Raw genomic sequence first — 144,179 nt, forward strand, 5'->3', positions numbered from 1 at the left:
ATCAGGGTAAACCTTGACAGGAGAAAAGCTGTTTACCTGGAAGGGCCTCAAACCTTACATAGGAGACAGAGAGTGGGACATCTAGAAGCTAGCTGGGCCTGCCATTTGAGGAGCTAGGAGGAGGACTGAGTGCTCTGCACTGTCCTTGGCCGAATCCTTTGACCAGATATGTGCTGTCGTCAGAGGAGCCCTGCTGTTTTCCTGGATACCCAATAACCAAGGCCTCCCAGGTAAGTAGATTAAGGCTAACAAATGTGTGGGGGGAGTCTTCCAGCCTTAATCTCCATATCACATAGCAGGAAGGGGGTGGAACTGGGGAGACCCTTGGCACATTTTATTAAATATAACTCAAATAAATTCCCCCACAGAAAACCAGCCTATCCATTTAAATTGAATTGTGTTGGGAATTGCCTGCCTTAATCCTTTCCATTAAATTGTGGAGGAGGGGTGAAACTGTGTAGGCCCTTAGCACATTTAATAAAAGTTAAATTAATTAATTCCCATATAGAAAAATCACGGGATAAGTGTTGTTAGAGTTCAAAACTAGCAAAGTTCATGCCAAGTATGTTAGAGCTGGTATAGACAATAAGCACGTGGGTGACTTTTTTCTGAAAACCCTGACATCTGTACAGAGGGGGATGCCCCTAATCCCAAAATAAAGTCACCCTAAAACTCTGCCTTTCAAGTGAGTGTGGAGTGTGTTAAACAAATGTTCCCATTAATTTCAAACAAGAATCCAAAAGCATTAAATTTCCCTTGTATGAGTGGTGCAAAACAAAATTTCCCATTTATTCCCATTTATTCTCGACCAGGACCCACAAAGCCTTTCTTGCAATTTATTGTGTGTTGAAAACAATGTTTCACAGAGAGTTCATTCACAAACCTTACCTTTCAAATAAAAAGCCCAAACGATTTTCCCATTGGGTTTATTCCCCAAACCCTGCCTTTCTAATAAAAAGCCAAAACGATTTTCCCATTGTGTTTATTTCCCAAATCCTGCCTTTCTAATAAAAAGCCCAAACTATTTTCTTATTGTATTCCCACTCACTGTACTTTGCCTTCAAATTAAGGGGTCATATATAACTGATGCCTGGGAGGGAGTGCAGGGAGGGGGGGCTTGCTGGGAGAAAAGAGCCTTGTAACAAACTAAGCAAATACTGTGTGAGTTATATTTTTCTATGGTCCAATTGCAAGAAATCTTCTGTAAAGTGATAACTGCCCATCTCTAAATTTGACCTGTGTGTTGTAGTATCTGAAAGTCCATTAGAAATTGGATGCATCAATTGGAAGTCAGTCAATTGGTGCAAGCAATATGAAATTGTGATATTGTGTAGTGCCACAGCGTTGGTGGCTGATGTTTTGGTGACTGTTCTATTATTCTTTGTAAAAACTTAAATAAATATAGATTCTTACTATACACCAGCCTGGTCCCTAGCTTATTGGTGATAAAGAGGGCATTTGCTGGATGGTACTATATAGGTTGGAGGACTCACTAAAGTTGAACTTGCAAACCACTTTATTGTGCACCACCTTGCTGGGTGGGGGACTGCCTGAGTTGAGAGTGACTACCCAATAAATCGTGACAGCTTTCTCAGTGGTATTAGCACAGTCCTAATGACCACATCCCTACCCCACAAGATTGTGCAATGTGTATGTGGTTCCAAGCATCAACAAGTCCACAGTGGTGAAAGGAGATGTGGGATTTGCGCTGTCCCCACTTCCTCCCACGAGTCACGGCTATGGGTGATGGATCCCATCCGGTTAGTTTTATTTGCTGGTTTTAGTTCACTTTTGAGGTTCACGGCTCAGCACTGACGTCATGTACAGTAGGATGAGCTCTGCCATTATCCAATGGTGGTGTGGCCTCATGGCTGTGGCCCTTTCCCTCTTTCCCCCACCTCCATTCAGCGAGGACTGTGCTGCAGAGAGAGGCTGGTGAACATATCCTGGGTCAAAACAACCAGCTCATTGGGCTGAGCTCCAGGTAGGATCAGACCCTTGGACCCACCCATGTATGATTGTGCCCCAGAGCTGTGTGATAGGTTTACCCAAGGGATGTGTGCATATTTCTTTCTCTGTGTGTATGGAGTTTGCCCCAGGGAAGTATGATGCAACGGTCTGCAATCTTTAGCTCTCCGGATGTTTTGGACTGCAAGTTCCATCGCCTTAGCCAGCAAAGTCAGAGTGAGGGATCCTGGGAGGTGTAGTCCAAGACACCTGGAGAGCCAGAGATGCACAATATGTCTGTGCAACTGATGCCTGAGGTATTTGCTCCACCTAGATGTAGCATGTATGCTCCAGTGATGTGTGGCGTGTTGGCCCTTGAGAATGTGTGACACTATTGACCCACGCTGTGCCTGACATGTTTCAACCAGTCATGTGTTTTGGGCAATAATATGTGAATACTGGAATAAAAGATCTGTGAATATTTGCCCCTGGTGATGTATGATATGCTGCATTTTGGTGATATGTGTCTTTGTTGCTCTTGACATGTCGCGTTACATTCGGGATTTATGCAGGGCAAATGTATCTATAAATTGAGGCACTTGGGCATCTAAGGTAATTATGGGGCCAGGTGCTGTTTGATGAGCGTGGTTTATAGCACTTTCCTGAACTGCATCTGGGTGTGGAGGGTTTGCAAGAGAACGCACACAAGTAATTAGCAGTGGCGGCTCCTCCATAATGGGCGACGCGGCCCTGACCCACCCATTGACCATTATGGAGGATCCAAAGTCAGCCCAGGGAAAGCGCTCCCAAGCACTCATGGACTGGCTTCAACAGTCAAAGGGAAATGTTGTTTCCCTTTGACAATTAAGTTCCCCAGCACGAATGCTCAATGAGCCATGTAAGGCCATGGGTGTTTTGAATGACCCATTGAGGATACAGGCCTAAATGTGCCTAGGGTATGCTCCTGCACCTCCCAGCCCATTAACTTCTCCCTGGGCTGCATTCTGGTGATGCTCTGGTCTACTGCGCTGCTGCGCGTGCCCCCAGGAACCAGGAAGCTCTGAAGAGCTTCCTGGTCCCTGAGGGCATATGCAGGTGACTGGAGCACCTCCCTGGAAGACGACGGCGTTGGGGCCAGACAGCAAGTATGAACAATGAGTTGTGTGTGTGTATGCATCTGCATCTATGTAAGTGAATGAGTGTGGTTGTGGGATGCATGTGCGTGTGATAGAGTCCAAGCCTGCCTCTAATTGTGTATGGACGGGATTCACCATGCACAATCAGCCTCTGATTGTGCTCGGTGAAGGGAGAGGCGGCCTTATCTCTGCGTGGGGATGTGAGTGGAGCAGTAAAAAGTATATCCAGACTGGCCCACCAATGTAGGCCAGTCTTGCGGCATGGTAACAAAAGGGGCACAGTACCCGGCCTCTGCAATGAACACTGGCCGGTCGGTGGCACCTTGCGAGGCATGTTAGTGTGTGCATCTCATAACCGTGATGTAGCATCGAGAGAAGCTGGAGACTTTATACAGTATCCATTTTTGGGAGTATGAGACATGAAAGTGACTGGGGCAGACTCTGGGGAGTCACCCATTTACTGCAGGCAGCCCCAGAGGAAGTGGGTAAGCATCACTGTTCTCAAGAGCCCCTCTAATCACTGTGGGCTTGGGGGGTGACTGTCTAATGTGATTTTCTCACCTCTCACCTATTTCGGCATAAAATTGCACGAGTAATGGTGGGCATGCCCACTGGCACAAAACCATGCCCTCAAAGCAGTAGCCCCACCCACACAACACTGACAACAGCTCTTGGCAGGAACACGACAATAGACTCTGGAAGCTGGCCCTATAAGACCGTGACTCCCATCATGCACTGCTGCTACTGGGAGTTTCAGAATGGTTTATCCCCCAAACTATCGTAAGTGGGGGTTTAGATTCTATTAAAGACACAGAGGCGAGTATTATGCGTTATCTTCTGTAGTTACCCGTCCAGTAGCACAGAAAAAAGAAACATTTGAAACCTTTCCATGTGTAAAAGGAGAAATATGTAATATTAGCTCCTTAAAGAGCCAAGGTCGTGACTCATGATCCCCCCAGGACAGCCAAACCCTGAAGGACTCAGCACATAAAATGTCCTACAGACAGTCTGTCTTCCTTTTCTTTAGCACTTGGAAACAAGTTAAACATCTCATCAAAACAGGCTCAGGTGAAGACAATCACAATCTCTTGTAAGAGCTCTCTGAGGTGGCATCCAAGAACCGGAGCCATCTAATCAGCTGTTCACTAGTAAAAGAGAAAGAAACGAGCCTGGGGAGAGGGAGATAGAAAGGGCAGACAGGCTTCTATTGGCGACCCTCCCACAAGTCAGGGTCTATTAGTACAGAGAGAGGGGGCGTCTCATCAGAAGCTGAGGTACATGCGAAGAGAGGTGAAATAACATGATTAAACAAAGTCCTTACAAGTGGGAGGCGCAGCATTACATGGCAAGAAAGAATATACTACATACGTATTGTTAAGTGAAAATGATCTTTATATGACCCGGCAAGTTACATATACACAGCAGCAAGGCTTAGAGAAAAGTCAGTAGTTGATTAGTTGACTATTGTGTTACTCATATGAAAGAAGAACCACATATCTGACACACATGGGTTACAAAAGAAAATGTGGAGAAAGGTGTCATATTAATGAATCATGGATAAATTATACATATTGTTTTGAAAGACAGGAAATCATTGAGAAAATAACCAAGCTATGCAATGCAGGTCTCCCGTGGGAATGGAATTCAGTACCAAAGGAATATACATATACACCTCTTCAGAGGAAGCCCACACCTGCATCAGGATGAAAATCATTAAGGGGGGGGGGGGGTTTCAAGAAAGCATGACAGTCCAAGCAACTGGCTCGTCTTCTTTCCAAGGAAGGCAGTGTCATGCCCTCTATAATACTCCAAAGCAGCTCTTGCCTGCCTATCAGCTAATCATGTTTGGGAATGGTGTGGTCCTTACTCATTTGCTAAGGCTGGAGAAATCAGGGGATGCGTAACCTATAGACCCCAAAGGACTCTCTCTAGAGAATGGTGGAATACATTACATAGAATTAGGATATGCTGCAATTTACAAAGGTACACCGATGAGCAGGGATAGAAGTGTCAAAGCTAGGGTTGCTGGAATCCTAGGTACACCTATGAGCAGGGATAGAAGTGTCAAAGCAAGGGATGCTGGCATCCGATGTACACCTATCAGCAGGGGTTGAAGATTCAAAGCAAGGGGTGCCATAATTCTAGGTACACCTATGAGCACGGGTTGAAGCGTCAAAGCAAGGGATGCTGGCATCCGATGTACACCTATCAGCAGGGGTTGAAGCATCAAAGCAAGGTGTGCCAGAATCCTAGGTACACCTATGAGCAGGGGTTGAAGCATCAAAACAAGGGATGCTGGTAACCTAGGTACACCTATGAACATGGGTTGAAGCGTCAAAGCAAGGGATGCTGGAATCCTAGGTACACCTATGAGCAGGGGCTGAAGCATCAAGGCAAGGGATGCTGGGAACCTAGGTACACCTATGAGCAGGGTTTGAAGCAGCAAAGCAAGGGATGCTGGGAACCTAGGTACACCTATGAGCACGTTTTGAAGCATCAAAGCAAGGAATGCTGGCATCCTAGGTACACCTATCATCAGGGGTTGAAGCGTTAAAGCAAGGGAAGTTGGAATCCTAGGTACACTTAAGAGCAGGAGTTGAAGCGTCAAAGCAAGGACTGCTTCAAACCTAGGTACACCTATGAGCATGGGTTGAAGCGTCAACGCAAGAGATGTTGGAATCCTATGTAAACCTATGAGCAGGGGTTGAAGTGGCAAAGCAAGGAAAGTTGGAATCCTAGGTAGGTCTATGAGCAGGGGTTGAAGCGTCAAAGCAAGGGATGCTGGCATCCTAGGTAAACCTATGAGCAGGGGTTGAAGTGTCAAAGCAAGGGAAGTTGGAATCCTAGGTAGGTCTATGAGCAGGGGTTGAAGCATCAAAGCAAGGGATGCTGGCATCCTAGGTACACCTACCATCAGGGAGTTGAAGAGTCAAAGCAAGGAAAATTGGAATTCTAGGTACACTTATGAGCAGGTGTTGAAGCGTCAAAGCAAGGAATGCTTCAAACCTAGGTACACCTATGAGCATGGGTTGAAGCGTCAAATCAAGGGATGTTGGAATCCTATGTACACCTTTGAGCAGGGGTTTCAAGCATCAAAGGAAGGGATGCTGGCATCCTAGGTGCACCTATGAGCATGGGTTGAAGCATCAAACCAAGGGATGCTGGAATCCTAGGTAAACCTGTGAGCAGGGGTTGAAGAGTCAAAGCAAGGGAAGTTGGAATCCTAGGTAGGTCAATGAGCAGGGATTGAAGCGTCAAAGCAAGGAATGCTGGCATCCTAGGTACACCCATGAGCAGGGGTTGAAGTATCGAAGAAAGGGATGATTGAAACCTAGGTACACCTATGAGCAGGGGTTGAAGCACCAACGCAAGAGATGCTGGAATCCTAGGTACACGTATGAGACAGGGTTGAAGTGTCAAAGGAAGGGATGCTGGAACCCTAGGTACACCTATGAGCACGGGTTGACGCATCAAAGCAAGGAATGCTGGAACCCTAGGTACACCTATGAGCATGGTTTGAAGCATCAAAGCAAGGAATGCTGGCATCCGAGGTACACCTATTATCAGGGGTTGAAGCGTCAAAGCAAGGAAAATTGGAATCCTAGGTACACTTATGAGCAGGGGTTGAAGCGTCAAAGCAAGGAATGCTTCAAACCTAGGTACACCTATGAGCATGGGTTGAAGCGTCAAATCAAGGGATGTTGGAATCCTATGTACACATTTGAGCAGGGGTTTCAAGCATCAAAGGAAGGGATGCTGGCATCCTAGGTGCACCTATGAGCATGGGTTGAAGCATCAAACCAAGGGATGCTGGAATCCTAGGTAAACCTATGAGCAGGGGTTGAAGTGGCAAAGCAAGGAAAGTTGGAATCGTAGGTAGGTCTATGAGCAGGGGTTGAAGCGTCAAAGCAAGGGATGCTGGCATCCTAGGTACACCCATGAGCATGGGTTGAATTATCGAAGCAAGGGATGATTGAAACCTAGGTACACCTATGAGCAGGGGTTGAAGCACCAAAGCAAGAGATGCTGGAATCCTAGGTACACGTATGAGACAGGGTTGAAGCATCAAAGCAAGGGATGTTGGCATCCTAGGTACACCTATCATCAGGGGTTGAAGCGTCAAAGCAAGGGAAGTTGGAATCCTAGGTACACTTATGAGCAGGGGTTGAAGTGTCAAAGCAAGGAATGCTTCAAACCTAGGTACACCTATGAGCGTGGGTTTAAGCGTCAAAGCAAGGGATGTTGGAATCCTATGTACACCTATCAGCAGGGGTTTGAAGCATCAGAGGAAGGGATGCTGGCATCCTAGGTAAACCTATGAGCAGGGGTTGAAGTGTCAAAGCAAGGGAAGTTGGAATCCTAGGTAGGTCTATGAGCAGGGGTTGAAGCATCAAAGCAAGGGATGCTGGCATCCTAGGTACACCCATGAGCAGGGGTTGAAGTATCGAAGCAAGGGATGATTGAAACCTAGGTACATTTGTGAGCAGGGGTTGAAGCACCAAAGCAAGAGATGCTGGAATCCTAGGTACACGTATGAGACAGGGTTGAAGCGTCAAAGGAAGGGATGCTGGAACCCTAGGTACACCTATGAGCACGGGTTGACGCATCAAAGCAAGGAATGCTGGAACCCTAGGTACACCTATGAGCACGGTTTGAAGCATCAAAGCAAGGAATGCTGGCATCCGAGGTACACCTATCATCAGGGGTTGAAGCATCAAAGCAAGGAAAATTGGAATCCTAGGTACACTTATGAGCAGGGGTTGAAGCGTCAAAGCAAGGAATGCTTCAAACCTAGGTACACCTATGAGCATGGGTTGAAGCGTCAAATCAAGGGATGTTGGAATCCTATGTACACCTCCGAGCAGGGGTTTCAAGCATCAAAGGAAGGGATGCTGGCATCCTAGGTGCACCTATGAGCATGGGTTGAAGCATCAAACCAAGGGATGCTGGAATCCTAGGTAAACCTATGAGCAAGGGTTGAAGTGGCAAAGCAAGGAAAGTTGGAATCGTAGGTAGGTCTATGAGCAGGGGTTGAAGCGTCAAAGCAAGGGATGCTGGCATCCTAGGTACACCCATGAGCAAGGGTTGAATTATCGAAGCAAGGGATGATTGAAACCTAGGTACACCTATGAGCAGGGGTTGAAGCACCAAAGCAAGAGATGCTGGAATCCTAGGTACACGTATGAGACAGGGTTGAAGCATCAAAGGAAGGGATGCTGGAACCCTAGGTACACCTATGAGCACCGTTTGAAGCATCAAAGCAAGGGATGCTGGCATCCTAGGTACACCTATCATCAGGGGTTGAAGCGTCAAAGCAAGGAAAGTTGGAATCCTAGGTACACTTATGAGCAGGGGTTGAAGCGTCAAAGCAAGGAATGCTTCAAACCTAGGTACACCTATGAGCGTGGGTTTAAGCGTCAAAGCAAGGGATGTTGGAATCCTATGTACATCTATCAGCAGGGGTTTGAAGCATCAGAGGAAGGGATGCTGGCATCCTAGGTAAACCTATGAGCAGGGGTTGAAGTGTCAAAGCAAGGGAAGTTGGAATCCTAGGTAGGTCTATGAGCAGGGGTTGAAGCATCAAAGCAAGGGATGCTGGCATCCTAGGTACACCCATGAGCAGGGGTTGAAGTATCGAAGCAAGGGATGATTGAAACCTAGGTACATTTGTGAGCAGGGGTTGAAGCACCAAAGCAAGAGATGCTGGAATCCTAGGTACACGTATGAGACAGGGTTGAAGCATCAAAGGAAGGGATGCTGGAACCCTAGGTACACCTATGAGCACGGGTTGACGCATCAAAGCAAGGAATGCTGGAACCCTAGGTGCACCTATGAGCACGGTTTGAAGCATCAAAGCAAGGAATGCTGGCATCCTAGGTACACCTATCATCAGGGGTTGAAGAGTCAAAGCAAGGAAAATTGGAATCCTTGGTACACTTATGAGCAGGGGTTGAAGCGTCAAAGCAAGGAATGCTTCAAACCTAGGTACACCTATAAGCATGGGTTGAAGCGTCAAATCAAGGGATGTTGGAATCCTATGTACACCTTTGAGCAGGGGTTTCAAGCATCAAAGGAAGGGATGCTGGCATCCTAGGTGCACCTATGAGCATGGGTTGAAGCATCAAACCAAGGGATGCTGGAATCCTAGGTAAACCTATGAGCAGGGGTTGAAGAGTCAAAGCAAGGGAAGTTGGAATCCTAGGTAGGTCAATGAGCAGGGATTGAAGTGTCAAAGCAAGGGATGCTGGCATCCTAGGTACACCCATGAGCAGGGGTTGAAGTATCGAAGCAAGGGATGATTGAAACCTAGGCACACCTATGAGCAGCGGTTGAAGCACCAATGCAAGAGATGCTGGAATCCTAGGTACACGTATGAGACAGGGTTGAAGCATCAAAGGAAGGGATGCTGGAACCCGAGGTGCACCTACGAGCACGGGTTGACGCATCAAAGCAAGGAATGCTGGAATCCTAGGTACACCTATAAGCAGGCATTGAAGCATCAAAGCAATTGATGTTGGAATCCTAGCTACACCTATGAGCAGGGGTTGAAGCATCAAAGCAGGGATGTTGGAATCCTACTTGGGGGAGGATCGACAAAATAATGCGTAATGATGGACTCCTCGGTTCACCTGACCAGGGGTTGAAGCATCAAAGCAAGGGTTCATTGAAACCTAGGTACACCTATGAGCATGGATTGAAGCGTCAAAGCAAGGAATGCTGGAACCCTAGGTACACCTATGAGCACGGTTTGAAGCATCAAAGCAAGGAATGCTGGCATCCGAGGTACACCTATCATCAGGGGTTGAAGCGTCAAAGCAAGGAAAATTGGAATCCTAGGTACACTTATGAGCAGGGGTTGAAGTGTCAAAGCAAGGGAAGTTGGAATCCTAGGTAGGTCTATGAGCAGGGGTTGAAGCATCAAAGCAAGGGATGCTGGCATCCTAGGTACACCCATGAGCAGGGGTTGAAGTATCGAAGCAAGGGATGATTGAAACCTAGGTACATTTGTGAGCAGGGGTTGAAGCACCAAAGCAAGAGATGCTGGAATCCTAGGTACACGTATGAGACAGGGTTGAAGCGTCAAAGGAAGGGATGCTGGAACCCTAGGTACACCTATGAGCACGGGTTGACGCATCAAAGCAAGGAATGCTGGAACCCTAGGTACACCTATGAGCACGGTTTGAAGCATCAAAGCAAGGAATGCTGGCATCCGAGGTACACCTATCATCAGGGGTTGAAGCGTCAAAGCAAGGAATGCTTCAAACCTAGGTACACCTATGAGCATGGGTTGAAGCGTCAAATCAAGGGATGTTGGAATCCTATGTACACCTCCGAGCAGGGGTTTCAATCATCAAAGGAAGGGATGCTGGCATCCTAGGTGCACCTATGAGCATGGGTTGAAGCATCAAACCAAGGGATGCTGGAATCCTAGGTAAACCTATGAGCAAGGGTTGAAGTGGCAAAGCAAGGAAAGTTGGAATCGTAGGTAGGTCTATGAGCAGGGGTTGAAGCGTCAAAGCAAGGGATGCTGGCATCCTAGGTACACCCATGAGCAGGGGTTGAATTATCGAAGCAAGGGATGATTGAAACCTAGGTACACCTATGAGCAGGGGTTGAAGCACCAAAGCAAGAGATGCTGGAATCCTAGGTACACGTATGAGACAGGGTTGAAGCGTCAAAGGAAGGGATGCTGGAACCCTAGGTACACCTATGAGCACCGTTTGAAGCATCAAAGCAAGGGATGCTGGCATCCTAGGTACACCTATCATCAGGGGTTGAAGCGTCAAAGCAAGGAAAGTTGGAATCCTAGGTACACTTATGAGCAGGGGTTGAAGCGTCAAAGCAAGGAATGCTTCAAACCTAGGTACACCTATGAGCGTGGGTTTAAGCGTCAAAGCAAGGGATGTTGGAATCCTATGTACATCTATCAGCAGGGGTTTGAAGCATCAGAGGAAGGGATGCTGGCATCCTAGGTAAACCTATGAGCAGGGGTTGAAGTGTCAAAGCAAGGGAAGTTGGAATCCTAGGTAGGTCTATGAGCAGGGGTTGAAGCATCAAAGCAAGGGATGCTGGCATCCTAGGTACACCCATGAGCAGGGGTTGAAGTATCGAAGCAAGGGATGATTGAAACCTAGGTACATTTGTGAGCAGGGGTTGAAGCACCAAAGCAAGAGATGCTGGAATCCTAGGTACACGTATGAGACAGGGTTGAAGCATCAAAGGAAGGGATGCTGGAACCCTAGGTACACCTATGAGCACGGGTTGACGCATCAAAGCAAGGAATGCTGGAACCCTAGGTACACCTATGAGCACGGTTTGAAGCATCAAAGCAAGGAATGCTGGCATCCTAGGTACACCTATCATCAGGGGTTGAAGAGTCAAAGCAAGGAAAATTGGAATCCTTGGTACACTTATGAGCAGGGGTTGAAGCGTCAAAGCAAGGAATGCTTCAAACCTAGGTACACCTATAAGCATGGGTTGAAGCGTCAAATCAAGGGATGTTGGAATCCTATGTACACCTTTGAGCAGGGGTTTCAAGCATCAAAGGAAGGGATGCTGGCATCCTAGGTGCACCTATGAGCATGGGTTGAAGCATCAAACCAAGGGATGCTGGAATCCTAGGTAAACCTATGAGCAGGGGTTGAAGAGTCAAAGCAAGGGAAGTTGGAATCCTAGGTAGGTCAATGAGCAGGGATTGAAGTGTCAAAGCAAGGGATGCTGGCATCCTAGGTACACCCATGAGCAGGGGTTGAAGTATCGAAGCAAGGGATGATTGAAACCTAGGCACACCTATGAGCAGGGGTTGAAGCACCAACGCAAGAGATGCTGGAATCCTAGGTACACGTATGAGACAGGGTTGAAGCATCAAAGGAAGGGATGCTGGAACCCGAGGTGCACCTACGAGCACGGGTTGACGCATCAAAGCAAGGAATGCTGGAATCCTAGGTACACCTATAAGCAGGCATTGAAGCATCAAAGCAATTGATGTTGGAATCCTAGCTACACCTATGAGCAGGGGTTGAAGCATCAAAGCAGGGAGGTTGGAATCCTACTTGGGGGAGGATCGACAAAATAATGCGTAATGATGGACTCCTCGGTTCACCTGACCAGGGGTTGAAGCATCAAAGCAAGGGTTCATTGAAACCTAGGTACACCTATGAGCATGGATTGAAGCGTCAAAGCAAGGAATGCTGGAACCCTAGGTACACCTATGAGCACGGTTTGAAGCATCAAAGCAAGGAATGCTGGCATCCGAGGTACACCTATCATCAGGGGTTGAAGCGTCAAAGCAAGGAAAATTGGAATCCTAGGTACACTTATGAGCAGGGGTTGAAGCGTCAAAGCAAGGAATGCTTCAAACCTAGGTACATCTATGAGCATGGGTTGAAGCGTCAAATCAAGGGATGTTGGAATCCTATGTACACCTTTGAGCAGGGGTTTCAAGCATCAAAAGAAGGGATGCTGGCATCCTAGGTGCACCTATGAGCATGGGTTGAAGCATCAAACCAACGGATGCTGGAATCCTAGGTAAACCTATGAGCAGGGGTTGAAGTGGCAAAGCAAGGAAAGTTGGAATCGTAGGTAGGTCTATGAGCAGGGGTTGAAGCGTCAAAGCAAGGGATGCTGGCATCCTAGGTACACCCATGAGCAGGGGTTGAATTATCGAAGCAAGGGATGATTGAAACCTAGGTACACCTATGAGCAGGGGTTGAAGCACCAAAGCAAGAGATGCTGGAATTCTAGGTACACGTATGAGACAGGGTTGAAGCGTCAAAGGAAGGGATGCTGGAACCCTAGGTACACCTATGAGCACCGTTTGAAGCATCAAAGCAAGGGATGCTGGCATCCTAGGTACACCTATCATCAGGGGTTGAAGCGTCAAAGCAAGGGAAGTTGGAATCCTAGGTACACTTATGAGCAGGGGTTGAAGCGTCAAAGCAAGGAATGCTTCAAGCCTAGGTACACCTATGAGCGTGGGTTTAAGCGTCAAAGCAACGGATGTTGGAATCCTATGTACATCTATCAGCAGGGGTTTGAAGCATCAGAGGAAGGGATGCTGGCATCCTAGGTAAACCTATGAGCAGGGGTTGAAGTGTCAAAGCAAGGGAAGTTGGAATCCTAGGTAGGTCTATGAGCAGGGGTTGAAGCATCAAAGCAAGGGATGCTGGCATCCTAGGTACACCCATGAGCAGGGGTTGAAGTATCGAAGCAAGGGATGATTGAAACCTAGGTACATTTGTGAGCAGGGGTTGAAGCACCAAAGCAAGAGATGCTGGAATCCTAGGTACACGTATGAGACAGGGTTGAAGCATCAAAGGCAGGGATGCTGGAACCCTAGGTACACCTATGAGCACGGTTTGAAGCATCAAAGCAAGGGATGCTGGAATCCTAGGTAAACCTATGAGCAGGGGTCGAAGAGTCAATGCAAGGGAAGTTGGAATCCTAGGTAGGTCAATGAGCAGGGATTGAAGCGTCAAAGCAAGGGATGTTGGCATCCTCGGTACACCCATGAGCAGGGGTTGAAGTATCGAAGCAAGGGATGATTGAAACCTAGGTACACCCATGAGCAGGGGTTGAAGCACCAGCGCAAGAGATGCTGGAATCCTAGGTACACGTATGAGACAGGGTTGAAGCGTCAAAGGAAGGGATGCTGGAACCCTAGGTACACCTATGAGCACGGGTTGACGCATCAAAGCAAGGAATGCTGGAACCCTAGGTACACCTATGAGCACGGTTTGAAGCATCAAAGCAAGGAATTCTGGCATCCTAGGTACACCTATCATCAGGGGTTGAAGAGTCAAAGCAAGGAAAATTGGAATCCTAGGTACACTTATGAGCAGGGGTTGAAGCGTCAAAGCAAGGAATGCTTCAAACCTAGGTACACCTATAAGCATGGGTTGAAGCGTCAAATCAAGGGATGTTGGAATCCTATGTACACCTTTAAGCAGGGGTTTCAAGCATCAAAGGAAGGGATGCTGGCATCCTAGGTGCACCTATGAGCATGGGTTGAAGCATCAAACCAAGGGATGCTGGAATCCTAGGTAAACCTATGAGCAGGGGTTGAAGAGTCAAAGCAAGGGAAGTTGGAATCCTAGGTAGGTCAATGAGCAGGGATTGAAGTGTCAAAGCAAGGGATGCTGGCATCCTAGGTACACCCATGAGCAGGGGTTGAAGTATCGAAGCAAGGGATGATTGAAACCTAGGTACACCTATGAGCAGGGGTTGAAGCACCAACGCAAGAGATGCTGGAATCCTAGGTACACGTATGAGACAGGGTTGAAGCATCAAAGGAAGGGATGCTGGAACCCGAGGTGCACCTACGAGCATGGGTTGACGCATCAAAGCAAGGAATGCTGGAATCCTAGGTACACCTATAAGCAGGCATTGAAGCATCAAAGCAATTGATGTTGGAATCCTAGCTACACCTATGAGCAGGGGTTGAAGCATCAAAGCAGGGATGTTGGAATCCTACTTGGGGGAGGATCGACAAAATAATGCGTAATGATGGACTCCTCGGTTCACCTGACCAGGGGTTGAAGCATCAAAGCAAGGGTTCATTGAAACCTAGGTACACCTATGAGCATGGATTGAAGCGTCAAAGATAGGGATGCTGGAATCCTAGGTACAGCTATGAGCAAGGGTTGAAGTATCGAAGCAAGGGATCATTGAAACCTAGGTACACCTATGAGCATGGGTTGAAGCGTCAAAGCTAGGGATGCTGGAATCCTAGGTAGACCCATGAGCAGGGGTTGAAGTATCGAAGCAAGGGATGATTGAAACCTAGGTACAGCTATGAGCAGGGGTTGAAGTATCGAAGCAAGGGATGATTGAAACCTAGGTACAGCTATGAACAGGGGTTGAAGCACCAAAGCAAGAGATGCTGGAAACCTAGGTACACCTATGAGCATGGGTTGAAGCGTCAAAGCTAGGGATGCTGGAATCCTAGGTAGACCCATGAGCAGGGGTTGAAGTATCGAAGCAAGGGATGATTGAAACCTAGGTACAGCTATGAGCAGGGGTTGAAGCTCCAAAGCAAGAGATGCTGGAATCCTAGGTACACGTATGAGACAGGGTTGAAGCGTCAAAGGAAGGGATGCTGGAACCCTAGGTACACCTATGAGCAGGGGTTGACGCATCAAAGCAAGGGATGCTGGAATCCTAGGTACACCTATAAGCAGGCGTTGAAGTGTCAAAGCAATTGAGGTTGGAATCCTAGCTACACCTATGAGCAGGGGTTGAAGCATCAAAGCAGGGATGTTGGAATCCTTCTTGGGGAGGATCGACAAAATAATGAGTAATGATGGACTCCTAGGTTCACCTGACCAGGGGTTGAAGCATCAAAGCAAGGGTTCATTGAAACCTAGGTACACCTATGAGCATGGGTTGAAGCGTCAAAGCTAGGGATGCTGGAATCCTAGGTACAGCTATGAGCAAGAGTTGAAGTATCGAAGCAAGGGATCATTGAAACCTAGGTACACATATGAGCATGGGTTGAAGCGTCAAAGCTAGGGATGCTGGAATCCTAGGTACAGCTATGAGCAAGGGTTGACGCATCAAAGCAAGGGATGCTTGAATTCTATGTACACCTATGAGCAGGGGTTGAAGCATCAAAGCAAGGGATGCTGGAATCCTAGGTACAGCTATGAGCAAGGGTTGACGCATCAAAGCAAGGGATGCTGGAATTCTAGGTACACCTATGAGCAAGGGTTGACGCATCAAAGCAAGGGATGCCACAAACGTAGCACTTATGAGCATGGGTTGAAGTGTCAAAGCAAGGGATGTTGGAATCCTAGGTACAGCTATGAGCAAGGGTTGACGCATCAAAGCAAGGGATGCTCGAATTCTATGTACACCTATGAGCAGGGGTTGACGCATCAAAGCAAGGGATGCTGGAATTCTAGGTACACCTATGAGCAAGGGTTGACGCATCAAAGCAAGGGATGCCACAAACGTAGCACTTATGAGCATGGGTTGAAGTGTCAAAGCTAGGGATGCTGGAATCCTAGGTACAACTATCAGACATGGTTGAAGCGTCAAAGGAAGGGATGTTGGAATCCTACTTTGGGGAGGATCAACAAAATAACGGGTAAAGCAAACCTCAAGAGGTAATATGTTCAGCAACAGGGCCAGTATATACATAATCTACTTCCCAGATCTGTGAGATCATTAGGTGGAGCTTAAAGGAACAGTAAAGTAAACTCAGTCATTATCCCTGATACATATAGGAGCATAGGTGAAATGTCACTTGTGCCAAAACAAAAATCCCAAAGCCCCACTCCCACTTGAAAATGGCGAGAGCCCTATAGACACTTAATGATACAGAAAAGTTGGAAGCGGACACTCACTAATGAACCTTTGAGGAAATTAGGCAGTTCTTTAGGAGAATATAAATTTGGGAAGGAATGAAGCAGTGTCCTAGCCTCAAACATTTCTTTGGTATATGTATGCTGTACACTGACAAATCTTAAGAAATCTCAACTCTTTAATTGTAGCTTTTAAATGTACACCGCACTTTACCATGTTCTGACGCCATATTTACATTTTGCAATACTTACTTTTAGACAACATATTTTATTTTATGTATTTATTTTATTGTTTGCTTGTTAGGCGCTTATACAGGAAGTGAATACTGTTTCAAAGTATTGTAATCTGCAATCTGCAGTACAAATACAGATCACATATCCTACGAATTTAGCAAATCAAAGGGTTTGCACAACATATACTTAAAATCAAAAGCATTTACTACCCCCCATCGACCCCCCTCCCAAATCCCACTACTGTGAAGAGTACCCCTCTGCAACAGGGAATATTTATAATTATTTGCATCACTGTTAGGAGACAAAAGTTATGGGGTCAGAACGGAGCATCTGGAGCCACAGGTTAAGGGGGGAAGGGCAACTGTTCCAAACCACAGGGGATATTTAAGCCACAAGTAAAAAAGACAAAACAATTCTGATAGGACCGTTTTCTGATGTTGACTTCTTCCGACAGACACTGAGCAAATGAAAATGGAATGTTAAGAGGATCAATCATTTTGGTAAAGTCCTCTAATTTTAAGAAATATCCTGTATGATCAGCATATTTATTTCATTATTTAATAGCAAATTCAAGGACCCTTTACTTAACCCCTGTTGTTTCAGTGATTTCGTATCCAAATAACTATGCAATGAATGACCACATGTATCCCAGTCTGTTGACCCACTCTCTTGTGGATCACGTCCAACAAATTCCTCAGGTAATGGTTCCATATTTCCTCCCCATAGACAGGGCACGGTGGTGGTGAGAAACGCACGGAAGCTTTGCGGGCCCTCTGATGTCAGGAAGGGAGAGGGGGGTCCCAGGGAGAGGAAGGGCACTTGCAAATGACAAATCCACTACCAAAGAGAAAAACATGGAAAGGAGTGGAGATCGCTCTGTAGTGTTGTCAGCCTTCTAAATGCACCCACCTTCTAGCGACCCGAGGTATATCAGAAAGGGAGCGTCAAAGTTAACTTTATGAAAGAGTAGAAAGACAATGTACAACCCTTGAAATGAACTGATGCATGGCAACTTAGAAATGTAAAGCCCCCTAGGAGGGAAACATGCATAAACCCTTGGTCAATGGTCTTATCTTAGGGAAGACACTATTATAACTTCATCCCCTCTCCCTCTGGAACACTTCACAAAGGGATGAAACATTGTTACCAAAACCCGGGCGGGAGGGATACTATTCTCCCCTGTGTCTTTAATAGAACCTAAGCCCCTACTCATGATAGTGAGGGGGATTAGCCAATCTATGTTATGACTAGAAGCTTCATATCATGGAAGTTTAAAGCATAGGAACATACATTGGCCTGCCACATGTGAGGAGCGTGTACTGTGGCATACTACAGGGACATGTTTGACACAGCTAATATCAGATAATGAAATACCATCTAAAGTCTGAGATGCTGGGCCCTGCTGCACAACTGGGGCAAGAAGCAATATCTTATCACAACCCCCATATCCCCAGAAACACACAAACGGACAGAGGAGTTGAGAAGAATGAAAGGGTGAGGAGCGTGAAGGGCAGGGATGAAACCCTTGCGAGGAATTTCCCCTCGTTAAAGACCCTCATGAAATTCCTGTTAAGTAGGAACAAATTAAAAGGGGCAACCAAATAGCATCTACAAAGGCACAGCTAATCGCCATCTTCCTGTAAGAGGACCCCTGAAGAAGAAAATATGGCTAGCCCCACAACAAAGGGATAAGCAAGAAAACTCCTCCCAAATAGAAGAACTAAGGAGAGTGTGCCGGCCATATTCTCCCAGGAACTATTTGAACAAGGGAATTAAATGCTCTGACAAGTGTAGGACAACTGGGTGCCCTTGGGTGCCCCTGGAGGTGGCATCTAGTGACCTGCACACTGAGGGCCTGCATTACCCAATTAGAAGGAATGGCCGAACACAAGACCTATGAGAACGGATTGAGGGTAGAGAAGGAATTACTGTAAAGAGTTCCATATTCCTGCACTAGCTAGAAGAGAGTGTGTTCTTAGTACAATACTTCTGATAGGAATGCCACTCAGAGCAGTACCAAGCAGGTGCAGCTTCTGTACACCTACTCATGAACGAAGTCCACACCTTGAATCCTATTAATAACTTGATCTACAACAGTTAGAGCCCCCGTTATTAACGCAGTGTGTTACCTCATTCAAAAAAAAAAAGACCATGGGCCAAACAAGGACAAGCAAATGAGGCGCTCAGCTCTAGGCCCGCTGTGACCCAAAGAGGACAGCAAAAGAGAGCACGGTAGGAAAAGAAATGGCGGTGGACGAAGGGGGAGATGAAGGTGGACCTTGACGAGGCCACAAGCATAACATGGCCGTAGATCGAGAGCGACATATGAGGGATGGGTGTAAACCCACAAAAAGAAAGCGTGTAGCACCAAAAGTGCTGAACAGAAAATATGGTGGCGCCCTGCAACAAGCAACACAATTGGGCAGCATTATTCAAAAAGAAGGAAGCACATAGAGGCAGCCAATGGGGACGGTGGTGGGGAGTGCAAGAGTGTAAAGGCTCGTCATATCGGAAGAGCCTCACTTGACCCTGGACAGCACACTCATCTGGGGAAGCCATATCGAGAATACTCCACAGAAAGGCAACAGGAAAGATGGCAGCGCTGTACCAACTCCTGAAGCCCACGTCCATGCCCCTCCAGACAAAGATCAATGTCTACAAGGCGATCATCAGACCTACCCTGACGTATGCCTCCCCAGCATGGATGACCTTCATTAGCGACATCGGAAGACTCTTCAGATAGTCCAGTAAAAGTCCCTGCGGATATCGTCTGGAGCTCCACTCTTCACAAGGATAGCAGACCTTCACAGAGAACTGGACATCGAGATGTTGGACGAATATCTAGCGAAGCTGAGCAAGAACTTCTGCCAAGGACGGGATCAGAACCCGAACCCTCTGATCAGAAGACTCACTGCCACCACTGCAAACCCCTTTGATCGCTACCCGCGGACCATCACGGTGAAGACCCTGTGAAACCAGCCCTACTGTGACCAAGAAGAATCCTAACCCATGACTATACATTCAACCCAAGAAGATGGAGTAATGAGGCTCAAGCCTCGGTATCCAGTGATCACAGCTGATGGATAAAATCTACCAGCAAGAAGAAGAAAGAAGAGGCTCGCCCTCATCCCTGTTACCCATCACGGCAAAGACCCTGTGAAACCAGCCCTACTGTGACAAGTCCACACAGACCAAGAAGAACCCTAACCCATGACTACATGCTCAACCGAGAAGATGGAGTAATGAGGCTCAAGCGTCGATATCCAATAATCACTGCTGATGGATCAAATCTATCAGCAAGGATCGGCCACCAGGGGGCGCACGGATGAAGAGCACCTCCGTGTGAGCTCCAGACCCACGGGCCCCAAAAGTGACCTGAGCCCCCACTTTTGCCCCCCCCCCCGTGCACAACAACGACAGTCCTAGCAGCATGACCCGGTCCCCCACCGGCTGAACTAAATTCCGGCTGAAAACAGTGGACCCAGATGGGAGAAAAGGCCAACGGCCCTCCCGAGCACACACGCAGCAGTTGAAGTGTCGGCTGAGCTGGAACAAACTCTGAGGTGCCCGGTCCCTCCCACCATCCCCCCACAGAGGGCACGGGCCGCGCTGCAGCTCTCCCGGGCAGTCTCCGCCTCACTGCCTGGGTTGGAGACCCTGGTGGAGCTGGTGGACGCATTGCATTGGTGTCTGCGCGCACCCCCGTCCAGCCGCCCGAGCTGCATCGGCGTCCAGCGCCCCGCCGAGAGGAGCAGCACAGCGGAGAGGGTAGGTGCCCCCCTACTCTCCCCCCGGAATACATAGAGGTGCCTATCTTACACCAAGGCCTCATCTCCTTCTAGAGCACCTCCCACGGCCCTGACTGCGGAGGTGGGGCCTGCCCCGCTCTCCGCCCCCGACCGAAGACACAGCTGCAGACGGTGCACAGGTTGATCTGGGCCTCTTCCCGGACCCACCGCCGCTCGCACCAGCACTCGCCACTCGGGCCCCCCGTGAGGGGTGCCTTCACGCTGATCTCCTCCTACACCCCCACCTCAAGAGGCCCGGAGGGCCCATATGAACGGAGCACAGGTGGCCTGAGAGGGGAGGCCCCGGTCCCCGGCTTGTGGCCCTAGCACTTCCTCATGGCCCTAGCATAGACCACAGTAAACAGCCCCCCAATTGAAAACACCTCACAGAACGCCCTGTGCCACACTCCCTGCGGAGGGACTGCTTTCCCCCAGAATCTCTACAAGAGAACCTGCAGTCGCCTGCCTCCCCCCAGGAGGCGACGACAAGCGTGCAGCCAACAGAATCCTCCCAGCTCTCATGTGAAGTGTTCTACCTCCCAGATCACCCCACATCGGGCCCAGTCCTCCTCCATTTGACTGCATCACCATAATCCATGGTCTGAGACCCAACGCATACGACTGTGGAATCGTTCCAGGAACCCCTCTCGAACCCAACACTGGGAACTAAGCCATACAATACAAGGAGCTAGCCCCTGAACAGAGGGCAACGCCGAGGGTTGGGCCCCCACCATTGGGGCGTGTGCCCTCCTCCGCGTAACAGCCACTCAATTACCCCTCTAAGAGCTACGCAGGCGGATCGACAACAAACTCAAACGGAATAACCGCCTGGGTATCCCCCTGAGCCTTCGCTAGAGCTTAAGCCCCCCTTTAAGGGACCTGTCCCTCGCAACTCCACTGGGGCCCACAAATGGGCCTGCACCTGCACTAGTCCCCCTGGCATTGCATTGGACTCGGGGACAGATGCCAACGCAAACGGAGGGTAAGGCCCCTGGTCCCAGGGCGTGTGCCTCCTCCCACTATTACACCCCCGATACTCTGGTCACTTTGGGCAACATCCCACTACGCACCACAAGAATTGTATACCATGCCAGTGCTGAGGGTAGGGGCCCCACTCCCGGGGCGTGTGCCTACTTGCACTCAAGCACCATATGAGTACCCAAAGCAAGTTGGCCAGGTACGCATACACCCCACCACACCCGGACTCGGATATAAACACCATAATGTCAGTGGAAGCTTCGGAGACGGGAGCGGCAGCCACTAAGGGAGACATTGCCACTCTCTTGAGCGAAATTCGAAATATGTGGGCTAACCTCGGCAGCAAAATGGATAAGATGACCCACAGAGTGGACAATACTGAGCAGAGACTGGAGGGCATCGAAAATAACCAAGCCTCGATAGATACACTGGAAACCCACCTAGAGCTCAGAATGCGCAACATAGAGAAGAGGGAGGATGAAATTCGTCTGAAGATAGACAATTTAGAAAATAGAGAAAGAAGAAATAACCTGCGATTTTTCGTGAAGGGGAAACAGAGGAAAACCTCAAGCAAACTATACATGATGTCATCAGAATCCTAGCTGCAGACGAGAACATCGACGAACCTACAATAGAGAGAATATATAGAGCCGGTGGCCCACCAGGCGGCCCGAGATCCGTCCTTGCCAGATTTCATAAATACCAAGATAGAGCCAGGATACTCGCGAAGGCCAGGTCCCGTGGAATCCTCACCCTCGGGGGAGCCCAGATAACCATCTTTCAACACTTATCCTCGCTCATCCTGGCCCTGCGGCATCTCTGTAGCCCCCTAACGAAATGGCTCAAGGATCAAGGTACCAAATATAGGTGGGGATATCCCTTCTCTCTCACGTTTGAGCACGGAAGCAGGAAGGTAATGCTCCACTCTGAAGATGAAATTCGTGAGTGTATTGCAGATCTTCTTGGACATAGCCAGATGGGGGCCCCAGTGCCCAAGAAGGAAAAAAGTCAAGGGATCCAGAAAGTACAGACGACCCAATGATACACCGGACAGTAACAAATGATACGACACACGCAGGTTCCTCATCATGGCGACGTCCACCTCGACACCATTGTTCAGAAATCACCAGCACTCGAGAATCTGGTACAGTGGATCCGCCAGACCCGACACACAGTGAGCCTGCCACCTGAAGCACTGGGACGAACGGCTGGTGGGAGATGAACCCAGAAACTGCATGTATCAGTTCATTTACTAGTTCACAATAGCAGTTGTTGTTTGTTAAAGTGTTGTTAAGGCCAAAGCTCAAAGAAAAGGGGGGGCTCAGAATGTTAAAAAGATGATAGCCATGGTCGGGGTCGTGCGGTTACGACCCTCACTAGTGGTCCGACAGTGGACCGGCTGTACACACCTGGTCCAACTCAGACACCATGTAACTGGGACACAGACCCTCATGAGGAAAATGAGGGGTGGACAGCTAGAACCGGGGGCAACAGGTATTATGTTTAATACCTTGAAGGTGAGGGGGGGCACACCAAATCTCAAAGCCTCACTTAGTTAGGGGCAGTTATCAGATTACTTCCACTGCGGCGACTCCCTGCATGGGCAGCGCGACATGACGACCGATTTCAATGAATATACCACTGATCCACGGTCATGACGAATCAAGTGACAGGCATGGCATACTCAAAATTGGCACGCTGAATGTCAAGGGGCTTAATTCTCCCACCAAAAGGTCACTAGTGTCCAGAGAGTTCAAGAGAGCGAAGCTAGATGTACTCTTTTTATAAGAAACCCGATACAGCAAAGGGGATGACAGGAGGGTTTTATACGCCAAGCTGGGCTCTGAATATTGGTGCTCAGGCCCACTAAAGAAAGCGGGAGTCGGCTTTTTAGTCAATAAAACGATCCGATTTGAACTCCTAAAGTCCTGGACAGATGTGAGTAGCAGAGCGATAGTACTAGTTGGCAAAATACAAGGCACCATCATCACCCTTGCGTCCGTGTATGCACCCAATACAGGACAGTCCAAATTCCTACAACAAACAATCCCTAAAGTCATGAATGAAGCAGAGGGTGAAGTGATTTTAGGAGGTGATCCTAACACGTGGATGGACCCAAATCAGGATAGGCAAGCAGGCAATCCACTTACGACCCCCCCGTCAGGCTCCGGACGCCCACCGGCTACGGACATGATGGATGCCTGCAATCTCACTGACGCATGGAGACACATGAACCCGAACCGAACAGGCTTCACCTTCTTCTCTACACCTCATGCAACATTCTCCAGAATCGACTTTATATACCTAACCTCGGAACTCACTGTGGCAATGTCCGAAGCCACCATATCTCCCGTCACATGGTCAGACCACGACATGGTCACGGTCATTATTGATCAGATGGCCCTCCCCCAGAGGAGCTCCAAATGGTGATGCAACAAGACTCTCTTTAAGGATCCAATCTTTCGGGAACAGCTCGAGCAAGGCACCACCCAATACTTTGAGCAAAACAATACAGGCAAAACCTCCACAAATATAGTATAGGAGGCCGGCAAGGCCACCTGGAGGGGATTACTCATCAAAGAGGGGGCAGCGAAGAAAAGAGAACGCCAACTCATAGAAAGTAGACTCAAAAATGAAATCACTCAACTCGACCTCATGGCCCAATCAGTGGACCCGGCTATATTACAAAAGATTAAGCAGGCCAACGACAAAAGGGAAGAGCTGCGACAACTAGAAACAGGTAGCATCGTTCGCAAACTCCAATGTCTGAAGCAAAAGCATTATGAACATGGGGACAAAGCGGGCGCCTTGCTCGCCGCAAGATTCCGTGGTCAATGCCGAGAGTGATGGGTACCTACGATTCATAACGTAGAAGGTCCCCACAACCCTCGTCCCCCCAATATCCCTGAAGCCTTCACCAACTTCTACGAGAAACTATACACATCGCAAGCTGCCCCGTATCCAGAAGCAATTACAGACTACATGGACAAAATATCCTTCCCAGCTCTCCCGTTCGACATAGTACAAGCCTTGGATGCGCCCATCACAGGGGAAAAAATTGAGGAGGCGATCAAAAGACTTCCAACAGGGAAAGCCCCTGGAAATGATGGCTACACAGCAGGCTTCTATAAGACCTTTAAGGACACCCTCCTCCCATTCATGGTCGATCTTTTCAACAACATCCTCCAATCCGGTGTGTGGCGCCCAATTCCTTCTCAGAAGCACTAATAACAGTCATTCCCAAGGAGGGCAAAGACCCCAAGCAGTGCTCCTCCTATCGCCGAATATCCTTTCTAAATATAGATGCCAAAATCTACACATGAATCCTCACTGCACGGCTGGAGTCACACATGCCCGCAATAATCCACAACGACCAAGTGGGCTTTATCCTAGGTAGACAAGGTGCAGATTCTACGTGAAAGACCCTTCACCTAATTCATGAGGCCCAAAAATCATGAAACATGCCAGCGTTATTTTCAATCGATGCAGAGAAGGCGTTCGACAGAGTTGAATGGCACTTCCTGGAGGCTACGTTAAAGAAAATAGACCTAGGCCCCACTCTCCGTCGAGGGATCAAAGCTGTTTATACAGCTCCAAGAGCATCTGTGGCAGTGAACTCCCAATTCTCCCGCTGGTTTCCCCTCAGTAGGGGAACGGGACAAGGTTGCCCCCTCTCGGCAATACTCTTCATGCTTTCCTTGGAGCCGCTTGCCCAAACGCTTCGAGCAGATGCCGCCGTGGAGGGGATGCAAGTAAACGGCAGAGAATATAAGCTGGCCTTGTACGCAGATGAAATCCTGCTCCATGTATTAAACCCAATGTCTTCAATCCCACGAGCGATCCATTTGATAGAAGAATATGGCACACTCTCAGGTTTCAAAATGAACAAAACCAAATCCATTCTCTTTCCACTCCACGAACCATCCCCAGAGCAGCAAATAGCTCCCAAATGCCTTGGGCTGATCATCGGAGGTCCAACATTGAGATACTTAGGGATCAATCTAACGAGACACCTTGACAACCTTTACGAAGCAACCTTTCCTCAACTTCTTGAAGCCCTCAAGGCCGATTTTAGGAAATGGAAACCACTTACAATCTCCTGGATGGGACGTCTAAACGCAATCAAAATGGTGAGCCTTCCATGCTTCTTATACCCCTTTCAAGTCCTGCCCATCACAATCCCTGATCACTTCTTCAGACAAGTTAAGAAGGTCATATTAGAATTCCTGTGGAATGAAAAGAACCCCAGGATTGCCTACGACATTTTAATGCTACCAAAGGAGCTGGGTGGAGTAGGCCTCCCGGACATAGAACGCTATTATCAGGCTACACAACTCAGAGTCCTGATCCCACACCTGCGAGATAGAAAGGACCTCCAATGGGTCCAGTTAGATAACAATAATCTAGCCCCGGCAACCCTAGCACAATGGATATAGGTCCCCAGATCAAAGCTCATAAAACGACTGCGTGATCACCCAATATTGAGATCAGTGTGGAACATATGGAAGAAAGGGAAAGCAATGTCTGGGGTCACCACGTGGCCTTCACCTCTGAGCCAACTCTGGTCCCCCGGGATCAGAGAGGGAATCCCTGAACACGCCAGATACCAAGCCTGGTTTGATGCTGGACTTGAGAGAGACGGCCAGCTGTGGAGAAAGGGGAAATTCATTTCAATTACGGAACTAGAGGAAGCTCTCCAACTACACCCGATTCCGATTTTCTTGTATTTACGATTGAAAGGCGTACTATCCAGAAGAGAATGGAAGGCCACCACGCAAAGAGAACTCACGCCTTTTGGGACGATCTTGGACATGACCAACACATTTAAAGGCCTAATAGCACGAATGTGCAGGGCCCTAATCACTAAGGATGAAACTCCAAGTCTCTGCCTCAAAGGAATATGGGAAAGAGATTTCGGCAGAGAATTCGACCAGCAGGTTTGAGACAAAATTTGTGCAACGCCATCCAGAACTTCAATCGCAGCCCAGTATAAACTGCACGCTATAAAATTACTCCACAGATGGCAGTACGACCCACACAGGCTGTCCAAAATGTTCCAAACCTCCAACCCGAGATGCTGGCGACAATGCGGTATGGACGCCGACTACTGGCACATGTGGTGGAACTGCCCTGAAGTTTGCTTCTATTGGCAAGAAGTCCTGGGATGGATTAAACAGTTAGACGGCATCAAAAGGGAATAATCCCCCCTTCTGATTCTCTTTGGTCTCGAAGAAGAGGACGGCAAGCTGATTAGAGTAAAAGGACTAGTATCCCCCTGCTACTGGCAGCGAGGGCAGGCCTGGTTATAAAATGGAAATCCTCGCGCCTTCCAGATAAAAAGGACTGGATACAGATTGGCACGAACATTTACACAATGAAGAAAATAACAGCAGCCCTCCACGACAAGACCGTACGACATGAGGAATCCTGGAGCGACTTTGCCGAGCACTACATCACAGGCACAGTCATAAGTGACTCGACACATCAAGGAAAGTAGCAACCAATCCGCCCCTTCATGTGCTGAACACCACATGACTAACTGCCAACCACCCATGCCTGTCACAAACTTCACCAGAGTCTCACAAATCCGATGATGACCAGTGATAAACGTCATGCAGCCCACTACGGTTTACCACAGCAAAGCCAAGGACATGGAAGATCCACGAGCAGGGATAAGGGGATGGAGGGAGGGGGGTTGGGACTTAAATCTCTTTTCATTAGAACGGGACACGTAGTTGCTAAAATATTGTCTGAGTGGAACGAAGCAGTCTTTTGATGTAACTATGAATGCTTAATATGCGCCCACCTGTATGTTCATTTCTAATGTCAAAAATCAATAAAATTCAATTTGAAAAAATATATATATATCAGCAAGAAGAAAACAGACAGAGCCTCACTTTCTGTGGTGCAACTGCTACCGGAGCAAGGAGAGCAGCAGAGTTTTGGCCTAAATGGACTAGATTGAAATATGAGGGGGAAGGACAATACATTAGTATGGTCTGCTGGTCGCCCAGAAAAGTTTAGTTAGAGTATGCTAACTTTATGGTGTTACTGAGTTTTAATAAGTGTGTATCGCAGTATTTTGCTGTGAAGATAAGCCTGCAATGTAGAGATGAAGAATTAGCAAGTGAAATGTTAAAATGGAATAAAACCTGGGGCCATATAAGACACAGGAAAGGTTTTCACTTACATCATTCTTATAACAAGTAAAGACAGGCCGCAAGGGATGTGTCAGGTGTATACCAGCAAAGCCTGGTGAGGGGTGCCGGGAAGTGGCCCAGTGCAAGGTTTTGCCAGCGAAGCCTGGTGGGGGGTGCGGGAAGTGGCCTGGTGCCAAGGTTCTGCCAGAAAAGCCTGGTGGGGGGTGCCGGCAAGTGGCCCAGTGCCAAGGTTCTGCCAGCGAAGCCTGTTGGGGGTTGCCGGGAAGTGGCCTAGTGCCAAGGTTATGCCAGCGAAGCCTGGTGGGGGGTGCCGGAAAGTGGCCTAGTGCCAAGGTTACGCCAGCATAGCCTGGTGGGGGATGCCAGAAAGTAGCCTAGTGACAAAGGTAAACCAACGAAGCCTGGTTTGGGATGCCGGAAAGTGGCCTAGTGCCAAGGTTATGCCGACGAAGCATGGTGGGGGTGCCGGGAAGCGGCATAGTGCCAAGGTTCTGACAGCAAAGCCTGGTGGGGGGTGCCTGGAAGTGGCCTAGTGCCAAGGTTATGCCAACATAGCCTGGTGGGGGATGCCAGAAAGTAGCCTAGTGCCAAAGGTAAACCAACAAAGTCTGGTGAGGGATGCCGGGAAGTGGCCTATTGCCAAGGTTCTGCCAGCCACGCCTGGTAGGTGGTGCTGGGAAGTGGCCTAGTGCCAAGGTTCTGCCAGCGAAGCCTGGTGGGGGGTGCCGGAAAGTGGCCTAGTGCCAAGGTTCTGCCAGCGAAACCTGTTGAGGGGTGCCGGGAAGTGGCCTAGTGCCAAGGTTCTGCCAGCGAAGCCTGGTGGGGGGTGCCGGGAAGTGGCATAGTGCCAAGGTTATGCCAGCAAAGCCTGGTGGGGAGTGCCGGGAAGTGGCCTAGTGCCAAGGTTCTGCCAGGGTAGCCTAGTAGGGGATGCCAGAAAGTAGCCTAGTTCCAAAGGTAAACCAACAAAGCCTGGTGGGGGATGCCGGGAAGTGGCTTAGTGCCAAGGTTATGCTGATGAAGCCTAGTGGGGATGCCGGGAAGTGGCCTAGTGCCAAGGTTCTGCCAGGGTAGCCTAGTAGGGGATGCCAGAAAGTACCCTAGTGCCAAAGGTAAACCAACAAAGCCTGGTGGTGGATGCCGGGAAGTGGCCTAGTGCCAAGATTCTGCTAGCGAAGCCTGGTGGGGGGTTGCCAGGAAGTGGCCTAGTGCCAAGGTTATGCTGATGAAGCCTAGTGGGGATGCCAGGAAGTGGCCTAGTGCCAAGGTTCTGCCAGGGTAGCCTAGTAGGGGATGCCAGAAAGTAGCCTAGTGCCAAAGGTAAACCAAAAAAGCCTGGTGGGGGATGCCGGGAAGTGGCCTAGTGCCAAGGTTCTGCCAGCGCAGCCTGGAGCGGGGTGCCGGGAAGTGGCCTGGTGCCAAGATTCTGCCAGCGAAGCCTGGTGGGGGGTGCCGGGAAGTGGCCTAGTGCCAAGGTTCTGCCAGCGAAGCCTGGTGCGGGGTGCCGGGAAGTGGCCTAGTGCCAGAGTTATGCCAGCAAAGCCTGGTGGGGGGTGCCGGGATGTGCCTTAGTGCCAAGGTTCTGCCAGCAAAGCCTGGTGGGGTGCCAGGAAGTGGCCTAGTGCCAAGGTTATGCCAGCGTAGCCTGGTGGGGGATGCCAGAAAGTAGCCTGGTGCCAACGGTAAACCAACAAAGCCTGGTGGGGGATGCCAGGAAGTGGCCTAGTGCCAAGGTTCTGCCAGCGAAGCCTGGTGGGGGTGCCGGGAAGTGGCCTAGTGCCAAGGTTACGCCAGCATAGCCTGGTGGGGGATGCCAGAAAGTAGCCTAGTGCCAAAGGTAAACCAATGAAGCCTGGTGGGGGATGCCAGGAAGTGGCCTAGTGCAAAGTTTTTTGCCACCAAAGCCTGGTGGGGGTGCCAGGAAGTGGCCTGGTGCCAAGGTTATGCCAATGAAGCCTGGTGGGGGTGCCAAGAAGTGGCCTAGTGCCAAGGTTATGCCAACGAAGCCTGGTGGTGGGTGCCAAGAAGTGGCCTAGTGCCAAGGTTATGCAAACGAAGCCTGGTGGGGGTGTGGGGAAGTGGCCTGGTGCTAAGGTTCTGCCAATGAAGCCTGGTGGGGGTGCCAAGAAGTGGCCTAGTGCCAAGGTTATGCCAACGAAGCCTGGTGGTGGGTGCCAAGAAGTGGCCTAGTGCCAAGGTTATGCAAACGAAGCCTGGTGGGGGTGTGGGGAAGTGGCCTGGTGCTAAGGTTCTGCCAATGAAGCCTGGTGGGGGGTGCCAATAAGTGGCCTAATGCCAAGGTTATGCCAACGAAGGCTGGTGGTAGGTGCCAAGAAGTGGCCTAGTGCCAAGGTTATGCCAACGAAGCTTGGTCGGGGAGGTGCCGGGAAGTGGCCTGGTGCCAAGGTTATGCCAATGAAGCCTGGTGGGGGGTGCCAAGAAGTGGCCTAGTGCCAAGGTTATGCCAACGAAGCCTGGTGGGGGATGTGCCGGGAAGTGGCCTGGTGCCAAGGTTATGCCAACGTAGCCTGGTGGTGGGTGCCAAGAAGTGGCCCAGTGCCAAGGTTATGCCAACGAAGCCTGGTGGGGGATGTGCCGGGAAGTGGCCTAGTGCCAAGGTTATGCCAACGAAGCCTGGTGGTGGGTGCCAAGAAGTGGCCTAGTGCCAAGGTTATGCCAACAAAGCCTGGTGGGGGATGTGCCAAGAAGTGGCCTGGTGCCAAGGTTATGCCAACGAAGCCTGGTGGGGAGTGCCGAGAAGTGGCCTAGTGCCAAGGTTATGCCAACGAAGCCTGGTGGTGGGTGCCAAGAAGTGGCCTAGTGCCAAGGTTATGCAAACGAAGCCTGGTGGGGGTGTGGGGAAGTGGCCTGGTGCTAAGGTTCTGCCAATGAAGCCTGGTGGGGGATGCCGGGAAGTTGCCTAGTGCCAAGGTTATGCCAATGAAGCCTGGTGGGGGGTGCCGGGAAGTGGCCTATTGCCAAGGTTCTGCCAGCAACGCCTGGTAGGTAGTGCTGGGAAGTGGCCTAGTGCCAAGGTTCTGCCAGCGAAGCCTGGTGGGGGGTGCCGGGAAGTGGCCTAGTGCCAAGATTCTGCCAGCGAAACCTGTTTAGGGGTGCCGGGAAGTGGCCTAGTGCCAAGGTTCTGCCAGCGAAGCCTGGTGGGGGTGCCGGGAAGTGGCATAGTGCTAAGGTTATGCCAGCGAAGCCTGGTCGGGGGTGCCGGGAAGTGAAATAGTGCCAAGGTTATGCTGATGAAGCCTAGTGGGGATGCCGGGAAGTGGCCTAGTGCCAAGGTTCTTCCAGGGTAGCCTAGTAGGGGATGCCAGAAAGTAGCCTAGTGCCAAAGGTAAACCAACAAAGCCTGGTGGGGGATGCCAGGAAGTGGCTTAGTGCCAAGATTATGCTGATGAAGTCTAGTGGGGATGCCGGGAAGTGGCCTAGTGCCAAGGTTCTGCCAGGGTAGCCTAGTAGGGGAAGCCAGAAAGTAGCCTAGTGCCAAAGGTAAAACCAACAAAGCCTGGTGGGGGATGCCGGGAAGTGGCCTAGTGCCAAGATTCTGCCAGCGAAGCCTGGTGGGGGGTTTCCAGGAAGTGGCCTAGTGCCAAGGTTATGCTGATGAAGCCTAGTGGGGATGCCGGGAAGTGGCCTAGTGCCAAGGTTCTGCCAGGGTAGCCTAGTAGGGGATGCCAGAAAGTAGCCTAGTGCCAAAGGTAAACCAAAAATGCCTGGTGGGGGATGCCGGGAAGTGGCCTAGTGCCAAGGTTCTGCCAGCGCAGCCTGGAGCGGAGTGCCGGGAAGTGGCCTGGTGCCAAGGTTCTGCTAGCGAAGACTAGTGAGGGTTGCCGGGAAGTGGCCTAGTGCCAGGGTTATGCCAGCAAAGCCTGGTGGGGGGTGCCGGTAAGTGGCCTAGTGCCAAGGTACTGCCAGCTAAGCCTGGTGGGGGGGTGCCGGGATGTGCCCTAGTGCCAAGGTTCTGCCAGCAAAGCCTGGTGGGGTGCCAGGAAGTGGCCTAGTGCCAAGGTTATGCCAGCGTAGCCTGGTGGGGGATGCCAGAAAGTAGCCTTGTGCCAACGGTAAACCAACGAAGCCTGGTGGGGGATGCCAGGAAGTGGCCTAGTGCCAAGATTCTGCCAGCGAAGCCTGGTGGGGGTGCCGGGAAGTGGCCTAGTGCCAAGGTTACACCAGCCTAGCCTGGTGGGGGATGCCAGAAAGTAGCCTAGTGCCAAAGGTAAACCAATGAAGCCTGGTGGGGGATGCCAGGAAGTGACCTAGTGCAAATGTTATGCCACCAAAGCCTGGTGGGGGTGCCAGGAAGTGGCCTGGTGCCAAGGTTATGCCAATGAAGCCTGGTGGGGGTGCCAAGAAGTGGCCTAGTGCCAAGGTTATGCCAATGAAGCCTGGTGGGGGATGCCAGGAAGTGGCTTAGTGCCAAGATTATGCTGATGAAGTCTAGTGGGGATGCCGGGAAGTGGCCTAGTGCCAAGGTTCTGCCAGGGTAGCCTAGTAGGGGAAGCCAGAAAGTAGCCTAGTGCCAAAGGTAAAACCAACAAAGCCTGGTGGGGGATGCCGGGAAGTGGCCTAGTGCCAAGATTCTGCCAGCGAAGCCTGGTGGGGGGTTTCCAGGAAGTGGCCTAGTGCCAAGGTTATGCTGATGAAGCCTAGTGGGGATGCCGGGAAGTGGCCTAGTGCCAAGGTTCTGCCAGGGTAGCCTAGTAGGGGATGCCAGAAAGTAGCCTAGTGCCAAAGGTAAACCAAAAATGCCTGGTGGGGGATGCCGGGAAGTGGCCTAGTGCCAAGGTTCTGCCAGCGCAGCCTGGAGCGGAGTGCCGGGAAGTGGCCTGGTGCCAAGGTTCTGCTAGCGAAGACTAGTGAGGGTTGCCGGGAAGTGGCCTAGTGCCAGGGTTATGCCAGCAAAGCCTGGTGGGGGGTGCCGGTAAGTGGCCTAGTGCCAGGGTACTGCCAGCTAAGCCTGGTGGGGGGGTGCCGGGATGTGCCCTAGTGCCAAGGTTCTGCCAGCAAAGCCTGGTGGGGTGCCAGGAAGTGGCCTAGTGCCAAGGTTATGCCAGCGTAGCCTGGTGGGGGATGCCAGAAAGTAGCCTTGTGCCAACGGTAAACCAACGAAGCCTGGTGGGGGATGCCAGGAAGTGGCCTAGTGCCAAGATTCTGCCAGCGAAGCCTGGTGGGGGTGCCGGGAAGTGGCCTAGTGCCAAGGTTACACCAGCCTAGCCTGGTGGGGGATGCCAGAAAGTAGCCTAGTGCCAAAGGTAAACCAATGAAGCCTGGTGGGGGATGCCAGGAAGTGACCTAGTGCAAATGTTATGCCACCAAAGCCTGGTGGGGGTGCCAGGAAGTGGCCTGGTGCCAAGGTTATGCCAATGAAGCCTGGTGGGGGTGCCAAGAAGTGGCCTAGTGCCAAGGTTATGCCAATGAAGCCTGGTGGGGGATGCCAGGAAGTGGCTTAGTGCCAAGATTATGCTGATGAAGTCTAGTGGGGATGCCGGGAAGTGGCCTAGTGCCAAGGTTCTGCCAGGGTAGCCTAGTAGGGGAAGCCAGAAAGTAGCCTAGTGCCAAAGGTAAAACCAACAAAGCCTGGTGGGGGATGCCGGGAAGTGGCCTAGTGCCAAGATTCTGCCAGCGAAGCCTGGTGGGGGGTTTCCAGGAAGTGGCCTAGTGCCAAGGTTATGCTGATGAAGCCTAGTGGGGATGCCGGGAAGTGGCCTAGTGCCAAGGTTCTGCCAGGGTAGCCTAGTAGGGGATGCCAGAAAGTAGCCTAGTGCCAAAGGTAAACCAAAAATGCCTGGTGGGGGATGCCGGGAAGTGGCCTAGTGCCAAGGTTCTGCCAGCGCAGCCTGGAGCGGAGTGCCGGGAAGTGGCCTGGTGCCAAGGTTCTGCTAGCGAAGACTAGTGAGGGTTGCCGGGAAGTGGCCTAGTGCCAGGGTTATGCCAGCAAAGCCTGGTGGGGGGTGCCGGTAAGTGGCCTAGTGCCAGGGTACTGCCAGCTAAGCCTGGTGGGGGGGTGCCGGGATGTGCCCTAGTGCCAAGGTTCTGCCAGCAAAGCCTGGTGGGGTGCCAGGAAGTGGCCTAGTGCCAAGGTTATGCCAGCGTAGCCTGGTGGGGGATGCCAGAAAGTAGCCTTGTGCCAACGGTAAACCAACGAAGCCTGGTGGGGGATGCCAGGAAGTGGCCTAGTGCCAAGATTCTGCCAGCGAAGCCTGGTGGGGGTGCCGGGAAGTGGCCTAGTGCCAAGGTTACACCAGCCTAGCCTGGTGGGGGATGCCAGAAAGTAGCCTAGTGCCAAAGGTAAACCAATGAAGCCTGGTGGGGGATGCCAGGAAGTGACCTAGTGCAAATGTTATGCCACCAAAGCCTGGTGGGGGTGCCAGGAAGTGGCCTGGTGCCAAGGTTATGCCAATGAAGCCTGGTGGGGGTGCCAAGAAGTGGCCTAGTGCCAAGGTTATGCCAATGAAGCCTGGTGGGGGATGCCAGGAAGTGGCTTAGTGCCAAGATTATGCTGATGAAGTCTAGTGGGGATGCCGGGAAGTGGCCTAGTGCCAAGGTTCTGCCAGGGTAGCCTAGTAGGGGAAGCCAGAAAGTAGCCTAGTGCCAAAGGTAAAACCAACAAAGCCTGGTGGGGGATGCCGGTAAGTGGCCTAGTGCCAAGATTCTGCCAGCGAAGCCTGGTGGGGGGTTTCCAGGAAGTGGCCTAGTGCCAAGGTTATGCTGATGAAGCCTAGTGGGGATGCCGGGAAGTGGCCTAGTGCCAAGGTTCTGCCAGGGTAGCCTAGTAGGGGATGCCAGAAAGTAGCCTAGTGCCAAAGGTAAACCAAAAATGCCTGGTGGGGGATGCCGGGAAGTGGCCTAGTGCCAAGGTTCTGCCAGCGCAGCCTGGAGCGGAGTGCCGGGAAGTGGCCTGGTGCCAAGGTTCTGCTAGCGAAGACTAGTGAGGGTTGCCGGGAAGTGGCCTAGTGCCAGGGTTATGCCAGCAAAGCCTGGTGGGGGGTGCCGGTAAGTGGCCTAGTGCCAAGGTACTGCCAGCTAAGCCTGGTGGGGGGGTGCCGGGATGTGCCCTAGTGCCAAGGTTCTGCCAGCAAAGCCTGGTGGGGTGCCAGGAAGTGGCCTAGTGCCAAGGTTATGCCAGCGTAGCCTGGTGGGGGATGCCAGAAAGTAGCCTTGTGCCAACGGTAAACCAACGAAGCCTGGTGGGGGATGCCAGGAAGTGGCCTAGTGCCAAGATTCTGCCAGCGAAGCCTGGTGGGGGTGCCGGGAAGTGGCCTAGTGCCAAGGTTACACCAGCCTAGCCTGGTGGGGGATGCCAGAAAGTAGCCTAGTGCCAAAGGTAAACCAATGAAGCCTGGTGGGGGATGCCAGGAAGTGACCTAGTGCAAATGTTATGCCACCAAAGCCTGGTGGGGGTGCCAGTAAGTGGCCTGGTGCCAAGGTTATGCCAATGAAGCCTGGTGGGGGCGCCAAGAAGTGGCCTAGTGCCAAGGTTATGCCAATGAAGCCTGGTGGTGGGTGCCAAGAAGTGGCCTAGTGCCAAGGTTATGCAAACGAAGCCTGGTGGGAGTGTGGGGAAGTGGCCTGGTGCTAAGGTTCTGCCAATGAGGCCTGGTGGGAGATGCCGGGAAGTTGCCTAGTGCCAAGGTTATGCCAATGAAGCATGGTGGGGGGTGCCAAGAAGTGGCTTAATGCCAAGGTTATGCCAATGAAGGCTGGTGGTAGGTGCCAAGAAGTGGCCTAGTGCCAAGGTTGTGCCAACGAATCTTGGTCGGGGAGGTGCCGGGAAGTGGCCTGGTGCCAAGGTTATGCCAACGAAGACTGGTGGGGGGTGCCAAGAAGTGGCCTAGTGCCAAGGTTATGCCAACGAAGCCTGGTGGGGGATGTGCCGGGAAGTGGCCTGGTGCCAAGGTTATGCCAACGAAGCCTGGTGCCAAGAAGTGGCCCAGTGCCAAGGTTATGCCAACGAAGCCTGGTGGGGGATGTGCCGGGAAGTGGCCTGGTGCCAAGGTTATGCCAACGAAGCCTGGTGGGGAGTACCGAGAAGTGGCCTAGTGCCAAGGTTATGCCAACGAAGCTTGGTGGGGGAGGTGCCGGGAAGTGGCCTGGTGCCAAGGTTATGCCAATGAAGCCTGGTGGGGGGTGCCAAGAAGTGACCTAGTGCCAAGGTTATGCCAACGAAGCCTGGTGGGGAGGTGCCAGGAAGTGGCCTGGTGCCAATGTTATGCCAACGAAGCCTGGTGGGGGGTGCCAAGAAGTGGCCTAGTGCCAATGTTATGCCAACGAAGCCTGGTGGGGGATGTGCCGGGAAGTGGCCTGGTGCCAAGGTTATGCCAACAAAGCCTGGTGGGAGAGGTGCCAGGAAGTGACCTGGTGCCAAGGTTGCATTAAACCTAGTTAGAGGTATTGTCTGGGGGCCCTCCTCTGCACAGTACTGGATTTAAGAGCAATAGTAGGAAATCAGACTGTTTAGCAAGTACATGAAATTCAGCAAACAATCACTCCCAGAGACAAGCGCTCGAGCACAGCGTGGGTCCTGAGCGAGGCCTGTAGCCATATCACCCCTCAGACCATAGTGGAGGACTGACCCCCCAACCACAGTGTCTGGGAGCAGCAACTAAAAGAAGGTCCTCGTTTTAAACAAATGGGAGTCATTCTCCCATGTGTGAGCGACCACCTGCTCATCTATTAAACGACCTCTCTGAGGTTATAAACAAGAAAAAAAACGTGCTGCCTTTTGGTACAAAATTATAAACCCAATTATATACATATGGACACAGTTGGGCTTGATTTAAAAAAACATTTTAGAATGGCGCAATCCCTTTGAAAAACGTTCTGTAAACCAGGCCCTGTAGTGTTTTTGTGGCAAAACACTCCAGCAGAGTGCATTTCTTAAGCTGGGCATAATGTCCGCAGGCTCCATAGAGCCTGAAAATGGCGTACACTCCAACACTCGCGAGCAGCAAAGTGAAAGGAAGCAGTAACAGAACACCACGTTCCAAAAGCCCATCCATACAAAGCATGTCTCTCTAAAGGGCCCCCAACACGCTGAGCAGGTGCATAGTTTAGTCTCTGCAATCTGCGTAGCTGCCCTGAATTGAGCGTGGGGTGCAGGGTGGTCGTCCAAACGTCCACACAAGAGGAAAATGTCAGACTCCATGGTTATGGGCTGACCTCGTGGTGACGCGGCCCAGCCAGACCGGTGCTGCGGGCAGGGGCGCCGAGTAGGGGGGGCTGTGGGGCCCGCCCCCCGCAGAATGAAGTCGGGGCTGGAATCCCCCCCCCCACGCCGGACAGAAGAGACGCAGTATGGATGGCCCTTTGTTCCATCTCTACTGTGTCTCTCTCTGGCAGCCCGGGTGAAAGCCGGGGAAAAAAGAGGTTTAGAAATTGTGGGACAGATGCAAAGCAAGAGGCTCTTGCTTTGCATCTGTCCCCCAATTTCTAAAAATCGTTTGGGTTGGGTATACCTCTACATCTGTGAAAATGGAGGCACAGATGCAAAACAAGCCTGTCCCTCAATTATTTCTAAAAATCGTTTTGGGTTTGGTGTATTTGTACATCTGTGCACCCCTGTTGGCAAGAGGGGTGCACAGATGTAGAGGTACACCAAACCCAGAAGATTTTTATGGGGCTGCTATACTTTTGATGGAACAACATCAGCACTTCCCCGTGGAGCAGCTACATTCTTATTGACAAGGCCCCAGCACTTCTCAACAGATGTATTTCTTTTTATTTTAATTGGTTATTTATAATGTGTGTACTACCCAGAGGTTTCTAAGCGCGGACTGAGGGAGCGAACCTGTGTTGCGCGGACCGCGGGAGCGAACCTGTGTTGCGCGGACCGAGGGACCGAGGGATCGAACCTGTGTTGCTCTGTGTCGTCTTGCTTCCAAGGCGAGCACGTTGCCCCTGAGCTATCCTTCCGATTCTCTAAAGATCTGAAGTACATTTAATGATACAGAACCAGAACTATTGAGCAAGTCTGTCATCATCAGAATAACTCAACACTGTTGTGGTTATACAAGAGCTCATATATTTAAAGGGATGGAATTACTCAGAATGTAGCAGCACTATTCAATAACCCAAAGTTCTTAAGCATAGTTAATGTGAAAATACTACACTTCTCACCGTTGGGTCAGTACTGCCACTTCTCACAGAGGCCTTTTATGGGGCAGCACTGATCCAGCCTACTGCTCACATGCTCAGAATTGTCATTTCTCAGCAGGACTGCAACACTATAGCATTGTGTTCTGTATGTTGAGTCCTTCTTCACCACCAATGTGGATTCATGGCTCTCTCCCAGTGTCTAAATAGTAGATCCGTCTACATTCAATTGGCAACAGGCATGTCCGGAGCTGCCTGCTGTCCATAAGCTGCCGCTCAGGATTTTGGGAGCCGTAATGGGACAAGGGATAGAAGACTCGAGCCTGTCGGATAGCAGAATCAGCAGGGTCTTAAAACCTGCTCACTCTTATGGAGGGGCCATGGGGCAAAATGAGCCTGATCCCACATACAGGGGGCTGTTACCCCTTTATCTCTGCTGAATGAAAGAATGAGCTCTCTCAGACACAAGTTATCACCCCTGCACACACATTGAATGAAATTGGTATGGATCTATAGATCGAGAAAACTGGAGTGACAATTCAGAGTGTTTTAACAGAAATATAATTTTCTTCCCAGATGGGAGACTGACTGCATTAATATACATGGGGTCACTGAGATGACCAAGAATGAAACTGTACATTCAGTTGTGAGATTACCAGCAACAGTTGATACTATGCTCCAAGGAGTGAGGTGCCCACTCAATATATCACACTGTTTATAGCTGAGACCCATCCTGAATACTTGCCCAAAGAGCCTTGGCCAGAGTTTCACACTCAAGAAGTGAGCATGTGATGCGGGGTCTGCAGCCCACACACACGCAGGGGATTCCCATTCTCCCACTTGCGAGATTTGCACCAAATTAGTGAGATTGTGCTCCAAGGTAGGAGGCACACGCACAGTCTTTGCTCTGACATTTGACATACTCACAGGATGGGACGGCATTTTGTTCTCCCATCCTAGTTGTGTTGCTCTGCCTTTTGAGGGCTACTACAATCTGGATGATTATAGAGGGGCGGAGTAGGGGCAGTGATGGCCTACTGGAATGCAACTTGAAGGCATAAATCTCCTTCTTACTTGACTTTAGTATATGCAGTACATTCTAGCCAATGTTTCCACTGTTCTGCGCTGCGCGCGACTCCACCCCCCGCGCGCCGTTGCACCAAGTTGGCGACTACATGCAAATTTGCAGTCCTATAACTGCCAGTGATGTCACTTCCTGTATTTGGGCCCCCCGCCCCCGGGAAATTCATAAGTCGGCTCCCCTGGCTGCAGGCACGGACTTGACAATAACAAGACCGTGGTCAAATGGCTGGAACCGCTGGCAGGGGCACCCGGACTTGCTGGGTCGCTGCTGTGGGCACACCGCATGCAGGAAGGTTGCCGTGATCACACAGTCTTACGTTGCTGCCAGGATCACTCAGACTTATCACACTGATCCGTGATCACACGGTTCAAGCATGCACGTCTGCGGGCACAGGACGTTGCATGCAATTAACGAGCTGGACACTGTTTGCCATGCATGGAATCTGCCGCCGTACTAACTGCACATTCCGGCGGAGGCTCCTTCTATTAGGAACAAGTAATGACGTGGTCATGACTAACAGCCTTAAAGGGGGCATCATCACACTCCTCCTTTTTCATAACAACAAAACAACAACCATATGCATTAAGCATGTTAACCAACGTTACAGCAATCGGTGCATTCAAGCCATGGCACCCATCTCGATAGCTATCTAGAACACTAATCGTACAACTAAACTGGTGATTCTTGATTCCTGGGTCAAACACGTTGCTCAGTTCATCCAGTGGATAATGCCGGCACCCGTCCATATGTAACCAACATACAACCATAACTCATTGCCCTTTCCCCCCAGAAAGTGCAGCATGAGACTTGTTTGTTTGTTGGCATGAAAAGGCCGCATAATTTATTCCACAATAACAAAAACCAAACTGTAGATAACTGTGGAAAAACTTTGTCTGCCAGGTGCGGCGACTACTCTGTGTCCCAAGAACCTGCTTCCCCCTTTTCCTTTCCCAAGAGTCCATCAGTAGGCCCAACTCCCCCTGCCTTGGTAGTATCCGAGCCTGACCTGCCCCTGCAGGAGCTCCTGGGCGGGGAGAGTGCTGTTTCTTTGGGGGAAGTTGAGCCGTAATTGTCCTTCCCCGCCGCCCCTGCCGCTTAGGCTCCCAAGGGGCGTTGGGTCTGGGAAGAGCGAAGACCCTTCCTGCATTCTCCTGGCTCTTCCGGAGTCTGTCTCCTGTGTTTGTCTGGCCAAACACCGCCACGCCACGTGTGGGTTTCCGCCCACCGTGGCTCCCTCCTTTGCTCCTCCCCTCACATTTCTAAGATTTTCGTGCAGATATTCCAGAAGAATAAATCCATACCCAAAGGTGATAGGTGCACCACGTCATTTAAAAAATATTCTGGAGATTTTAGGTTAATGAGACCATGTCTAATCTGACCAAAGCCCCTGCCCTTGCAAAATTTAGCCATCGCACAATTCAGCTTTCGCCTGGATTTCTCCACCGCGGCATGGTTGTCAGCACCCCTCCATTCCCTTCTTGGAATGATTTCTGACCACACTATTTCCATTTCACCTAGCTGTCCCGCAAGTTCCTGCAAAGAGTACATCATCTCCCGCATGAGAGCCCCTCTCCCTAAACTTGTCAAATCGTTCCCACCCAAGTGAATGACCAGGATGTCGGGCTTCCCTCTGCTGCTTAAGAGCTTGCGCACTTGGCCTTGTAATTGCGCCCGCTTCATGCCAGGCACCCCGTGCCACCCAATCCTGAACTCGCCCGCTGTCAGTGTTTCTTGTTCCGCTGACCAGCTGGCCCCCGCCCTGGACACAAAGGAGTGTCCCACCACCCATACGGTTATCTTCTTCTTCCGGGTTGGTGCTATAGAGGGAGAAAAAGAAGAAGGCATGTCACCCCTACATTTTTTCAGGCCTAATGTACCTCCTAAAGCAACCAGATTTCCATCTGCCTATCTGCTTGATTGCAGCCTCACTCATCCCTACTGCCGCCGCTGATGTTGTGGCCCCTATCCTGAACGAGTGCGTACCAAACACACCCTCATTTTCCCCAATTTCGGCCAATGGCATTTCCATCACTCTCTTAAATTGGAACCGATTTAGGGCGGAGCCATCCTCGTGAATCAGAAACGGTGCTCCCATCTCAGATGGGGGCCTCACTCTGAGAAATTCCACCACGGCCCCGACTGGGCACACCGTGCTCCCTTCAATGGGTTGTAGAACCACCGTACACCCCCTCCCTTCCTGATCTGTCTTTGATTTTTTCAACCATAAAGTTAATCGTCCCGCAGAGGCCTGCACATCCTGCATCTGCAAATACCTTGATCCTTTTGCCCCTCTGTTCTCTGGGATCAATTCGCTTACCCTGAATGCACCAAAGAATGCTAAAGTGAAAGCCGCTTTGAACAATGTTACCTCGAAATTCCCGTGACAGATTAACCCTAGAGTGGCCACCACCCTCTGTAACTTGACATAATATATGGGACTCCTTTCATCTTCCTTTGGTTTTGCCTGCCTGGCCCACCCCTTCATGGCCATACAAATATAATGTTCTTTCGTGGGATCGGGCCTTCCTTCTAACTTTGAAAAATGAGCGATGGCTGCCAGGTGATGTGCCATCCATGACCTGGATTTGCCTGTCTGCCATCCCCAACCCAAAAAAGCCCTTACAGGCATTTCCAGCTTGGTACTTCCCAGCTCCTCTTGCTTGAACCTCAGATAACGCTCCCAGCACGCCTGATACTTTTTGTTCGTGCCTGGAGCTAGAGCCGTCCGAATCAGGGAACTTAAATCCCCCAAATCATGTCCCACCACTTTGCTTCGAACAGCGTCATCCCTTTTTCCGCTCCCGGGCAACACTCTCGAAATTTTTCCCACTGTAAACGAGAGAGAGCGTCAGCTGCTGTGTTATGTACCCCTGGGATGTGTCTAGCGCGCACTTCAATATTCCACCTTAGCATACACCTGTTGAGTTCTCTCACTAGTCGCAACACCCTGGAGCCCCTGGCAGAACCGTGATTAATTATCTGTACCACAGCTAGATTGTCTGACCATAACATGACTTTGCTGTTCCCAAGCTGCTCCCCCCACAATTTGAACGCTACCAGAATGGGGAAGAGTTCCAACAGAGTGATGTCCTTGGTGACCCCTCGGTTATGCCACTCCGCCGGCCATGCCGCTCCACACCACTGCTCATCCAGAATTGCACCAAACCCCAAAGCCCCTGATGCGTCCGTGAACAATTTACGCCTTTCTTGGCTGTTGCATAAAGTTCTCCACATGCAGACCCCATTAAAACTGTCCAGAAACTCGTCCCACATAGCCAAGTCCTCCCGAATATCAGCCCCCAACCTAACATGTTGACCAGCATGTTTCAAGCCAATCATTTTTAATTCAATGCTCCTGGCAAACACCTTCCCCACTGGAATGACTTTGCCCGCAAAATTCAGATTGCCTGCCATGACCTGGAGTTCCCTCAAAGTTGCCTTCTTTTTGGACCTTAAGTCCGTAATGGCTGCTTTCATCTTGGCTACTTTGTCCTGACGGAGCCTGCAAACCCCTTCTACTGAGTCAATCTCGATTCCCAGAAAAGTTAGGCAAGTCACCGGGCCCATTGTTTTGCCCTCGGCAAGTGGTACCCCCATCATCCCCATCAACTCTTGAAAGACCAGCATGATCTCTTGACATTCGGTCGTTCCTTTTTTCACGATGAACAAAAAGTCATCCAAATAATGCAGCACTTCACCCTTTCGACATTCCTGTTTGACTGCAAACTCTAGGAAGGAGCTAAATGCTTCAAAATAAGCACAAGAAATAGCCTACCCCATTGGTAAGCATTTGTCAAAATAATACTGCTCTTGAACCTTAAAACCTAACAGATGCTGGCTTTCTTGATGTATGGGCAGTAGCCTGAATGCTGATTCAATGTCTGCCTTCCCCAAGAAGGCCCCTCTACCTGCCGCCCTTACCATTTCCACTGCGTCATCAAAGGATGCATAATGAACGCTGCATTTGTCTTCCTTGATCCCATCATTGACCGACTCCCCTTCCGGGAATGACAAATGATGAATTAGGCGGTATTGGCCCGCCTCCTTTTTGGGGACCAGCCCCAGTGGAGATATTACCAGATTCGGGAATGGGGGTTGTGCAAACGGACCCGCACCCGACCCAGATCAACCTCCTTCGCCACCTTCTGGCCCACCACTTCTGGCATCTGTAAGGCAGACCGTAAATTGCGCACCTCTGTGCCCTTTATTCTCACTGCACTTGGGATCTTGAAACCCTACCTAAATCCCTCCCACAACAGTTTGGCATCCTCAATGTTGTGATCCACATTTAACCATGGAGTCATAGCTTGAATGTTAACTGGGGTTGGTAGCCCACCTTTAATCGACGCCTTACATATTTTCCGTGGTGCAAATTCTAGCAACAAGACATGCATTTCAATCCTTTTTGCCCTTGCTTTTCCCTTTGGGACTAGGCCTGCGTCTGCTTTTGCTGCTTGAGGAACTATGTTCCCTGTTGCTCCCTCCCTTTGGGTGTTTGAATCTGCAGGATTTGCCAAATGGGCAACCTTCTTCAGAGTTGACCCTCCAGCATTCTGCCTGCTCCCCTTGGTATCTGGTTCTGTTATTCCAGGAGGCGTGCCCGCAAAAGGACGCCCTTCCCCTCCTAGTATAACCACCTCTGCCCCTCCATACAACTTGGGTCTTTTCCCCGGTAGCCTGCTCGCCCCCTTCCTTTGTGAGTACCAACTTATCCACTACACCTCCTACATCCATCTCATCCCAAGCTAGTGCTGGCCAAACTTGCATCTTTAAACGAAATGCCCGATCATACTGAAGCCAGCCTTCCCCTCCCCTTTTTAAATAAATATCCTGGATGTAATGGCAATAAGCTAACATAGCTGAGGCATCTTGCGAGTGTCTTTCTATCATTATAGAGGTATAAATTAGGAAGGCTTTAATCCAGTTGTGAATGGTCGCCTCCGTTTTAGGGGTCTCTTTCTCCTTTTTCTCCTTCTCCTTCTCTGATAACTCCTTCAAACCATTACCCATTGGCTCGATATCTATAAATTCCAGAATTTCCATGAACTCCTTCTTCCACACCCTTTCCTTAATTGAGACGGGTATGTGCCATGATAAGGAATTCACTGACACCCTCGCTGGTGCAAACCCAGGCATAGTCCTTCCATATGGGGTCATAGTACCCCCTACTCCCCCTTGCCCCGTAGTGGTGACCTGAGCTATTCCCATACCAGCCACACCCTGACCCCACCAAGGGGTAGCTTGTGGCGCCCCACTTGCTGTTGCATCAACTAAGGGCAAACCCGCTCCCCCTGCCGGGCTTCCTGTATTCCCTGCCGTGGACTGCTGACCTAGAGAGACCTGTAATGATGCGGGATTCCCAACATTGGCCCCGTAGTTTGCCAGGGCTGTCCCCTGACTCACCGCTGGTTGAATCCCCCCGTTCGCTGCCGGAGCACTAAGCCCGCCACCTGGCCACTGCACCCCTATGGCGGCCCCCCCGCTATTCAAAGAGCCTCCATTTGTTTGACCCCACCCCCATGGCTCCCCCCGTTTGCACGGGCTGTACTTCCCTCTGCTGTAAAACATTGGCCCCTTGCCCCAAATGATTAAAAGCATTAACATTGCCACTCAAGAGTGGCCCCTGGCCCCCATTCCCCAAGGCTTGCATACATTGCAAAACTATACCTCTCACCACCTCCATGGAAGGTGGTCCAATCTCCATCACTGCCGCCGATTTGGCCTCAAGCGTGTTGGGAGCTCCCTGGTTCATGGGTGCTGGGGTAGGTGCAGGTGCCGGTACGGCTTCAACCTCTTGCGCACGACCTTTACCCTTGTTGCGCCCAGTTTTCCCCTTCTTGCTGTTTGCAGCCTGTTCTCTGCTTGCTTTGGCCTTCTGCGTCATCACTCTCTTTCTTTTTCCTGCTGGTTCCTCTTCTTCACCCAATCCTTCCTCCTCCTCCTTATCGTGGGTCTCCTCGTCCTCTTGAAACATCAGTGGCGAATCCACTCTTCCCGAGACACCCGTGTGGCTCCCTCCTGCCTGACTGGTTAGAGCATCCATCCAGTTGGTGCCATGTTTAGCCACGACCACTTTGGCCATAGCCATGAAAGCCTCCATGTCCATAACGGCTGTTGTTTGTGTAGCGAGTACACACTTCAAAAGAGCTCGTTCCCTTGCTCCGTGGGCCTAGAAGTAAGAGTGCGATCCTTCGCCACTCCCCCTTCCTTCAGATGGAGGTTGTTGCCGTGCTGCGACCCGTGCACGGTGAGGCAGCTAAGCCGTCCACTGGCCGCCGCTTGCCGTTTCTCTGAGCCAGTGGGCGGGCCGGCTCCCTCCCGACTCGCTGCCCTTCTTCCGTGTTACTTAGTCGCTTTGGGCTGAAGCGCCGCTGCTCCCTGCGGTGAAGCTTCCCCCACGCTGCCGAGGGCTCCAAGCTCAGAGGCAGCAGATCCCCAGTCGCGCTGGCTCCGCTGTCCTTTTCCGCGTCCTCGGCTGCCACCGACTCGGCTGCTTCCGTTGGGGCAGAGAGACGAACTGGAAGACGCCGGATTCTCCCGTCGAGATGGCGTGTCCAACGAGCTCCTCCACGGCCGAACGGGACCCCACCGACGACGCTCCTGCTCGGCTGCCGCAAAACGAAAAACCTTCTGCTGCAGTCCCGTGTAAGCGCACGGGTGTCCCTCGGCTGCAGCTGGTTTCTTGTCAATAGTGGGAACCCGCTCCTTATGAAGGGGAAACCCCTCCCCTTTCCCTTTGTTGCCCTTCGCGGGCTTTCTTGGCTATTTGCCACGCTTCGTATTTCGCGGGCATTTTCCTGCCCTGCCGCGCATTTCTTTCGCAGGCTTTTCCCATTTTGCCGCCTTGCCCCAGCGACCCCCCCCCTTTTACAAGGGGAGGGGGCTGGGGACCGAGAAGGACGCCACCCGGGTTATCGGGGGTGCCTCCTCCATTTCGCCGGGCTCCGTGTCGTCGGACCTGGCAATCTTGATCCAGGCTCCGAGCAAACCCCCAACCCTCACAATCTGCCCGTCATCCCGACCCTGGTGGCGTATAACACAAGAGGGGCTCTCCATTGAGGCAGCACGTCCACTTGAGGCAGTCACCACAGTCTTTCCTGCACTGGTGGCGTGGGACAGGCCAGGTTCCAGGGTTAGGGTCTACTTTGCACATTAGTGATCCAGACAGGGCGACCGGCCCTCTGCTGGATGTCTCGCCGCAGGCGGCAGCTCCTGGAGAACTGCAGTTGCTGGGCATGTGCCCTGGGGTTTTTTCCTTCTTCACCCCCAATGTCTTCGCGAAATTCTCAAAGGCATCTGTGCCCATCGGAAGTCGAGTGCTTTTGTTATCGATGCATGTATCGCACTTAGGCTGGGGTTCGAACCCCTGCTCATCATCGTCCTTTTCTACCCACTTACATTCTCCTCCTTCTCTTGGCATGATTTGAGCCACAGACTGCGGGAGGATAACTCAGGGGCAACGTGGTCGCCTTGGAAGCAATCCGATAGGAGCAACACAGGTTCAATCCCCGGGTCCGCGCTTAGAAACCTCGGATTATTAAGTGCGTTATAAATAACCTATCATTCATGATTTGAGCAACAGTAATCCTAAAAGGTTTCGGCGGTATAAGTAGTGGCTTGATGATGGCGTTGGCAGAGCCACCATTTCATGTAATAGAGTTGGACTCTGTTTGGCTTACAATGGTACAATAGTCAGATGTAGAGATTGCCTCAGCCTCACAGAGCGGACCACTGTTATATGGCTGGTATTTCACGTCTACTGACGACCTGGATGCCTGAAAGTCATGTCCCGGATTCCACCTGTCAGGGGAGTTTCCAGTATCTAATCATTCATTTACAGGACCACATTTGCATGCAGTCATTCCCACGGTGGGTATTCAGTCTCTTATTACCTCATTGGAGGGCTTGCGTCTATGCTCATATTGCTGTCGGCATGAAGCGGAGCTATTTGGGCTGTGCACGGATATTTCTATTGGGGCAAACTCTATTTCATCTGCAAGTGCGCTGTTGTTTCCTGTTTGAATACCAGTTGCTGAAATTGGGCCTCATTCCGACTTGGGTGGTAAGGGATACCGGGTACCGGTAAGGAGACCGGTGCCGGTAATCCCTTACCGCGCTACTATGAGGTCCCTTAGCGGGTCCCTCCTTTCACACCTGGTCTGACCAGGCGTTATGGACGGGACCGTTAAGGGACTTCAGAGCTAATAACGGTATCGCAATTTGCTGTACCGTTATTAGCTCCTTCCCCATTCCCATTGAGCCCTATGGGGGCTCAAAAGGGAATGGGGAATGGCTTTTTCAATGGGGACTTACCGGTCCCGCAAAGGTCGGACTACACCGGTAAGTCCCGATTGAACGAGACCGGTGCCAGACCCGGTATTGGAGGCAGCCATGGCGCAAATAGTGCCATGGCTACCTCCAATCTCGGAATGAGGCTTATTGTCCTTAAGGAATCCATGTTCAACATTTGCACACTCTAAGAACTTTGCTGAAAATGTAGGTGGGGACATGACATCTAAATGAAAAGGGCTCCTGCCAAATGAGTGGGACAAAATGGTGTGCCACAAAGGTCAGGGGGCGGGGGTTGGGACAAACACTGTGTTCCCCCTAAAATTACACCCATGGTGCTTTAACGCTTCAGACACTCCTGGGTTCCGTGCCTTAATTCCGCCTCCATGTGCTTGTTCCCACCCCTGAGCACCCTTCTTGAGGGCCCTGACTTCGACTGATAGACTTCTTTCCTGGTTCATTATCAAGAGAGTGTAGGGGGGCACTGCCCCTCCCACCCCCAACAGCATTGTCTGAGGACAGTTTCACCTGCATCCTAAGTTATATGGCATTCACCTGACATCTACTGTGTCATCCCTTCGCCCATATTTGAGTAGAGGTGCTCCTTGACTTGAAAACTCTCTCTCTTTGTTCCTCCCCCACCCCTCTTATCAGATGCAAAGTCGAGAATGGTTGCTCACAACCGCATGCTAACAGGCAGAGCGCTGGCAAATGCAGTGCACCTGTCTGATGCCTCTTGCAGTCGCATGGAAATGACAGCATCCAAGACAGATGCCCCAAGTTCCCCCCGGGGCAGGGGGTTGAGGGGTCGGAGGAACAAATCTTGGCCCAATAGCGCTTAATTTGGGGTGCTCAGTCTTGGGACTTAAGCATGGGTGGGCTCTTCTGGCAGTGTTGTTTGCCAAGCTTGTTCTTCTGCTCGTGAACCCCCACCCCCATCCCTTCGGGCTGTGTCTGTGATGCACTTTCATAGGAGGATCTGATGCATTTCCCCTTTTTTTTGTCCAGTTGTTAAACAGCTTAGAAGGAAATATCTTGTACCTCTTTTCAGGGGGTGTAATTTTAGAACTATCAATGATGCTAAGAAGCATCTACTATCCCTTCCTGGAAAGAACATTGGGCCTCATTCCAAGACGGGTGGTCTGGTTAAAAAGTGCTGGGATTCGCAGATACCAGCACTTTACCGGACCGCCCAACTACGGGTTTGCCAATGGGGCACCTTGGCTTACCTCCAGCTAAAACTGGAGATAAGGCAGGCGCCCTACCGGCAAACCAAACCCTCATTACCGGAACCAGTATTGCCGGTGCCGGTCATCACAGCAAATTCCCCTCATGGAGTCCTATCAGGATTTACTCCGTCCCTCCAGCAATCGTAATCTGGCGGCAATGCCGCCAGACCGAGTGCCGGAAACAGTAACAGCCTTTGCCGGTATTACCGCCAGGATACCGGCATGGTTGGAATGAGGCCCATTGCCTATGCGGTTTACTGTTTTATTGAAAAGAATTTATATTTAAAAAGTACTTGTTGTATGTTAAATTTGATTTATTATCATTGTAAAATGTGATACTTTTTAAAAGTATAATAATCGCAGAAAGAAAATGTTTTCCCTACCCACCTACCTTCTACTTGTGGTGCTGACTCGGCCCAAACCTGCCCCTGGTAAAAGCAGCCCTTATTGCTATGAGGAGTGTCATGGTTTATAACACGGCAAACGCCAACTAGGGAACTCCTTCCCCTACAATGGATGTGGAGCACAATAAAGGCTTTTTATTTTTAATATACTATATATTCTTTTTGAGTAGGCTTCCAACTGTCTCGCACCCATTCTCCACAAACACCCCGTGTCACGATGGACCAGGAACCAGGCCGCTGTGTATCAATAAGATATTTATTAATGTATTATTTAATGAAAAAGGAAAATAATCAATATACATACAGCAGCCACCAATGTTGTAGCAACACACATGCAATGATCTGTACAGAACAATTAGGTTAAGATATCCTATTACAATTCACACAGTTCTTTAATAGCAAAACAGAAAAATAACAATTTGTATAAAGTGATAGCGCCAATGGTTTAGCACTCCCCCCTGCAACACTCGCCCCCAAACATCAGCTAAGCTTGATTCCTTTGAATGGAAGGCAGTGGCAAGGAGTAGGAATAGAGAGAAAATAGGATTTTTGGTACAGCCCACCACCCGAATATGGGAAGCAAGCAAAGAAAGTGAAAACCCGTTTTTGGAGCAAAATGGAAGAATGGGATTTTGATTATTACTCACAATTATTACTCACAAATGCTAGGGGACAGAATGAAAGCAGATTTGTATTGCTTACGCTTTAGGAGATAGGGAACGTTTAGAGAATACTAATCAGCACAACAGGGCAAAGTAGAAATGAAATGGGAAAATCAGTTTTGGGAGAAAGCAGTGCAAAAGGGAAAATACAGTGGCAAATGAAATTTTTTACACTGGGGTTTACAAAGACAGGCAGCGCAGGGAAGGGGTTTAGCTTAACATAGGACAATCGGTTTTCAATGACAAGGACAGAGGCACATAACAGGTAGACCTCTAGGCATAAGGGATTGCTCTCAAGGGAACCATGGTTTGGGGTTTAATAGGACAGATGCAACTGGGAATTCGTTTGGTAATGCACACAACACACGGACAAATCCGGCTTTCAGTTACAAGGAGACTAGTTCTTTTGAGGCAACACTTTAAAGACTATAAAAATTAAATACAATAACACGGGCAAGAAAGTTGGTTTCGAATGGCAAAGATCTTGAACCGTGAACATCAATGGGGAAATTAATTGATTTACTTAAGACATTAAGGATTTGTACAGACAACTGAGATGTTTTCCAAAGGAGGTATGGTAACATGCACAGGATAATAACAGATTCTTCTATGAGAAGGTGACTGAATTACACTGGCAATTTGGGGGTTTCAATGGGGTTTTCCATGGGGTTTTAAATAGCGGAAATATAGTATGCAATGCTAACAAATGAAGGGCCTATGCAATTTAGGGTTGGGGAATATGCTACTTACAAAGCAAGCCTTGGTTTAGGATTCAAGAAGGCCAGCTGCATCTCAGGATACTCTGGACAGCTAGGGCAAGGGGTCTGGTCACTGAACTCTCAAATATGGGGTTCAGCCACCTTCTCTCCATCCTCCTTCTCCTGTCTCCCTGGATTTTTGTCTGTCTCTCTAGTCCTAGTACAGTCTCCCTGATATAGCAGAAATGACAACACTAACTTTACAATCTAGGGGGAGTAACAGTTCCCATCCATCTCTCCACCACCTGGCAGGATTGGTTCAGGGGAGGAGAGCACCATCTGTCTAGTTGCATTTATGACCATTCTTTTTTCTCATTACCATTTTTTGGCAAAAACTAGTTATGTAGCCCCAGCCATATGAAATAGATATGCAGTTTCAGTTGGTCATAGGGAATTGGTTAAGCTGATTGCCAACTCTGTATGAGGTAGAATGGCCCTTTGGCACATCTTTGTCATGTTCACAACATGTACAACAGTTATGACTATGCAAATGATCAAGCATGTTCCTAACTTCATTTTCCACCTTTTCACCAACTGTCTCATTTGCTACATGTTCAGATCAGCCAGGAACTAGTCTTAACTGGTCATTTCAGTCCCCAAAGTTCTAGGTAAATGCAATCTATCTCTTTAAAACTACCTGGAAATTACATGAAAAACTTGCATAAAACAAAATTAATTCTCATTCTGATTGCTGCGAAAAATGCCTAAAATGAATTCAGTCTTTTAATGTCAATTTGGAGTATCTAAGCCCCCTGCGGGAGGGCCGCTTCATCCCCCACAGCCATCTATCTTCCTCTGGGCTCATCCGGTGGCCAGAGATTTGTATTAGTCCCTTTGAACTTTGGAGTTTGCTCTTTGAAGTGGGTGCAGGAAGGGCTCACACCTCCTGGTCATGCTTCAGCCACACTTTACTTTCTCTGAAATCTCTGAACTCCTGCCTTCAAGTCTGCAGAACAGGGAATTATGACGCCCTCAGCAGCATCACATTTTATTGTGGGATGGTTATAGGATATGTGTGATATCCCGCAGGAAGTGGGTCTTTGTCATTATGAATTTCCTGCCTTCAGCCAGAAACTGTTTTTTCCTGCAGTAATTGTCTCTTCAAAGGGGAGTGGAGTTTTGTGGGTTGGAACATAATCTGCATTGCTTTGGTCAACCCCCTACATCATATTTCCCTGACATATTCTGCATGTGCTATCTTTCCACTGTAGCTTTTTAAAGCCGTTTTCTTTTCACACGTGTGCAGGCTTTTTGCCTCTAATGTTTAAAATCTTGTCTTGCAGGTCACAGGATTCTTTGATTTCTCCTTCTTTACATTTGCTGTTGGTCCAATGATAATGAGGGATAGGCCCCCTCATCATGGTTCTTTAATTTGACGTGAACAAAAGAAAAAGCCAAGCCGTTTTTTGGTTTGCAGTGTTTAACGGGCTGCTGCTCAAGTGAAAGGGAAAGCAAAAGCCATTTCTGGTTGTAGTGTTGAAATTATTGCCCCTTATATGTAATACAAGTAAAGCAAGGCCGTCTTTGGATGCAGTGTATAACTTCTTGTCATTCAGGTAAAATAAAAGCCAAGAAGGGCCATTTTTGCTTACAGTGTTCAACTGCTGGCCACTCATGTGACAGGGAAAGCAAAGTAAGGCCCTTGTTGGTGGCAGGGTTTAAATGCTGCTTTTCAGGCAAAAGGGATTACTTTTTGGGGCCTTTAAATGCAGCCTACAGATCCCACCCCTGCTCTTCCATGACTTTTTGTTGGGGACGAGTAAGGCAGAGTGGGGGTTCCTTCAGCGTAATTTTACTTCATAAGGGAGTGGGCACTCCGTTATCCCCTTCCATCTCGGGGTTGGGGGGTATGGCATGGCACCCCCTTTCCTTCCTTCCTTTGGGAGCGGGCACTCCAGTATCCCCTTCCATCTCTGGGTTGGGGGTATGGCATGGCACCCCCTTTCTTCCTTCTTTTGGGAGCAGGCACTCCAGCATCCCTTCCGTCTTTGGGTTGGAGAGTGTGGCACGGCACCCCCTTTCTTCCTTCCCTTCCAGGTCCCTGGGGTTTTCCTCTCCAGTTTGGAATTTATGGATGTTAATTCTCTAATAGAAGATGAAAAAAACAAGTTTCAGTACTTTTTACAAACATTTTTCCCAGAAGATTTACAATGACAACAACTTGCAATTTTCATATGCATTTTCCTTTTATATCATACACAATTTTTTCTATTTTTTCCATTTATACAATAACACCAAGTACATTTCTCACAGTTAAATAGATATACACATGCATCTAAATATTTCCTTCTGATTTTTCCTTCTTCCTTTTGCATTCTGCACATGGTTCCTCTGCTCAACTTCCATTTGGCTCATCAATCAGTCGCAAAGCATGTCTGGGAGGACAGCTTTTCAACTGATTGATGTGGATCCATTTTTCTTCCGACAGTTCTCCTTTGGGGATGCATACCTTATAGGCGACAGGTGAGATTTTGTCTACAATCTCAAAGGGGCTGCACCAGGAGGGGAGGAATTTCTGCTCGTTGGTCTGGTTCCTCTGAAAATTGTACAAGTAGATCCTGTTGCCTACTTGATATTCTTTTTTAGTGGTCTTTAAATCGTAGTGGGTTTTCATTCCCGCTGCCGATTTTTCCAGATTGTACACAAAAGCATGCTGAAGGTGTTTTCTCGTATTTCCAATATATTCATGTGTCGTGGACGCGTTAATCAATGCCTGCTCTTGTGTTCTGTAGAGCAGATGCTGGGGTAGCACAATTTTTCATCCAGTCATTAACTTGAATAGAGACATTTTGGTCGCAGAAGATGGTATAGCCCTGATGACCATCTGGACAAGCGGTAGTCGGATGTCCCACCTAGGCCCAGAGTCCACCACAAACCTCTTAAGAATGCTCACAATCATTTTATTGTACCTCTCAACTTCCCCACTAGAGGCTGAGTGGTAGGCAATATGGAGTTTTCTCTTTACTTTAATGTTAATGTTAATGTTAAAGGACATTTGTACCGTGCACTATCACCACCGGAGTGGTCCCCTGGTGCTCTGGCGGTTCTGAAAAAGGAGAAGAGGATGAATTAGTGGGATGAAGTGGGAAAAGTGCAAGAGAGCAGTGATGTGCTGTTGGTGGCCTCAGCCCGGTGGATCCGTTGGCTGGGCCTGGGGTGTTTGCGGCCGGTAGTCGTCGTGTCCTGTTGTGCAAGACTATGTGTGTTTTTGTTTTGTTGTTGCAGTGTAGTGAGGTTTGCGCGGATTGCTTTTCTGTAGGTTTGGTTGTGTTTGGTTTGGAGTTTGAGAGGTGTATGCAGAAAGGAAAATTGTTAGTAGGGTTGGTTAGTTTGCGTCTCTATCCCGAGTTGAGGCGCTCGGTTTGCGTGGTCTCCCCTGATGCGGCTCTGTCCAGATCTGGGTCCGACTGGCATATAGGGTTCCTTACTCCTCTGCCCCCACCTCTAACATGCTCTCTCAGAGCTCCCCTTATCCTCCCTTAATACTCCTGTGGCCAGTGCACCTGCCAATGTCAACCTCTCAGGTAGTGTGGTGATTGCCAATATCTCGTCAATTCCATACCACTGTGGTACATGGCGGTAACTAAGGGCGGGCGAGGTGTTGGTGGAATTGTCTGGGGTAGTTGACTCAGTCTCCGTGCGCGCCGCCTGTGTTCCAGTCTGTCCGGTGTCACCCGTCCAGGTGCCGTGTGAGTTACTCTCTCGGGTCGGGGATGTCCATCTCCTTTCTGGTTTAGTCATCCTTTTTTTGGTTTTGGTTTCCAGATTTAGTCTGTGGTGTTGAAGAGCCAGGTTTTTAGTGATTTCCTGAATTTTAGGTGATCTTCAGTGTTTCTTATTTCTTTTGGGATGTTGTTCCAGGTTTTTGCGTCTAAGTGGTAGAAGGAGGTGCCTCCAAGGTTTTTCTTAAGGTATGGTTTGAGTTCCAGGCGGATTTCGTTGCTTGATCGGAGGGGTATCGTTGGTTTGTAGACTGTTATTTTGTTTTGTAGGAATTCTGCTCCTTGTCCGCTGATTGCCCTGTGCGTTATGCACATTGTTTTGAAGGTGATGCAATGTTTTACTGGGAGCCAGTGTAGTGTTTTTAGGGCTAGTGTGATGAGGTCTCTTCAGGATAGTTTGAGGAGTAGTCTTGCTGCTGCATTTTGGATCAATTGCAGTTTCTTCAGGAGGTATTCTGGTATTCCGAGGTAGAGGCTGTTTGCGGATTCGATTTTTGACATGGTTAGGGCGACGATAGTGAGTGTTTTGTATGTGAAGGAGAAGAAAGGTAGAATTCTTCTTGACGTGTGGTGGAGGAAATAGCATTTCTTCACTGTTGCATTTATTTGTGGTTCCAGGGTTAGGGTGTTGTCCATCAGGACTCCCAGATTTTTTACTACCTTCGATGGTGTTGGTGTGTTTCCCATTTCCGTGGGCCATGGGATGGTAGTTTCGTTCTCTTGGTCTATGGATACGATCATGATTTCTGTCTTTCCTGGGTTGATTTTCAGGTTGTTGGCATCCATCCAGTTGAAGACTTCTTTTAGACAGTCGGTTAGGGTTCAGTGGTCGGCATCGGTGTCTTTGATTTTGTAGATGATCTGAGTGTCATCTGCGTAATTGTAACATGTAATGTTGTATTTTTTTAAGATTCTGATGACCGGAGTCCGATAGATGTTGAAATATAGTAGAGATCTTGAGGATCCTTGTGGGACTCCACAGTCATTAACTCGTGGGGTTGATTTGAAAGGTTTTATCCATACGGTTTCTGTTCTGTCTGCTAGGAATGATTTGGTCCAGCATAGCGCTGTGTCTGTTATGCCTATGTCTTCTAGTCTTTTGGTCAGGGTGTCGTGGTTAACTGTGTCAAAGGCTGTGGAGAGGTCGAGCAGAATAAGGGCTGAGGTAGTGTTTAAGTCTGCGTTAGTTTTGAGATCGTCCCAGATGGATAGTTATGCTGTTTCCGTTCCTCTCGCTGGTCTGAAACCGATTTGAGCTTGGTCCAGCAGGTGGTGTTTTTCTTCGTGTTCTTGGGTTAGTTTATATACATAGGTTTCTAGAAGTTTTGCTGGGTAGGGGATGTTAGAGATCGGCCTGTAGTTGGAAAGGTCATCTACGTCACCACTTGTGTTTTTCAAGAGTGGCTTGATGTATGCTGATTTGAAGATCTTCAGTACAGTCCCTGTTGATAATGAATGATTTAGAAGGTTTCTGTTGTGTTCTGCTGGCGATCCTTGCGCAGGGATTGATTTGTAAATCTGTGGGGGACAGGGGTCCATGGGTGATCCCGCTTTCTTGCTTTGTTTTACCAGCATTGCGAATGCCTCTACTGATATTTCAGGGAAGCTTTGGAGTTTGTGCTGTGGTTCCGTGTAAGGTCGTTGGGTTGTGTGTTGTGGTTGGTTGGTCGCTTTTGTAAGGTTTGCTGGATATCATTGATTTTTTTTTTGAAGTGGTCTGCCAGGTCGTTGCAAAGTTTTTCTGAGGGGGTTGGGGTGTTATCGCAGCCTGGTGGGTTTCTAATTTCTTCAATGATGCTAAACATTTCTTTTTGTGTGTTGGTGGCATTGTTGATTCTGTCATCGTAGTGTCTTCTCTTTGCCTTTTGAATGTCCTTCTTGTATGCACAGATTTGTTTCTGGTACAGTGTTTTTTTCCTTGGGTTGTATTCTTTCCTCCATTCCAATTCCTTTTTTTTGTTTTCCTTTTTCATGTTGTTTAATAGTGGGGTGAACCATTTTGCCATTGCTCTTTTTTTAATGGGGTGAACAGCTTTTCTGGGGACGATCTTGTCTATTGTATCCACAATCCATTTGTGTCTCTGCTTTCCCGTCTAGGTCTGCTAGCTCCAATTCTGTAGTTGAGGGTTTCGTTAATTCCAGTTGTTCGAATAGGTTGCTTTCTTTGACGTGTTCCAGTTTCTTTTGGTGGTGGTTGTGAGTTTTGGATGTTGGATGTAGGCCTGGGTAGGCAGAGTGATCTCGAATGAGATGATGAGATAGTCGCTCCACAGTATTTGTATCGGAGGTGCCGTGGTGATGAATTTTTCTTTGGCGAAAATTGCGTCTAGGGTGTGTCCTGCCAAGTGAATTGCTCCTTTGACTAGTTGTCGTAGTTTCATGGTGCTGAGTTGTTCAATTAGTGAGTTTTGGGAGTTGGCGTGGCTGTCTTCAAACCAGATGTTGAAGTCCCCCAGGATGATTAGGTGTTCGTGGTTGATGGCTAAGTTGGTGATGGCTTCTATGAAGTTATCGACGAATGTTGCATCGTATGTTGGTGGTCTGTGTACCAGGATGAATGTGATGTTGTTTTTTGGGCTCACTGTTAGGTGTATTACCATGGTTTTGCAGTTGAGGATGTTGAGTGGTTCGTCAGTTTTTATTTTCAGGTGTTCTTTGAACGCTATAGCGATGCCTCCTCCTTTCTTGTTTTTTCTGTTTATTTGTAGGCATTTGAAGTCGGTCGGAAGGCAGCTTTGGAGTGTGATTTTGTAGTTGTCGTCCAGCCATGTTTCTGTGATGAACAGGATTTCAATGCCGTTGTCGTTGAGTAGGTCAAAGATTTCTGTTGAGTGTTTTGACATGGATCTTGCGTTTATTAGATTGCAGTGAAGTTTGGAGGTGTTGTTTGGTTTGATCTTTGTCGAGGTCGTCTTCTGTTCGGTGTTGAGGTTTCCTTCCTGGTCGGTCACTTGTTGGACTGTGGGATTCGGGGTGTCAGCGTCTTTGAAGAGTTCTTCTAGGTTTTGTCTTGGTTTTTTTGTGTTTTCATCGTGTTCGGCTTCCGGGAGTTGTGGTTGTTGATTGGAAGTTACCCCAAGTATCTCCCACATCTTGGTCATCACCTCACTGGTGAAGTGACTTCCTCGGTCTGACTCAATCATTTGGGGAACGCCGAAATGAGAGAAGATGTGGTGGATCATCAGGGCAGCTGCTGTTTCTGGCTTGCAATTTGGGCCCGGGAGACATTCCACCCATTTGGTAAACAAGCCATTACTGTTAACATGTACTTGTATCCTATAGAGGAGCAATCACAGGCCCGATGAAATCTACTTGTAAATTTGACCACGGCAGTGTCATCCCTCTTTTCTGGAGGGGAGCTCGGTGTGTGAGTGAACTTGGCTGAAATTGCACACACACAAGACACCCCTTCAAGTATTGGTCAAGGTCCTGCCCCATGTGTGGCCAGTAGGTAACCTCTCGCAAGATTTCCAAAGTAGTACGACATTCCTGATGACCAGTTTTGGAAAGATTTAATAATTGTATGTAATTTTCCCTCCATGTGTCAACCCCCAAATTTTATGCTGCTGTTTAGACACCATTGACTGACTTTGCCAGAGAAGCACAGCCTTAAACTGCACTCCTCTGGGCTTTTGCTCACTTTTTATGAGGAAACTGACATACCCTTAACACATGCAGTACTGGGAGACTGTTTCCCTTAGTCCTTTCCTCATGTTGCAGCTTTTGTGCAACATGTAACAAGTGTGCAATTTATCTTACCATACAGCACATTTGTGTCTATAATCATTTCCAAAGGCCCTAGATACTCTAGCTGGATTTTCTATGAACTGTGCAGGTGTGTCAGGGACGGGACTGGTGGCAGCTATCGTTTCACATTTTTTTTAACCCTTTCCTGCCATGTTAACCACGTTAACCTCGTTTGGCATGAATAGGTGGCCTGGTGCCAAAATGGCCATGCCACAAGGTTCTTTGTCCTGTCCTTTGGCCATCTTGCCCCTTCACCTTCCTCAAGTCGAGTCGACCCGGGCCAGTCCTTATTTGGCCATGCATTTTCCCACAAAACGTAATGCTTTTGCGGGCTTCTGCATGCCTTGTGTGTGTGCCTCCAGGATGTGGGCTGGGGTGTCTGTCCCCAATACACATCATGGGTGCCAGAGAGTCTGGAGTGCCCTGAATGTCTAAGACCACTGTGGTCTGTGATTGGTCCAAGTATGGATTGTGTGTTTGTGAGCAGATCTCCCACTGGGTCCTCTCTGTTTTGGCATGAAGGGAACTTTGGTAAGAGGAGGCTGGAAACACCACTACCATGTCGATCTCCTGAGTTCTCACTGAACAAAGGATAGGATCCAAGTATCCTGCAACTATCATCCCGCTGTCATCCCGTGGGACCCCTCTGCATCTGATCGTCCTAGAAGGTCTGCGAAAGGCGCTTCTGACCCATTGGAATAGTGGGACCAACTATTCCCTGCACCTTCACCGGAACCTGCAAGTAAGCTTTCTCGGAAGTGTCCCTGGGGGCCAACCAGTGGGCTGACGCAGGACCTTTGCTCTGTCCCGCCATCGTTTCGAGGAGGCCCTCGAAACTTGGTTTACTGCTAGCTCTGTGTCCACGGCACCCTCATAGCGAATTTCGTACACTTGGCATTCCCAGGTCTGAAGTGAGACTAGTGAGACAGGACCGGAGCAAACGCGGTTACCCCGTTGCCCTGCCGCAGCAACTTCCTTTGCAATTCCACTGCATTTGTGACCCTCTTGCCCCTGAAGCCTGATGCAGTGAAACTGGGTCGATTCATCCACCCGGAACAGAGAACTCACCACTGTCCCGTTTGGGGATAATCGCTGTATCTCAGAAACTAGATACATGCATCAGGGACCGGTGAGTACTCAATACCCCAACAGGTGGCCCCTGGCACAATGGCCCATTTGTATGCACAAGTGGCCCCTGGCAGCCCCTCTCCTTTCCACTGCTATTGTGAAATAGCGACTCCATCCCGAACTCGCAAACTGCCTCTGCCTTCAAGTGGAGGTCCTTCTTGAATAGTGGGAACCTATTCTTCATCGCCTCATCCACCTTCCTAAGCTGCTAGAGACCCCTGAAGAGACCCCATTTTGCCCATTGGAACAACCACATGCGCTTGCATTGCATGTACTATTGAGCACAAGCTCCCCTCTTCTTAGGGCTTGGACTGCCTCTTAGTTAGGTGTATTATCGATGAAGGGGCCTAAAGATTACCTGCACTGCCTGTTTCCTTCCCCTCTAGGTTGTCGACATATTTCGTGCAGTTAACCCTTTGGACCCCAATGGTATTGTACATATAATGTATAGATTGTGATGTGTTGGTTTACTAAGTGTTACTGTGATTCATTTGCTATGGTCAATGTTACAAAGGCCTTGTAATAAATGTGTCTATATTTTTAATATAACACCTGCCTGGAGTAATTTGTAAGTATCCTTGCTCTGTGTGCTCATTGAGGTCTTTCAGTCACCCTCACCCCTCCTGAGACTTAGTCTTGACCGCCTGCCAAAGCTACCTTGATTGGTCTGGCTCGTCCAGAGGTTACCCTGTTCCAAGAAACTAGGCTGGCCTTCTGAACTTCTGCCCACCAGGTCAGAGTTTAGAAATCCATCTTAACACACGTCATGGTCATGACTTAGCATCAGGCTTCGGAATGAAGTAGGTACCACTTGCTGGTCATATTAAGAGATGAATCTCCATAGCTACAAACCGTCTTGGATTCGGAACAATTTTGGGAAACTTCATCAACACCCGGAGATCTTTTTTCCTGATGTAATCGGTTTTGGTCAGAGGAAAAATTCACGGGGTCTTTAATGTGTTGGTTAAATTTCCCAATAATCGGATCCCCATTTTGCGCCGTAATCAGATCAGCATCTGGGGCTCCGTACTCCACTGGGCAGTTGAGAGTTCATTTTGGGCAAGTGTTTGGGACCTGGTGACAGCAGCAAACTGGATTTCCCCCAACAGGGACTCTATCTCAAGGAGCTCCCCATGGATGGCTCTGGTTTTGGCCAACTGGTCAGCCAGGTCATTTCCAGTTTTGTCTGGTCCCGCTATTCTGGAATGAACCTTGATCTTCTTCCAGTAGATGGTCATCTCATTAGAGGTGACCAGATCATCAATGGATTTTATTAGGTTGCCATGCTTGAGTGGTTTATTGTTTGAACACTGCATGCCTGTGGTTTTCCAATTTATCAGGTGCTCCACAAACCCGTTCCGGACATAATCTTAATCAGTGATTATGACCAGTTTGTGAAGTCGGTGTTGCACGCCAGTGGGAATGGCCTGATGAACCGCCATCTACTCTGCCACATAGGTACTTCTGGGACCGATTTTGCACCTGTCGGAGGGCTCTGGGGCATCATTCCCCCAGACATTCCCAAAGCCGGCCACCAGTTCCTATTCCCTGTTGTTATCAACATGGTAGGAACACCCGTTCACATAAACTGTGGGCATCCCCTGGCAGGTGTCTTCTTCATAGACTTTGTGCATGGAATTCAGGTACGCCTCCATGTTGTCTTGTGTTTTGAGACTTTCGTCCTCGAGACAGTTTTCTCGAGCACAATCATGCAAGTCAGCCAAACCTTGCGCGATATCTGACCTCCACAGGAAAACCTTGCATGGACAAAATCCAGGAAGTAATTCTAGAATTACTCACATTCCCTGCCCTGATTCTGTCACTTTGGAGGTATTGCTAAGGTTGGTGATAAGTCTTGACGATGATGTGCTCCGCCTGGATGAACGGGTGGTAATTTTTCAATGTCCACAGCATTGCCAGGAGTGCCTTCTCGCAATCGTTGAATTTTTCCTCCACAGAGGATAAAGTCTTACTCGCATAATAGATGACTTTATTGACCTTGTCATGCTTCTGGTATAATGCTGCTGTTAAGCACATATTTGAGAACCCCGTCTCCAAGAAGAAATCCTTGTTTTTGACTGGGTAAGCTAGACAAGGCGCTTGTGAGAGGATTCTTTTCACTCGTTTCACTGCCTAGGCTTGCTCTGGACCCCACTCACACTTGACTCTGGCCTTTAACAAATGGACCAGGGGTCTTGTGACCTCTGCGTAGTCCTCTATGAACTTTCTACTGTAATTAGTCATTCCAAGAAGGCTTCTTAGTTCACGCTGAGTTGTGGGGTATTTCAATTTATTTCAGTAGTGCTTCCACATTTTTCGTCTGGGTACAGAGACCCTTACGGGTGATTTCATGCCCTAAGAGGTTCACGCAGGTCCTACACCACTGCGCCTTTTGGAAGGACAGTTTCACTTCGGCTTCCTTCAACTGTGTCAGAACATAGCAGATTTCCGCTATATGTTTGTTAGGCAGAATCCTGTGCAGTGCCCTTAGGGACCACTACACACAATTAAGACTACAGGTGGCAATACAAGTTTTACCTTTGGTACAAGCCTGTACTACTATGCTAAAGTGGTAGCAGTAGCGGAGCAGCCAGGCTTATCTCAAGAGTATATGAGCGGTAGCAGAGATTACACAAAGGGACCACAATTAATGTGACTCAAGCAAACACTGACTCAAGGTTTCAGGTAGAAAAATATAAGTACATTAATTTTTTAAAACCATTTGTTATAAACACAACACTTCCATTAAATTCAAAACCACACGTAAAATATACTACAACTAACCAATTCACTTTGTACGGTATGACTCAAGGTAAGTACCATGTGTTTGAATGGACCGGTATTATGAAACAAGACACATTACCGTGAATACGATTGCGATCACTTTTTGACAGTTCGGTCTACTAAATAAACGCGTATCCGTGACAAGAAATGCTACTGGGGCAAAAACACACTTAGCACCTGAGATACCCAGAGGGAGTTAGAGGCAGAAAATCATAGGCAATATTATAGTTAGGCAGACAGAATCGAAGAACACTCATAGACAGGAATTCAAGAGTCAAAGGGACGGAGCCAGGATCAAGTGACACCGGGTGTCTGTTGTCGAGGATCACACAGTCGGACAGTTCACGATTCAACGTAGCCAAGAGTACTTTGATATTGTCAATGTTCGGAAGCAAAAGTTATAAGAAGGAGGGAAGACAAGGGCAAGCCTTGGTGATGAAGAAAAGGAATTTACCCTAATTCCTCAAGCAGGACACAGTACCTTATTCAATGGAGAAGCTGGTGCCCTGGCAGTTGTTCCTGTTGGTTTCCAGCAGACCCACGGTTCCTGGAGCTTCGATGTGAAGGAGGACATCTGGAGGGGTCTGCACCACACAGGGATGAAGCCGGCAACAGCGACGATGAATAAAAGGTGCGCTCCTTAAAAACAGGAGAGGCTCTTCAGATGGCTCTCCGGATCACTACAGCAGTGTGCAGCGATTTCGACAAAGAAGAGGATCCTCTGGCTGTGGAAGATGAGCTGGTTATCCCCACCAAGCTCAAGGGAAGAAGACTCCGGACTGGATCTTCTCTGGTCGTCGATGGGTAGATAGCTCAGGACTGCAGCAGGGCTTCACCGGGATGGGGTAGTTGCAGCAGCCGACTTCTTCTCCGCTTCTCTTCGGTTCCTTGTAGTTCCAGTGGCGACTCTCTGACTTCTAGCCCAAGAGACCTGCCTTTTATGCGAAAATCCCCCATTCACACAGCCTGGCTGTCAATCACGCAGCAGGGTGTTTGTCCGGCCCGGACAACCACCTCAGCCAATCATGGCAAAGTGTGACTAGGGCAGATACCACTGCCACGAGCCAAGTCTAAATGTTAAAAGAGCAAAACAATAGTCTAGGAGGTAGAGATACAAAGGGATACGAAGTAACCCTTTCCAGTACTCCATGGAAGATGGGGTGTACTGGATCTGTGGTAAATTGACTAAGTAAAGTTAATGGCAACTTTACCCTTTTCTGGGGGACTGTAGTCAGCCCCAGAAATGGAGTCGGGAGGAAGTCTAAAAGACAACCCTGTGTCACTGCACTGAAGGTGCTGTGTAACACACAAAAGAAGGGGGCTACTGAAGTGGTGTACTCCAGAGTCCACAATCATAAAAACAGGTAAAAGACACATGGCAAAACTTGGGTAAGAGTGGGGGAAAAGCTCACACTCTTACCAAGTGAAAGAAATAAACTCCAGAAGTCCAGCAAAGCTGCTGGGGGACTCACTATGTGAGGGAAATTAGCCATAAATGAGAATTCTCCCTAACAATGTTCCTCTACAGTTGAGCTTTTAATTAGGACATCATACACATAGGCCAGATTTCCCCTTTCACCCAAGTCGGGTATAGACCTTTGACCCTTGGATCTGGGCCAGTCCCAGGTCAATGTAGGGAAGAGGATATCGGGACATGTGGCCCCGTTTGTTCAACTCTGTAAGGTCTGCGCACAGTCGCGATTGGCCATTGGGTTTTAGTATCCCCGGTACCGGATTGTTAAAGGTACTGTGGACTGGACGAATTATCCCACGGGACTCTAGGTTTTTTATGATTTCCATGAGTGACTCCATAGATGTGAGAGGTACCCGATATTGCTTCACGAATACGGGAGTCATCCCAGGATCCGTGGGTATGGATGTAGAATGTATCCAGGTGCGACCACAGTCGTACGAGTCCACAACAAAGATTTCTTGAAAATCTAAAAACACCTGCTTCAGCTTTTGCTTTTGCTCATCGGCCTCACAGGTATCAGCGAGGTTGACCCGTTCCTCAACCATCTGCCTGAAGCCTGGAAAGACCTCAGGTTTTACAATCTCTGTTGTATCCTCCAGCTGCGTGGAGAGATCTCTGGTCATGGTGTGGGCCTGGACAAGAGGTTGCTGGTAGGAGAGGCAGTCACCGTTGACCTGAAATATCACATCATCTTTCCTGATGTCACAGGTCACCTCTTCCCCCCCGTAAGGGCAGGAAGAGTAGACCAAGAAATTACCCCCTTGCTGGGTGAAAATCTTTTCTGCTGGTAAGTCATCGTCACACTTGTAGCAGTCATTGGGGATCCGTCCCATGATTTTATTCCCTGAGTTAATGGAGAAATGGTGGGCATCAACCGCCATTCCAATAAAGGTGTCTGCACCCAGAGTGATACTCCTAGGGTCGCTGTTATCCACCAATATTGGAATGGTGTTGTGTTCTAAGTCAACTAATGGTGTTGGGTTCAAACCCAACCCCTGCTGTTGGAGATGATGATTTCAATTTACATAAGCGTCTGGGTTTTTTGGCGTTTCTGTCCTCCCTTAATTTTTAAAGGGATTATGAATTGTCGGGTCAGTCCTTGGATGGTGACCTCTTCTCCAGTTTCAATTTCAACTGCATACGGTAGCAATTGAGCTGACCGAAATGCCTTTTCAGGATTGACAAAGCCCATGGGGTTACCCCCTAGACGGGACCAGACTTTGTAATTATGAGGTAAAAATTAATTGTGAATCGATTGAGAATATCAATGCCTAAGTAGAAGGCAGAGGGGACATCTCGCACAACCAAAAAATTATGCTCTATGCTTTTATCACCAATGGAAATTTTGAGCATGCACCTGCTAGGCAGGAGATGTTTGGAATTGGGAGTTTCCAGGCCCATTTCCCACTTATCAATCAATTTAAATGTGAGAATGGTCTGATCTTTTGGGAGTTTCCTGAATAACGCTTTGCTGATTAAGCTTTTCCCATTATTCAGGCATACTCTGGCAAGAACAGACTCCCCCCGCATTTACCTGAATGGGAAAAAACAGCTGTTCACCCTTTTTCTGAATATCAGCCACGATTTGAGCTGGATTTTCATCACTTTTTATCATGGAATTTGGGTTCTCTTCAAATTGTGGATCAGTATAAAACGTCAGGGTATTTCCTTCCAGTGTGGAATGCCGCTTAAAACTCGGAGGAAGCTTGATTTTCAAGAATGGAGAAGGGTTCCTATCACCAGTTTGTTCACCTATGGCAATTACAGTTATGTTAGGGACTTGATTGTTCCTAAAGTGGAACTCAATTTTGTCAGGCCGCTGCTCAACCATATGGCATGTGCCATTTAAACTTATATATTGCTGGTGCTCTCTTTTAATTTTACTGGCCGGTTAGTCTGGGTACAGAGGACCTTGTTCACACAGTCTATTAGGGGTGACAATCTCCGAAGGAGGTCATTCCCTAAGAGACAGGGTGTTCCCTCTGGAGTAACGACTATAACCAGGTGTTTCACCTTGTGTTGCCCAATTTTGATCTCAAGATCCACTGTCCCCTTGACAGGAATGTCATTCCCGTCGAAGTTCTGGAGTTGTCCAGAAAATGGTGTGAAGGGAATTTGGGACTCTCCCCCTTCCTGAATTGAGTTGCTCAAATGCCCTTTTGGACATGAGGGTGGCTTGGGTATCCACCAGCGCTGAAATTGTACACTGCCTTTGCACCTGTACAGGGGCATAAAACCGACCTTCTTTTTCCTCCAGTGGGCAAAGGAAATGGACATTTTGGGCCAGCTGAGCAGTTCATTTCTTTATTTTGGACTCCAACACCATGGGACTTTGGGCAGTTTTCTGTGTCGGAGTTCGGGAATCTTGAAACAAAATTTGGCATCCAGAGATTTGGGGGATTTTGGTATCCCCTTTTTCCCTCTCTTCTGTGCTTCCCCCCTTTTCCGGGGGACAGTCACCCGAACCAGTTTGGGGGGAGGATCCCTCATTTATTTTGGAGTTCTCTGGATGACATTTCTGGGGTTCAGGGATAGGTGGTTCTAGGTTAGTCCCCATACCTACCCAATCTGAGTTATGGTCTTTTGGAACCCATTTTTCTTTGGGAGGAATCCCCCCATCTTTCAAAGAGAAGTATTTCTTCCCAGAATCCTCCAGGGATTCCTCCCCTTCAAACTGGAGGATGCCGACTTCCTCCACAAAATGGGTCTTCTTTGTCCCTGGGTTTCTCCTACTTACCCTCTGTTCCCTAGGTTGCAGTTTTTTGGAGGTAGGAGATTTATGTTCAGGTTCAGGCGGTTTCTAGGGGCTTTTTACAGGTGAGGAAGGAAGCTTCCTCTAGGGCTTTTCATCTCCCTTCCGCCCGAGCCTCCTCCGCTAGAACCTACTGGTTGTTGGGGTTCTCTCCCTGTCATTGCTCCGGGGTGCCCGACCCTGGGTTCGAGCTGTTCTGAACAGCCATGTTCTTCTGAGGGTTCTGCTGAGCCCTCAACATGCGACTCAGGTCTTGGCTCAAGCTCTGGACCTGGCGTTCCAGTTGTGACACCCTCTCGGGCTGATACAGGGATCTTGGGTCAAATCTTTCCTGCTCTCGGTAAGGGTAATTGCCACTTCTCCCAGAGTAGCTTGGGTATTGAGGGTTCCCCTGGTAGCCCTCCATTCTTGGTCTCCCTTCTCCCTGATTTGGTGGTCTGGACTCCTGAAAGCGGGGAGAGAAAGGAATGTTGTTCTGAATGTTGGGGTTTTGAGTGTATCTGGTGAAGAAGCCTAATCTAGAGGGTGGAAGATTACTGCCCTCCTGGTGGAAGTTTGGAGGTAAGTTTTGAGGAAAGTTTCCTGGGGCCGTACCTCGGGCTAAAGTAGGTGGCAGAGTCAGGTGACACATTTGTGGGGTACCCTGCCTGGGACTGGTCAGAGGGTCTTCTCTGCCTCTTGGTTGGTTGGTTGGTGGGAGGTGTATTTTTAGGCCCCCCCATTTCTAAGTACAAAATGGGGGTAACATTCACCTCCCCCACCTTGGCAGCAGCAGGGGTGTTGGTTAGTTTGGGATTTTTGGAGGAATTCTTATTTTCTACAGGGTTTTGGACCTCATAGATCCGGGTAGCTTGTTCTATTACCCAGTCCAGGGTCCTTTCATCATGGAAGTCCCTAACCAACTGCATCATAATGTACGTAGGGAGTACATGAAAATATGTTTTGATGAACTCCCTACTGTGCGTGCAGTGGTTTGTGCAAATGCCTGCATCAATACTTGGACAAATTCTCTCGGGGCATGATCCTCTCTGCACTGCAGGTTGTGGGCCACCTTGCGAGCCTCCTAGGGGTTTCGGTGCACGGAGAAGTGCTTCAAGATGGCCGCCTTGTAGGTAGAGCACCTTGAATGATTCCGATCCTTAAGCCCAGCAAAGACAAGGCATAAATTCGTTTTCAAAAATTGATTAGCAGATTCTGCTAATAATTTTTTTTGAATAGCAAATGAAGTTATTTGATTAGCAATTTTGTACTAATATTAATGTCACCAGAATTAATTGTACCCCAAGATATAGAATTTGCAAGAATGCAGAAATGATTTCTACGTACCTCTGAAGTATAACATCAGTGCAATGTCTGTAAAATGTAAAGGTTCGCTGCATGAATGGCCAAACAAATAAAGCTCTAAAAACATTTTTCAGATCAAGGATGTGTGGCTGGGTCATGCAGTCAGTGTTGAAGCACAGTGCTGTGTCCTTCATATTGTTAACAAGACATCAATTAAAGACTCAATAGTGTGTGCATGTGCAATTTTTATTTTATGATATCAAGTTACATATATGACCCTAGTTTCTTCCTGTGGTACTACTGCTCCAAACATAATCTACATGGAACTGTGTGTGAAAGCAGGGGCACACATTTTTTGTTGGGTGTATTTGCCCTTTTTAAGGGAGTAAAAGGGGCTGATACACCCCTTATCTGTAGGGCTGAGGCCACTGACATTGCCTATGGAGAAAATTCAAATTTCTGTTCTTGCCAGCACTTGGTGGGTCAAATGATTTGCCCAGGATCACATACTTTGGTTAAGCAGTGAAGCCAGAATTGCCAGCAATTTAACGTACCTGCCACAAACCTCCAAGCTCTAATTAGTACACATTTGTTTTGGGTTAAACAAGAGCCACAGTGGTCTAGTTTATTTGCAAAGTACACCCAAAGCAACCTCCTTGGAGTATTTGAACCACCCAAACCGAAGACTACACATGTCAGAATGCAAAACCATGTTTGATCTCAAGGATGAACTCTGCTTTAAAAAGGACTAGCTAGCTTTGAGTCACTTTCTGTGCAAATGTAGTGTTTAAGGTGTCTAACTTATTTACACATTGTGGGACTCTTGACAGCTTTAATGCTAAATGGTCTCCCGTTTCCTCTTGCTTCCAAGCACTATTCTGATTCAAGTGCTAACATGATGATCACAAATCTATTATTGCAAGTCGTAGTTGCTGCTGACAGGAAAGAACAAATGATTTAGCCTTCAGGCTTTATCAGTGCAGAGCTGCGTGCTAGCAAAGGGCTCTGGGACAAATATTTTGCCCACCAAATGCACACAGTCCTGCAATTTTAAAACAGCCTGCTCAGAAAGCATTCTAATATTCTTTAAATTGTGACTGAAAGAATATTTAGAAGGCTTTCTGCCAGTACCGGCAGTAGTTTTAGTGCGAGGCTGAGCGCTAGCAAGTGGCTCGTATTGATATTTCTCCCACCCAAACGAGCAGGAGAAAATTAATTTCCAGCACGGCCACCTGCACCAATAATGATCCTGCTTGCAGAAGGCCTTTGAATAGTCTACATTAAAAAGATATTTTTAGAATAAAAAGTTGGGCTAGGCTTTGCTTACCTCTCATGCCCGTTGTTATCAAGTCACAGTGGGAAGGTCCTCTCTGCCTAATCTTCCTCTACACTGCAGACCAATTCCTACAAGATAAGCAAAAGGCAACTCATTACCTACCCACAACAATGCACACTCACTCTGGGGGCGCCTCGAGAATAGGCATTGCCCCTTAGCACCCTCTATGGAGTGAAAATTATATTTCTCCCACCCGAACAAATGCCAGCGCAGCAACTTGCTAACACCTAGCCCATCAGTCAGGGACCGCATTGGGGCCTTTCGCCGTTACAAACAAGAGGCCTCGAGCCTCTGGGGGTAGGGGGTCCAGCAACTGCCCCCATGTTTCCAGTCTGCAAAGCACAGCAAAGTCACCATTTTTGTTCTGGGGCTTTTAATATGCGCTTTGCAGTGCTCACATTAAGGTCATGGCCAGTGTAAAGCTTCCTACTGGCTCTGGCTGTCTGTCTCGTGATCACTTAGGCAGCTAACCTCCATGCACCACTGCAGGCTGCTCGGACTGGCCTATAGAGCAATAGGCCCATGGCTTAACCAAAAACGCAAAATGCTTGTGTGCGCCCATTTTTTGGGTCAAAGTGGGCCACCTTTTTTGCCAATGTGGGCCAGTTTGATGAGTTACTGGACTAAATTATGTGACTAATTGTTTTGACCAGTGTTGCTGAATATTCTTGTACAATTTGCATCACATTTGATCATAAACGTCCCCCTTGGGTTACTCAAACAGCGTCACAGGAATTAATTCCCATTGATATGCAACTTTGGAGCACTTTTCGTTGGTGCCCGAGACAATTGTATGCCTCAGTCTGACCCTGCCCCACTGTTTCCACCATCAGCAGTGGGGAGCTGCTTACTGTGGGTGCTGGGTGTAGAGTGGCATACTTGCCAACCCTACAGATTTAGGCAGTAGGCTACTGCTTTTTAAGCAGTCCTACCCGACTACAGATTTCAGTGACAGATTCTACTGCTTTTTAAAGTGGCAAGTAATTAATGTGACTCTAAGGCAAGCTCCAGGATAAAGCATGCAACACATTAGTCTGTCTGTACAGTGGACTGGTAGGTGATTACTTTGATTCGACTCAGACCAATCCACTGACCTCACCTGACAGCTACTTGACTCTGTCCTGCACTCTTGCCGGGACAACCCTTAGGTAACCACCAGTGAAGGCAAGTGGCAGAGTGTAACACTATCACACAGCATCTGCCTCTCAGGCCAAGGGGTATCAGTCACCATGTCATTCAGTGTTCAATTTGCAATACATATGTACTGCCTGGGCTGCTGCTACAGAGCAGTGGCAAACGTCGCCCACCAGCTCTGTGTAATTTATACCTTCTGTGAAGTTAGGTCATTGAATTTGGTGCTAAGTTACCATTCAGAATTATACATTTTTTACATTTGAACAACTTTCCATATTGTGCTGTTTGATGGGTTGTGTATTAGGCAAAGGTTACACCAACATACTAAGGCTCACTTGTGGCGCAGACTTCTTGTTCACAATAGATTTTTATTCTCGACTGATTTATCCATTTCACAACAGCACAGCGTGTACAAATAAGCTCACTAATGTGCAAAGTCATCTCTCAGCACCAAGTCCTCCAATGTTGGCGAGCCCTTCACCTATGCATGTGCAGGTGTCACTAGATCTCAGTCACCGCCAGCAGAAGACTTGGGCTGGAGAAAACATGATCATGTCTGACCAGTGGCCTTAAATGGAAGCTATAGGGGTCTGCAACCTTTGGCTCTCAAGATGTTTTGGACTGCAACACCCATCGATCCTAACTTGCATTATCAATGCTGAGTGATCATTGGAGTTGTAGTCCGAAACATGTGGATAGCCCCAGGTTGCAGACCCCTGCTATAGAGGTTGCACCCCGTGTAGAATACTAGCCCTGTTGGCTTGCCTAGTTAGGCATGTGCTTAATTCGCCCCTGCATCTTGGTGGCCCCTGCTGGTGCGTGCTCGGTGCCTGTGCATGTACAGCCATTGAAGGGACCTGCTGTATACTCCGAACTGGTGGCCAACTAGAAGTTGCTGCCATTGCCATTTTATAAACATAATGATGTATACATTGGAATTACAATGCTGTTATCGGGGGAAACTTACTCTAGTCTGGGCTTTCTGTGCCTAGCTTGCCACTGTTGAAAGTGGCATGACCATGTGTCATTAATTGCATTACTTTGGAAATGACGTTGCCGTACAGTAATGGCATTGGCCTGATGGTACTTGGATACAAAGAGCTCAACTTTGGCATGTTTCAGTGGTGTCAACAATGTATATTTTGTATTATCCCGTGATGTCATTGTTATGGGAATTATTATTTTTGAAACTTCAAAAATTATCATCCTACATTGGTCACAGAATGTTGGCAAGTAAGAAGTGGCTGAGAATAATATTTCTCCCGCCCGAACGGCAGGGAGAAATATTATTGCCAGCCACTGTCTAAAACCCAGCACCTGCTGTAATAACCTTTTGAAAGGCCTTCTACAAGCAGCAGGCTGCGTTATTATGGCGGGTGCTGGTGTTAGAGAGTGGCTGCCAGCCACTGTCTTGCCACATAAGGGATAAGTACTCAGAAGGCATCGTGGGGACAAATGAGTAGCAAAACTAACACACAAAGGAGAGTCCCCCAGATGAACCATTGACCAAATAGTTCCAAGACCCAGTCATTTCTACAACTGGGTCCTATTCATTGGGTTATTAAATTACCTCAAAGAACAGTACACACAGAGGATGGTATTTTTGTTATATTAAAAATTCCATAATTTATTACGTAGGCCATAGGTCCTACGGTTACAAAAAAACTTTTTTTTTTTAAATTAGATCCGTTTGGAATTATGTAGATTAATCAAAACATAAATACATGAACCAGTATGGAAAATGCATGCATACACACATCAACATTTTTTTTAAATTAATCAGTTGAAACTTAAGTGACACAGTATACTAGTCCAATTCGAGGAAGCGCATGTAAGAACTATCTTGCTAACCCTATCTGTCTAGTGAATCACAGACATCCTTAATTAAACAGTGCCACTTGATTTGCATTCGAAGAATCATTATTCATGACCAAAAACACAAAGACAGTGGCTGGAAATAATATTTCTCCCGCCCTTTCGGGTGGGAGAAATATTATTCTCAGCCACTTGCTAACACCCAGCACCCGCCGTAATAACGCAGCCTGCTGCTTGTAGAAAGCCTCTTCTACGAGCAGCAGGCTGTGTTATTACAGCGGGTGCTGGTTGTAAAAAGTGGCTGAGAATTATATTTCTCCCGCCCAAATGGGCGGAAGAAATATTATTGTCAGCAACTTCCACCCAGGCCCATCAGCACCGAAAAGATTTGCCTCAAAAGGGCCCGGCTCCCCCACGCAAACCTCCCCTAGCACCTCTCCACCTTACCTCTTCATCGGAAGCCAGAGTGTGAGAGGAGGGCTGAGATCCTCCTCCCACGACATAATGACGCCGCATCCGGGCTGGGCTAATAACATTGATACAATGTTTTTAGCCCAGCCCGGGTGCTTCTGCCTCACCTGCAGTGCACGCTGTGCACAGAGGCAGACTAAAGGCACAATCTTTTTTTTAATAGCCAATCTTTTTTTATTAGCTGTGGAAATCATCTCGCAGTTAGTGCAACATGATTGTGTAAATACACAGCAAATCAGCAGTATCGTATTGCAAATTGCGATGCGATACCGCTTATTTTATGCCTTGAAAGAAGCTGGAGTATTCTGGGGAGAATGTCCATTTGGCAAACTCCATAGAATTCTGATAATTTGTTATGCCAAATGACGTCATCATCTGGTCATACAGCTCCCAGACTGAGTATTTGGCATTTTTATGGTAAAGGGTCATAACATTTCTAATGGCTTTTATTTGTCTAATGGGGTCTTTTAACAAATTTCTCTTTGGTTGGGCAGTCTTCTTTTTTCCGCTGCACCTGAGTCCATTCACCCTCAGACTCAGAGCTCCTGCTATTTGAGGTCCCATTACTATCCATGGGTGTAATGTTAGGGGGGGACAGGGGTGTTTGTCCCCCCCAACTTTCTTGGCACACAAATTTGTCCCCATTCATTTGAATGGGGCATTTATTTTTCAGATGACATGTCCCCCCCAACATTTTCAGCAACTTTACTCCACTGCTAGGCGCTCCCTGATTCTTGGTGACTGAGAGTCTATCCCAGAATTACGGGCCTAGTCTCTTCTCTCCTGTTGTATTGTGGGCTCTCTGGGTCACTTCCCTTGGACTCCCTCTTTCACACAGGGGTGTACTCATCTGACTCCCCCCTTCATCCGGGGTTGGTGGAGAACTCCCCCCACCTCCCTGATTGGGTGGAGGTTTTCCGGAATGTCTTTTGGGGCCTAAACTCAGACTCCTTTTTATCTACAAAGTGGACCAGATGATCCCTTTGTAGCTGATGTCACTGCCAGTCTAACTCCCTGATCTTCTCTTCATAGAGGTTCTCCTGGTCAGATACATTGGCCAAAATATTTTTGAACCTAAGAACTGATGCACGTCCATCAATCTCTGATGGACACTGGCCTGCAGGCTCAATCATGTTAGGCCTAATGGAGTCCGGCTACCTCATGGTTCCCGGTTCTTGTGAACTGGTAGACATGAAGTTATCAACGCTTTGCGCATGCCAGGTGGTAAATTGGCTTGAGGCCTCTGGTACAGAAGGACGTACACCATGATTAGGGGCTGCCCTGTCACTCTCTAACTGTTCAGGGTTCCTCAAGTCATTATTAAATCTAGCCTGTTCTTTTTCTAACCGCTCGAATTTCTCTTTCTCATCCCCTATTTCTTGATAGTATGCAGAGCCCTGAGCCTTGTGCTCTGCTATCAGGACTTGACTGACTTCTATGACCTTCCCTTGTCCTAATACCTGGCCCTGGAGTACCCTGTTCTCATCACAAAGGGCCTCATTTTCTTTCTCTGCTTCTTGTATTGTCTGGGAGTACTCAGACCATTTCTGTTGCAGGAGACCCATTTACTCACACTGCACATTTTTGGTCTGTATTGCCTGCTCTAGATCAACTTCTATTCGCTTCTTATGTCCCATCAATTTTTCATTCTCTGCTTTTAGGTCAGTCAGTTCCTGAAGAACTGACTCTCCTTTCTTCAGGTCTGTTTTTAATTTGCACACTTCCTAGCATAGAGCATTGTTTTCCTGATACAGTGTGCTATTCAGTTAACTAAGGTTATCTCTCTGTTGTTTCATAGCGCTCAACCTCCGGCGATCCTGGTCAAATTCCTCTTGGGAATGGACCTCTTTAATAATTAACTTGCTATTCTCCTCTTCCAATTGCTTGATCTGATCTTACATATGCCCTAAGCAGGCTCTATTTTACGTCACTTGTTGATTCAATTTTAATTGACTCTCTTTCAGGGAATCAACCCTTTCTTGGCACACTTCTTTTAATGCAGATAATTGGGATTCTCGCTCTGAATTGATTTGTTGCTGTACTGCCAAGTCATCCTTTAGCTGCTGAATGGTATTTCCTAATTCTAACATAGAGTTTTGGCTCTCTTGCATTTTCTCCTCTACCTGCCTTAACTCTCTTTTTACTTGCTCCAATAACTCAGATTGATTCTGCACAGAGGTTGCACTCTCCTGGTACCTTACTTCCATGATTATCATAAGAAGTACATGTATGCAGTGAGTTGGACCATCTTAATTTGCTCATCTTTGATGTTCTGCGTCATATAGAATTCTGTCAGGGCTTGATGTAACAGGACACTATCCTGCCACACATCCATATTTATAGATGTCACCTGTTGCAACATACTAGATAGCCAGGCTTCATGTTTTGGTTCGGCCTATTCCCCTCTAATGAGCAATTTGGACAGAAGGTGCTACCTAGCCATGTAAAATTTCCATGGTGCTCATTATGAAGAGTGTTCCACTGCTGGTGGGTTACCTATGCAAGGACAGAATCTCCACCCCATTCCTGCCTAGTTTATGGTTACAATATTTTGTTATGAGACACAGCTCTGATACCTAGGGTACACATTTTTGGATGGCACCTTTACAATGCAACCCAGCTTCCTTGCCACTAAAGGTAACACTACCTTCAGTGGGTTAGTCTGCTGTGCTGCACTGTCATGGGTGAAAACTCTTTTCTCAATCACGAGTCCCCACTTTGTCAAGGTTTATAACACGGCACACGCCAACTTGGGAACTCCTTCCTATACAATGGTAATATACCACGGATTGTTTTTTGAGTAGGCCTCCAACCCGTCACGCACGCAACCTCCACAAACACCCTGTGTCACGATGGACCAGGAACCAGGCCAGTGTGTATCAATAAGATATTTATTAATGTGTTATTTAATGAAAAAGGAAAATAATCAATATACATACAGCAGCCACCAATGTTGTGGCAACACACATGCAATGATCTGTACAGAACAATTAGGTTAAGATATCCTATTACAATTCACACAGTTCTTTAATGGCAACACAGAAAAATGATGTTTACAAAATGATAGCACCAACAGTTTAGCACTCCCCCCTGCAACACTCGCCCCAAAACATCAGCTAAGTTGATTCCTTTGAATAGAAGGCAGTGGCAAGGAGTAGGAATAGAGAGAGAAAACCGGATTTGGGGTATAGCCCACTACCCCAATATGGGAAGCCAGCAAAGAAAGTGAAAACCCGTTTTTGGAGCAAAATTGAAGAATTGGATTTTTATTATTACTCACAACTGCTAGAGGACAGAATGAAAGGGAAATCGTATTGCGTACACTTTAGGAGATAGGGAAAGTTTAGAGAATACTAATCAGCACACCAGGGCAAAGTAGAAATGAAATGGGAAAATCAGTTTTGGGAGAAAACAGTGCAAAAGGGAAAATACAGTCGCAAATGGAAATTCGTTTTACACTGGGGTTTACAATGACAGGCAGCGCAGGGAAGGGGTTTAGCTTAAAATAGGACAATTGGTTTTCAATGACAAGGACAGAGGCACATAACAGGTAGACTTCTAGGCATAAGGGATTGCTCTCAATGGAACCACGATTTGGGGTTTAATAGGACAGATGCAAGTTTGGTAATGCACACAATACACAGACAAATTCGGTTTTCAGTTACAATTCAACCAACTACTAAGCAACAGCATCATTGAGCCGGCAACGTGCCCCACTCCATGGGTATCCCCTCTGGTCATCCTGCCAAAAGAGGGTGTATGTCACTGTTTGTGCGTAGACGTGAGGATGGCGAACACCGCCATACAGAGGGAGCACCACCCTGCTGCAGGCATAGAAGACATGATAGTTCTGCTCAACAAGTCTGTGATGTTCTCCAAACTCGATCTACTACAAGGGTACCACCGGGTGGAACTGCACCTGAATCAAGGAGCATCACCACGTTTGCCACCCATGAAGGTCTTTTCCGTTACATGCGCCTCAACTTCGGCATCTCCTCTGCAGCCGAGATTTTCCAGCAGTCCATAAGACAGGGGATTCGACCCATAAAGGGCGCGCTCAACTACAGTGACAAAATCCTTGTGTTCGGCACATCACAAGAGGACCATAATGCTGCCCTGTTGTCAACATGCACAGCACTACGGAAGGCTGGCCTAACACTCAACATTGATAAGTACTGTTTCAGCAAGAGGAAAATTACATTTTTTGGCCACATCTTCTCTGCCGACAGAATGAGGCCTGACCCCAACAAGGTCAACACCATCACTAACCTACGAGAACCGGAGCAAGCAGCAGATGTTTGGTCGTTCCCCGGGTTGGCCGGTTACTGTGCACACTACATCCCTCATTATGCATCCCTCACTGAACCAATACAAAGGATGCTGCAAAAAGATTCAACGTTAGTCTGGTCTGAGGACTGCCAGGGGGCTTTTGATTCCATCAAGAAGATCCTTGACGAGGTTTGCCACCTGGCATATTTCAACCACAACTGGCACACAGAGATTGTGGTCGACACGAGCCCCGTAGGACCTGGGGCCATCCTGGCACAGACGAGCGGGGCAGATATAAACCCCAGACATATCTTTGCCTATGCGAGCAGAGCCCTATCACCCACATAATCTGCATACTCGCAAGCCGAAAAGGAGAGCCTGGCAGCAGTCTGGGCTTGCAAGCATTTCCATAATTTTATCATCGGAAAGAGATTTACACTCATCACAGACCATCAGGTGCTATTGTCCCTTTTTGGCAATCCGCGCACGAAGATGCCGCCCAGAATAGAGGGATGGGGCATCAGGCTGCAAGAATACGACTATAATATTATTCACAGGCAGGGAGGGGACCAGAATCTGGCAGACAATCTATCCGGTCAGCCAGCGGGTTCGCCAATCACTTGTGATAGAGACATGGAGTTCATCAACTGTGTGGCCGCAAACGCATTCCCACCTGCGATTTTGCTCAAGGCTATTGCAGCTGCATCTGCGGCCGACCCCTCAGTGGCATTGGCCATCAGTCTGACGTGCGGCGAGAACAAGTGGAAAGATTACTGTTGTGCAGTTCTGAACCACACGGGGGTGTGCAAAGAAGAGCTAGACAGACTAGCAAGAGTATACACAGAACTAGCTGTAAAAGACCACACCATTCTTCTGCGAGGGTGCTGATTAATCATCCCTGCAACGCTTAGAGCAGGGGTTATTAAAACGGCACATGAAGGCCACTGAGGGGCGGAAAACACAAAAAGGCAGCTGAGGCGTCACGTATAGGTTCCCCTTTATGGACTCACTGGTAGACAGCTGAGTCAAAAACTGCTTACCATGTCAATGCATGGCAAGAGCAGAAGCCCCTATCCCATTACAGCCGACGTACATTCCAGACCGGCCATGGGACAGAGTAGCAGTCTATTTCTATGGACCAATGGAGTCAGATGAATACCTGTTGCTATTCATCGATCAATACTCAAGATTCCCCATTGTCAAGAGGATAACAACAGCATACTCCCAAGTAGTCACGGCGTTTGATGAAGTACTCAGTGAGTGGGGCAACCCACGATCTGTCAAATCGGACAACAGTCCCCCGTTCAACAGCCATGAATTTGCAGCCTTCGCCAAACACATGAGGTTCACGCACCAAAGAATCACCCCCAGATGGCCGCAGGCTAATGGAATGGATGAGCGATTCATGGCCTCCATTAAATAGACAGTCCAAAGAGCCCGCATAGAGGGCACCAACCCACATCAAGCACTGTGCAGGCTGCTACGAGACCATTGAAATACGTCGCTTGAGGCCACCAACTAGGCGCCAGCAGAACACATGATGCGCTACGTGGTCCAAACCTGCATCGTGAGGAACCCCAAAGCGCAAGAAGAAGAGAATGCAGAAGTCATAAGGAGAGACACCGAAAGGAAAGAACAGGTGAAGGAGGACTCAGACATGAGAAGAAGAGCCGTGCCCAAAGACTTCCAAGTGAGGGAGGAAGTCTTCGTCCAACAAGCCATGATAAGGAAAACCGATGCAAGATATTCACAGAAACCAATGAATGTTATTGCCATCAAAGGTACCATAGTGACAGCCCAGAACACGGAGTGCGAGGTCACAAGGAACAGTTTGCAGTTTAAGCACCTCATCAAAAGACAGGAAGCAGAACTACTCCCTCCAGAACCAGACCCTGAACCCAGGGAGCTACGAGATGAGGTGTGCCCTCCCCCAGAAGGGTTCCAACGCCGGGCGCAGACAGAACACAGTGAGAGAAGTGCACGCCCTCAGCGAATGATCAGGAGACCCGCTCGTTTGGTCAAAGAGTGTGAAGCCCAACGTTTGAGCATTTGTCCGGGGGTGATGTTATGAGCTTCTGCCCCTTTAAAGGATAGACAGGGCTCTTGGTGGGAAGCGGGACGAGGAAAAAGGAAAGCGAGGAGTTAGGAAGTGAGAGTTAGTGATAGTTGCATGTTCATTAAAGAAAGACCTTTGTATCCATTCTCAGGCGTAGCGTCCTGCAATTGGTGTCCCATCACACCGGTAACAGATGAGGACTCAACACAGGAGGAGTGCAAGAATATGAGATCAGAGAAGCTGGAGACTTAGACCTGGAGGATTCTGAGGACTTGAATTAACTAAAACTGGAGCCCTGGATTGGGGTGCAGGGGGATTAGGAATGAAGAGAAATTATGATCTTTGATCCGCAGCACTGGAAATCAGAATTGAGGAGCAAGGTGACCAGGAATTAGGGAGGTGGATCTCTGGATGTCTTGAGTCAGAGAGACCTGCAATTTGATGGAGTGGGAGGGAAGGAGTGTCGATGCACAGGGGAGCAACAGCAATTGAGGCAACACTGAACATCGAGGAAGCGACAACTTCAATGTACGCGCAGTTCCTAATTATGTGAATACATCCTGCAATATGCTAATGAAGCCTTCGTCTCGGATTGGTTAATGGCATGCGCCCAAAACATCTGCTATATAAGTATAGTTGATTTTGACATTTTTTATGATACTCTGTCTCTTTTGAAGTAGTATTATACGAAAGGTGTTTGGTGTACATTTTGAATCTTTAGGTATTCATATTTTTAATATACACGTGTAAGTGTCCGTGCTTCCTCCTGCAATTGTGTACCAGTGAATTCCAATAAGTAGTCTTTCTTTTGTTTTGATTGCGCTTGTGTGCGGCCTGCTCCTGAGATAAGGTTGTGATGATGGCAACATGTTCATGGTATACATCTGAGTGCACATTGTTTAGCTTTTACTAGTCACCTGTATGAGAAAAAAATATTGGTACAGAAAGTATATGTAGGTTAGGCTGTTTTTTATGCCATTTCTGGAGGGACACATGACCAGTGCCACATGTTCTGAATTATCTAAAAGTATGTCCCATTAATGCAATTCAAAACAGATATGTTTGCCTGCAAAAAACAGCTGTTCCTAAGGTAGTTAATTTCAACAATGGAGTCAGCTGCTCCTCATCTAAATTCTTGTCACATGTAGGTGATTTAAAACATTCATTTCTGCTTGTAAAAACAGTTGTGTAAAAGGTAAGACGTTCATTTCAGACACCCAGATGCTGATTATCCAAATTCTTGCCACACATTCAGATGATTTAATAACGCCATTTGTGCCTATAAATAAAACCTGTCTGAGCGGTAATGGATCAAGTACTCTGTCAAGAAGCTTCTGTTTCCAGGAAAACCTCTTAACGAATTGTGCCCACAGCCACCTGATGACTGAGCTATGGAATAACCCTGAATTAAAGTACTTTGCTTGTCTCATTCTTTCCTTTGTGTTGAAATGGCAAAAACCTGCAGTATTGTAATGTATATATTTATTATTGGGATAACTGGTAGAAGATTTGCTATTTTCAAAACATAACTAGGAGGAACGTGTCTGTATATAGAATACCCAAACCTGCTGGCTTGTAGAATCTTGGCTTCTTAGCAGGACAGAGGTGCCAAGAAATTCCACTTGTCACCAATGTTCTTGGCCCCGTGCCACCCAGTTCTTCTGCCACGCAGCCGGCAAGCCAGTTCTTGGTGCTCCGCACTCTGTTCTCTGTAAGCAGCTCAATGTGCTCCATTTCTTTTATATCCAGGCACCTGTGACCAAGGCCTTGGCCGTGGACCCGAGTTGGTGGACGTCGCGTTGGGCATGACACAGGGCTGAGGATGGCACGGGTTCTGCTGCTCCTGCTGCTGCCCTTAATCTCAGGTGAGAAGTGTGGCTTGGCTGCAAGCGGGCAGCACTGCTTTGTGTATGAGGGTGTGTTGTGTGAGGCATGGGAGAAAGAGCTGGAACAGCAAATGATTGCAGTGAGCACAGGGCACTAATATTACTCCAGGCAGCTCTAGACATGGGGCGAGATAGCAGTAAGTCCGCCGTGTGGGTTGCAGGAATGCCTATGTCTGTGGTGGTCATTGGGCAGGGGGGAGGCCTGAACCAAGTTCTCTAAATCTGCCCTGGTAGTGACCGAATCTCTGATACACCCCTGGCTACCTTCTTCTTCTTAATTATCGGAAGCGTGGGCGGACCCACGCAGGCGCTTCCCCATCCTATAGGATGATGTGCACCGTACCCACTAATTATTATTTGGCTCCATTTAAGCTCACAACTCCTCCCCGTCTGCCTCACAAAATCCAACATCACACTACTCCTCCTCCTGCCTCTCTCCCCATCACCTCCCAGTATAGTCCTCTCACTCAGCTCAGCCACACCCAACGCAGTCAACCGAACCCTCATCAATTCTCTCTCTGCAACATGTCTTTCACACCTAATCAAAAAATGTCCCACCGTTTCAGGCACCCCACACACCGCACAGTCCCTTGACTCACGCTTCCCTATTCGAAATAGACAGTCATTCAGCCCCACATGACCTATCCTCAACCGATTCAGCATCACCTCCTCCCTCCTCCTCCATTCTGAACTCCCTGCATCCACCTTCACCGACACTTTCCCATGAACACCGAACATCCACCTGCCCTTCACCCCATTCACCCACCTCTCCTGCCACTCATCCAGGACCCGTCTCACCATCACAGCCTTCACCTCATCCACACTCAAAGGCAACCTCACATCAATCGCTCCCCTCCTCATACCCTCACCCGCCGCCAGATCCACCGACACATTTCTCAAAATGCCACTGTGACTGGGAACCCACGCCAACTCCAAATCCATACCCCCGCGCACACACCGATCAATCTTCATCCTAATGTCCAAAATCACATCCTTCCTATCACCATCCCCTGCCACAATCGCCTGTAACCCACTCAATGAATCTGAAAACACCACCACTTTCTCATACCCCAACTCACACACCCTATCAATCACCAATGCAATCGCCACCAACTCAGCCGTACAAATAGACACATCATTCGTCAGTCATCCTATTTTATACTCCCCAATGCTTTCTAGATAATACGCCATTCCCACTCTCCCAGACACAGGATCCTTTGAACCATCCGTAAACACCTTGTATCCTTCCTTTCCTGCCACATACTCCTGACCCAAAGCTTTGATCTCACCCCGCATACCTCTCTTCTTCGATACCACATTCGCCAACTCCAAACACACCTTTGGAGATCTCATCATCCACCTCGGCCTTCTCTCCAAATCCGTATCTGTCACAATCATCAAATCACCCACACCCCACTACACTCCCTTCTCCCACATGTGAAACCCAAAAGTGCCCCCCTTCCTCCTCCACCGATCCCTGTAATAGTCAAACCTCCAATTATACTTCAAACATTCACGCACCGGATGAGCCACACTCTTCGCACTACACTTCACCCACCATCTCATATTTAACGCATCCCTCCTCAACCCCAATGGCATCTCTCCCACAAGCACCTGAACCGCATTCACTGGGGAGGACCTCATCACACCCGAACACACTCTCAATATCCCTGGCTACCGTGAGGACAGGATCTCATGGTGTGCTCGGGGCTCTCGCGATGATTCGTCATCCAATCGAAAGTGGCAGATTCCGTCACAAACAACGGGTGTGTTCATCCGGTTTGTCTAGCCAATAAGGGTGCTCTCAGGTGAGACGTCAAGCTCACCAGAGGCCAAGAATCCCTTAAACTTTAAGGGATTCTTGGCCTCTGGTGAACAGGAAGCCTGTCTCCCTTAATAAGTCCTACGTCGCTTTCCCTTCCTTTGTGGCTTTTGCCAGGCTTTGATGGAAGGAGTAGCAAGACACAGACACACACCAGTGGGGTGTTTAGAGGGTTTTAACGAGTTTTGGAGGAGTATTTTGTGTTTGTTGTTCGTCCTTTTTGTGGTTTCTTGTTTAGTGTATTTTGGCTCAGTTTTTCTGGTCCTGTTAGTCTAAATGTTGGTTGCGTACGTGTCTTGTGTTAGTTCCCCTTTACAAACAAAAATAACAATAGTTTGCCTTGTCCTCTTAGAACTATCCCCTTTTGTGTCCCGTGATAAAATATATAAATGCCAAAAGAAGCTTCCCACATCTGTCGGTTTCCCCTTAACACAGGAAACGCAACAAATACACTTTACCCTCTATGCACTTGTCATGCATTGTTTTATTTGAGTGTATTGTAGTAGTTGTAGGTTGAGCTGGAGGTTGTAGTTGTAGACTGTGATTGTACACTGTAGCAGTAGGATTGGTTGGTTTGTCCGCTTGGGGTTATGCTGGTGGTTCTCAGGGTCACTTGGTTCACACGGTTCTCAGCCTTTGTGGCGATTTCAATGGCCCACTGGCTGCCGCTTGGTGTAGGGACGAGGAAGGAGGAGGGGGGAGGAGGAGCTGCATTTCCCCTCGCAGGAAGAAGAACATTGCCACATATGTATAAGAATTGGGGAAATCTCATGCTCATTGTGGTTGTGGCCCAGGCCACAGACCACCACTGGTCCTCTGAGCGGTGGTGCTGCTGAAGGAGTGAAAAGACCACAAGAAGAACACGGCCCCCATCTTTCCCTATTTGGGTGTGGACATGGTGTTCCAAATCTGTACACCCGACGGACACTGACTGCCATTACCTCCACGTCCACTCTTGCTCATCACAGTACGTACCTCATGAGGCACCTGCCTCTGACACAGGACCTTCTTCTATTTATTTAAATCCCTACAACTCCTCCCCCACATCTACGTCACTCAGTTTAAATTGTTTCTGCCTCTGGCAGGTTGGACTTTTTCTTCCTGGTGCAGGGCACCGGGGAGCACTGATTGCTGGCCCCCTGGGGGGGGGCTGTGTGGCGGGGCCTTCGGCTCCCTCGGGTGTGGCGCTGCTCCTGGGCCACCCGCAGGACTTGGGGTCCCAGTTGAGAGGATCGCCTCGCTCGATTCTTTGCTGGGCTCCGGACCGCAGCGTAAGCACTGTGTCCCAGGTCCTGCTTGGCCCGGGGGAAGGTAAGGAGGGGAGGGGGCTCTGTGCTTGCTGTTTTTCCCCTCACCTGCTGGTATGGCCATCTTGGCGTCCCATTCATGCTGGCTCCTTGGTGTGCCTTACGGAGGCTGGTGCCTCGCCCGATTGTATTTTGCGAGGTTGTAGGCCGGTGCAAGGACATCAGAGCCCCGGTCCTGCAGGGCCGGGGATGCGGTAAGGAGTTGGGGGCTTTGTGAATGTTTGTGCCCTGATTCTCCTGCAATTGGGGCCGTGCAACGACATGCCTCCTCTTTGATGCGGCGTTGCCTAGGGGATTGTTTTGTTTGGTTTTTCCCTCTTGGTTGGTGCCTTCTGGAGGGGTACCCATTAGCTCGACAGGTAGAGTATGGGGCTACCAGCTACATGATGCAGGGCTCAGGCCACCTCTCAATCCTGTGCTGTGTATACAGGTGGTGAGTTAGTGGTGTGTTTGGGTCTGTGCTAGGCATGGACGCAGGCACCTTGTCCTGTCCTCTTCCTCTGAACTTCGCGGGGGATGAACGAAGGAGATGGATTTGTTTTCCCTTGTCCGGCATGGAATTATGGAAACTGCTAATGCATCATGGAAGTAACGGCCATGCAGGGGGTTCCCAGTGTCTCTTCTTTTAGGGCCTAGGTCCTCCGGTACTGACATGTTGCTTTTACACCTCCTCTCAGACGTATAGAAGTAATATGGCAGATTGTGGCACATGTCTGTGCTTAAAGGGGTTCTCAGGGCCCCTGGTGCCGGTGGAGGGGGCTGTCCCTTCTGTGAGTTTTCCGGTATAGGCATACCCCAGTTATGGGGTTGCCTTTGGTGTCTCCTATCCGGGATGGATTGCATTGCCCCGCTTTGTGATAGTACTCTGCCCATTGACGCCAGCCTGGTTGCTCCTTTATGTCGCCTGAGGGGGCCATGGTCTGCTGGACTACCGGGCTGTCCTGTATCTTCCCTTTGATAGGTCCGATCTTTTTGTGGGCTGACAAGCATGCTGTTATATTGCGGTGCAGGCCGGCTTCAACGTCCTGTGATTTTCCTCTGGTGCAAGTGCAGTGACTGGCAGTTTTCCCTGGCTCTTCGTCTCTATCTTCTCGCAGGTGTATGGGACCGGTGGGGTTCGGCTTCCTAGGTACTGGGCTCCTTCCAGAGGGGGTTATCAGTTGCCGTTCCTGTCTCCTTCTGTCCAGGTTTGCATGGTTAGGACTTTGGCACCCAGCTCACGGACCAAGTAGTTGGCCATGGAATCCGTTCCCTCCGAATTGTTGTTGTGGGTTACCGTCTTGCCCGTTCCTCTCCCTGTTCGGGGTCAAGTTTTCTACTGGCGGGTGTTCCTGGTCCCTATGCCTTCTAGGGTGTGTCACCTGCTTATGGGTCTCGAGGCACTGCGCTGCTTCGTCCGGACGGAACACTTCAACGTGGGGGCTTTGCAGAATGTACTCTGGATGTTGTGCAGGGGGATTGGATGAGATCACAGCATTTTCAGTTCCAAGTGCACCCGTCCGGGGTGCGATCGGCTCCCAGAGTGTTCTCCATGCTAGTGACTCCCCTGGTGGTGCATTTGCATCTGCAGGGAGTGCAGATTTTTTCCCTACCTGGACGATTGGTTAGTCGAGGAGTCCTGTCGGCAGGCTGTCCTGCCTCATCTCCCTTTAGTCTGCCAGGCATTGCGGGATTGGGGTTTGCTAGTGAACTGGCGGAAGCCTCAGCTGGAGCCTTCTCAGGATCTAGTTCTCATTGTGGCACTGGTTTGCACCGGGATGGGGAGGGTGTCCCTCTCCCCACAGAGGGTCCGTCACTTGCTCGCTGTTCTGTGCAGGGTTCTCAGAAGGCAGTATGTCTCGGCTCGGCTCTTGCGGAAGTTACAGGGCACGTGGCGTCTTGCGTGTTTTCTAGTTCCTTGGGCCCGTCTTCAGTAACGTCCCCTGGTGTCTTATCCTCTCTCTCACTGGCTTCCGACGTCTCAGCTTTCGAAGCTTTGATTTCAGTGTCCCCAGTGCTGCGGGTCTTCCTGCTTTGGTGACTGGGGGTTCCAAATCTACAGGTTGAGGTGTCCATGGTCCTTCCTCCTGTGGCCTCTCTTACTACCGACGCCAGGGGAATGGGTTGGGGGGTCTACATTGGGGGTCCTCTCAGCTCAAGGGTTGTGAGATCTGGGGAGAGCCATCGATCATCCAGTTGGCGAGAGTTGTGTGCCATTCTCCGAGCTCTGGTGTACTTTGTGGGGTTGCTGGACGGTCTGGCGGTTTTGGTCCGAACTGACAATACAACGGCCTTGACATATGTCAACCGCAAAAGGGGTTCCAGACGCTCCTTGAATGCTCTGGCAGCTCTGATAGGCACCTGGGGAGAATCACTTCTGGTGTCTCTGGTGGCCTCACATATCAGGGGGGTGGACAATGTTCAAGCGGATCTTCTCAGACGCCAGTTTCACTCCTCTGTGGAACTGGTCCTGACGGCCCAGGTCTTTGCGGAGATCTGTGTCGGATTAGGGACCCCTGTTCTAGACCTGTTTGCATCCCTGGCCTCAGCAGAGGTTTCCCTCTTCTGCTCTTGGTTTCAGGCCGAGGTGGTTTGGGGGGTGGACACCCTCTCTGTACAGTGGCCTTGGGGTTTCCTTTATGCCTTTCCGCCTATTCCCCTTCTGCCCTGGGTGATTCGGCACATCAGAGTGTCCAGGATGACTGTGTTGTTGGTAGCTCCGTTCTGGCCCTGCCGGAGTTGGTTCCCCTCTCTGTTGGAGGTTCGGTCCCGGAACCTTGGATGGTTCCGAAATGGCCGTGTCCCCTTCAAGGGGATCTGCGGAGGGAAGTCCACCAGATGCAATCGGCAGTGTGGCTATTGCTCAGCCTAGGCTGATATCTCTGGGGTTCTCAGGTCCTTTAGTTGAGTCCATAATGGATGCTCTTAGACCCTCCACTCTGAAGGTGTACGGCAGGCATTGGGGCCATTTCCGAGACTGGTATGGGCGGTCTGGGATTACCCCCCTGCGTTCTGGCCTCCCCGCTATCCTTCAGTTGCTCCAGTAGGGGTTTTGACAAGGGCCGGCCGGTTTTTCCACGCTTCGCTCTCAGTGGGCATCCATTAAATTGCTTTTGGGGGACTCTGATGGTCACTTGGATGGGGAGGTGTTGGTGGGGAAGTTGCCCCAGGGTTTTTCTTCTTCCCGTCCTTGTACTGATAAAGGGCTTCCCCCTTGGGGTCTCCCTCTTGTCTTACGGTTCCTTCAAGGGCCTCTTTTTGAGCCCATTTCCGAGACTGATATCAAACATCTTACTCTGAAATCTGCCTTTCTTATTGCCACCACTTCTGCCCGTAGGTTTGGGGAGATTGGGGCTCGGTTATGTCACCCACCTTGCCTGGGGGTGCTGCCGGACTCAGTGGTGCTGAGGTGTGGTCCGAAGTTTCTCCCTAAAGTTGTTTCTCGGTTTTCACACCTCTCAGGATCTGGTTCTCCCTGCCTTCTTTCATGATCTGAAAACGCCTGAGGAGGTGCCTTGGCATAACTTTGATGTCTGGCGGGCAGTGTTGGAGTATTTGGCTAGGTTTACTCTTTTCCGCCAATCTGATAGTCTTCTGATTGCTTTTGGTCCGGCTGAGGCTGGGCGTGAGGCATATGTTGTTTCCATTTGCCGGTGGTTCCGTGTTGTGATGTCCATGGCCTATGTGGCTTCTGGTCTGCCTTTGCCTGCGCACGTTCAGGGGCGGTCCACCACGGGTCTGGCAGCTTCCTGGACCAATGCAAGGAGGGTTTCTCTGCAAGAGATTTGTATGGCTGCGTGGGCTGGTCTAAGCACTTTCATCAACCGCTTTGGGTTGAGTTTCTCCCAATCGGGTTGGTTACTTGGTGGTTGGAGTTTTGTCTGTGGGGGTGTGAATTAAGAGTTATTGTGGGTATGTGTTTTGCTGCACTGTTTTTGGCTGTGTCTCTCATTGGGACCTTTTCCCTGTTGCTGCTTTGGTATACCTCATGAGGTAAGTACTGGGACGAGGAAGAGTGGACGTGGAGGTAATGCTCTGATTACTTACCGGTAATCTTCATTACTCCTAGTCCTACTCTTCCTCGTCACAGTATGGATGACCCTTCCTGCAGGGAAGGTCCCATGCTCTGGCTTGGTAATATGAAACTGAGTGACGTGGATGTGAGGGAGGAGTTATAGGGATTTAAAGAAATAGAAGAAGGTCCTGTGTCGGAGGCAGGTGCCTCATGAGGTAAGTGCAGTGATGAGGAAGAGTAGGAATAGGAGTAGTGAAGATTACCAGTAAGTAAGCAGTGCATGTCCCCCATCTCACTGATAGTAAACAAAAATGGACCTTAACTGTGAGGTTGGAAAGGCACTTCTAACACAATTTTTATACACAAAAAAAAAATCACATCATCACATTCCTTGTATTGTTTAAAAACCCTTATACATTCAAAAATTCAACATCACATAATTAATTCCACCAAACATACACATTCACTCAATAGACCATCATAATACATTATACAGTTAGATGGGTTATCATAGCCATTAAACCCTTTCATCAAATCCACTAATCAGTTAATCCTTCACACCCTTCCAAAATACAAGTGTGTTCATCTGTTGAACAGCATAAAGCAGCTTGTCAACACTGTCTACACGTGTTTCGGTCAGCTTTGTGGGCTTCTCATGTTGCCCCCTATTAACACAACCTTCTTTAGGTCGATAGGTGGGGCTCAAATATCGCCTCAACCGTGCACAAAATCCAGTGGAAGATGTCGTCTAACACCCTATAAAACAAACAATACAACCCAATTAGCAACCAACCTCATTATTTATACAAAAAAGCACATGTTAATTGTGTGTATAATTCTTTTGTGTTTATACAGATTTCCACTCACCTCCAATATAAGATGATGGGGGTGGTACAAATCATGGAATCAATCCCAAATGCTCCAGTGATAAGAACCAATCTCAGCAGAGCCTGATGCAGACAAAAGCAAAGGATAAGAAACTCCCTCTGCTGTGTGCTATTCTGGTTATTATACAATATGAATTGCTTTCTTTTGTTTATTTATGTCATGACCCTTGCCCCTGGCCCTCACTGGCAAGTCAGCCTTCCAGTTAGGGCCAGGTCAAAGGCCTTAAAACCTCATCCAAGACTCTCTTGGAGTCAGTCAGGCGCCAGGCTCATAACCATCATGAAGACCAACATTAAAATGGGACTATTTACTTGGGACTATTTAACTTGGGGGGGGGTTCAGCCAACATGGAGGCACACACATTGCACAGTTACAAGGAACTGAGCTATGCGGTCTAGTCTTATGGGTGTGGCAGGGCTGGGACTACTTTACCTGACTACTTTGGGTGTGGCAGGCTTGGGACTATTTTACCTGAGACTATTTATACCGCACCCAAACAGCAGTACATGCTTTGCGTTATTCTGCTGTGGGCAGTGTAACGCTCAACGTGTCCAGTTCTTTGATGCCATTTTACCTGAAACCAAGGACCTGCAGAGAGAGAAAGAACACTACGAAACTTACCTGGAACAGTATCCTGTCTTCAATCCATCGCTGACTTCAGTTCCACTCACTTGAAGGTACGAAATCCATCATCCGGCACTGCATGCATCCTGGAATACCATAACCTGGAAAGAGGAGAAAGAAAGACAGCATTAGTAAGCGTTTACTCACGTTTCCTCCCGAATGAAGAAAGCCACACAATTCTTACCTGGGTAGTCGTCTCCTGGTCAGTATCATTGCTGGAACATTACGACTCTCGGCGAGAAACATTACAACCTGCAAGGAGAGAAAAGACACAGGTTAGCAATATAAAAGGCGAAACAGCGCCGCGCATCGCGCATTACTCACCGGACAGCATCGCGCACACCGCTCTTTCGCCTACCGGCCCATGCTCATCTTCAAACTGCATGACAACACCAAAATACCTTTCCATACCTAAAAGGAAAGAAGCAAGATATTATTATTCCAACTAAAATGAACATAAGAACTGCATATAAAGACTGTAAAGCAGCAAACCTACGGAGTTGCAGCAGGCCTGGATTCCCACAGGGGGCTTGCACCAGTGAAGTAACTTGGTCACTGCTCGCCCCCACATCTACGCACCCCTGCCACGAGGAGCAGGACAGAGAATCCAGCTTTTACAATATTAAGGTGAGGAGAAGGCCCAGGGGGGAGGAAGGAGTTGAGGCCAAGGGAGGTGGGAAAACATAAAGACAATCTGGTATTGAATCCAGCTCTCCTATATTGCAGACCCATCTTTATCCAGAGGCCTTACCAAGGGACCGGGAGTGGGTTTGAGAGTGCAAATCATCCAACCAGGGCTGGGTGGCGTCCCCGTGGATACCAGGTGAGCGTAACAGAACACAAAACCTCAATAATATTATCCACCTGGGCGTCATGGAGACTTCAGAAACTGACCAGTTAGTTCAGTTGTTGGGACAATTACACGCGGAAGTACATTCAGCCAGGCAAGAAACCAACGCTCTTAGGAGGGATTTGATTGTTACTAAGGATCGTACCGACGAAATAAGTAGACAATTGCTCCAATCACAGGCAGGACAGACCCCATTCCCTGTTAACATTCAGCCAGCACCTGTACCAACTTCTTCCACCAATACAGTACAAATAACCCTTCCTGGGGCAGTTCCTTTTGCTCCACTTGAACGATTTACAGGGGACCCCAAGAAGTACACAACGTTCATGAACCAGTGTCGTCTTCATTTCCTTTGAAGACCTGGGGCTTTTCCTAACAACCAAGCGCGGGTTGCTTTTGTCTTGTCATACCTATGTGGCAGTGCTGCGGATTGGTCGGTACCATTGGTAAGTCAGGATAACCTGTTGTTACATGGCTTTGGGGGTTTCTAGATGGAAATGGAAAAACTTTGCTTGTCATACCCAAGGCCAAGCATTAGACAACAAATTATTGTCACTCCGTCAAGGAAGTCAAGACTTGCTTACATATATAGCAGCATTTAACAGACTAGTCGTTGAAGCTGGGTGGCCTGAGGAAAAAAGGACCACACTATTTCATCGGGGTCTACGAGGGGAACTAAAGAATGTCCATGCTCAAATGGTTAACCCACCTAAAGACTGTGGAGAATTAATCAACATTGTGGTGCAATGAGATCACAGATTACAAGACTGAAAAGCGGACAGGATAAGGTTAGACACTCGAGCTGTGTATGTCCGGTCAAAGGATAATGTTCCACGTACATTGGAAAACACGGTAGAACCCATGCAAAGCGGAGGTGTACGGCCCCCTTTAACTAAAACTGAAAGAGACAAGAGAAGGCAACAGCAATTATGCTTATATTGCGGTAAAACAGGCCACTTCCTCAAAGAATGTCCAGTGAAACCACCAAGGATAACTGTTGGAGCCACAGAGAAGGAAGAGAATGATAAGGAGTCGGAAAACGACCAAGCCCGGCAAGCGTAGAGGTCCGCTTGTCGAGCAAGAAGGATGAGCCACAGACCTCACACTTTGCATTGCCAGTAATTTTGATCAATCACCAACAACAATCTTGGATGCATGCTGTCAAAGCATACATAGACAGCGGAGCAGTTGGGAATTATGTAGACCAAGATCTGGCAGCTGAGATGGGGGTTCCCTTATGCTCTAAATCGACTACTGAAAAAGTTACTACTGTTGATGGGACAGAAATAGCTTCCGGACCAGTAACCCAATGTACAGTAGCACTAACCCTACTGTGCCAGGATGGACACTGAGAATCTATTGCATTCGATCTCATCAAATCTCCTTAGTTTCGACTAATCTTAGCGATGCCATGGCTGGTAGCTCACAACCCTCTAATAGATTGGCGTGCAAAGAAGTTGCCCTTTTCCGATGATTGTGCTTGCACCTGTTATTACCAAGAAAAGTGGAAACAGACTTATATACATCTGCTACTCCCGTTACGGCAGCGATTGTACTAGGTGTGACTAGTACTCTACCAAATGAATACCAAGATTTTCAAGACGTGTTGCAGAAAGATCAAGCCAATTCTCTACCACCGCACAGGCCCTACAATTGTCAGATCAACCTTATACCTGGTGCGCAAATTCCCTGTGGTCGAATCTATGCACTTACTGAACCAGAAAACCTCAATTTGAAATCTTATCTTGATCAGTACCTGGCAAATGGATTTATCCGCCCATCTAAATCACCGGCAGCCAGTCCCTTATTCTTCGTACCAAAGAAGGAAGGAGATTCGAGGACTTGCATTGACTATTGCGCATTAAACCAAATCACAGTAAAAAAACGTTATCCACTGCCCCTTATCCCCGAATTATTGCGTCAAAGATGCCCAAATCTATACCAAACTGGACCTTAGGGTGGCGTACCATCTTGTTCGAGTGAAGAAAGGAGATGAATGGAAAACCACCTTTCTATCATGACCCTTGCCCCTGACCCTCACTGGTAAATCAGCCTTCCAGTTAGGGTCAGGTCAAAGGCCTTAAAACCTTATCCAAGACTCTCTTGGAGTCAGTCCTGGCGCCTTTAGCGCCTTTCTCCTACCCATCATGAAGACCAACATTAGAATGGGACTGTTTACTTGGGACTATTTAACTTGAGGGGGTTCAGCCAACATGGAGGCACACACATAGCTCAGTTACAAGGAACTGAGCTATGCGGTCTAGTCTTTTGGGTGTGGCAGGGCTGGGACTACTTTACCTGGACTACTTTGGGTGTGGCAGGCCTGGGACTATTTTACCTGGACTACTTTACCTGAGACTATTTAAACCACACCCAAACAGCAGAATATGCTTTGCATTATTCTGCTGTGGGCAGCGTAACGCTAACCGTGTCCAGTTCTTTGATGCCAGCTTACCTGAAACCAAGGACCTGCAGAGAGAGAAAGAACACTACGAAACTTCCCTGGAACAGTATCCTGTCTTCAATTCACCGCTGACTTCAGTTCCACTCACCTGAAGGAACGAACTCCATCATCCGGCACCGCATGCATCCTGGAATACCATAACCTGGAAAGAGGAGAAAGAAAGACAGCATTAGTAAGCGCTTACTCACGTTTCCTCCCGAATGAAGAAAGCCACACAATTCTTACCAGGGTAGTTATCTCCTGGTCAGTATCATTGCTAGAACATTGCGGCACTCGGTGAGGAACATCGCAACCTCCAAGGAGAGAAAAGACACAGGTTAGCAATATAAAAGGCGAAACAGCGCCGCGCATTGCACATTACTCACCGGACAGCATCGCGCACACCATGCTTTCGCCTACCGGCCCATGCTCATCTTCAAACTGCAATGCAACACCAAAATACCTTTCCATACCTAAAAGGAAAGAAGCAAGATATTATTATTCGAACTAAGAGGAACATAAGAACTGCATATAAAGACTGTAGAGCAGCAAACCTACGGAGTCACAGCAGGCCTGGATTCCCACAGGGGGGCTTGCACCAGTGAAGTACCTTGGTCGCTGCTCGCCCCCACATCTACGCACCCCTGCCACGAGGAGCAGGACAGAGAATCCACCTTTTACAATATTAAGGTGAGGAGAAGGCCCAGGGGGGAGGAAGGAGTTGAGGCCAAGGGAGGTGGGAAACCATAAAGACAATCTGGTATTGAATCCAGCTGTCCTATATTGCAGACCCATCTTTAACCAGAGGCCTTACTAAGGGACCGGGAGTGGGTTTGAGAGTGCAAATCATCCAACCAGGGCTGGGTGGCGTCCCTGTGGAAACCAGGTGAGCGTAACAGAACGCAAAACCTCAATAATATTATCCACCAGGGTGTCATGGAGACTTCAGAAACTGACCAGTTAGTTCAGTTGTTGGGACAATTACGGACAGAAGTACATTCAGCCAGGCAAGAAACCAACACTCTTAGGAGGGATTTGATTGTTACTAAGGATCGTACCGACGAAATAAGAAGACAATTGCTCCAATCATAGGCAGGACAGACCCCATTGCCTATTAACATTCAGCCAGCACCTGCACTGACTTCTTCCACCAATACAGTACAAATAACCCTTGCTGGGGCAGTTCCTTTAGCTCCACTTGAACGATTTACAGGGGACCCCAAGAAGTACGCAACGTTCATGAACCAGTGTCGTCTTCATTTCCTTTGCAGACCTGGGGCTTTTCCTAACGACCAAGCGCGGGTTGCTTTTGTTTTGTCATATCTATGTGGCAGTGCTGCGGATTGGTCGGTACCATTCGTAAGTCAGGATAACCCGTTGTTACATGACTTTGGGGGTTTCCAGATGGAAATGGAAAAACTCTTTGCTTGTCATACCCAAGGCCAAGCATTAGACAACAAACTTTTGTCGCTCCGTCAAGGAAGTCAAGACTTGCTTACATATATAGCAACATTTAACAGACTAGTCGTTGAAGCTGGGTGGCCGGAGGAAAAAAGGACCACACTATTTCATCGGGGTCTACGAGGGGTCCTTGCTCAAATGGTTAACCCACCTAAAGACTGTGGAGAATTAATCAACCTTGTGGTGCAATTAGATCACAGATTACAAGACCGAAAAGCGGACCGGATAAGGTTAGACACTCGAGCTGTGTATGTCCGGTCAAAGGATAATGTTCCACGTACATTGGAAAACACGGTAGAACCCATGCAAATCAGAGGTGTACGGTCCCCTTTAACTAAAACTGAAAGAGACAAGAGAAGGCAACAGCAATTATGCTTATATTGCGGAAAGTCAGGCCACTTCCTCAAAGAATGTCCAGTGAAACCACCAACGAGAACTGTTGGAGCCACAGAGAAGGAAGATAATGACAAGGAGTCAGAAAACGACCAAGCCCGGCAAGCGTAGAGGTCCACTTGTCGAGCAAGAAGGATGAGCCACAGACCTCACACTTTGCATTACCAGTAATTTTGATCAATCACCAACAACAATCTTGGATGCATGCTGTCAAAGCATACATAGACAGCGGAGCAGTTGGGAATTATGTAGACCAAGATCTGGCAGCAGAGATGGGGGTTCCCTTATGCTCTAAATCGACTACTGAAAAAGTTACTACTGTTGATGGGACAGAAATAGCTTCCGGACCAGTAACCCAATGTACAGTAGCACTAACCCTACTGTGCCAGGATGGACACTGAGAATCTATTGCATTCGATCTCATCAAAGCTCCTTAGTTTCGACTAATCTTAGGGATGCCATGGCTGGTAGCTCACAACCCTCTAATAGATTGGCGTGCAAAGAAGTTGCCCTTTTCTGATGATTGTGCTTGCACCTGTTATTACCAAGAAAAGGGGAAACAGACTTATGTACATCTGCTACTCCCCTTACGGCAGCGATTGTACTAGGTGTGACTAGTACTCTACCAAATGAATACCAAGATTTTCAAGACGTGTTCCAGAAAGAACAAGCCAATACTCTACCACCGCACAGGCCCTACAATTGTCAGATCGACCTTATACCTGGTGCGCAAATTCCCTCTGGTCGAATCTGTGCACTTACTGAACCAGAAAACCTCCATTTGAAATCTTATCTTGATCAGTTCCTGGCAAATGGATTTATCCGCCCATCTAAATCACCGACAGCCAGTCCCTTATTCTTCGTACCAAAGAAGGAAGGAGATTTGAGGACTTGCTATGACTATTGCACATTAAACCAGATCACAGTAAAAAAACTTTATCCACTGCCCCTTATTCCGGAATGATTGCGTCAAAGACGCCCAAATCTATACCAAACTGGACCTTAGGGTGGCGTACCATCTTGTTCGAGTGAAGAAAGGAGATGAATGGAAAACCACCTTTCTGTCATGACCCTTGCCCCTGGCCCTCGCTGGTAAGTCAGCCTTCCAGTTCGGGCCAGGTCAAAGGCCTTAAAACCTCATCCAAGACTCTCTTGGAGTCAGTCCTGGCACCTTTGGCGCCAGGCTCCTACCCATCATGAAGACCAACATTAGAATGGGACTATTTACTTGGGACTATTAACTTGAGGGGGTTCAGCTAACATGGAGGCACACACATAGCTCAGTTACAAGGAACTGAGCTATGCGGTCTAATCTTTTGGGTTTGGCAGGGCTGGGACTACTTTACCTGGACTATTTTGGGTGTAGCAGGCCTGGGACTATTTTACCTGGACTACTTTACCTGAGACTATTTAAACCACACCCAAACAGTAGAATATGCTTTGCATTATTCTGCTGTGGGCAGCGTAACGCTAAACGTGTCCAGTTCTTTGATGCCAGCTTACCTGAAACCAAGGACCTGCAGAGAGAGAAAGAACACTACGAAACTTCCCTGGAACAGTATCCTGTCTTCAATCCACCGTTGACTTCAGTTCCACTCCCCTGAAGGTACGAACTCCATCATCCGGCACCGCATGCATCCTGGAATACCATAACTTGGAAAGAGGAGAAAGAATGACAGCATTAGTAAGTGTTTACTCGCGTTTCCTCCCGAATGAAGAAAGCCACACAATTCTTACCAGGGTAGTTATCTCCTGGTCAGTATCATTGCTGGAACATTGCGGTGCTCGGTGAGGAACATCGCAACCTCCAAGGAGAGAAAAGACACAGGTAAGCAATATAAAAGGCGAAACAGTGCCGCGCATTGCACATTACTCACCGGACAGCATCGCGCACAACATGCTTTTACCTACCGGCCCATGCTCATCTTCAAGCTGCATGACAACACCAAAATACCTTTCCATACCTAAAAGGAAAGAAGCAAGATATTATTATTCGAACTAAGAGGAACATAAGAACTGCATATAAACACTGTAAAGCAGCAAACCTACGGAGTCGCAGCAGGCCTGGATTCCCACAGGGGGGCTTGCACCAGTGAAGTAACTTGGTCACTGCTCGCCCCCACATCTACGCACCTCTGCCACGAGGAGCAGGACGGAGAATCCACCTTTTACAATATTAAGGTGAGGAGAAGGCCCAGGGGGGAGGAAGGAGTTGAGGCCAAGGGAGGTGGGAAAACATAAAGACAATCTGGTATTGAATCCATATTGCAGACCCATCTTTAACCAGAGGCCTTACCAAGGGACCGAGAGAGGGTTCGAGAGTGCAAATCATCCAACCAGGGCTGGGTGGCGTCCCCGTTGATACCACGTGAGCGTAACATTTTACTAACGTTCATACTATGCAGTGCCATATACACCTACTTCCAGTGTCAGACAGCACTTTGGTAGTGCAATATTGTCCAGCGTCTTCTCTCAAGGGTAACGTCGCCCGGTGTGCGTTATCGCCTATTACTGCACAGTCTTTTCTGCGAAATCCCATTCTGCTTCAATTTACGCCTTCCGCACTGTTGGATGGAAGAATCACAGAAAAGCAGAGCAAATAAAATGAATCCAGTCCTCGTGTTTGCACAGTAATCACGTTTGTATGGGAAATAAATCCCATGGGGTTCCCCAAATGAAATGCAGAACCTCAGTGTGTATATGCACAAGACTTATGTGCCGCAGTGATTTCACTGTGTGTCCCATGTATCCCACGGTTTTATAGTACTTTTACAACTCCTTTGTACTATTCCCTTTTACAATCCTGCCGATTCTCCTCTATCTTGTGTGCTCATGGGTGAAAACAAAAACACTGATTCAGCAATGCCATTACTACCGTGGCACTTGCTCCTTTAACAGAAAAACATGACTACCCATTGTTTGACGGTTGAAGATATCTAACTATATCCTCACCTGCGTTCTCAGAATTTATGCGTCTGTCTCCTACTTAAAGTATAGTCATCTGGGTGTCCTGGATTCCGCCCGCTCTATTCATTTCATACAACCCGATCAACTATGGGTATAGAAATGGGACTAAAACCCGGTCAAAATTGTAATACGGAAAAACGGTTGAATTCCATACTAACCGTTTTACTAATCCCGGATCACCAATCTTTTAATCCTTGATGGACATGTAGGATAGTACATCCATAGAGAGGTCGGCATACTCTCACGGAACTCCTTAGTCACGTCCACTGACACTAGTGCAGGATGGGAGATGGAGTGCCTTCATCCCAGTTTACAACTAACGCAAGTCGGATCAGAATGTAATCAATAGCACATGAGATCTAATCAGATCAACTTATGTATATGGTCTGTCCAGGGCCATATCACTGTTCCTAGAGCATAGTGGTAAATATACTATAATGATATTGGCGCCCACCTCATCCATGGCACATGAGATCTAATCAAATCAATGTATGTATATGGTCTACACAGGGCCGTGTGACTGTTCCTGGGGCGTAGTGGTGAGTACACTATAATAATATTAGCCCCCACCTCATGTGATCTAATTGAACCACCCTCACAAAAGCGGGTATTCGGTTGGAGAGGCGATCCCTCTTATCTCCCGGGGGTTCACATGTTCAGTTTCATCATGCATTTCGTATAAGCTGTTCATTTTGTTTTACATCTCACGGGGGAAAGGGCAATATCCCAGCTGGGATCACTCCTCTGTAGTCATTAACATGGACTCAGCCCTAATGTCTAGTGTACACCAATCAACTATTTCCATTTGATTGATACATACAAAACATGGCACACTGTGTCCAAGAAGTAAGTCCATTTTTGTTCTGTTTCAAGCATGGTAACTATATCTCCTCATTGTGTTGACACTTTTAGGGTTTGTGAAACAAACAACCCAACATCTTGGTCAGTGTGTCTTGCTCGAACATCATGATCCACCGGAAGTATTTCCTGCACCTTATTTCTAATACATGTTCTGTGAACTGCATAGGCTATCTTACCAAAGTCAACATGAAGTCCTATACAGCCCTAGATAGGACACAGTGCCTACTGCTCCCATATCAGTTTGTTCCATTCCACTAACGCATTAAGGCCATGTCGCACAGTATCGAGAGAGGAGATCCTCTTTTGCTCTTTCCTGTGCAGCATGGTAGCCATGTCACTTGCTCGTGTTTGGACTCTTATAGTTTGTAAGACAAACCACTTAATGTCTTGGTCTGTATGCCCTGCCTTGACATAATTGTCCACCAGAGGTTTATCCGGCACTTTATTTCAAATGCATGATTTGTGCTCTGATATCCTCTGGCGGATCTGTTTAGTTGTTTTTCCCACGTAAATCAAATTACACGGGCATAGGATGATATAAATGGCATTCTTCGTTAGGTAATTTGTATGTCCTTTTAAATGCCATTTTACTGTACCATAGATAAACTGACGCCTAGTTTCCATAAAGGGGCATGCTGCGCAATTCCCACATTTGTTTGTTTGTTTGTTTGTTTATTTATTTAGTATAGCGCGCAAAACCCAGAGGTAACAGGGCGCAACAGAGGTCAGGAAGATAGGATTACATAAAAACTTGGTTACAGAATAAGATAGGCATGAGAAAAAGAGCATTACATTTACAGTTACATTGTGTGGGATGTGCATATATACATATAATTGAGCGAAAGCTTACAAATTTACATAATTAGTGCTGTGCATGGGGGCAGTTCGGTTGCATTTACATATTTACATATTTAAGGCTGTGCATGGTAGTCAGGTTATAGCACTGGCATGATCAGATTAGATGGCAGGGTTAGTCGTGAGGATCATTGGCCCGCAGCCAAGTGAGGGTGTTTCGCCTGAAGCTATAGTAGGATTGGTCTTTCCTAATGTAGAGTGGGAGGGCGTTCCAGTGTTGGGCTGCCAAGACAGGGAAGCTGCTGCCGCCGGTTTTCTTTTGTCTGAAATTGGGTACCTGCAGGCAGTAGGAATTAATCGATCTGGTGGGGCGGGTGGACGTTTTTTTCTTTATTCTGGATGCGAGATAGGGGGGGGCTGCGTTGTTTAAACATTTGTAGGTGAGTGATGCCGTTTTGAGGGAGATGCGGTCGTGGATTTTAAGCCATTTGTGTTCTCTCCTTTTGTTGGAGATGTGTTCCTTGGAGGGTAGGTTGAGGGCTGTTCTGAGAGCGTTGTTTTGTAGTGTCTGTAGTTTGTTGGTTATGCATTTGTTGGCTCCTAGGTACATGGCGTTGCAATAGTCCAGTCTGGATAGTATTAGGGCGTTGGCTATGATGATGCAGCTAGCTTGGGTGAGGAAGGCTCTACTTGCCCTAATTAGCTTGCATGTGTAGGCGGTGGAGGATGCTAGTGAGTTAACTTGTTTTTTTAGTGACATGGTTGCATCAAGGTGAAAGCCTAGTGTTTTCACTGTTTTGGCCACTGTGATGGTGTTGCCATCAATGTTGAAGGCCTTATAGTTGGAGCTGAGTTTTTTGAGATTGGTATTGGATCCGAGGAGCAGGATTTCGGTTTTCTCATCATTTAGACATAGACCGTGTGTGGCCATCCATGCCTGAATGATGAGATATATTTTGTTTACCAAGGCCGTATCTGAAGCGTAGTTGCCTGAAAGGGGTATGAGGATCTGGGTGTCATCTGCATAATTGGTATATGAGACACCCAGTCTGTCCAACTTGTCAAATAGGGGCTTGGTAAAGATGTTGTAGAGGGTGGGAGAGACGCAGGAGCCTTGGGGCACCCCACAGGTTATTTTAATGGGGTCTGCTGAGGCTAGGGTGGAGAAGACCCTCATAGTTCGGTTGTCCAAGAATGATTGGATCCAGGCTATGGCCTCTTTCGAGAAGTGGGCTGCTGAGGCCAGGTGTTCGCACAGGACTGCGTGATCTACCAGGTCAAATGCTGCCGACTGATCGAGGAGTAGTAACATGGCAGTGTTCCCTTTGTCGTTAATCTCATTGATCTGGGTTTTAAGATCGATTAAGGCTGTTTATAATGGCCAGTAACTGGGGCCATGGCTGTTTATAATGGCCAGTAACTGGGGCCAAACCCCATTGGTTAAAAACGGTTCAATTTATCTCAGTATCTCTATATGTGTGCACTAGTTTCTGCCTTAGATTACTGTTCCAATTAAACGCGAACATCAATTTCTTAGCTAGATTCCCCGGATGTTTAATGAGGTGCCAATCTTACTAATGCTTTTCTTGATCACATTACTTATGCGACTGTAAGTCGTGACACAAATGAGTCAATTGTTAACAGATTTGGCCCTGGGGGTAAGACACACATCCCTGTGTGTGTTCACTGCCCTTTTGTAGTTTTCTTTTACCATTTTTCTGGGATATCCCCTATCAATCTTTCTCTCAAGTTCATTGTGTGGTCGACAAATTCCTCTTTTTTAGTGCAGTGTCTGTGGATACTCAGAAACTGCCCATAAGGCAGGTTGAATTTCAGGCTCTCCGGGTGAAAACTAGAGAAATGCAGTAGGGCATTTCTATCAGTAAGTTTCCTGTAGAGTGTAGTAGCAAGTGCTCCTTCTGATTTGTGGATCGTAAGATCCAAAAAATTCACTTGCTTCATATTCCATTCCATGGTACATTTGATGTGTGGATCACATTTGTTAACCCAATCGAAAAATTCCAGCAAAGAAGTGCTGGAAACTCTCCAAATTAGGAACACGTCGTCGATATAACATTTCCACACAACCAAATGGTCCCTGTATGTCAATTTTCTCAGGGCATTGTCTTGACGCAAGATGAATAGATTTTTGAAAATCGCCATTTATAAATTAGCCAGATCAGGGCCAAATGTAACGCCCATGCTGACTCCTTTTAATTATTTGAACAATTGCTGTTTAAGGAGAAAAAGGTTCTCTGTCATTGCCAAACATGCGCATTCTAGGATAAAGCCAGTCAGTGGTATTTGTGGCATGGTGCGTTGGTATAAACAGTTACCTAACAAATCTAAACATTGCATTTGAGGAATCGATGTATATAATGACTCGACATCCATTGTCGCCTAAATGTCTTTAGGATCAATTTTGATGTACTTGATGATTTTTATCATGTCGGTAATGCCTTTGACATACGCTGGCATTTGTAGTACAAACAGTTTTAGGAAAAATTCAGTATAAACTGAAAGGGGCTCCAGGAGTGAATCTATTGGTTTAGCGCCTGAAACAAGTGCAGGGGTTACTAGCAGTTTTTTTATAGTGTTCTTCAGAAAAGGAATATATATTCATGTTCTCCATTGATTCTGGCACAATTAGTTGGACACAAAACAGTACATTCCCTTCCAGCCAGTGGGCTGTACTAACAGTCTACAATATATAAGGGTACCTGTAAAGCTAAAGGTCCTCCAGGTGTAGAAAGTAAACAAAAATGGACCTTAGCTGTGAGGTTGGACAGACATTTCTAAAAAATGTATACACAAAAATCAATTTTATTACAAAAATAACATAATCACATTCCTTGTATTGTTTACTCATAAAAAACCCATATACATTCCAAATTTCAACATCACATAATTAATTCCACCATACATACACAGTCACTCAAAAGCACATCATAATACATTATACAGTTAGATGGGTTATCATAGCCATAAAACTCTTTCATCAAATCAATGAATCAGTTAATCCTTTTAATGTTGTAATGGAAATGAGTAAATATGAAAAGGAATGCACCATAGTCTGGGATTAATGTCACAGAGATAAAGTGATTTCTGTGCAGAGTGCACCATAGTATGGGATTACTATCACAGAGATCAGGTGGCATCTGTGCACAGTGCACCATAGTTTGGGATCAATATCACGGAGATCAGGTGATATCTGTGCACAGTGCACCATAGTCTGGGATTCATTTAGAAATGATCAGGTGATATCTGTGAACAGTGCACCATAGTATGGGATTAATATCAAGGAGATCAGGCGGCATCTGTGCACAGTGCACCATAGTCTGGGATCAATATCACGGAGATCAGGTGATATCTGTGCACAGTGCACCATAGTCTGGGATTCATTTAGAGAAGATCAGGTGATATCTGTGCACAGTGTACCGTAGTCTGGGATTATATCACAGAGATCAGGTGATATCTGTTCACAGTGCACCATAGTCTGGGATTAATATCACAGAGATCAGGTGGTATCTGTGCACAGTGCACCTTAGTCTGGGATTCATATCACGGAGATCCAGTGGTATCTGTGAACAGTGCACCATATTCTGGGATTAATGTCACAGAGATCCAGAGGTATCTGTGCACAGTGCACCATAGTCTGGGATTGATATCACAGAGATCCAGTGTTATCTGTGCACAGTACACATAGTCTGGGATTAATATCACAGAGATCTGATGGTATCTGTGCAGAGTGCACCATAGTCTAGGGTTAATATCACAGAGATCAAGTGACATCTGTGCACAGGGCACCATAGTCTGGGATCAATATCACAGAGATCAGGTGATATATGTGCACAGTGCACCATAGTCTAGGATTAATATCACAGAGATCAGGTGATATCTGTGCACAGTGCACAATAGTCTGGAATTAATATCATGGAGATCAGGTGGTATCTGTGCACAGTGCACCATAGTCCGGGGTTAATATCACAGAGATCAGGTGATATCTGTGCACAGTGCACCAGAGTCTGGGATTAATATCACAGAGAGTATGAGATATCTGTGCACAGTGCACCACAGTCTGGGATTGCTGATCAGGTGTTATATGCGCACAGTGCACCATAGTCTGGGGTCATTATCATGGAGATCATGTGGTATCTGTGCACAGTGCATCATAGTCTGGGAGTAATATCACAGAGATCAGGTGGTATCTGTGCACATGCACCATAGTCTCGGATCAATATGACAGATCAGGTGGTATCTGGGCACAATGCACCATAATCTGGGATGATTATCAGAGAGATCAGGTGTTATCTGTGCACAGTGCACCATAGTCTGCGATCAATATCACAGAGATCAGGTGGTATCTGTGCACAGTGCACCATAGTCTGGAATTACTATCACAGAGATCAGGTGGTATCTGTGCACAGTGCACCATTGTCTGAGATCAATATCACAGAGATCAGGTGGTATCTGTGCATTGTGCACCATAGTCTGGGATCAATATCACAAAGAGTAGAAGATATCTGTGCACAGTGCACCAAACTATGGGATTGCTATCACAGAAATCAGGTGGTATCTCTGCACAGTGCACTATAGTCTGGGGTCAATATCATGGAGATCAGGTGGTATGTGTGCACAGTGCACCATAGTCTGGAATTACTATCACAGAAATCAGGTCGTATCTGTGCACAGCGCACCATAGTCTGGGATTAATATCACAGAGATCAGGTGGTATCTGTGCACAGTGCACCATAGTCTGGGATCAATTTGACAGAGTTCAGGTGGTACCTGTGCACAGTGCACCATAGTCTAGGATTAATATCACATAGATCAGGTGATATCTGTGCACAGTGCTCCATTGTCTGGGATTAATATCACAGAGATCAGGTGGTATCTGTGCACAGTGCACCATAGTCTGGGATTAATATCACAGAGATCAGGTGGTATCTGTGCACAGTGCTCCATTGTCTGGCATTAATATCACAGAGATCAGGTGGTATCTGTGCACAGTCCACCATAGTCTGGGATTAATATCACAGAGATCAGGTGGTATCTGTGCACAGTGCCCTGGAGGGTTGCTCAGAGCAATGCCAGAGGTTAAGATTCATTCTAAACCTTCCAGAGATCACCTCTTGCTTTTGGCATCACCCCAGCATTAACGATCAATCATACCAGGAGGTCTGTGGGTGGAATCAAGGGACACACTCCCAATGGTGCGTTTTTTGTTTTTCTTGATTTCTAGTATGTTTACATCGTATTTTTTGTTGAGAGTAGTTGCCAGTTTTGGAGCGGCCTTTACATTGATTATCTGTAGGGCTGCCTCCCGTAAGGTGGGCACGCGGGGGCTGCCTCCCGTAAGGTGGGCACGCGGGAGGAGTTTGCACTGGATTAATATAGAATCTGCTTGCTTTTAGCAGGTGCTAAAAGGTGGATCCTGTGGTGTCATGTGCCAGGGAATAGCCGGTCACGTGACATGGAAAAGGAAGCGGAAATAAAGGAACCACTGGAACTGGCGTAGGAACGCCAGTCCGGGTTTATGCAACCTAACGAGCAGCTGTGTCTGTTCATGCGCAGCGACACGCTGCGCCATACGGCCCTGACAGGCCTGGACATAATGTTGGGCTCCCGTGGGTGCACACGCCCCACATCACACTGGCGACGAGGACCAGAAACAAGCCCGCGCAATCTCAGCCACATCCTGCCAGCAAGGGGAGAGTGAGAGGCCTACCAACATCTCGCGGAGCTGCATAGTAACACGTGCGGCAGCAGAGCCTCGTTTTCACACCTCCAACATTCTGAAGCTGTCACGCTGTTCGAAGGAAGAAAAGAACATCATTTTCACACTGCAACGTTCCGTATGAAGCGCGGGCATGCCAACAATTACAACCACGGCAAGTAACAAACTACCACAAACACCACAGGCCAGGAAGACAGTGCTGCAGTTAGCACAGGCCAGGGAGATAGTGCTGCACTTACCAAAGGACATTGTCAAACCCTCGAAACTTCACCCTGCTACACCGGTGGGTGGGATCAAATTAGCCTGGGATCACAGAGTGCACCCCCCACCCAAGGAAGAGCGCCACACATCCCCCACGTCCCACGTGTGGAAACACCAAAACGCTGACCATGTCCAGCGCAGAGACAAGCCCCTCGAGAGCCAGCGCGAGCCCGTCCACAGGGAGGAATGCCACCCCAGATCACGCTGACCCAGCGCTAATCACCCTCATGCTGCCTTTTGACCCTTTCACTACGGGGGCAGCTATTTGCTGGGAGATCTGGCTGCAGCAATTCGAAATGCACCTCGATGCTAGGGAGATCACGATAGCAAAGAAGAAATGCACATTTCTCCTGCTCAACATCGGAGCAGCGGCATTACGCCTGTTCAATGCAATCCCATCCGCGGAGACGCAAACAACTATGATGCTGCAAAGAACGCACTCACTAACATGTTCAGGCCGGATCTCAATCCTGACTATGAACGCTTCCATTTCTGCATGGCCAGACAGCGGGAAAACGAAACTGTGGACAAGTTCTACGCACGCCTACGCAAAATGGCAGTCGGCAGTGAGTTCCCCAACAAGGAATTTGCCATTCGCCTTCAGATTATAAATGGAATCTCATCCGAAAAACTGAGGAGGTCCATTCTATCAGAGAGAAATGTACGCCTATCCCGAATCCTAGAAATGGCGTGCCTTTGCAAACAAACAGAAGACCAGGTGGCGGTATGAAGCAGCAATCCAAAGACTCCCGCTCGATAATCCAAAACCAACGGAAGACGTTTCAGCCATATCAAGGCACCAGAATGCCCGAGAACACGGCGAGCGAAGAGGAAGCACCACCAAATCCCAAACGCCGCAAGGGAGGGACAATGCGTGTAAATGGTGCGGCGGCCCATGCCACAGAGGAGAGTCTTGCCCTGCATGGGGATCAACATGACACAAATGCAACCGCCTTAACCACTATACATCAGTCTGTGTAAATCTGCCAAACAGAAGCGACCGAGAGCAAACACCGCGGCAGACGCAAGAGTGCCGAAAGAAATTCGCTCCACGAGAAACACATCGGCAACCAAGCAAGAAGGGAAGGGCGAGGGCAGTAGATAACGCCCAGAGGTCATCGGACACCAGCGAAAGTGGAGACAGCGAGGACAGCGCATCCCCCGACAGAAGGGATAACGACAAATGAAGGAAAGCCAGCAAACAAGTGCACCGCGTGCACCTCATCTCGGCAGTAGAGCCGCAACGATCCAGACAACGAAAGAGGCCGTCTTGCACTGTCATTTCCGACAGAGAACCACTGCGCATGGTCATAGAGACAGGCGCAACCGTCAATGTAATGCCAGCATCAGTGTTCATCAAACTTCACCCGAAGCCCAAACTTCAGGAAAGGAAAGTCAGACTATCTGCCTACGGCTGCAAGAAACCTCTGCCGGTGCAAGGGTCATTCAAATCTGACTTCTCCTACAACAACACCATGTGCCGAGCACGAGTCTACGTTGTCGACGCCGGCTGCGAAACACTACTAAGCTGTAGAACCGCCGAGAAGCTGAAACTAATCCACTTTGCCTTCAGCATCCAACGCAAGGATATCGACATTCTACTAGAACAACATCACAAGGTATTCCAAGGCATCGGCTGCATAAGGGGCAGATCCATCAAACTACACATTGACCCCACCATCGAACCAAAGGCAGTACACCATCGGCGAGTACCATTCCTCATGAGAGAAGCTGTGGAGAAAGAACTGGACAAACTAGAAAAAGTGGGCATCATAGAGAAAACATCAGGGCCAACCCCGTGGGTATCCCACATGGTAGTCGCGAAGAAACCCAAGCAACCCAAAGCAGTACGGATCTGCATTGACATAAGGCTCCCCAACGCAGCCATTGGGCGGGAACGCCACATTACACCGACCATAGATGAACTCATTGTAGACCTAACGGGAGCAACAATATTCAGCACACTTGACCTCAGGTCCGGCTACCATCAACTCAAACTATCCAGGGAGTCGAGGTACATCAGCACATTCTCCTCCCACCTCAGACTGCGACTCTACAAGCGACTAAACTTCGGAATATTGTCAGCCGCCAAAGTATTCCAACACGAAATTCGGAAGGTCCTCACTGGGCTGGAAGGGACGACGAACATCAGTGATGACATCATCGTATATGCATCCAACAAAGACGAACACCTCAAGCGCCTCGCAGCGGTCCTACACAGGCACAGGCTAGAGGAAGCCGGACTGAACCTGAACGCCAAAAAGTGCGAGTTCGGAAAGGAAGAGCTATGCTTCTTCGGATACATCTTCAACGCAAGAGGGGTGTCGCCAGATCCCGCTAAAGTTAAAGACATCAAAAGCAACAGACCCCCGCTATCAGCCACAGAAGTAAGAAGTTTCATGGGGATAGCGACGTACTGTGCGAGATTCGTTCCAGACCTTGCCACCATTGCAAGTCCCCTCCGTGAACTAATTAAGAAGGACCAAAAGTGGGAATGGTCGCCTGCCCACCAACAAGCATTCCAGCAGATCAAAGACACTCTATCTGCCTCCACAACCATGGCCTTTTTCGACATCGAGAGACATACAGAACTCCTAGTCGACGCCAGCCCAGTCGGCCTAGGAGCCGTGCTCACCCAGACTGACAACGATGGTAACATCCACCCAATTGCTTTTGCCAGTCGCGCGTTAACCAAAACAGAACCAAATTACACACACATAGAGAAAGAGGCCCTCACAATCCTGTCGGGATGCAGACACTTCAAAGTCTACCTGCTGGGCAAAAAGCAAAAGTACTCTCGGACCACAAACCACTTATTCCAACATTCAGGGGATCAGCACCTCATCCACCAACACACATCGAAAAGTGGATGCTACAACTCCAGCCCTAGAACATAGAGGTAGAATACCGACCGGGGACAGGCAACCCAGCTGACTAACTGTCTCGCCACCCGTGGCCCGCCACAGACCAGGAAGAGCGCCACGCGACGGAGACGGATGAACACGTGTGCCACATGGTAGCGTGTGCCCGACTACAGGCCCTGACCCTGCGAGAGATAGCCAACGAGACCGAGATGGACACTATCCTAACCCACACCATAAGCGCCATCCAATCAGGGAATTGGAAGAACTTCCTTACCTCCATGGCTCAACGCACCGCAGCCGCCCAAGTAAAACTTCAGTCACTGTTCGGAATTCCGCCACAAACTTACTGTAGCCCCCGAAGGGGTGATACTCAGAGGCCACCGCATCGTGCTGCCTGCATCACTAGAAGAAAGAGCTCTCAAACTAGCCCATAGCGGCCATCAAGGTATCGTGAAAACAACAGCCTACCTAACATCCAGGATGTGGATGCCCAACATGCAACAGCGAGTGATGGAGCTGGTGGGGTCCTGCGCGGCCTGCCAAACCACCCAGAGAGCAGAGAACCCAGAACCCATCATCAGCGCCCTGAGAAGCAACCAACGGTGGGAAGCTGTCAGTATCGATTACTGCACCATTGCTGGAGAAGGCTTCTTACTCGTCCTAATCAACGAATTCAGCAGATATCCCGAAGTCGAACACGTGGCATCCACCAATGCCGAGACCATGACTCTCGCATTGAAGAAGATATTTGCAATACACGGGTCCCATCGAAAATCAAAAGTGACAATGGGCCGCCTTTCACTAGCCGAGAACTACGCCAATTTTTCAAAGATCTTAACATAAGACACAAACGGATCACCCCAGGATGGCCACAGGCAAATGGCGATGCTGAACGATTTATGGGGTCGCTCAACAAGGTTATCCGCATTGCAAAAGAAAGGGGACATTCCTGGCTGAAAGCAGTGTATCATTTTCTGAGGACCCACAGGCAGACCTCGCACTCCTCGACAGGAATCAGCCCAGCAGCACTCATGTTTGGAGAACCCATACAGGCAGAATTTCCCATACATCCCAGATGGGTAGCGCCAGAGCCAGACCTCCCAACCCTAAATGCCAAAAGGGCGAGACGAAAAGGAGAGTATCACTCGACTAGCCAGCCACTAGGAGCTGATACCCGGAGATACTGTCATCGTCAAGAACCGAGCCACCCCCAAGAAGATGTCCCTCAACTTCGAGTTCCAACCCTGGACAGTCAGTGCCACGAATCACAGCATGATCACGGCCACCAGAGGAAGCGAGACAGTGACGAGGAACATCTCTCACTTCAGAAGAGTACGACCTGAGCTATGAGAAGAAAGCCCAAGAGCCACGAGAGAAGGGACAAGATCGCCCTGCCGACCGCAAGGCCAAATGACACCCGGACCCCACGAAGTGCCAAGAGAATCAATGACACTCAACCGGCAAGAAGATGAAGCCCAACCCGAGAGCCCTCGACCGGATGAGTCAGAGAGAAGCCATACCCGATACCATCGGAGGGAGAGGCCTAAACCTTCATCCCGCCTGCAAGGATACGTGGTGGACAGAATATACCAGCAGGTGAGCCTGCCCTGGAGAAACCCGAGAGACTAGAATAGACTACACCTGTTGTCATATGTTGTTGTTAAAGGGGGGAGGGGAGCATTCCAAGTTGGGGAGGAATGTGGTGTCACATGCCGGGGAATAGCCGGTCTCGTGACATGGAAAAGGAAGCGGAAATAAAGGAACCACCGGAACTGGCGTAGGAACGCCAGTCCGGGTTTATGCAACCTAACGAGCGGCTGTGTCTATTCTTGCGCAACGACGCGCTGCGCCATACGGCCCTGACAGGCCTGCACATAATGTTGGGCTCCCGCAGGTGCACACGCCCAACATCACAGATCCCAGAGGAATCCAATCGTTTACCTGCCGCATGAAATTGGCATGCATGTGGGATGCCATGCAATTTTTGCATGCAAGCCAGAACGGGGGCAGAAACACAATTTCACGTTCCTTGCGCCCGCGTCACCAGCAAACATTGCAAAAAGCAGTGGCACGTATCGTGAGCCTTCGGGGGGGTCACAGACCAAAGACAGCCACGAGGAGCTCAATAAAAAACACAGTGAAATCACAAGCATCACTCCTGCATCAGCACACCCCCCCCCTCCCTCTAGGCCAAAGGTCTGGAACCTGCAGCTCTCCAGATGTTTTGCTTTACAACTCCCAGGAACCACTGACTGTCGACTTGAGCTGTAGTGCATAACAACTGGAGAGCCATATGTTACCAAGCTCTTTCCGTGGGTCACAGTACAGAAAAGCTGATTTGTTTTACCTAAAGCTGGCCTTACTCTTTCTCTAGTTGTTTCCAATGTTAAGGCTGTTGTAAAATCCCATTAAAATAACATTTTTGAGCCAGATGAAAGGCTAGAGCAGGGGTCTGCAACCTGCAGCTCTCCAAATGTTTTAAACTACAACTCCCATGAACCCTCACCATTGACTGTGTTGTCTAGGGCTGATGGGAGCTGTAGCATAAAACATCAAAATAACCACATGTTCCAGATTCCTGCTCTATAGCCATGGTACTGAACAGCTAATTTGTTTTAACTAGAGCTGACCTTTCTCTTTCTCTAATGTTCAGGCTGTTGTAAGTTCCATTAAGATGAAGTGTAAGAACCAGAGGGACAAGACGAGTTACATTGATGTAAAGATTATTTTTGTTAATTATGTACAATTGTTTATTTCTGATTTCTCGCTGCCAGGCCCGGCTGCTCAGGCTGTGACTATATACCAGCCTCGCTTTGCTTCCACAACAGCAGGCAACGACGTGATGCTGGACTGCACCTGGGACAGCGCCTTGAGCTCAAGCATAGGCCGCTACACCTGGTACCACCACCATGGTAACTCCTCCCTCCCAGGGACCGTTGTGTCCAATGACACCGGAAGCCACAGGGGCAGAGTGGTTGCATCCAACACGGCTAACTTTGCTGCTGTCAGGAAAGCTGGCATCAAACTCCGGGACGTGCAGGTCAACGACTCAGGCCTGTACATATGCGAGGTCGAGATCTTCACTGCCGGCATAGACCGGGGGAGCGGCATTCTACTCCAAGTTGTGGATGGTGGGTGAAGATAGTTTGATGCTAACGGAGCGTGCATTGCAAACTCAATGGAATTGTGCCATGATTATTCCACATGAGTACATGTAAAATTATGAAATGTCTCTGTCCCCATCCCCCACCCAGTCTCGCAATGTTAATAAGAAAGAAGTGCACTTTAAATGTAGCACTCTAGCCAGGACATACTACTGACATATTTTCTATAAACCTTTGTAGATCCCTATTCATTAAGCAGTTTTTACACCATGACATTTCACCTCGGAAGCCATTTTCTTTTGACTGGCAGCCATTTTAAACTTCCAAGAGATGACAAATATCTTCCTTGTTGCTTTATTGCAAAAGTGAAGCCCAGGATGTTGTGTTTCCACATAAGTTAACTAGGGGTTGCTCAGAGCGACCAAGACCATGGGCAATCGCTGTCCAGCCAGACATCAATCGAGGACATTTCATGCAGTGACTGTGCATATATTTAGGTGATCTGACCGAGTAATTGCCAGAGAGCATTGAGATTTAAAAGCTATGTGCCCACAAAATCAGGGATGTAAAGGTGTATGTTTAATGAATCATACAATTTCAGGTAGGATGGCCAAACAGAATTAAATCCATCTTCTAGTAAAATTGTGCAGAAATTAAGTCGTTCTAGAGTTTCTTGTGCAGTCATAGCTACGATTTAATCTTTAAACCTGGGTTTGTATGAAAGCTTCACAACATCAATATATTTAAATCCACAATACCTTCACGGTCTTAGATAGATGGGATTTAGCACACAAGTCATCAATGAATCTGCACCAGGGAAATCAACATCCTCCCAGAAATTGAAACCCCTCGATCCAGTCAAGGGACTGGTGCGGCCACAGGTTGGTTTGACTGTGCTTTCTTTAATTGCGTGATTAGTTATGGCTACACATGTGCTTCCTGAATGTCTGCATATGCTCTTATGGCTAACTCTAACCTTCCTTAGACACACTGCAGTTAAGCTTGCTTATTTAAAATAGCAATTTTTTATGTGTTTGGTTTGATCGATTGCTTCTCTATTTCTTTTCCTGATGTGTTAATAGTAGACTGACAGTATATATTGCAAGAAATGTTATTTTCTTTTATTCTTCCTCCTTTCCCAACCCTTTTAACGTGGTAGCCATTTTGGGTTGTGCCTTGTGTTTTTTAAGGTTATGAAGAACATTCTTGATGACAGTAAAACGTGTTAACCTCTAGTGACAGCTGCATGTTGTTTGGGTGATGAATTACCTTGTTGTTATTGTAATGACATTAATTAAAGAAATGCTTATTTTTGACTCCATATTCTCCCATCATGGAAAATGAAGCTGGTTCTGCTTTGAGGATCCCCGTCAGCCTCCTTGTGTCCCGCACCGTCGGCGTCCTGCTGTTCTTCTGCCTCACTGTGCTGTTCATCAACTGCTACTACGCGAGGATATGTCCATTGCCCGACGCCATGGTCCATGCCTGACCTGGTGTTCATGACCACTCAGGATGTGTAGGACCCTGCTCTACTCTCTGCTTGCTTCTTAGACCCGTATAATTGGTGAGGATGCCCCAGAAAAGCTATTGCTGCCGACAACCACTACTGTGATCACATCAGGCCAAAAGTTGCATACCTCGCTTTCTTGCGTATGTCCAAAGTGGTCAAGTTGTGTTTGTTTGTGAGGTTCTGTTGCAAATACAATGCCCCATTTTTGCTTTCGTTAAACAACTTTTCCATTCATTCACCTCCATTTATTCATGTTTTAAACAAAGATGGTTTTAAGGGGATAATTCTTACCAGTCTCTGGTGATGGCTTCACTGCAGTTGTCAACCAGCTCTTGATGTAATAAAAATGTCTTGACCAAGTGTACCTTCAGCCGTTTGATTTATAAGCAATATGTGTGTCCTCGCAGTTGTTCCTTGTACTGAGTTCCTATTAGAAAAAGAATATTTAGCAAAGCCAACAGTTTTGGCTGTAGTATAGGCATTAGGTAGGCATTTCCCAGGAACTGCCATAACATGCCCAGGTATTAACACTATTTATCAGCTGTTTCCAGTTCGTGACCAGATAGTATCATTATGGCAGTGCCTAGAAAATGCCTATCCCATGACCACACAAAAGCCAAAATGCTTGTTTCAAATGAGTTACAGAGTTTATCCGGTGCTTCTTCCTGGCGCTTGGTGCCCCTTTCATTGCATTTAAGAAGAGTGACTGCCCTACTCACTTCTGCGCCCATGGCACAGTGAGTACTGTCCCGTGACAAAATCCTGCCTCTTGTGTTATTTTATTTTATTTTAATTTTCTTTCACCCTGCCCTATCCAGAGAGTCTCTGTGCACCTTACAAGGTTCAAGAGTGCAAGAGGTGGGAGATGAAACATAAGTTATCATATGTTTTCTGGATAGGGTAGAAAGATAAGGATAGAGAGACGATAGCAGGCGCGGTGGAGAGGCTGGAGTAGGTATGAGGGAGCCAGTTAGGTGTTGTGACGGATCCTGTGTTGTCGTCCCTTCTCCTCAAAGGGAAGACCATTCCCATTAGGCCAGGGAGGTGAGGCCGCTACCCGATAGTCCCCCTGGGGTTGGATCTCATGGGGAGGGATTCACCCTCTGGGATTCAGGGAGGACATCATGGTTTAACGCAGCATAATGCACCCTCACACACCTTTCTTCCCTCACCTTCTTTTCCTTACTCTGGCCATACAAGTCCCCCCATGTATTTTTACTATAGCAATAGTACCACTAGTACTGGGACGAGGAAGATCAGGACTGACTCCACTGAACTATCACCTCAACATACTGAGACGAGGAAGATGCTGTGCACTAGACAGAACTCAAAAGACCATCGCATTGAGCAGTCTAGCTTTTGTCTTCCATGAAACTTAAAAAGAGAAGTGGGACTAATAACATTGTCAGTCACTTCCTGGACGCACCACACGCAAGGCAAACACCGTGCAGGCGGAAGAGCTGGACCTGCAGCTACTGACCAGAATGTGGTGGAAAGAGAGACCATGTCCCTACCTGCTTGGAAGAGGATCGAGGACCGAAGGTCAGAAGAGGCTGAGGTTCTTGGCACGGAAGAGAGCAGACGAAGACGCTGCACCTGAAACAGTGTAGAAGAACCGTCAGAAGATGCAAGGAAGCCCGAGACCAACGTGAGAGACCAGGAGCCCAAACAGAAGGGCTCCCCGGGGACATCTAAGGGCACTACAGAAGCCAATGTAAAGGGGTTTGGGACCCGAGAGAGAAACACAAAAACAGGGGTCTGGGACCTGAGAAGCCAATGTGAAGGGGTCGAGGACCCGAAAAAAAGAGAAACCAATGTGAATAGGTCTGGGATACAAGGATAAGAAAGCATAATGACAGGGTCAAGGACCCTCTGAAGGAGAGACAATATTCCCGACAGGGCAGTGTACCAGGGATACTGTGTAGAACCAGTCAAGTATACTGTTAAGACTGATTTTCTATACTCTGGCCTGGTGGACAGATGTATAGAAGGCCAACCTTTATTGTGACAGGGACAACTCTGGGAAGCTGTAGCCAAAACAATTTAAGGTAGCAGTGACAGGCGGGCTAGGCTAAGTTCTTCAGAGGGTTGAGAGTGTAAAGGATCCACAATGAGGTCACACAATGGGAGTCACAAATTGCACTTAGACAGGATGTATAGAAATACAGTTATTTAATTATGGCCAAACACACTATAAGAAAAATTAATACAAGCAGGTAGACTTGTCAAACAATACCATCAAAGTAAAATACATATGTGCAGTCACAGGTTCAAGTGCATAATACAAATCAAAATACTCCTGCAAGGGAATGAATAGGTGAGTATCACACACACAAATGTCCACAGAGATGATCCCTAACTAATATTGTCCAACCCTAAATTGACTGGGGCCATGTGCCCTATTGTTACGGATACAATTACACAGAATTTAGGATGCAGGAAAAAATGTAGGTGGGTCTTTGGGGCCAGTGATGGATTCTTAGAGTCAGGGTTCAATGTAGACAAGTGCCCAAAATTACCCCCAACAGTCAGAAGTCTTGCCAAGGCAAGTAATGGCAAAGCCAATAGTATTAGAATAAGGGTTAATATAAGTCCATTAACTTATAGTGGGAGTGTAGGGGTATGTTAAAAGCTCAGTAACTTACCCCCCTCACTCCGAATCTTCCGGAGTCTTTCCAGAACAAAGGAAGGGTTTCCTGGCTTGCTTTTCCTGCCAAAATCTGTGGTCCTTGATTTTCACGGGTTGCAGGTTCGAGTGATTCTCCGGTTAGGCTCTTTTTCTGGTGCAAGGACTCTTGATGAAGAAATGCAAAAACAAACAATGCAGGACCTTTCTCGGGACTGGAGGTGTGTCAGAAAAGCAGGTTTCAGACGGTGCATGCTGCGCACAGCGATGCAACATGACTCAGTAGCCGCGGTCGGATTTGCTGGTCTTTCACGGGTCCCCTTGGTGCTAGGACGCTGAAAATTCGCAGAGGATGTCGGAACGGCGACGAAGATAACCTGGTAGCCCAAAAACAAAGCTGGTCAGCCAGAGGACGATTCCTGGGCACTTCCGAAGGCGGTTTTTGTGCTGGGCATCGAGTAGGCATTGGGTATGGGTGGTCCCTCCACTCCTGGGGTCGTAGCCCCTTTGCAGGCCTAGTGAAGATCACAGGGCTGTAGCAGAAGTTGGTTGCCAGGCCTCCTTCAGACAGGTTACAGGTTTCTTTGCGGGTCTCCTCAGCTGGACGGATTCTTGGCTCCTTCAGGTTCTTCCAGGATCTCCCTGAAATGCATGCAGGGGCCCTCTTCCTATCCTAAAAGCCAGGTAGAAGTTGAAACTCACACTAGCCAATGGCAGAACTGGCACACACACACACACCCCCCAGTGGTCCAATCAGGACCACTGGCGGGAACACTCATGCATACCACTCAGACACACAGAAACCAGTATGTGGATTGGGGCCAGACTGGCCCAGCCCACATCCTGCCTATCAAACACACAAAGCCCTCCAGTAGCCTGCCAATTGCTGCTGCTTTCCCGGGCACACAACAAGATGCAAAAAGAATGGGCGAAAAACCTTGTGGCACGGCCTGTTTGATCAGTAGCCACAGTAAGTAGCCAAAAGTGGTAAACGCGTTAAAGCTCAAACGAAATTCCCCAAAAAGTGGGGAAAAGTCACTGCTGCCAGCAGCCCATCTTTGAAGCACCTCTAACCAAAAAATCCTTTGAGTGTTAATATACGGCAAAACAAAAATGAGCCCCATTGCACTGCAGTGTAAGCTGCTTTGTCCAATGATAAAAAGTTACCACATGTCACAAGACTAAGGGAAACACTGTTTCCCAGTAATGATAGCCTTAAGGACATATCAGTTTCCCCATAACATGTGAGCAAAGGATAGTACAGTGAAGCTTAAGGCTTCACTGAACTGCAAAAAGTACAGGTCAGATTGAAACATAAAAGCTAACTGTTTGGGGGTTCCATATAGATGGAAGGAAAGGTGCAGTAAAGAGAATCTTTCCTAACACACGCCTCCCCCCCCCAACTAAGGGACAGGGGGAACTAATCCATCCCTGGATGGGTCTTCTGTTCCAGTCGGTTAACCCTGTTGCACAGCCCATCAACATTGCTACATTTGGGATCTGGCCTATGCCCAATAGTGAAGTTCAAGGCCTGAAGACTCATGAACCACCTGAGCCACTTTGGATTCTCTCCCTTAACATCTATCAACCACTTCAAGGTTTGAGGGGGAGCATACACAGTGAAGTGAGTCTCATAGAGGTAGGACCTCAACTTCCTAAGGCACCATATAATGGAGAAAATAATCCTCTAAACCTGGGGCCAACTGAGTTCTCCACTCCTAAACTGGTAGCTGACTAGACATATAGGGTGTTCCTCACCTTTGTCATTAAGCTGTGAAAGTGTTCCAACGAACCCAGTGTCATAGGCATCTGTCTGCACTGAGAAAGGTCTCTTCCAATCCGGTGCCCTTAGACCAGGGGCCTGACCTAGGGATTCTTTCAGTCCAGTGAAGGCCTTCTCACACTCAGGAGTCCATAACAACTCTTGAGGTCCCCTATGAGTATGAGGGCAGTCAGAGGGACAGCTATATTTCTATAGGCTGCCACTTTACTCCTGTATTTCCCAGTGAGGCCCAGGAAAGTCCTCACTTGGGTTTGGGTAGTGGCGGGTGCCCAGTCCTGTACCTGAGGTACTTCACTGAGAAGAGGTTGCATCTTGTCCCCAAACGCTCCAACTTCATGCTTGCAGAAGGCCAATGGCTCCTTTTAGTTTGACACGTTGCTGCCTTCCTGAACAAGTTGGCCTGGCGAAGGTCCTGACACCCAGTCTCTTGAGTAAGACCCAGTTCCTTCCAAGTGGGGGTTGAATCTGCCATGTCATTCAGAACAGGGGCTAAACTCAGTTGACAGGTGTCCGTTGCAGCCACCAATCCAGAAGTCCATACACTGAAGTAGGGCTCTGAAAAGGCCAAAACTGCTGTCTCCTCCTCAGCACAGACTGACCGGGATATGTTGCCATGCCCTGCAAAGAGGACATAACAGCCACTGTACTTTTCAATGCAGAGCTGACCCACTAAGGTATTACCCTTTAGTGAAGAGTGTGCTTCTGTCTTGGGGACAGAACCCAGAGCTCTAGTGTCCATACAGAATCCAAAACTGGCTTTACATGTATATCCCTCCAGTTCCTCAGAACTGAACTCTTGACAGCTAGAATCCTCAGACACTCTTGGTTCCAACACAGGGTGGATCTCACACCAACTTCCATAACTTTGTCTTGGTTCTGAACCACCACAATACCCAATCTTGGTGGGTTCACTTATTCCCAGTATACAGTCTGGTTCCGACCAACCTGTTATAAAGGGTGTCACTGACAACAAGAGGGGAGATTGCCTCAGCAAACTCTCCAGCTCACCTTGCTGATGTGGGGTCAGGTGATGAGACACTAGGCCATCCTCGCTGAAGCCATTAGAAAGGCTGCTTTGACACTGGGTAGGGAGACACACAGATTTCTCTGGTTCCCACTCTATAGCCATAAGCAGGGCTCCAATTTTATCTCTCAAGATAAAATCCACCATACTATTCACAGGAAACTTCATGTCAGCCTGTCCAGATTCACCAAAGCCTTGAGAATAGTTTACCTTGCCAAGCTGTGAAACATGGCAAGGCCCAGACCACTGACAGGTAGTCAGGGATTTGTAGAACAGATTTGACAGGAGAAGGTCCCACCTCCTTCTCTGGGGCTCACAGAGATCTCCAATCAAACACCTGAGAGATCTGACAGATCTCTCTCTCAGACCATCCTGTGGATGACAGCTCAGTGACACTTGACAGGTCACTTCACCATCCTTCCACTCAGTCTGACCACTGCTGAGCACAGCAGAGGAGCTACATCTGTAGCTGTCATTCAGCATGGTGTCAATGACTGACTTGGCAGTCATTCCCTTTGGGTTGGCATAAGGGCATATGGGACTGTGATCAGTAATCCCCAATTGCAACATATTGTCTGAGGTCTCCAGAGTCAAAGGGCTAATACAATTAGGCCTTGTTTCTGGTAACAACGAGTTCACTCCTAAAAGTGAACTCTGGAGTAAATGAATTCCTGTCTCACTTCTGTCAACCTGGTGACAGAGAGTGAGACCCCTGCATTGGTTTCCCTCTGGGACCCCCATCATGGACCAGCAGGAATGTGTGTTAGACCACACAGGTGATATCCTGACCCTAGGATGCATCACAAGTGGAATGTCACACACCAACTGTAGGAGGAAGGGCCTCACAACCTGAGCTTCAGGCTTCACTGTACTGCAAAAAGTACAGGTCAGATTGGAAAATAAAAGCAAAAAGTTTAAGAAGATGGAAGAAAAGGTGCAGTAAAGAGAATCTTTCCTAACCTCAACACACAGAGACAGCATTCCTACAGGGCAGTGTAACAGGGATGCTGTGAAGACCCAGTCAAGTATACCCACAGAGACAGCATTCCTGGCAGGGCAGTGTACCAGCGAAACTGTGAAGAACCAGTCAAGTATACACACAGAGACAGCCTTCCTGGCAGGGCAGTGCACCAGCGATACTGTGAAGAACCAGTCAAGTATACCCACAGAGACAGCCTTCCTGGCAGGGCAGTGCACCAGCGATACTGTGAAGAACCAGTCAAGTATACACACAGAGACAGCCTTCCTGGCAGGGCAGTGCACCAGCGATACTGTGAAGAACCAGTCAAGTATACCCACAGAGACAGCATTCCTGGCAGGGCAGTGTACCAGCGAAACTGTGAAGAACCAGTCAAGTATACACACAGAGACAGCCTTCCTGCCAGGGCAGTGTACCAGGGATACTGTGAAGAACCAGTCAAGTATACCCACAGAGACAGCATTCCTGGCGTGGCAGTGTACCAACGAAAGTGTGAAGAACCAGTCAAGTATATACACAGATACAGCATTCCTGCAGGGCAGTGTACCAGGGATACTGTGAAGAACCAGTCAAGTATACCCACAGAGACAGCTTTCCTGGCGTGGCAGTGTACCAGCGAAACTGTGAAGAACCAGTCAAGTATACACACAGAGACAGCCTTCCTGGCAGGGCAGTGTACCAGCGAAACTGTGAAGAACCAGTCAAGTAAACCCACAGAGACAGCATTCCTGGCGTGGCAGTGTACCAGCGATACTTTGAAGAACCAGTCAAGTATGCCCACAGAGACAGCATTCCTGGCAGGGCAGTGTACCAGTGAAACTTTGAAGAACCAGTCAAATATACACACAGAGACAGCCTTCCTGGCAGGGCAGTGTACCAGGGATACGGTGAAGAACCAGTCAAGTATACCCACAGAGACAGCATTCCTGGCAGGGCAGTGTACCAGGGATACTGTGAAGAACCAGTCAAGTATACCCACAGAGACAGCATTCCTGGCGTGGCATTGTACCAGCGAAACTGTGAAGAACCAGTCAAGTATACACACAGAGAGAGCTTTCCTGGCAGGGCAGTGTACCAGCAATACTGTGAAGAACCAGTCAAATATACACACAGAGACAGCATTCCTGGCAGGGCAGTGTACCAGGGATACTGTGAAGAACCAGTGAAATATACACACAGAGACAGCATTCCTGGCGTGGCAGTGTACCAGCGAAACTGTGAAGAACCAGTCAAGTATACACACAGAGAGAGCATTCCTGCAGGGCAGAGTACCAGGGATACTGTGAAGAACCAGTCAAGTATACCCACAGAGACAGCATTCCTGGCAGGGCAGTGTACCAGGGATACTGTGAAGAACCAGTCAAATATACACACAGAGACAGCCTTCCTGGCAGGGCAGTGTACCAGCGATACTGTGAAGAACCAGTCAAGTATACACACAGAGAGAGCATTCCTGCAGGGCAGAGTACCAGGGATACTGTGGAGAACCAGTCAAGTATACCCACAGAGACAGCATTCCTGGCAGGGCAGTGTACCAGGGATACTGTGAAGAACCAGTCAAATATACACACAAAGACAGCATTCCTGGCAGGGCAGTGTACCAGTGATACTGTGAAGAACCAGTCAAGTATACACACAGAGACAGCATTCCTGGCAGGGCAGTGTGCCAGCGATACTGTGAAGAACCAGTCAAGTATACACACAGAAACAGCATTCTGGCAGGGCAGTGTACCAGCGAAACTGTGAAGAACCAGTCAAATATACACACAGAGACAGTATTCCCGGCAGGGCAGTGTACCAGGGATACTGTGAAGAACCAGTCAAGTATACCCACAGAGACAGCCTTCCTGGCAGGGCAGTGTACCAGGGATACTGTGAAGAACCAGTCAAATATGCACACAGAGACAGCATTTCTGGCAGGGCAGTGTACTAGGGATACTGTGAAGAACCAGTCAAATATACACACAGAGACAGTATTCCCGGCAGGGCAGTGTACCAGGGACACTGTGAAGAACCAGTCAAGTATACACACAGAGACAGTATTCCCGGCAGGGCAGTGTACCAGGGATACTGTGAAGAACCAGTCAACCACACCCAACCGTGCATGAGGACAAGGTCCTCCAACAAGCCCTCTTCTTCATCGCAGTACCTGGTAAGGTCGGATGTCAGGTCTGTCCAAGTCACTGGAGTGGCTCACCAGGGGCGGGAGAAAGGCTATGGAAAGGGAGACATTCCCCCTGTAACTTTAAATACAAGCCGGAAAAAGGTCTGCATAAGAAAGTTTGGGTAGATGGAGGGTGAACCTTGCTGCAGCATTTTGTATGGCATGAAGGGGAGGGGGGGAGGTGAGGGTGCTGTTGGGGAGTCCAGTGAGAAAAGCGTTAGCGTAGTGCAGCTTGGACAGGACAGTTCTTGGACTGCAGTGCAGATGTCATTGGGGGCAGGGGTGTGTCTTATTTCGCAGATGAGGTATTGTTGTTGTTTGCATGTTTTTGTGATAGGAGCTTTGTGGTACGTGAATGAATGGGGGGGGGGTTTGTGGTGAAGCCTAGAGATTTGACAGGTGTGGAGATAGGTACGTATTTGTGGGTTGTCTGTGGTGAGTTCTTTCGTCCAAAGGATGAGGTCAGATTTGTGTCTGGTGGGGCAGAGGAGGAGGTATTCTGTTTTGGAAGGGTTGAGTTTGAGGAAAGCGGTGTCCATCCAGGTGGTGCTGGGGGAGAGACAGCTTCTGGGCGCGTGTGATGTGGTGCATTTTTTTTTTTTTTTTTATTTTGTTTGTATATAATTGTATTACAATTTTTACAAATTCTGTCCAAATTTTTATATCCTTGTTTCCTGTTTTCCTTTGGGAATGTGGTGCATTTTAGAGTTGAAGCTGCCCATCAGTAAGTTGCAGACTGAAGAGGCTGAGCAAGGCATGGGTGGTGATTTGGGGAGTGATTTGCTGATGCCAAAAGGTTTCTGTGTATGATTGGTTGCAGATTGGAGTTCACAGACGTAGTGGGTGGCTTTGGCATTGCGTATTGGTGAAGAGAATCGAGCAATGTTGGGAGGAGGGGGTGGCATACGTGGTGCTACAGCTGTGGGTGTAATATGCATTGTTTATCTGAACGGTGGTGGGAAGTGTGTGAGACATGTGGGTGTATGTTGTGTGGCAGAGTGAGGTGAAGGGGATCAGAAAGTGGTCAGACCACGACACCCAGATTGGATTTTATATAGGTATATTTTTTGCATGTAATCAGAAGGTCATGGGAGTTGCCAGCTGTGTGTGTGGAGTAGGCGATGAGTTGTGTGAGGTCATGGGGGTGGGTGGAGTGAGGATACTCTTTAATATGAGGTTGCTGTCTGGATAGCAACTACTAAGGTTGAAGTTGCCACAGTAGATATTGGTGCATGCGGAGCTGTGGTTGCTAGTAGTGAAGGCAGTCCAGTCAGTGTGGATTTTAGGATTGTGTGTTGGGGGTGAGTGTATTGATGGCAATACCACCCACTGTATTGTGTGGACAGATGCTGCAGTGAATGAGATAGAGTTTTGCAAGCTCCATTCTTGGTGCATGCTGCATCCTCTGTCCTCCTCTCCTTCAGCCCCATGCTTGACTTTTCTGTTGGTGTGGTGCCTTACTTTGCATCACTGATAAATGTATTAAGTATACAATGTGACAATTCAAAGTGCTACTTGATAAGGCTAAGAAGGGCCAATTTGAAATATTTGTATTTCAATTCAAATGCTACATATGGCGTGCTATTTTAATATCCAAATAAATGTCTTTCAGGGTTCTATGCTCCTACATCGACAACAGTTTTTTTTAAGTATTTTTTTTCGACATCATTTTTTTCGAAGAAATTGCTTCCAAATAACTCATCATTTTTTGTTTTAATTATGGGGGCCCCACCCACCGAGTCCCGCTTCCTAATACTTTTTTCCCTACCCAAACCACCTGCTCTCCATTTTAACCCCTTAACCCTCCCATATGTTTCAATGAGTTTTTTCAAAGTCATTTCTTTTTAAAAAAATTACTTCAAAAAAGCACCTGTTGATGAAGTAACGTGATACCATCCAGGGCATCTGTGATCAAAACATGTGAACTTCGGGTGGCTTCTTCAGTGCCACCGGTTTTCTAGAAGGATTATAATTTGCAGGGCGTATGTCACTGCTGTTGACACTAACTTTGGGGGGGAGGGCGCCTAATGGTAAGCAAGTCCAAACATACACTCTATAACCAATCTTCTTCAACACTCTTACACCACAGTGACCCTGGAGGTGGCACTTATGACAGCAGAATGCACAGCCAATACAGACCTCGCAAGAAAAATCAGTGGGTGGTGTGTCAGCTGTATCCTGCAGGGCCCACTCAGCCTTTAATCATTCCAAGAAGGATACAAGTTTACCCTTCAGTTTGGCTGTAACACCTATAATTTACCTTGCAAGAGACCATTCAGATTGTGGCTTCATATATATTAATGGTCAATACTTCTTCCATAGCTAAAGAACGTGCGTTGGCTTTGTGGGGTGCAAATACAGCCCCAGAGTGAATGAGATGGAGAGTCCATGGTAGGCCCCGTTTGTGAGAGTGAAGCTGGCTAATGTGGAGTTCCATTGAAATATAAAAGCCAGTACAAAACAGTGATTTACAACATAAGGCCTAGTGAAATGAAAGAAATGGGCCCCCGTCCACTGTGTTAAAATGAACAGGGGCTCACGTGAAGAAAGATAGGCCTGAGACCTCCAAATTACTGAATGTGCCCAGTGCATGGAAAATAAGACATGTGTGGTTGGAGATGCTGTTTTTTCCTAAAATATGAAAAGTTACAGAGACAGATAGCAGCATGTGACATTGACTCCTATACAGCACAAGACGGTGATTCAGAAATCCGAAGTGAAGCCAATCCTTTTGCGTTTGTTCATAATAAAAAGACTAATCTTCATCATATAAAATGACAAACTTTAAAGGGAAAGGCCTATTCCGTTTTGAGTAAAATTGAACACTGGTTCCTTATGCAACTATGGCCTATGTGTGGGTAATACCAAAAGTGAACTTATATATGTTTAAACATTGTATTGTAGTTATAAACAGCAGGACCAGAAGCGATACAAAAGGTCATGTTGAACACATCTTTTCAATTTAAAATGCTGTTCTGTTAGAATTATGTATGTAGCTTGTTTCCCCACTGAACTGAAAGGTGCATGTCTCTGAAACTTTAACCTCGAGACCTTTGGGCTGTGCCCACCAGGAAAAGCAGGCCTGGTTGTCAGTTAAATGCTAAAAATGACAGCGAATTAGATCAGAATGTGGAGGCTGTAGATAATACAGCCAGCAGAAATGATCTTAAGGTCAAACCTCTCCATTAACTTTCCATTAGCCACAAACAGAGTCTTTTGAAGCCAAGGAGGGAAGGGAGGAGTAATATGAGCCTGACAGATGTCCTGGTTATGTGACAGAAGTGAAATGAAACTTAAAAAAAGGTGGGGGATATTGTGAAACTGAGGGGCACATGTGAAGCATTGGCTGATTAACATAGGAATACTCGCTCATTAATAAAAAAAGAGAATCATGTGTCCCAGCAAGCTCATCCCAGAATCTTATTAAAGGGGATCAGAAGCCCACCAGTACCATGTAAATATGAATTCTGTGCGATGTATACAATTTGAGCTATGACAATAATTATGATTCTGGCCTTCTCATAATTGCAAGGAAATGGAAAGTTGGTGAGGTGAAAGAGTGGGAAATTAATGTTTGAATGTTGAAGTGTCTGATTTTTAACTATTTCTGGTCAAGAGCAAATAAAAAAAAGGTAGCTCTTCCCAGGAAGGGCATGCCGAAATAAGATTAGTATTTTTGAACTCACCATAAAAAATAGAACTATATATATATATATATATATATATGACTACAGCTATTTGAAAAATTAAGGTAGCTGCCATGTTGTAAGATTTTTAGGAACACTGAAAAGGTAATCCCAGCTGCCATTTTGGGATGATGAATCGTTCTCCTTCCTCAGCCTCCATCATCCACACCTCCCAACTCATTGTCCTATCAGTAGGCGGTGGGCATATATGGTGGGAGGGGGATGGAGAGAGCTAACCAATTCATATTGTGGGAATTATTATAATCTGTGAGTATCACCGGCCCTATAAGACATCAGTTTTTAAACTGAGAGGAACATTTCCACTCTATTCCTGGAGGTAGTCTACTGCTGGACTCTTGCGAAGAACAACTAGCAAAGAGGTAAGGAGAGCTGCCAACACCAACAGAGTAAACCTTGCCAGGAGAAAAGCTGTTTACCTGGAAGGACCCCAAACCTTGTATGGGAGACAGAAACTGGAAAATCTAGAAGCTTGCTGGTGTTAAGAAAGGAAGAAGGCAATGAATATGGCAAGGGAAATGTGCACGGAATCACACAGTGAACAACTTTGAATCTAACAACGTGCATACAATACCCAAGACTCGTGTATACTAAAACCCAGGAGTGCAAATAGAGTGAAACAATAATTCCAATATATGAAAAGGGATGTGGGGTAAGCACTTAGTATCTCCTTATGACTGAAAGGAAAGTCGGCAAACTCCTTACCCACTATGCTATTACAGATACTGACAGCGCTAAGCCCACGTAGAGGGCAAGCAAGGACAGGATCTGTGAGCTGACACTCTGGATGATACTGAATAAGGAACTTAGAAACAGTACTCACGAGGACCGAAAAGACCACTTGAATGTCAGTCAACCCACAAACCCAGTTGATCAAACAGGGACCCTGAAGGCTATAACAGCAATGGGTGGAGTAAACTAAATACATAAGACCCTAGTCAAGGGGCAAGTAGGAATAGTGATTATAGAATAGTGAGGAAAACAAAAGGCATTCACACAGGGACTAGTTACAACAGCACCCCACACCTAATAATCAATGGGAAATAAATGCAGAAGTGCAACGGAAAACATGGAATGGATCCCAATAGAAAGTAAGGATCAGGAGCAGGGAAAATGATATCACAAAAGGAAACCTTTCCCACCCATCCAAGGAGAAAAGGCAGGAAGCTAAATCTATAAAGGGAAAGACTAATGCATCAAGTTTTTCAGTAGCAAATGACAGCTTCAAAGAAACAGAGAACACAGGCAAATTGGGCAGCATCAAAGGGTAAAGCACAGAGAAACGCTGCCTGCAGCAGAGGAAGACAGAAAGGAAAATCCAGAAAGCAGAAATCAATTAAGCACATAAATTCGAAATCCAGGGCAGAGGAACAAGAAACAGGAACTAGGAACCAGGCACAAAAACTAGGAACCAAGAACAAGGGACCAGTCACAACAGGATCACTGCAACAATGACCAGCGCTGGACTGAAGTAAACTGAGGCTTTTAAAGCTCCTTAACGAGCACACCCCTCAGGTGTGCCGCCTGCTGCACCTGCAGCCACAGGTGTTGCCTATTCTCCACCCAACCTTGTCCTGCAAGGGAGGAGGTGAGGCAGTGAGCCTGGCATTCTGGGAAGCATAGTCATTATATTAACGTAGCATGCTGGCTGCCAAAAACCTGGAATGGATCCGGAAGGGAAGTAACTTGGAAAATAAGGTTTTAATGCTCCCAATTCATCACAGCACTGTAGCATAAGGTTCGGAGGAAATGTCCAGTAGGGAAAAAACCCCAAAACATGCCCCCAAGTGACGGGAACGGGAGTGAAGGGAGCGAGCTGCGACAGCTGGGCCTGCCATTTGAGGAGTTAGAGGAGAACTCGGTGCTGGGTACTATCCTTGCCCAAAGCCTTTGATGAGATATGTGCTGTCCTCAGAGGAGCCCTGCTGTTTCCCTGGATACCTCATAACCAAGGCCTCCCATATAAGTAGATTAATGCCAACAAATGTGTGGGGGAATCTGCCAGCCTTAATTTCCATCTCGCATAGCAGGTAGGGGGGTAGAATTGGCACATTTTATTAAATATAATTCAAATTAATTCCCCCATAGAAAACCACCCTATCGATTTAAATGGAATTGTGGTGGGAATTGCCTGCCTTAATCCTTTCCATAAAATTGTGGGGCAGGGGGTGAAACTGTGTACACCCTTATTAATTCCTATATAGAAAACTCACGGGATAAATGTTGTTAGATTTCGAAACTAACAAAGTTCATGCCCAGTGTGTTAGAGCCGGAATAGACAATAAGTACTTGGGTGACTATTTTCTGAAACTCCTGACTTCTGTACAGAAAGGGGTGTCCCCAATCCCAAAAAAGTCACGCTAAAACTCTGCCTTTCAAGTGAGTGTAGAGTGTGTTAAAACAAATGTTCCCATTCATTTCAAACAAGAATCCCAAAGCATTACATGTCCCTTGTATGAGTGGTGCAAAACAAAATGGCCCATTTATTCTCGAACCAGAATCCCCAAAGCCTTGCTTTCATTTTATTGTGTGTTGAAAAATGATTTTTCACGGAGAGTTCATTCCGAAACCTCACCTTTAAAAAAAAGCCCAAACGATTTTCCCATTGGATTTATTTCCCAAACACTGTTTTTCTAATAAGAAGCCAAAACGATGTTCCTACTGTATTCCCATTCCCTGTACCTTGCCTTCAAATTAAGGGGTCATGTATAACTGATGCTCGGGAGCAGGCAGGGGGCGGGGTAGTTGCTGGGAGAAAAGAGCCTGGTAAGAAACTAATCAATCACTGTGTGAGTTATATTTTTCTGTGGGTTCAATTGCAAGAAATCTGATGTAAAATGATGACTTCCCATCTCTAAATTTTACCTGTGTGTTGTAGTATCTGAAAGTCCATTAGAAATATGTCAGTCAATTGGTGCAAGCAATTTGAAATTGTGATATTGTGTAGTGCCACAGCATTGGTGGCTGATGTTTTGATGACTGCTCTATTATTCTTTCTAAAAACTTAAATAAATATATATTCTTACCATACACCAGCCTGGTTCCTAGCTTTTTGGTGGTAAAGAGGGTATTTGCCGAATAGTACTATATAGGTTGGAGGCCTCACTAAAGTTGAATCTGCAAAACACTTTGTTGCGTGCCACCTTGCTTGGGGGGGAAAGGAACTCCCTGAGTTGAGAGTGAGCGCCCAATTAATCGTGACAGCTTTCTTGGTGGTGTTTGCACAGTCCTAATGACCACATCCCTACTCCACAAGCATGTGCGATGAGGATGTGGTTCACAGCATCAACAAGTCCACGGAGGAGAAAGGAGATGTGGGATTTGCGCTGTCCCCACTTCCTCCCACCAGTCACGGGCTACGGGTGGTGGATCCCATCCGGTTAGTTTTATTTGCTGGTTTTAGTTCACTTTTGAGGTTCACGGCTCAGCACTGACGTCATGTACAGTAGGATGAGCTCTGCCATTATCCCATGGTGGTGTGGCCTCATGGCTGTGGCCCTTTCCTTCTTCCCACCACCTTCATTCGGCGAGAACTGTGCTGCAGAGAGAGGCTGGTGAACGTATCCTGGGCCAAAACAACCAGCTCACTGGGCTGAGCTCCAGGTAGGATCAGACCCTTGGACCCACCCATGTATCATTGTGCCCTAGAGCTGTGTGATAGGTTTACCCAAGGGATGTGTGTCATATGTCTTTCTCTATGTGTGTGGAGTTTTCCCCAGCGAAGTATGACGCAACGGTCTGCCATCTTTAGCTCTCCAGATGTTTTGGTCTGCAAGCCCCATCTGCCTTAGCCAGCAAAGTCAGAGTGAGGGATCATGGGAGGTGTAGTTCAAGGCATCTATAGTGCCGCATATTGCAGACGTATGTCCTAGTATGATGTGTGATGGGTTCTTGTAGCCATGTGACATGTTTTTCCTAGTAATGCTTGACATACTTACCCCAGCAATGGGTGAATAATTTCCTTCTTTAGTAAGCAACATGTGATGTGTTTACCCTAGTGATGGGTGATGCATCTACACCGGCATTGTAACACGTTTGCCCAAGTGTTGCATGATGCATGTATACAATCAACATGTGATTCCTCTGTGCTAGTGCTGTGGTGAGTTTGCACATGTGATGTTTGCATTTTGCGCAACAGTGTGTGAAATGACACCTTTGCCACAGATGTGTGCCGTGTTTACCCACCGATCTATGATGAGTTGGGTTTTTCTCTTATATTGGGCGCTGACCCCCAGCGATGTGTGACTTGTTTGCACCCTATGATGTCAGGCACATTCAAGCATGTCAATGCACGATATGCCTGCGCAACTGATGCCTGAGGTATTTGCTCCACCTAGATGTAGCATGTTTGCTCCAGTGATGTGTAGCATGTTGGCCATTGGGCATGTGTGACACTATTGACCCACGCTGTGCCTGACATGTTTCAACCAGTCATGTGTTTTGGGCAATAATATGTGAATACTGGAATAAGAGATCTGTGAATATTTGCCCCTCGTGATGTATGATATGCTGCATTTTGGTGATATGTGACTTTGTTGCTCTTGAGATGTTGCGTTACATTCAGGATTTATGCCGGGCAAATGTATCTATAAATTGAGACAATTGGGCATCTAAGGTAATTATGGGGCCAGGTGCTGTTTGATGAGCGTGGTTTATAGCACTTTTCTGAACTGCATCTGGGTGTGGAGGGTTTGCAAGAGAACGCACACAAGTAATTAGCAGTGCCCGCTCCTCCATAATGGGCGGCGTGGCACCGACCCATCCATTGCCCATTATGGAGGATCCAGAGTCAGCCCAGGGAAAGCGCTCATGGACTGGCTTCAACAGTCAAAGGGAAATGTTGTTTCCCTTTGACAATTAAGTTCCCCGGCGCGAATGCTCAATGAGCCATGTAAGGCCGGGGGTGTTTTGCATGGCCCATTGGGGATGCAGGCCTAAATGTGCCTAGGGTGTGCTCCTACACCTCCCAGCCCATTAACCGCTCCCTGGCCACATTTGGGTGATGCTCCGGTCCCCCGCACAAGACCCCAGGAACCGGGAGGTCTCTGAGGGCATACGCGGGTGACTGGAGAGCCTTCATTGAAGACGACGGTGTTGGGGCCAGGTAGCAAGTATGAACAATGTGTTGTATGTGTACATGTATCTATGTAAGTGAATGAGTGTGCCTGTGGGATGCATGTGTGTGGGCCAGAGTCCAAGCCTGCTTTTTATTGTGCGCATGGAAGGGAGAAAGTCCCTCTGGGTTCACCATGCACACGCATGGAAGGGAGAAAGTCCCTCTGGGTTCACCATGCACAACCAGCCTCTGATTGTGGCGATGGGAGTGGAGCAGTAAAAAATATATCCAGACCGACCCACCACCGTAGGCCAGTCTTGCCACATAGTAACAAAAGAGGCGCAGTGCCCAGCCTCTGCAATGACCACAGGCCGGTCTGCGGCACCTTGGGAGGCCGGTGAGTGTGTACATCTCATAACCGTGATACAGCATTGAGGGTGGTCCAGCGCTTGTGAGCAGGACCCGCCAAGTGTCAGGATAGTACAGGCAGCAGGTAGGCCACTATCTCTTAAAGGGGTACATTGTATTCATAGCAAAGAGCTGGGCTGTAAATTGGTACTGTACAGGGTTCACTTTCCCGGGAGGGCAACTGTACATGCTGGAGACTTTATACAGGATCAATTTCTGGGCACATGAGACATGAAAGTGACTGGGGCAGGCTCTTGGGAGTCACCCATTTACTGCAGGCAGCACCAGAGGAAGTGAGTAGGCATCACTGTTCTCGAGAGCCCCTCTGATCACTGTTGGGGTGGAGGATGACTGTCTAATGTGATTTTCTCACCTCTTGCCTATTTCGGCATACATTTGCTCCAGTGATGGTGGCCATGCCCCCACACCCATATATGCATTTAGGACGAAATAGACAAACATATCCACTGGCACAAAACCATGTCCTCAAAGCAGTGACCCCAGCCACACAGTACTGACAACAGCTCTTGACAGGAACACAACAATAGACTCAGGAAGCTGGCCCTTTAAGACCGTGACTCATATCATGCACTGCTGCGACTGGGAGTTTCAGAATGGTTTATCACCAAACTATCGTGAGTGAGGGTTTAGATTCTATTAAAGACACAGAGGCGAGTATTAGGCGTTATCTTTTGTATTTACCAGTCCAGCAGCACAGAAAAAGTAAACTTTTGAAACCTTTCCGTGTGTAAGGGGAGAAATATGTAATATTAGCTCCTTAAACAGTCAAAGTCGTGACTCATGACCCCCCAGAACAGCTAATCTCCGAAGGATTCAGCACATAAAATGTCCTACAGACAGTCTGTCTTCCTTTTCTTTAGCGCTTGGAAACAAGTTAAACATCTCATCAAAACAGGCTCAGGTGAACACAATCAGAATCTCCTATAAGACCCGGAGCCATCAAATCAGCTGTTCACTAGTAAAAGAGAAAGAAACGAGCCTGGGGAGTGGGAGATAGAAAGGGCAGACAGGCTTCTATTGGCGCCCCCTCCCACAAGTCAGGGTCTATTAGTACAGAGAGAGGGGGCGTCTCATCAGAAGCTGAGGTACATGCGAAGAGAGGCGAAAAAACATGATTAAACAAAGTCCTTACAAGTGGGAGGCGCAGCATTACATGGCAAGAAAGAATATACTACATACTTATTGTTAAGTGAAAATGATCTTTATATGACCCGGCAAGTTACATATACACAGCAGCAAGGCTTAGAGAAAAGTCAGTAGTTGATTAGTTGACTATTGTGTTACTCATATGAAAGAAGAACCACATATCTGACACACATGGGTTACAAAAGAAAATGTGGAGAAAGGTGTCATATTAATGAATCATGGATAAATTATACATATTGTTTGGAAAGACAGGAAATCATTGAGAAAATAACCAAGCTATGCAATGCAGGGCCGGTGCTATCCCTAGGCAAGGTTAGGCGCTTGCCTATGTGTGCAAAATGTTAAGAGCGACAAAATGCTGCTTTAGCTCGCACTACTTTTATGCTGCCTTGCCTGTGATAGCTCTGGCCCTGTACACTGGCGGCAGCAGCAGAGCCAGAGACCAGGCAGCACCGTGAAGGTTGGGGTCGGGTCAGGCCTGGGTGAGGAGTGGCATCATGGGTGTAGTAGCACTTGCTGGCACCAGTGCATTACGAACGGAGCACCCCACGTGCCCCTCTGCCCTGTCCGTCTTATGTGCGTCATTATAAACAAGTACCAGGCATCCCACGATATTCAAAAGGACGTCGTGGAGAAAGCAGTGCAGGCAGCTGCTGAACAAGAAGAGTTTCCTGCTAGTGCCTTTGCAGAAGGAGCAGATTAATCCATTGAGACAACCCGCCACTTTCCCCCCAGCTCTGTGTTATACCCTTGTCCCTGTTGCTGTTGATACCCCTCTCTACGGTACCTCTGCGGTTTCCGTGCATACCTGTTACTTGTAATAATGCCTCTATCCGACCATCAAAACGAATCTCCCCGCCCCACCGACCCATCCCATCAGTGTGTACATGTTTACCCCCCTCTGGATGGTGCCCCAGTCCTCGCGTAGTGCTTGACTTGACTCCTGTACTTGGGCTGGCTCCTCTGATATGATCGTATTTTAGGCCTTTTGTGTGCAGCGGACCAGCGCCCCATGGAGTCTGGGACCCATGGGCTAATGAAGCGCCTTAAAACTGTGTTTAGAAACACCACCACTGATCCTTAACCAGATAAATTCCAAATCCTCTGCAGTCCATCATATCTGTGACCAGAAGCGAAGCACCAAGGGCAGCGTTGCTAGATCGGCCATCACAGTATACATCACACATTTTATATACATGAGAAGGTAAGAGTGTAGCTGAAAATGCAGATGAGTATGGCTTTTTGACTTTGAAGGATAAATGCTTGTTCACCGGGTTTGTTGGTGGGCTGTTCAGGGATGCTTATCTCTGGGCCATTAATAAGTACCTGTCTTGCATTGCCCACAATGAGAAAGTATAGACAGAACACAGCAACTGGCAAGACCACCCGAAGGTGAAGGAATCACTGCAAGTCTGGCTAAAGTCAAAGAGCTCATTCTTTTCCACTCCCCTCATTCTGTATTAGGGGGCAGCCACAGCTGCCCAGCAGCATCTCCAAAGGCTGTCATTTGAGATTGTTTGCATGTGTGGCCTTGAAGCGGTGTGCACTTCCCTGTGAAGCATCACAAAACAAGCCTTCCATAAATGCAGCATTGGGAATTGCAAGACTCAGTGATTTGGTGGTGATTTACTGAGTGGGCAGTGATCACAAGTCCTCAATCACCTGATGATTTGTTTGGTAGCAATTCCTAAATGAGTTTGTGCATTTGCTAAATGGAAAGTGTCTACTTTTCCAAAAAAGCCACTACAACTGCTGAAAAAGCATTGGCAATGCCAAAGGTTTTGACTTGTGTGTAGGATAGTGATAGGTATTTGCCAGGTACTGCTGTAATGGTAGTAACGGGCAATTATTGGCAGCTGCTGTAAAATGATGCGAGTACCTGGGCATATAACAGTAGTGCTTGGCAAATGATTATTTAATATCTATAAGCAGACCAAACCTGTTGGCTTTGGCAACTCTTGCTTTTAACAGCCTGTCGCTTTTATCTTTACGGGTGTGTCCGAGGGATGCAATAGAGGGTATTGACCTTTGCATGTGGTGGAAAGACTGGTAATGTGGTACCCTGTGCTGGGAAAGACCTCAGTCCTCACATGTCACTCTGGAGGGTCGTGATTTGTTGGTCTGATTTTGGCACCCATTGCCTTACCTGTTTATCAGGCCACTATGAACTCATTGGCCGTCCCATAGCCAGGGGTGAGGCTCTGGACCTCACCGTAGCGCTTGGGAATCAGGGGTATTATGACAGGGCTATTCAGTGCGGTGTTTCCTCTCATGTAGGAATGTTTTCCATAGAATTGCCTTGGGTGATTTTGGCTTGTGGGTGGCTGACCCCTCAGACGCTGTGGCAACAGCTGTAATTCACAGTGTGGGTGTTATGCCAGTCTCTTGATAGTTCTGACTTATACCAGAGGCACTGCATGCCACGCAAAAATGAGGTGGTGGGTGATCTTGTGCTTCGTGCTGGCCTCACCTTTACAGGCCACCTCTGGAAACTTTGCCTGTAAAGGCTTCTGACAGTTCCCTGGTATTCCAGTGTCCTGCAAATATTGAGACATGAATTCGGACAGAAGGATCCTTGAAGCTGTAGGCCACAGGATGAGGGTGGCCTGATATTTAGAAAAGGTGTCATAAATGCACAGATTCCAGTGTGAGGGCAGAGTAGGTCAACCTGAGGACATCCTTCACAATGATGGCTTGAGGGTGGTGGGCCTCCAGGTTCATCCTGGTTAGCCCTCCACCATTTCATCATTAGTTTTAATTATTAGGTGGAACTGAAAGTGCCACCTTTAAGCTAAGACTATTTCCATGGAGAGCGGAGATACAGGAGGTGGGATCCAAGGAACAAGATATTTTGGGACTTGCAATCTGTGGAGGTACACACAATAAAAAGGGTATCTATGTGAAGATAGTGACATGTTCTTAACATTAACATATAAAAATACTAAAGTGCATAACAAGGAGCTGGAAGATTGTGACACAATCTCCATACCTAACGTAGTTTATTACACAACGTCTTTCAGTGAGTGTCTGAAAGTGGGGGGGAAGTACATTGGTGTTAAAAGGAATAGTTTCTGGCTTGTATTATTTTGCATTCTGGGAATATACTTAAACCTACAAATTTAAAACTTAAAATATTTCCACCAAGTGCTTAAAAAGCAGAGGGGTTTAAAATCACTGCGTCACTGTTTACCTAAAGTGGGTGATCCTGAACAACTAATTTAATCTCCCTCTGGCATAACTGTGCACAGGTATCTAGCAAGTATTACCAACATCGTTTTCCTACTGCTTCTATTGCCTACGTATAATTTACAGAAAGGATTAAATCCACATACCTCAGTATTACATTTGTTGTTGCTATAGTATCATTTACTTGTTTAATAAACCTGTATTTATGAAACACAGAGGCTTTAATTTGACTTCTGAAACCTAACACTCTGAGTAGATGTGAGGGTAAGGAAAGTGAAATGAGGTCCATCCACAGCAGAAGACGTGAGCAATGTGTAAGGTGGAGGTAATGGGTTTGCAGCAATCGGTACCAAAATGAGTACGGTTGATTGAGAACGGTTAGGATCTAGAGTGGAGTGGGGGAAGGGCGGTGCCAATCTGACAGTTTGTTTAGGGTGGCAAAATTCCTTGCACCGGCCCTGTATGCAGGTCTTCCGTGGGAAGGGAATGCAGTACCGTAGGGCAATAAACCTCTAACCGCTACAGAGGAAACTCCCGCCTGCATCAGGATGAAAATCAGAAAGGAAGGTCGGGGGGGGGGGAGTGGACATTTGCAAGAAAACATGACAGTCCAAGGAAGTCATGTTTGGGAATGGTGTTGTCCTATACTCATTTGCTAAGGCTGGAGAAATCAGGGGATGCATAACATATAGACCCAAAGGATTCTCTCTAGAGAGTGGTAGAAAACAATACATAGAATTAGGATGTTCTGCTATTTACAAAGGTACACCTATGAGCAGGGATAGAAGTGTAAAAGCGAGGGATGCTGGAATCCTAGGTACACCTATGAGCAGGGATAGACGTGTCAAAGCAAGGGATGCTGGAATCCTAGATACACCTATGAGCAGGGGTTGAAGTGTCAAAGCTAGGGGTGCTGCAATCCTAGGTACACCTATGAGAAGGGATAGAAGTGTCAAAGCTAGGCATGCTGGAATCCTAGGTACACTTATGAGCAGGGGTTGAAGCGTCAAAGCAAGGAATGCTTGAAACCTAGGTACAACTATGAGCATGGGTTGAAGCATCAAAGCAAGGGAAGTTGGAATCCTAGGTATGTCTATGAGCAGGGGTTGAAGCATCAAAGCAAGGGACGTTGGAATCGTAGGTACACCTATAAGCAGGCATTGAAGTGTCAAAGCAAGAGGTGATGGAATCCTAGGTTCACCTATGAGCAGGGGTTGAAGCGTCAAAGAAAGGGATGATTGAAACCTAGGTACGCCAATGAGCATGGGTTGAAGCGTCAAAGCTAGGGATGCTGGAATCCTAGGTACACCTATGAGCAGGGGTTGAAGCACCAGAGCAAGGGTTGCCAGAAACATAGGTACACCTATGAGACAGGGTTGAAGCATCAAAGAAAGGGATGATGGAATCTTAGGTACACCTATGAGCACGGGTTGACACGTCAAAGCAAGGGATGCTGGAATCCTAGGTACACCTATAAGCAGGGGTTGAAGCATCAAAGCAATTGATGTTGGAATCCTAGGTACACCTATGAGCAGGGGTTGAAGCGTCAAAGCAGGGATGTTGGAATCCTACTTCAGGGAGGATCGAGAAAATAACAGGTAAAGCAAACCCCAAGAGGTAATATGCTCAGCAAGAAGGTCAGGATAGACATCATTTACTGTCCAGGTGTGTGAGACCCTAAGGTGGGGCTAGAGGGAACAGTAAAGTGAACTCAGTCATTATCCCCGATACATATTGGGCCATAGGGGGAAATGTCACTTGTGTCAAGACAAAAATACCAAACCCCCACTCCCACTTGAAAATGGCGAGAGCACTATAGACAATTATTGATACAGAAAAGTTGGAAGTGGACACTCACTAATGAACCTTTGAGGGAATTGGGCAGTTCTTTAGGAGAATAAACATTGAAGGAACGAAGCTGTGTCCTATCCTCAAACATTTCTTAGGTATGTGTATCCTGTACACTGGAACATCTTAAGAAATCTCAACTCTTTAATTGTAGCTTTTAAATGTGCACTGCACTTTACCATGTTCTGACAGCACATTTACATTTTGCAATACTTTTAGACCAAGTATTGTAATCTGCATATACAGTTCACATATCCTACGCATTTCGCATGTTTAGAGTAATCAAAGGGTTGCACAACATGTACTAAAAACCAAAAGCATTTACTACCCACCCTCCCCCAAATCCCACTACTGTGAAGAGTAACCCACTGCGGCAGGGAATATTTATAGTTATTTGCATCACTGTCAGGAGGCAAAAGTTGTGGGGCCAGAAAGCGTCTAGATGCCTCTGGGTTAGGTGCTCTTAACAAATGTCAAAAATATATATATATATAATTCAATGGAAAAATATTGTTACAGGTAAAAACGAAAAACCTCAGAAATTCGCCAGTTATGGTAAGGTAAACAACTCGCGCCACCACCGTGCACTGCTAAGACTAACACCCAGGACATCAAAGATTACATCACAAATGTCATTGATGACATCACGTCAAACAAATTCCTCAGGTAATGGTTCCATATTTCCTCCCCGTAGACCAGGCACGCTGGTGGTAAGAAACGCGCGGAAGCTTTGCGGGCCCTGTGATATCAGGAAGAGGGGGGGTGGGATCCCAGGGAGAGGAAGGACACTTGCAAATGGCAAAACCGTTGCTACCATCATGTTCTGCTTGCGGGTGCCGGTACGGCCACCTGGTTAGACCAGGTGGCTGCTAGGGAACCCACAAGCAGAGCTCGTAGTATGGCGGTATGGTACCAATGGTGCCGGTAGCGATAACGGCGCCGTTGTTGCCTTACCGCCATACTCCTAATGAGGCTCATAGTTTGAGCTGAAGACTAAGGTACACACACACCTTGCCTTATGATATTTGATTTGATATAACATTTATAACTCGCCTATACACAAGTGTTTCAAGTGTATAGGCATAGTGTGACGTAGTTAAACCTGCCCAATGCTTCTCCTCATCTAAACTGAGCGCAGTCACAAACTCTCCTTATTCAGTAATGAACTGGGGGAACTGGTCAGCAAGAGAGAGATGTGATTACAGAGAGAGTCTGAAAGGGCTGAGAGACTGCCCCCCCTTCCTAAACTCTGCACAAAAACTCTGAATGATCGAATGTTGTTATAGTGTGTGGAGGGGGGTTGAACAAAAAGAAGATAGCAGAGAAGGTTAGTGCCGCCTAGATATGTACTTATTTTTACACTTATTTACAGCGCACAAAACCCTCAGGTATCTAGGCGCTAGTTACAGAAAGTGCTTAATAAGAATATGCAGTATATACATGCTGGTAAAGCGTCTCCTCGTGTTACGAGGAGCTGCATCAGACATACATTCAAAGGACATAGTAGACATAAAAATACATACAGGTAAAACGGGTTACCCTAGTTCCGGGCTCTCTGGAATTCTTGGAAAACTTCTTTTTGGAATGCAGGCGGTCGGAGTACAAGTATGGGCGATTCTGTCCAGCTGCCATCTTGCTATCCAGTTATAGTGTTGCGGACAAAGCAAGGCGCAGTTCAGTAGGAAACCCGATTTCCAGAGGAAAAGCCAGCGGCAGAAAACCCCCAATCCCAGTTGGTAGTAAGAATCCATGAATGCAAAGAAGCCGGTGACAAGTCCAGTCTATGTGGTTGCAAACGATAGTAACCCAAAATCCAGTAGGAGGAAGCAGGACAAGAAAGGTACGGCGCACAGTGCAAGAGAAGAGTTCTCAGGAGAACAACAAAGGAAGCAGGGGAAAAAGGAGTAAAGGGGAAACGTCAACCTCAATGTGAGCTCCAACAAGAGGGTTGCAACGCTCCGGTCTTATAGTTAATTTCACATCCTTACTGTTCATGGCCTGTAAGAATGTCATTGTTTTTTCCCTTGTTCCCTCCCTTGCCTTGAAGTGCTTTGAAACACATTGTGTATAGGCGCTATATAAATAAACTATCATATCATATCATATCACTGTACTGTCTCCAGCAGCGTGTTCATGAGGTGCGATCTGTTCCCCTTGGACAATGAAGGAGGGAGTGAATGGGCGGGGGCGGGAAGTAGGAGGAGTCAAAACAGAGCTTGTATATGTTTTAGGCAGCTAACAGGAAAAGTCACCTTAACAGCGCTTCTGTGCTGCATGTGTTGCCGGAGGAGTCAAAACAGAGTTTGTATATGTTTTAGGCAGCTAACAGGAAAAGTCACCTTAACAGCGCTTCTGCGCTGCATGTGTTGCCGGAGGAGTCAAAACAGAGCGTGTATATGTTTTAGGCAGCTAACAGGAAAAGTCACCATGCCAGCGCTGCTGCGCTGCATGTGTTGCCGCCTGGCAACTCAACAGGGAATGCACGTTTGTGAGTCTTCTAAATTCTGCCCAACAAGGCACGTTGTGTGAACATTGTAACCATCAATCATACCATTTCTAGACCACTAAACCATGGACACCAATGAATTGTATGAACACAAACTGGGAAATTATGTCACTGGTCCCAATTTGCAAACGCAACATGGGCCTTGTGAAGCTTTTTCCCATTGTAGAACCTGGTTATACATGCTAAGAAACCTCTGGGTGTTAAACGCGTTATAAATAACCTATCATATCATGAGGCCAGGCAGTCCTATTCTGGGTGATGGCCCGAGGGTACAGAGTCGTGATCTAACTCCATAGATGCCTGATCCTGCAGGGGGCTGACCTAACTCCATAGATGTCACAACCCAGAGGTTGTTTTCTGGTCGTTGCAGATAATCCTTCCCCACTCTTCTAGGGAAATTCCTTTTATTCAAGGAATCTGGGGTCTTTATGGTGATGTGCCAAAGACTTCCCTCCCAAGAGCTCAGCCTACAGGGATCAATACACCTGGCAGGCCGGGGGCTTGAGTGAAAAGGCTGGAGCAGAATCGTCAGAGCTAGAGGGACAAAGAACAAAACAGTTGTTCAGGAAATGCAGCCAAGTAGTGCCGGAGAATAAACAGCCGACACCACCCACAATTACCCACTCTTACCTGCTCCGTAGGAACGATATACCAGTAACCTACTAGTATCGAAGTGCAGAAAACAAGGAGGATGAAGGGTGAAGGGAAGGTGTGCCAGTATCCTAGGAACACCACGGTGAAAGCAGCAGAGCGTCCCAATTAGGTTCAAAGCAATCCGAAGTGTAAACAGCAGAGTGTCCCAAATTGGTTCAAAGCAATCCAAAGTGTAAACAGCAGAGCGTCCCAAAAAAGGTTCAAAGCAATCCAAAGTGTAAACAGCAGAGCGTCCCAAAAAAGGTTCAAAGCAATCCAAAGTGTAAACAGCAGAGCGTCCCAAAAAAGGTACAAGGCAACAGGAGTGGACAAGGAAAGAAATGAAATGATCAGGGAAGCGAGGTTTAATCTCACGCTATTTCCCTTACGGAAATGTTTGGGTTATCGGGTCACCAAAACTTAAGGATTTAGAAGTGGGAGGTCAATAATGGGTAAGCCGGGTTCATATAATCCAAGGGGAACAATCGAGGGAGGCAGGCATCGGGAGGCAGACAAGGACAAGGCAAAGACAATAACTTGATTCAAGCGCCGGGTGGTCAAGAAAACAGGAATCCGGGAACAGAGCTCGTAACTAACAGCAGTTTAGGAGCACTCGATCTCATGATAGATGGGAGTTAAATGAAGTTCCCAACAAATGAAAACACAGCAACGTCATGCGTGTACGTCACGTGGTTATAACAGCAAGAGTTGTGGGAGTTGTAGTTTCAAGATGTTTACGTGCCGGATAGCGCTCAGACAATCGCCAAGGCAGTTTCCAATTTAGCCGAGACGTGACAATAGACCCCTGATCCTGCAGGGGGGTGACCTAACTACATAGACCCCTGATCCTCCAGGGTGAGTGATCTAACTCCATAGATCCCTGATCCTGCGGGGGGGGGGGTGATCTAACTCCATAGATCCCTGATCCTGCAGGGTGGTGACCTAACTCCATAGATCCCTGATCCTGCAGGGGGTGATCTAACTCCATAAACCGGGACACTCTAACTCCATAGATCCCTGATCCTACAGGGGGGTGATCTAACTCCATATATCCCTGATCCTGCAGGGAAGGTGATCTAACTCCATAGATCCCTGATCCTTTAGCGGGTGATCTAACTCCATAGATCCCTGATCCTACAGGGGGGAGATCTAACTCCATAGACCCCTGATCCTGCAGGGGGAGTGATCTAACTCCATAGATCCCTGATCCTGCAGGGGGTGATCTAACCCCATAGATCCCTGATCCTGCAGGGGGATGATCTAACTATATAGATCCCTGATCCTTCAGGGGGTGATCTAACTCCATAGATCCCTGATCCTACAAGGGGTGATCTAATTCCATAGATCCCTGATCCTGCACGGGGGGGTGATCTAACTCCATAGACTGAGGTGCTCTAATTCCATAGATCCCTGATCCTACAGGGGGGTGATCTAACTCCAAATATCCCTGATCCTGCAGGGAAGGTGATCTAACTCCATAGATCCATGATCCTTCAGGGGGTGATCTAACTCCATAGATTCCTGATCCTACAGGAGGGTGATCTAACTCCATAGACCCCTGATCCTGCAGGGGGAGTGATCTAACTCCATAGATCCCTGATCCTGCAGGGGGTAATCTAACTCCATAGATCCCTGATCCTGCAGGGGGGTGATCTAACTCCATAGATCTCCATAGATCCCTGATCCTACAGGGGGATGATCTAACTATATAGATCCCTGATCCTTCAGGGGGTGATCTAACTCCATAGATCCCTGATCCTACAGGGGGGGTGCTCTAACTCCATAGACCAGGGTGCTCTAACTCCATAGATCCCTGATCCTACAAGGGGTGATCTAACTCCATAGATCCTTGATCCTGCAGGTGGGGTGATCTAACTCCATAGACTGGGGTGCTCTAACTCCATAGATCCCTGATCCTACAGGGGGTGATCTAGCTCCATAGATCCCTGATCCTGCAGCGGAAGTGATCTAACTCCATAGATCCCAGATCCTTCAGGGGGTGATCTAACTCCATAGATCCCAGATCCTTCAGGGTGTGATCTAACTCCATAGATCCCTGATCCTGCAGGGTGGTGATCTAACTCCATAGACCCCTGATCCTGCAGGGGGAGTGAACTAGCTCCATAGATCACTGATCCTGCAGAGGGGTGCTCTAACTCCAAAAATCTGTGATCCTGCAAGGGGGGGTGGTCTGAATCCATAGACCCCTGATCCTGCAGGGGGAGTGATCAAACTCCATAGATCCCTGATCCTGCAGGGGAGTGATCTAATGTCATAGATCCCTGATCCTGCAGGGGGTGATCTACCTCCATAGATCGCCATAGATCCCTGATCCTGCAGGGGGGTGACCTAACTCCATAGACCCCTGAGATCCCTGATTCGGCAGGTTGGTGACCTAACCCCATAGACCCCTGCTCCTGCAAGGGGTGATTTAATGCCATAGATCCCTGATCCTGCAGGGGGTGATCTAACACCATAGATCCCTGATCCTGCAGGGGGGGTGATCTAACTCCATGATCCTGCAGGGGCATGATCTAAATCCATAGACCCCTGATCCTGCAGGGGAGTGATCTAACTCCATAGATCCCTGATCCTGCAGAGGGGTGACCTAACTCCATAGACCCCTGATCCTGCAGGGGGGTGATCTAACTCCATAGATCCCTGATCCTGAAGGGGGGGTGACCTAACTCCATACATCCCTGATCCTGCAGAGGTGTGATCTAACTCCATAGATCCCTGATCCTGCAAGGGGGTGACCTAAATCCATAGACCCCTGATCCTGCAGGGGGTGACCTACCTCCATTAATACCTGATCCTGCAGGGGGGTGATCTAACTCCATAGATCCCTGATCCCACAGGGGAGGGTGATCTAACACCATAGATCCCTGATCCTGCAGGAGGGTGATCTAATGTCATAGATCCCTGATCCTGCAAGGGGCTTATCTACCTCCATAGATCTCCATAGATCCCTGATCCTGTAGGGGGCTGACCTAACTCCATAGAACCCTGATCCTGCAGGGGGAGTGACCTAACTCCATAGATCCCTGATCCTGCAGGGGGGTGATCTAACTCCATAGATCCCTGATCCTGCAGGGGGGTGATCTAACTCCATAGATCCGAGGGGGGTGTTCTAACTCCATTAATCCCTGATCCTGCAGGGGGGGGGGGTGATCTAACTCCATAGATCTCCATAGATCCCTGATCCTGCAGTGGGTGATCTAACTCCATAGATCACTGATCCTGCAGGGGGGGTGATCTAACTCCATTAATCCCTGATCCTGCAGGGGGTGATCTAACTCCATAGATCCCTGATCCTCCTGCAGGGGGGGTGATCTAACTTCATTAATCCCTGATCCGGCAAGGGGGGGGTGATCTAACTCCATAGATCTCCATAGATCCCTGATCCTGCAAGGGGTGATCTAACTCCATAGATCCCTGATCCTGGAGGGGGTGATGTAACTCCATAGATCCGTGATCGTCCTGCACAGGGGTGATCTAACTCCATAGATCCCTGATCCTGCAAGGGGGGGGGGTGTTCTAACTCCATTAATCCCTGATCCAGCATTGGGGGGATGCATCAGAGGTCTGAGGGCCTTGGTCTAGGGGTGGAGTAACATCTTTAGGCTTAGAAACCAATTAGGAGGCACTTTGATGACGATGTCCACACTGGAGGGATGGTCCAATAGAAGCTGCATTGATATATCATCCACCTTATCAAAATGCGTCCACGAAGGGTGGAAGTAGGGGGCACAGGTGGGTAAATCAGCAGAGAGCAGCACAGCTAGGTCAATATGAGAGATGCGGAAAGTGATGCTGTGTAGTAGGAGAGTGCCAGACCCTGGGGGGGCAGGGGCGGGGGAGGACTGAGGAAATTGAGAGTGCTAGAGAAACAGAAGGGTGAGTGCAGGAGAAGGCAAGAGCGACCGATAGTGGACCCTGGGCAGGGGTGGACTTGTCTGCAGGGAAGTCTGGAGATTTCCCAGGGGGCCTCTGCACCCTGGGCAGGGGTGGACTGGCCTATAGAGAACTCTGGAGATTTCCTGGCGGGCCTCTGCACCCTGCGCAGGGGTGGACTGGCATATAGAGAACTCTGGGTATTTTCCGGTGGGCCTCTGCACCCTAGGTACGGGTGGATTGGCCGATAGGGAACTCTGGAGATTTCCCAGGGGGCCTCTGCATCATGGGCAGGGGTGGACTGGCCTATAGAGAACTCTGGAGATTTCCTGGCAGGCCTCTGCACCATGGGCAGAGATGGATTGGCCTATATGGAACTCTGGAGATTTACTGGTGGGCCTGTGCTCCCTGGGCAGGGATGGACTGGCCTGCCAGTAACTCTGGGGATTTCCCAGTAGGCCTCTGCACCCTGGGCAGGGGTGGATTGGCCTGTCGGGAACTCTGGGGATTTCCTAGCAGGCCTCTGCGCCCTGGGCAGGGGTGGACTGGCCTGTTGGGAACTCTGGAGATTTCCTGGCGGGCCTCTGCACCGTGGGCAGGGGTGGACTGCCCATAGGGAACTCTGGAGATTTCCTGGCAGGCCTCGGCACCCTGGGCGCACTGCTGCCCTATAGGGAACTCTGGAGATTTCCTGGCAGGCATCCGCACCCTGGGCAGTGGTGGGCTGCCCTATAGGGAACTCTGGAGATTTCCCGGTAGGCCTCTGCACCCTGGGCAGGGGTGTGCTGACCTATAGGGAACTCTGGAGATTTCCTGGCGGGCCTCTGCACCCTGCGCAGGGGTGGACTGGCATATAGAGAACTCTGGGTATTTTCCGGTGGGCCTCTGCACCCTAGGTACGGGTGGATTGGCCGATAGGGAACTCTGGAGATTTCCCAGGGGGCCTCTGCATCATGGGCAGGGGTGGACTGGCCTATAGAGAACTCTGGAGATTTCCTGGCAGGCCTCTGCACCATGGGCAGAGATGGATTGGCCTATATGGAACTCTGGAGATTTACTGGTGGGCCTGTGCTCCCTGGGCAGGGATGGACTGGCCTGCCAGTAACTCTGGGGATTTCCCAGTAGGCCTCTGCACCCTGGGCAGGGGTGGATTGGCCTGTCGGGAACTCTGGGGATTTCCTAGCAGGCCTCTGCGCCCTGGGCAGGGGTGGACTGGCCTGTTGGGAACTCTGGAGATTTCCTGGCGGGCCTCTGCACCGTGGGCAGGGGTGGACTGCCCATAGGGAACTCTGGAGATTTCCTGGCAGGCCTCGGCACCCTGGGCGCACTGCTGCCCTATAGGGAACTCTGGAGATTTCCTGGCAGGCATCCGCACCCTGGGCAG

General features: G+C 48.1%; 1 long non-coding RNA gene across 1 annotated transcript; it reads left to right on the forward strand.

Annotated features, from left to right (window-relative positions):
• Positions 1-1,884: 1,884 nt before the first annotated feature.
• LOC138520682 (uncharacterized) lies at positions 1,885-112,181 on the forward strand. Its single transcript, XR_011282857.1, has 4 exons — positions 1,885-1,984; positions 79,800-79,915; positions 109,978-110,334; positions 111,654-112,181. It is a non-coding gene; the product is annotated as an uncharacterized lncRNA (long non-coding RNA).
• The last annotated feature ends 31,998 nt before the right edge of the window (positions 112,182-144,179 follow it).

The sequence above is a fragment of the Ambystoma mexicanum genome, chromosome 13 (genome assembly GCF_040938575.1).
Source record: "Ambystoma mexicanum isolate Mex_15411 chromosome 13, UKY_AmexF1_1, whole genome shotgun sequence".
Classification (NCBI taxonomy): Eukaryota; Metazoa; Chordata; class Amphibia; order Caudata; family Ambystomatidae; genus Ambystoma; species Ambystoma mexicanum.